Source organism: Budorcas taxicolor, chromosome 2, assembly GCF_023091745.1.
Source record: "Budorcas taxicolor isolate Tak-1 chromosome 2, Takin1.1, whole genome shotgun sequence".
NCBI lineage: Eukaryota > Metazoa > Chordata > Mammalia > Artiodactyla > Bovidae > Budorcas > Budorcas taxicolor.
This window is the reverse complement of record NC_068911.1, coordinates 173,739,699-173,870,368: the sequence shown is the minus strand read 5'-3', so window position 1 is coordinate 173,870,368 and position 130,670 is coordinate 173,739,699. Positions and strand designations below refer to the sequence as shown.

The 130,670-nt window shown below is 49.5% G+C and overlaps 2 protein-coding genes and 2 non-coding genes across 4 annotated transcripts; 2 read left to right on the top strand and 2 right to left on the bottom strand.

The window, feature by feature from the left end:
* Positions 1–9,348: 9,348 nt before the first annotated feature.
* On the bottom strand, positions 9,349–56,128 carry TCEA3 (transcription elongation factor A3). The gene is made up of 11 exons (XM_052635742.1): positions 55,915–56,128; positions 50,565–50,627; positions 49,715–49,820; positions 49,148–49,292; positions 40,881–40,943; positions 28,173–28,336; positions 27,948–28,003; positions 23,786–23,941; positions 13,499–13,645; positions 11,958–12,029; positions 9,349–9,462 (listed from the first exon to the last, which is right to left on the bottom strand). The coding sequence occupies exons 1-11, from the start codon at positions 55,981–55,983 to the stop codon at positions 9,454–9,456; spliced, it is 1,050 nt and encodes a 349-aa protein (XP_052491702.1). The 5' UTR covers positions 55,984–56,128; the 3' UTR covers positions 9,349–9,453.
* Positions 56,129–61,350: 5,222 nt separating this feature from the next.
* On the bottom strand, positions 61,351–110,071 carry ASAP3 (ArfGAP with SH3 domain, ankyrin repeat and PH domain 3). Its single transcript, XM_052635734.1, is given in 26 exon segments — positions 61,351–61,458; positions 63,366–63,424; positions 63,427–63,455; positions 63,998–64,223; positions 65,035–65,230; positions 65,357–65,464; positions 65,559–65,626; positions 66,258–66,373; positions 66,541–66,626; positions 67,795–67,972; positions 68,159–68,253; positions 68,530–68,663; positions 68,745–68,935; positions 69,059–69,107; positions 70,983–71,070; positions 71,389–71,458; positions 72,602–72,711; positions 72,893–72,979; positions 73,161–73,236; positions 73,645–73,730; positions 74,103–74,214; positions 81,833–81,882; positions 83,228–83,302; positions 86,196–86,341; positions 86,424–86,496; positions 109,943–110,071. Coding segments are annotated over 26 exon segments (2,712 nt in total). The 3' UTR covers positions 61,351–61,383.
* Positions 84,301–84,381, top strand: TRNAE-UUC (transfer RNA glutamic acid (anticodon UUC)). The gene has a single exon. It is a non-coding gene; the product is annotated as a tRNA-Glu (tRNA).
* On the top strand, positions 91,119–91,221 carry LOC128043985 (U6 spliceosomal RNA). Its single transcript, XR_008198982.1, has one exon. It is a non-coding gene; the product is annotated as a U6 spliceosomal RNA (small nuclear RNA).
* Positions 110,072–130,670: the final 20,599 nt, after the last annotated feature.

Genomic DNA, 130,670 nt, shown 5'->3' with positions numbered 1-130,670 from the left:
GATGTTAGCAGCCCCTGACCGACTGAAGTCAGGAAGCCGAAAACCCGAATTGGGAACCAGCAGACTCACCTCCTGGCCCGCGAAAGATGTGTTAGGTCTCCGGCTTCAAAAGATCCAAGAGGCCTCAAAACAGATTTCAAATCCGCAGGCAGAGTTCTCTTGAGACTGCACACGTTTGGAAAGATTCTAGGAATCACCGGCAGATCCTGGATATCTTAGATCTGCAGGTAGATCTCGATCCGTAGACATGCAGGCAAAGCCCAGAGATGGTAGGCGGTTCCCAAAGACACAGAATTCCCGAAACATCAGACTGAGGCAGCTCAGGGAAACCACAGGCTCCTAGGCAGATCTCCGAGACCACAGCAGCTAGCCAAGAAATACCACCAGCAGCTAAGCTGCATTCAACTGGAGCTCTTCCGAACGGAAGGACTTGTAGCCTTCCCTTTCCCCAGCCAGGATGAGAAAATGAGACAATGGAAGCGGAGCTCTAGGGAGAGCAGGCATTCTGCGCGAAGGAGAGCTCCGAGCTCGCTGTAGCCTTGGAGAGGGAAGTGATGGAAAAAGAATATAGCAGCTTATTAGGGACTCCCACCCTCTTCAAGTTATAAATATCCTCAGAACCTTGGCCACGTGCCCAGAAGCCTGTTGTCTCTAACTGTACAGGAGACTTCTCTGCCTGGGCTGGGAAAGGGGCTTTGCTTTTGTTTTGCAGATATGTCCACCCACCAAGTGACTTGAATTTTTTTCATCAAACGTGACTCTAGGCTACGCTTTTATTAGTGAGTGTCCTGTTCCCAGTGCCCAGTTATTTATGGCTAATTAATCAAGTGTTTAAAAAGAACTCAGGACCCTACCCAGCCAGGAGGCAGACTCTCCCACTCCCCACTCTACACTGCCAACTGTGAGGTAAGAAATTTTTTAGATACCACAGAATTGTACCATCCCTCCCCCATCTAAAATTAATATGGGAACCACACACACACAAAAATAGAATCGTAGAGGATCCCCAAGAGGTGGTGTCCTGAGTGGGAAGTGTGTGAGCATCAAGGTCAGACAGACCTAGGTTGGAATCCAGGCTGCGTATCCTTTGGAAAGTCATTTAATCACTCCAGGCCCACTTCCCTTTCTGGTGAAACTGGGTAATCCGTACCTAAGGTGGTGGTGAGCAGTAAGATGATTTAAAGCACTCCACAGAGAGAGAGCACTCAGATGATCATTGATACTACTATTAATCCTGCCTTTCGTGGCAGAAGAGACTTTCAGAAAGCCTGTGGATATTTTCACTGGCTCAGAACATCTGGGAAGTCAGAGTGGCTAGATAGCTTTGGAGATCTGCTGGTGACCTTATTATCCAGAGTGTTTCAGTGAAAATCCAGAGGGAGCTGGCAGTTGAGTCAGTTTGTTGAGTTCAAGAGAACTGGCATATTGAGCCAAGTAGAGCAGAAGTATTTGGGGCTACCAAAAACCCGGCAAGGTGAGGCATCATGCTCCCAGGGAAAGCTCTGGGACAAGGAAGAGAGAGGTCAGCTCAGAGTTTGCAGGTTTCTAACTGGGCTGAAGGTGAGGTGAGTGCCCGAGCCCCTCGGCTCAGTTGGGGCTCCCTTTTCATCCCTTCTCTGACAGATTGCTTTGTAAACTTTCTTAGGCCTTTTCTTTCCCCTTGTTCCAGAGCTTTAAGTCCTTCTTTGTCCTCTCGCCATCGTTTCTTTTATTCCTTAGGCCTGCCTGGGGGCAGGACGACTCTCCAAGCCCAGCTTGGCTGCTTGCCTCCTCCTATGAGTAAGTGCTTTTCTTTTTTCACCTGGGACCCTCCAGAGGGTTGAGAAGAAGGGGGGCTGAGAGTGAGTGCGTTTGGTCCCCCTGGGGGGTGGGCAGTGGGAAAGGCGGGGAGGAAAGACTGTGGGTGAGGGGTTTCCGGTTGCAGCCTTCAGCTGGACTCTGAGGGTTGGGGTCACTGGAGAAGGAGATGGCTTCCTGCCCCATTGTTCAGGACTTCATTGTTTTCATGAATACTACTGTGGGTGGGTTTTCGGTAACTAACTTGGAAAGCTGTGTTCGTTCCCATTTTTCAGCATACAGTCAGCGCCTACTGTGTGCAGAGGCAGCGGCACAGCCTGCCACTGGAGAAGGGGGCCAGGTGAGCAGTTCCATCAGGGTCTCCAATTTAGGCTTTTGACAGTGTCTCCAAATGGGGTTTTACATTATGTCACATCCACTGATCACTTTGATCAAAAAGCCTCCTTACGTATCCTAAAGCTTGTTTCTTATTAACAGACCACTGTGCCTACTGAGCACTATAAATTGTTATGTCTTAATAAGTCTTGTATACATAATGTATAAATACATGATTTATATAAATATATAATATAAAATAGTATATTTCTTATGTTTAATAAATCATATTTATTAATATAGTTTAATAAATCATAATTATCTTGTGAGCAGCACAATTATAATTTTTTATATTTGGAAGTATTCATCTGCTAGACATTGAAAAAGATGCCTCAATATTTGTGATCTTGTTATCTCATTTTGAAATATACCAGGAACATTAAAAAAATAAGAATCAGTGATCCGAAATCCTCTTTATCCCTGCTCAGAGCAGAGATGAAGCCTCATTTTAGCACAAGGAGCTGGGAGCGTGGGGGACACACTGAGTTACAGACGGTCACTTCAGTCCAGGTGCGAGAGCACCCCGATGAGCTAACTAGTCTGCTCCAAAGAGAGGCGGACTCAGAGCTTGGGGAGGTGGGTAGGGGAGGAGTCTTCACAGAGGAGGCAAAGGAGCTGGCTCACAGAAACCAGAAACCGTAGGAGTCTTGGAGGTGGAGAATGAGGGGAGAGAAAGCATTCCAGTCTTCCAGAACAGCATGTGCGCAGTCACGGAGGCGTGAAAAGACAGAGCGTGTTTCAGAATGGTCAGGATTGGGTATGGTTGGAGGGAAGAACGTGGGGGTGGAGTGGCAGGGGGAGGAAGCATAGCAGGCACGGTCTCTTATGTCCCTTTGCCTGCCCGTCTGCCTGCCTCTGGCTCTGACTGTGGCTCAGCAATGCTGGTGAGGAGGTGCAGATGGGATGGGGGTGGACTGGGGTGAGCACAGCAGATTGACTCTGCAGGAGGCGAGGAGGGTGATGGGGACTGGGAAGCTCTTTCTGACTTCATGCATTTCAGCTGGTTTTCTCCTGAGACTGTCAACACTTTGAAAACATGTAAACAATTGCATTAAAAATGTGCCACAGGCTTATTTAGTATTGTTTACTCTATTGACAGGCATCAGGGCTGATTCCACATTTACAGTGTATCTGTCTTATAGCAGCTTGGCGCTGGGAGATAGGACACTACCCCTCAGTGACTACAAGGCTTCTGTGAGGATTACACGTGAGAACGGCTGCAAAACGCAGGGGCCCAGAGGAGGGCCCTGGCACACAGTGGCCACGATGGTTATGGGGGAAGTAAACGCATCACAGATGCTGTCTGAGGTGAAACCGTACTTCAGAATGACTCAGAGTATGCATGGGGCCCCGAGTTTAAGTCCAGATTCTGTCTCCTAGAAGCAGATTACTCTCTGAACCTTGGTTTTCTTGGTCTGTAAAACCAGTACAATAATACAATACATAGAGACATAAAGTAGAATAGGGCTTGCTAGGGACTAGGGAAGGAGGAAATGGGGAGTTGTTTAATAGGTATAGAAGTTTAGTTTAGCGAAATGAAAAGTTTTGGAGATTGGCTGCACAATAGTGTGAATATTCTTGACATTACTGGACTGTATGTACACTTCATGTTTGGGAACACATGTAAGAATTAAAGATTTTAAAATAAAAAAAAAATGATTAAGATGGCTAATTTTTTGTTATGTGCATTTCCCCACAATTTTTTGTTTTTGCACACAACTTCATTTAAAACCCACCAGTTCTCAACCCACAAGTTTAAAAAAAAAAGTATAATAATAGTAACCTAGTTTAGTGGGGTCTGAGGGTTAGTTGAGACAATATAAAGTACCGCCCTCCCACCCCCCGCCCCATATTCATACCAATAGCTAATACTCACTAACTGGGTGCTTTGTGTCAGGTGTAATTCTAATGAATGCTCACAACAACCCTATGAGCTCACTGTTACTATTTCCATCATTTTACAAATGAAGGATGAAGGCATGGCATTTACATAATGTGCCCAAGATACTCAGCTAGTAAATGCTCAATAATTAATAGATTATATTGACAGTGTCATACAAAGAAATTATCTTTGTCATGGTAGAATGCAGTGTAAAAATTATTAGCATTTCATAGTACTGTAGAAATTCTGAGGAACCATAATATTTCAGCCAGGGGATCAGAGAAGACTTCGTAGAAGACATGAGCCTCGAAGAAAGCGTAAGATTTGGACTGGGATGGGGGTGGGGTCAAAATAGGCAGCCACAGTTGGGAAGGTCCGTCAGGTTTGCAAGAACAGGACAAATACCTCCCTTAGGCTGGCTGTAGCATAAGAGGCAGCAAGGGTGGAAGATAAACCACTAAAGACAGGCAGGCGGAGAGGAACTTTTAAAGTCAGACCAAGGACAGCTGGTGAAAATCCACTGAAAATGAGGAATGATGCTTAGAGGCATGCATGGCTCATGCAGGTAAGGTAGGGGGTGTATTTTTATTTTTATGGCCATACTGCACAGCCTGTGGGATCTTAGTTTCCTCTCCAGGGATCGAACCTGTGCCCCCTGGATTGGAAGCTCGGAGTCTTAACCTCTGGACTGCCAGGGAAGTCCGGGTAGGGAGTGTTTTGAGTTGGGAGTGTTTTGAGTTGAGTATGAGGCCTTTGCATCAATCAAAAACAAAAAAAAAAAAAACAAAAAACACCTGAGAGAATTCGTTGATGGTGGCAGTGGAGAGAAGCATTGGGCAAGGGAGACTCTAGAACTGATAACTGATAAGATGAAGAAGACAAGGGGAGAGGGTCAAAGATGGTTCTAAGTAAGGAAACAGTTGACAAATAGAAAAGAGAAGACGGGATTTAAGAAAGAGAAGATGTGAACTCAGTTTGTGATGGACTGGACTGAGAGGGCCAGTGGGGTACTTGGAGGAGATAACCAGATAGGCACTTGGAGACTTAAGTCTCAAGCTCAAAAAAAAAAAAAAGAAAAAAAGGGACCCCCAGATCTAAGACCGAATTTGGCAGTCTGGATGAGACTACTAAGACTTTTCTATAGTATTTCAGGTTTCTGTAACGCTTGAAATCATCTAAACTGATTGTAGGATCTTGACTGTGTTTTTCAAGGTCTTTTGGCCCTGGCATTCCTGGTGAGCCTGTCTGTTGCTTCTGTTTCCCCTAAGGTCATCCTTCCCCCCCCCCCCCCCCCACCCACGCAAAGGTAGCATTCTCTGCCCCTAGGAAGCCTTCGGGGGAGGCAGAGCTAATACTAACTCCCTTGCAGCTCACACTCTCTTCATCTTCAAAATTAGGGAGGGCATGGGGTTAAACCATGCAGTCATGAAATTAAAAGACGCTTACTCCTTGGAAGAAAAGTTATGACCAACCTAGATAGCATATTCAAAAGCAGGGACATTACTTTGCCGACTAAGGTCCGTCTAGTCAAGGCTATCATTTTTCCTGTGGTCATCTATGGATGTGAGAGTTGGACTGTGAAGAAGGCTGAGCGCCGAAGAATTGATGCTTTTGAACTGTGGTGTTGGAGAAGACTCTTGAGAGTCCCTTGGACTGCAAGGAGATCCAACCAGTCCATTCTGAAGGAGATCAGCCCTGGGTGTTCTTTGAAGGGGCTGATGCTGAAGCTGAAACTCCAGTACTTTGGCCACCTCATGCGAAGAGTTGACTCATTGGAAAAGAGTCAACTGATGCTGGGAGGGATTGGGGGCAGGAGGAGAAGGGGACGACCGAGGATGAGATGGCTGGATGGCATCACGTACTCGATGGACATGAGTCTGAGTGAACTCCGGGAGATGGTGATGAACAGGGAGGCCTGGCGTGCTGCGATTCATGGGGTCGCAAAGAGTCGGTCACGACTGAGCGACTGAACTGAACTGGGGTTAAACCACGTGTTCCCGACAACAGTGAATGCAAAGCCCACGTGATGAAGAGCACAGCTTGACCAGTGTGGCTGGGGCACAGAGGGTCAAGGATTGGCCGAGGCCAGCACTGCAGGACCTTGTAGGCTCTGCCACAAGCAGTGGGAAAACATGGAGGGCTGTAAAGGGGGGGTGATGGAGATGGGGGCTGCAATGTGATCAGACTTGCAGTTTCAAAAAGCCTATTCTGGTCAGTGCAGTGGAGAGCGTGAATTGGAGCAGGTCCCAAGTGGATACAGGAAGACTGGTTGGGAAGGTCCTGATGCCTGCTGACCGACAGTCTCTGAGGCCTATTCATGCTTTCCTGTGTCCTCCTGTGAACGTGGATGTGAACTCCATAGATGTGGGAGCTGGAGACTTGTTGTCCTGTTGTTTACTCTGACTCCTCTCCTTTGTAAACAGGAAGGTTATTCAGGGTGGAGATTCAATTTTGTGTTTTTTCCTTTGCTGTAAATCCCTGTGACACCAGAAGCACAATGGATATTCAGACGGAGCAGTGAGTGCTGAAGATCGCCCAGGCTGCCATCTTTAAATAGCTCCAAAGTAACACTTATTGACATTATTTTGTCAATAGTGGTTGATATTTTGGTCTGCATTTTTTGTTGTTGTTTAATCCATTTTGGGGAGGGGTGATCTACTGAGTCCTTATTTTCCCAATGGGAGCCTTGACCAGGTGATTTCTGTGTCCTTTTGACATACTTCCATCATCCACTGAGTATTCCCTTGCCTGCTATTTTTTAAAAATTAAGTATTAAAACAATTTATGTGTTTTTACTTTTGGCTGCACTGAGTCTTTGTTACTGTGCTCAGTCTTTCTCTAGTTGTGGTGCGTGGGCTTTTATTTATTTATTTTGGCTGTGCTGGGTCTTCCTTGCTGCTCGGGCTTTACTTTTGGAGAGCAGGGCTCCTCTCCAGTTGCAGTGTGCGGGGTCTCCTTCTGGTGGCTTCTCTTGGTGCAGGGCCCCAGCTCTAGGGCTTCAGTAGCTGGGCACGTGGGCTCCATAGTTGTGGCGCACAGGCTTAGCTGCCCCATGGCATGTGGAATCTTCCCAAATCAGGGATCAAACCTAAGGGATCGAACCCATGTCTCTTGCATTGGCGGGGAGGTTCTTTATCACTGAGCCACGAGGGAAGCCCTCTGCTTTTGATTTCTAGACATTTGGAGGGAGGCTTAAGATATTGCAGAGAAAAGTCTAGATATCTCAACCATGACTACTCAAAGTGTGGTCGGTGGAATCACCTGGGAGCTTATTGGAAATGAAAAAAATCTCAGGATCCATCCCAGACCCACTGAATCAAAATATCTGTATTTTAACATGATCCTCAGGGGATTCCCACCCTTATTACAGTTGAAGAAGTACCTGGGTATCTTAAGCAACGTCGCTCTGCCTTCCTGCAGGTAATATCCACACCTCAGGCATGTATCACATGCCATCATCCCATCTGGTGTGGAGTCTGTGTCTGTGGGTTTCTTTCCCTGCCAGGCTGAGGGTTCCTGGAAGGCAGGGGCAGAGCACTGTGTTTGGCCCTGCATCTCTCATAGCCTCGAGCACAATGACAGGAAGCAGAAGACCAGAGTTTCAGTCTTGGATCTGATATTTATGAGCTTTGGGTATTGTATCTTCTGTGAGTGAATTTTCCATCTTCCCAAAGGACCCATCCCACATCTGACTGCTAAAAAGCTGGAGATGGTGGCTGTACACAGTTTATTTACAGGCTTCATCTATAGGAAGAGGCGGTTGGATAGAAAGAGGAAAGTGATAATAAATTCCAGAGTGGATGATGCCAGGGCACATAAGAAACGTGAGCTGAAGTTACCCCAAAAAAGCTGCCCTAAGAGTGAGCCCCAAGGCAGACGGAAATGCTATGAAGCAGGCACTAGGCCCACTCCCATTTTTAATGAGTAAGCAAATGACTCAGAGGTTAAGGGACTTGCCCAAGCTCCCAGGAGTTCCCAAGCTTCTGCATGCTCAGTCGTTAAGTGGTGTCCTACTTTTTGCGACCCCAGGGACTATAGCCTGCCAAGCTCCTCTGACAATGGGATTTCCCAGGCAAGAATACTGGAGTGGACTGCCGTTTCCTTCTCCAGGGGATCTTCCTGACCCAGGGATCGAAGCCGTGTATCCTGCATTGGCAGGTGGATTCTTTACCACTGAGCCACCCGGGAAGCCTCTTTTTGCTTCACAAGCTCTTACGAGTGAGCTATTTCAGGAAACAAGTGTCCAGGAGGCTCAGCCCAGGGCCACTGGAAGGCCAGGGACAGTGAGAGACTGAGACTCAGGACAGATGCACAGACCTGCTCCCAGGGCTTTTTCAGAAGCTTCCAGCTTTGCCTCAAGTTTCCTATTGGCTTAAAAAGCAAGCCAGCTTCATCGTGGGAGAAGCACAACAGGGGCCTTGTGTCCTGCAGACTTCCTCTGTAGCTCAGGCCACAACAGAGTGGTGAGGAACGCATTGCCTGGGCCTGGATGTGTTCCAAGGCTCAGGATCTCCCAGGGGCCGCCAAACTCAGGCATTGCTTCTTTACTCAGAAACCCTGAGCTCAAGATGATGTATGGCCTGCCTAGTGGGACCAGGTCTGGAGTCCTCAGAGCCCTGCCCCCAGATCAGCTAGGAACAGGGAAGACCAGAGCATTTGAGAAGAGATGAGGGGCAGGGAAGAGATCTTCCTACACAGTGTGGAAGTCATGTCTGCCTTAGCCAAATGTGATGCCGTGTGCCAACTGTTCCGCACGTGTGACTCACAGTGGAGTGGGTAAGATCTGAGTCAGTCTGGTATTTTTCAACTCAGAAAAGGCTGAGAGGTTCAGATGTGAGGGAAGGGACTCAAAGCAAAGGTCTGCCAGCTACTGTCAAATGTACTGCACCTTAGCTCTGGGGCTCTGAAGTCTTGAGTTTCCACAAGAGGTCTGTCCACATGGGCTTAGAATCACACCCCAGTTAGCCTCCCCCATTAGCCGGTGCCCATCAATGTGCTCCTGCTGTACTCTGCTCAGCTGTGTCCAACCCTTTGTGACCCCATTGACTGAAGCCCACCAGGCTCCTCTGTCTGCGGAATTTTCCAGGCAACAATACTGGAGTGGGTTGCCATTTCCTCCTCCAGCAGATCTTCCTGACCCAGGGATCGAACCCGCATCTCCTGCAACTCCTGAATCAAAAGGGGGATTCTTTACCTACTGAGTCACCTGGGAAGACCATCCCTATTGATAAATGATTATTAATTTGCAAAAGAATTCTCCCTCTGGTCCCTAATGCCCCATTCAGAGTTCAGCATTTCTCTTCATTTTAATTTTTATTTTTCTCCAGTTTACGAAGGGCTTGGTGGTTTCTCTCTGTTCTTCCTCACCTTGTTCACTGAAATCCCAGTTGGTGGTTCTGTCAGCAGAACTACAAAACCAAGAAGGCAACAGCGTTTTAGAACTTTCTTTGCACCACTCAAAGAGGGTAAAGGCACGTGGAGGGGACGTGAAAGGGGAGGTGGGGTCTGGAGCCACGCAGGATTGTGTTCATTCACTCAGTGTCTAACTCTGTGACCCCGTAGACTGTAGCCCGCCAGGCTCCTCAGTCCATGGGATTTTTCAGGCAACACTGGAGTGGGTTGCTGTTTCCTCCTCCAGGGGATCTTCCCAGCCCAGGGATCGAACCTGCATCTCCTGCGTTGGCAGGCAGATTCTTTACCTCTGAGCCACCTGGGAAGCCTGGAGCCACACAGACCAGTCCAGATCCCCGCCCTGTCACTATTAGTGGTGCAACCCTGAACAGATCACTCATCTGTAAAATGGGACCATAATGCCGATCCGTGAAGAAAAAGATAATCAAGCAATGAATGGAAATTTGATGCCGGACAGGTGGTGGGCTCTCAATTTATGGTCAGAAACATCACCATGATTATTACTCATAGCTTGGTTAGACAGTAGGCATCCCACATGGCAGCGGACACTACTTGGAAATTTTGTCCGAAGCCACGTAGCTGCCACCTCTAGTGGGACCTGCCTCTCCAACTTCCAAATTCCAGTTTCTCTCTGGGAATCAGGGAGGAGGAGCTGGTTTTGGAGCATGTATAATGTCTTTTGCCCAACAGTAACACTCACAAAAGCTCCTATTTATTGAGCAGTTACTCTGGGCTAACCAGTATTAACATATATTAACTCATTTCCTCCTCATAGTTACCCTGTGAGATAAGCACCATTTTAATACTTCCATCTTCACAGGGAAAGAAGCAGTTCAGACAGGTTAAATGACTTGCAAGTTCCCATAATACTAACAGGTAACAACTGAATAATAAGAATGGTGGTTTCTATGTAGCAGGCACATATATGCTCAGGACTTTATTGTGTGGTTGTACAGGTTGTTCACAAGAGAGCCTCCCCACAGGAGCAGGTTTGGGCTGAAACTCCATCCCTGCTGTTTCCCAAGTTCTGGACCCAAGTGCAAGGCTACATCTATCTGGAGGAAGAACACCTTTCCCTAATTTGACAAAGATACCATTTAAGCTGTCAGAGGCCCTGTTAATTTTTTACATATCTCAAAATAGCTCTGTGGGCTATATTCCTACCCTTATTTTATAGATGAGGAAATCCAGGCCTAGAGAGTTCAGGGCACTTGGCAAAGTCACTTCGTGAGTGATAAAGCTAGGATTTGAGCCTGATACCCAAGCCCATGCTTGAAACCAGTAGGCCATTATCCTGGCTTCACCTCTAAGTGCTCAACAGGTGAATGAAAGAAGAAAATGCATAATCATCTGACTTTTACCCTAAAAAAACATGGCAGTTCTTATGAGACCCCAGGGCCATCAAGGCCCTTCATAAAGTCATAGAAAGGTCAATCGATCAGGAATTTGGAGCACTGTCTTTCTGTGCTCCAAACCCTGAGACTTTATGCTCGTTAACCATTTCAGTAGCTAATTTCCTCATCTCAAAGTGAGAGTAATATTATGCAGGAACATTTCTCGTAGTTGCTGCAAAGCATGTGTGTGTATGTGATAGTCTTCATAATCAGCCCGGGAGAAAGGTGTTAGCATCACCCTTTAGCTCAGGGAGGTGGGTGACATGCTCAGGGTCACACAGCGAGTAGGGCAGAGTGGAGACGGAAACCAGGGCTCCTGACTCCCAGCCTCATGCTCAGTCCTTGCTAAGTACCTTACAACCTGCCGGCTGCCCGGTGACCCAGACCTCACACAGCACGCATGCAAATCAGACGGCACTGGAAGGGGACGTTAATCATGTGACCACACTCGGTGGTTCAGAAGATGAGGTGGGAAGGAGCACTCCAGGAGCAGCCTTTGCTTGGCTCCCATGCCTGAAAACAAAACTGCCGCTTTTGTGGGTGCTGGGGCTGCCTTGGTTACAGCCTGGGGTAATGTAAGGCTTTTCCAGAGCTGCCTTAGGAGGGGAGGACGACCTGGGTGCATTTGAGAGCAGTGCCTGTTTGACAGGGCTCAGTCGTCCCCACCTCCCTGGCTGTGACTGGGCTCAAAGGAAATAGCATCTGTGGAAGCACTTTGCAGAGAGGTGTGGTCCAAGTGCAGAGGGCTATTGTTTTTCCTTCCCACCCCCACCCCCCGCTCCCCGCAACCCCTGGGATCTCAGGAGGCTGATTCCATCTGTGTTCAAATGACAGACTTGCCCATCCTGTGATAAAATGCCGGCTACTGTTCCCACCCTGGCTGGGTGCTTTCCAAAACGAAAACACGCACACACATGTGTCCTCTGGCCTTGCCTTCCCAACAATGCACCACTATCTCCAGCTCTGCAGACCTGCTCTGTGCAGGCTGGCAAAACCGCCCCCCGCCAGCCCCCATTTGGGGCTGTGGGCCTACTACTTCTTAAGTGGGGCAGCTCCTGAGGATGACAGGGGTGGAAGAAAGATACAGACATACAGACCTTCCAGCGATTGCCACACTCGTTGCATAAGACAAAGGTCGTCATGGGCTCATCAGCGCTGCGTGTCTGCACCTGAGAGAAAAGAGAGCGGGCCCACTCGTGACATCACCCCCCTGCTCTTGGACCTGCCATGGCTCCCATTGTAGAAGTAGGTCAAATCGCAGAGGTGGGCGCCGTTATTCCCACACCACTTTGGCAGTGCCCTCATCACTGAGCACTCCACTGGGTGTGCATATGTTTTCCTCTCTCCTTGCAGGCCTGTCGGCTCCCTTCCTGTATCTCACTGGCTCAGCCTGACCTCTGCACTCTTCTTGTTGATCCTTCTGAACTGACTGATCTTTCTTCTCTTGCTTCAAGACTCATCTCCTACAGGAAAAATGAACACATCCTATTGGATGTACCTCTCGGATCAGAACTGAGTGAGCTGGAAGCACGCTTAGGGATCATTCCATTTATTTCTTCTTCATTTTACAGGTGGAAGAACAGAAGCCCGGAGAGGAAAGAGGATTTGAAGGTCATGGGGGATACTCAGTGTTGTTTTCTGGTCTCTTATCCCTTTAACTAGACCGTTCAGGTGCAGAAACCAGGTCTGCCTCAGCAAATCCCGGGCATTTCTGGATTTAACAACTGCTGTTCTGATTTTCTGCAGCCCACCCTGGACGGCTATGACATGTAGCAAGTTGTGGCTTTGCAGACTCTTAGCTGTGAATGGTGTCAGCTGGTGTCTGTGGGGTGGGAGGGAGTCCCTGGCTAATGAGCATGCCCAGCCGTGGGCCAGGAGGACACAGCACAACACGGCCTTGTCACTGCAGAGCCATGACACCCCAGGAGAGAGAACTCTGCTGAGAGCAGGAACCTGCACCACATCTTTGGATTCCGGCATGGGAATTCTCCAAGGGCTCCTGGAAGGCAGGGCTGACTGCTATATTTCTGCTGCAGCCACATGTCCCCAGGGGCAAGGTGCTTGCTTAACAAGCAGATGGGGGAATGAATAGAGTTCTAGAATAACAGAGCACTAATCCTAGAATATTGGTGCCTCAAGGGCATAACATGTGTAACCCAGAAACAGGAGGCCAGGCCAGGGCAGTGGTCTTCACCCTCAAGGCTCAGAGCTCAGGCCCTTAGGCTTTACCACCAAGTTGGCTGGACTGGAGGCAGAAAGGTCTGGATCTGGGCTTATTATTCTCTCTGCCACTAACCCTCTGCCGCTTTAGACAAAGCCTGTCCCCTCTGGACCTCAGTCTCCCTGTGTGTGAAGTGAGGAAGCAGAGTTTTTATTGCCAAGTTCTCTTCCAACCATCTGTGACTCTGCAGAAGTTCTGTGCCCCCTGTAGGTCTGGTCCTTCTTATGCTGGCTGCAGGACAGATCTGGTCGCACCTCACATAGATCTGGGTGCTTCTCTCTGCATCTTTTCTAGAAGCCACAGATGTATCATGCTGGTGAACCAAGACGTGCCCCTCTCCGCAGCCTAGCGTTGTAGCCCCTTCTCCCTGCTGGCTTGTCCCTCAGCTCTTTCTGGTCCCCTGACCCCACGCTATACCTGGTTATAGGTGCAGTTCTTCTTCTTGCATTTGCTGCACTGGAAGAGGTCGGTGGTGGTGCCGCCTGTCTTGGCCATCTGGTGCTCACGGATGGCCTCTTGGGTCATGGCGTTCCTCAGTTCCCTCAGCTCATCACTGGCCATTTCCTGGAGAAAAAGGAGTGTGCCCTTCAGGGCTAGGGAGCCCCCAGGAGCCCTACCCCACACCTGGGCTTCAGGGAGCTTGAACAGAGGGAGGGGGACATTCTGGACTGGAGGGAAGCCTGGCCCTGTCCTGGCTGGGGCAAGGCTTTACCAGAGGAGTCCCCGTTCTGCCTCTGGGTGGCAGGTCAAACCCCGGGCTCTGACCAGGCCAAGTACAGTAGGGCAAGTACAGGAGAACACAAGACAGACAGCGTCCGCCCAGAGTCAACAATCTTGTGTACATTTCCTCAGCTCTGGCGCTCACAGTGCCAGCCAAGGACCTCAGGAACCTGCCTGAACCTTCCTGCTTAAGCTTATTTGACCACTGACCCCGTGATCGGTGATGTTCCCCTTGTCCTTCCGGGCTGGACTTGACTGAAAGCCTGTCTGAGCTGTGATCACCGTTCAGCCAGGCCAATCTGCCTGGTGGGAACCTTGGCCTCAACTCTCTATAACTTACTGCGGCTACCCCACCCAAGCAGGACCTGAGGCTCCTGAGGTTCACACCACTGACTGCTCAACTGTGACTGCATCATGGAACATCTTTTTCTATAACGTTCCTATAGAATAGAGCCTCCCATCTCTTGTTAGCTCCCTGTAGACACCCAGTCTCTGCATTATTCAGGCCCTCCCCTTTTGTTTTGTCTATCTCCCTAGACATCTGACTTGCCTTGACCTTCCAGAAGAGAGGGAGACACTCAAGCTGGAGAGAGCTCTAGTTAGCCTCGGTTTAGGGGGAGGAAGATGGCTGAAGCTAATTTTTTTTTTTTTTTTTTTGGCTTCAGCACATAGCATGTAGAATCTTAGTTCCCTGCCCAGGGATGGAACCCATGCTCCCTGAAGTGGAAGTGTGGAGTGCTAACCACTGGACTGCCAGGGAATTCCCGGAACCTAATGTTAAAAGAGAATCTGGGGAGTTCCTTGGTGGTCCACTGGTTAGGACTTGGTGCTTTCACTGCTGTGGACAAGGTTCATTCCTCGGGAAGCTGAGATCCTACACACCTTGTGGCATTCACCAAATTGAAAAAAAAAAAAGAGGATTTGGCACTGGCTAAACATTTCAATTACTACCATTTAGCCTGACCCCTTAAACCGTGGAGAACAGAGTTGGCACAAAGGTCAAACAATTTTTGTGTGCTGATTTCTGCATTATAACCAATTGTGTTTCCTGATAAAATGCAGATTCCTATGAATCCAAAACTCTAGGGCAGGCCCAGGAATATGCATTTTTACTAGTGCCCCCAAGTTATCCTGTGTACACGAATGCTTAACTCCTACTGTGTCAAATGCAAGGACTAGGTCCTAACCAATGGCAGGGGTATATACAAAACAAGTCATCATGCTCAGTTGTATCCAACTCTTTGCAACCCCGCAGACCGTAGCCTGCCAGGCTCTTCTGTCCCTAGGATTTCCCAGGTAAGAAAACTGGAATGGGTTGCCATTTCCTTCTCCAGAGGCTCTTTCCGACCCAGGGATCGAACCCACAGTTCCTGCAGCTCCTGTCTGCAGGTGGATTCTTTCCTGCTGAGCCACTGGGAAAGCCCACAAGTCAACCTCAGGCTATATCAGCAAAAAGCAGCTGACTTTAATGTTGGGGGACTTTCCAGAGCATAATATATTTGTTCTTTCAAAGTGTATTGGATATGAATCTCTTGAATGCCTTTCATAGCACTGACATGCTGATGAACTGGCTTTGGCCACAGCGGGTGGCTGATTTGTAGCATCTACCAATTTCCATGGTGTAAACAATCCCACCACAGCCTTTCAAGCTACTAATGCGAGGTAACTGAACGCAGAGTTGGGAATAGCTACACACAATCGTCTCTCTGGAGCTGGGAGGCACGGACAGTCCACCACCGCCCCTAAGCCCTGTGGACTAAGATAAGATTTGGTTCCTGTCTCCAGGTAATGATATCTAGTCAAAGAGCCAAGCATTCACCTAAGATTGCAAGATAGTGTTGTTGTTCAGTTGCTCAGCGCTGACTCTGCGACCCCAGGGGCTGCAGCACGCCAGGCTTCCCTGTCCTTCACTACTTCTAGAGCTGGCTCAGACTCGTCCATTGAGTCGGTGATGCCATCCAACCATGTCATCCTCTGTCACCCCCTTCTCCTCCTGCCCTCAATCTTTCCCAGCATCAGGGTCTTTGGCACTAAAGCAAAGGCATGCAAAGTGCAGGGAAAGCCTGACTAGTGGCTAACTGCCTGGGGGCAGGGAGGCTCATTAAATAAATTGACACCTTCACCAGACTTGAAAGATAAGCACAACTTCCCAAGGGGCATGCCACATTCCAGAGGAAGAAAATAATAGATGCGGGAGATCAGAGGACAAGACTAACATGTTTGGGGAAGGGTATTTGGGGTGGGTTCAAGGTGAGGAATGTGGGAGACCAGGCCAGGGTCAGACTGTTCCAGCTAAGAAACAGACCAGGAAATCAACAAAACTTCAATTAAAAGAGAGAGAGAGAACAGGAAAAAAAAAATCTACCCACTCACCAATCCATTTACCTATCTTTGCCTGCCTTAGGCAGCACATCAAAGACACATGGAGTCAGTACAGTTCAGTTCAGTTCAGTCGCTCAGTCGTGTCCAATTCTTTGCGAGCCCATGAATCACAGCACGCCAGGCCTCCCTGTCCGTCACCAACTCCCGGACTTCACTCAGACTCACATCCATCGAGTCAGTGATGCCATCCAGCCATCTCATCCTCTGTCATCCCCTTCTCCTCCTGCCCCCAATCCCTCCCAGCATCAGAGTCTTTTCCATGAGTCAACTCTTCACATGAGGTGGCCAAAGTACTGGAGTTTCAGCTTTAGCATCATTCCTTCCAAAGAAATCCCAGGGTTGATCCCCTTCACAATGGACTGGTTGGATCTCCTTGCAGTCCAAGGGACTCTCAAGAGTCTTCTCCAATACCACAGTTCAAAAGCATCAATTCTTCCACGCTCAGCCTTCTTCACAGTCCAACTCTCACATCCATAGATGACCACAGGAAAAATGATAGCCTTGACTAGACTGACCTTAGCCGGCAAAGTAATGTCTCTGCTTTTCAAGATGCTATCTAGGTTGGTCATAACTTTTCTTCCAAGGAGTAGGTGTCTTTTAATTTCATGGCTGCAATCACCATCTGCAGTGATTTTGGAGCCCAAAAAAATAAAGTCTGACACTGTTTCCACTGTTTCCCCATCTATTTCCCATGAAGTGATGAGACCAGATGCTATGATCTTCGTTTTCTGAATGTTGAGCTTTAAGCCAACTTTTTCGCTCTCCTCTTTCACTTTCATCAAGAGGCTTTTTAGTTCCTCTTCACTTTCTGCCATAAGGGTGGTGTCATCTGCATATCTGAGGTTATTGATATTTCTCCCAGCAATCTTGATTCCACCTTGTGTTTCTTCCAGTCCAGCGTTTCTCATGATGTACTCTGTATAGAAGTTAAATAAGCAGGGTGACAATATACAGCCTTGACGTACTCCTTTTCCTATTTGGAACCAGTCTGTTGTTCCATGTCCAGTTCTAACTGTTGCTTCCAGACCTGCATACAGGTTTCTCAAGATGCAGGTCAGGTGGTCTGGTATGCCCATTTCTTGAAGAATTTTCCACAGTTTATTGTGATCCACACAGTCAAAGGCTTTGGCATAGTCAATAAAGCAGAAATAGATGTTTTTCTGCAACTCTCTTGCTTTTTCCATGATCCAGCGGATGTTGGCAATTTGATCTCTGGTTCCTCTGCCTTTTCTAAAACCAGCTTGAACATCAAGAAGTTCACAGTTCACATATTGCTGAAGCCTGGCTTGGAGAATTTTGAGCATTACTTTACTAGCACATGAGATGAGTGCAATTGTGCGGTACTTTGAGCATTCTTTGGCATTGCCTTTCTTTGGGATTGGAATGAAAACCGACCTTTTCCAGTCCTGTGGCCACTGCTGAGTTTTCCAAATTTGCTGGCATATTGAGTGCAGCACTTTCACAGCATCATCTTTCAGGATTTGAAATAGCTCAACTGGAATTTCATCACCCCCACTAGCTTTGTTCATAATGATGCTTTCTAAGGCCCACTTGACTTCACATTCCAGGATGTCTGGCTCTAGATGAGTGATCACACCATCGTGATTATCTGGGTCGTGAAGATCTTTTTTGTACAGTTCTTCTGTGTATTCTTGCCACCTCTTCTTAATATCTTCTGTTTCTGTTAGGTCCAGACCATTGCTGTCCTTTGAGCCCATCTTTGCGTGAAATGTTCCCTTGGTATCTCTAATTTTCTTGAAGAGATCTCTAGTCTTTCCCATTCTGTCGTTTTCCTCTATTTCTTTGCATTGATCTCTGAAGAAGACTTTCTTATCTCTTCTTGCTATTCTTTGGAACTCTGCATTCAGATGCTTATATCTTTCCTTTTCTCCTTTGCCTTTTGCCTCTCTTCTTTTCACAGCTATTTGTAAGGCCTCCCCAGATAGCCATTTTGCTTTTTTGCATTTCTTTTCCATGGGGTTGGTCTTGATCCCTGTCTCCTGTACAATGTCACGAACCTCATTCCATTGTTCATCAGGCACTCTATCTATCAGATCTAGGCCCTTAAATCTATTTCTCACTTCCACTGTATAATCATAAGGGATTTGATTTAGGTCATACCTGAATGGTCTAGCGGTTTTCCCTACTTTCTTCAATTTGAGTCTGAATTTGGTAATAAGGAGTTCATGATCTGAGCCACAGTCAGCTCCTGGTCTTGTTTTTGTTGACTGTATAGAGCTTCTCCATCTTTGGCACAGAATATAATCAATCTGATTTCGGTGTTGACCATCTGGTGATGTCCATGTGTAGAGTCTTCTCTTGTGTTGTTGGAAGAGAGTGTTTGCTATGACCAGTGCATTTTCTTGGCAAAACTCTATTAGTCTTTGCCCTGCTTCATTCCGCATTGCAAGGCCAAATTTGCCTGTTACTCCAGGTGTTTCTTGACTTCCTACTTTTGCATTCCAGTCCCCTATAATGAAAAGGACATCTTTTTGGGGTGTTAGTTCTAAAAAGTCTTGTTGGTCTTCATAGAACCGTTCAGCTTCTTCAGCATTACTGGTTGGGGCATAGACTTGGATAACTGTGATACTGAATGGTTTGCCTTGGAAATGAACAGAGATCATTCTGTCGTTTTTGAGACTGCATCCAACTACTGCATTTTGCACTCTTTTGCTGACCACGATGGCTACTCCATTTCTTCTGAGGGATTCCTGCCCGCAGTAGTAGATATAATGGTCATCTGAGTTAAATTCACCCATTCCAGTCCATTTTAGTTCGCTGATTCCTAGAATGTCGATGTTCACTCTTGCCATCTCTTGTTTGACCACTTCCAATTTGCCTTGATTCATGGACCTGACATTCCAGGTTCCTATGTAATATTGCTCTTTACAGCATCAGACCTTGCTTCTATCACCAGTCACATCCACAGCTGGGTATTGTTTTTGCTTTGGCTCTATCCCTTCGTTCTTTCTGGAGTTATTTCTCCACTGATTTCCAGTAGCGTGTTGGGCACCTACTGACCTGGGGAGTTCCTCTTTCAGCATCCTATCATTTTGCCTTTTCATACTGTTCATGGGGTTCTCAAGGCAAGAATACTGAAGCGGTTTGCCATTCCCTTCTCCAGTGGACCACATTCTGTCAGACCTCTCCACCATGACCCACCCGTCTTGGGAGTCAGTACAGTAATATGAAAAATAAGGTTGAAAATGAGGGAAGTAAGCAATGACACTGGATCTTCACGTCACCTACAAGGTGAATTTGAAACATATTTGTTGAGCACTTAAGACACAGAAGGCACTGGCCTTGATGCTGGGAGCAGACAAAACCCCTCTCCCTGCAGGCTGTCAATGTATCCACTCAACAGTTCTAACGGGTATCTCAGAATCCACCCCGTTCTCTGAATCACCTGGGTGTGAGAGGAAAAGCCAGACGAAGGAAGCATGAGGGCATCAGGTGGACCAGGAAAGAGATATAGAAAAGGGAGTTAGGGAGACCCAGGAGGCAGAGAGGGATGGCCAGTCACACGTGGGGATCCGCTTCACCAGGCTCTCTCTGATGGGAGCCCCTGTCTTCTGAGCCACAGCATAGTAGGCAGCCCAACCCCAAGCTGTTATTTTTCTTACTGGAGCAACAATGGTCCTGTTCAGTTCAGTTCATTTCAGTTGGTCAGTCGTGTCCAACTCTTTGCAACCCCAGGGACTGCAGCACGCCAGGCCTCCCTATCCATCACAAACTCCCAGAGTGTACTCAACCTCATGTCCATCAAGTTGGTGATGCCATCCAACCATCTCATCCTCTGTCATCCCCTTCTCCTGTCCTCAATCTTTCCCAGCATGAGGGTCTTTTCCAGTGAGTCAGTTCTTTGCATCAGATGGCCAAAGTAATGGAGTTTCAGTTTCAACATCAGTCCCTCCAAGGACTGATCTCCTTCAGAATGAACTGGTTGGATCTCCTTGCAGTCCAAGGGACTCTCAAGAGTCTTCTCCAACACCACAGTTCAAAAGCATCAATTTCTCAGCACTCAGCTTTCTTTGTAGTCCAAGCTGTTATTTTTCTTATTGGAGCAAAAATGATCCTGTATTTCATTATTTTATTTTGGCTGTGCTAGGTCTTCGTTGTTACGAAGGCTTTTCTCCAGTTGTGGTGAGGGCTACTCTCCCATTGTCGTGCCTGGGCTTCTCATTGCAGTGGCTTCTCTTGCTGCAGGCCATGGGCTCTAGGGCGCACACAGGCTTCAGTAGTTGCGGTTCCTGGGCCCTAGGGCACAGGCTCAATAGTTGTGGCCCACAGGCTTAGCTGCTCCTCAGCATGAGGGGGCTTCCCGGATTAGGGATCAAACCCATGGCTTCTGCATTGCAGGTGGATTCTTTACCACTGAGCCACCAGGGAAGCCCCGATCCTCTATTTCTTATAGAAATTTCCTGCCTAGAGTAGAAGCTGACCCCAAGAAGAAGGCCCCCTGGACCTCTGTTCCCTGGGTTGCTGGCAGGGGCCCTTCGGTGGGTGGCACTGGCAGTCCCTGGGGAGGCCTGGTGTGGTCCTGGCTTGCTGTCCTTGGCCTGGTCAGCCTCTTCTTGGGCCTGTTGATCACCTGATTCTCTTGCCCTGTTCTAGCGAATAGTCCTTGGATGGGGCCAGAGTTGGCTGGTTACTTTGCTGAGACTTCTGGAGCCTTTGTCCTAGTTCAGGCACCCAGCTCTGTCCCAGCCTCCGGCTTCTGGGAACTTGCCAGGCTTGGCTCACACTCACGTCTACACCTTGCTGTTGGTTTTCCAGGGCTGGTTTCCCAATGTCTCTGCAACTGTCTGTAAGACACTCTGATGATAGCATTCTTATGATACACTCACACACAGAGGCAAAGGGACCCCAGAGCCACAGAGTGAGAGACAGATGGAAACGCAGGCTGGGTTCCCATTTCAGTTGCAGCGCCACCTCACAAGGAAAGAGGATACTGTTAAGCCAAGTTGCATGTGTAACCCTCGGTATATGTTGTTAGTGGCCGAAAAAGATATTTTAAACTAAGCAAAAAGTCAATGCTTGTTCACCTGTGCCAGGTTTCCCATTTTTATCCTAAAGCTGGGGTGGAAGGGCTTCCCTTGTGGCTCAGCTGGTAAAGAATCTGCCTGCAATGCAGGAGATGGGTTGGATCCCTGGGTCAGGAAGATCCCCTGCAGAAAGGTATGGAAAACCATTCCAAAATTCTTGTCTGGAAAGTTCCATGGACAGAGGAGCCTGGCGGGCTACAGTCCATGGGGTTGCAGAGGAAGACACGACTGAGCGACTGGGCAAGCACAGCGCACGTTATATAGCACATACACCACATACCTACGCACACTACATCAACTACACACACCACACATCCATACCACCTCACACATGCCACACACCCACCCCCCACACATGCACTGCGCCTCCAACACCAAACACACGGAGGCACATCCAGACTCCAAGACACGTCCCTGCCCCTTCTCTGGGGCTCTTGGATTTAGTGGCACTTTAGCTATGCCATCACTGTGTGCTTTCAGGGAATCCCCTGAGTGCTGGCAGCAAAGAGCTACTCATACCTGAGGGTGTGCAAAGGTCTTTCCGAGACAGACTCTGAAATAAACAGATCTGGGATCAAATCCTCATCATCACTTATGAGTTGAGTGTGGCCTCAGTTTTCTCAGCCATAAAGTGGGGATAATATTTCACTATGATGAGGGTTACATGAATTGGCTGGTGAACGGGCCTCAGTTCGGTTCAGTTCGGCCGCTCAGTCGTATCCGACTCTGAGACCCCATGGACTGTAGCAAGCCAGGCTTCCCCATCTATCACCAACTTCTGGAGCCTGCTCAAACTCCTGTCCATCAAATGGGCCTGGCATATACTAATTCTGGGGAGGGCTTTACTTGTCTTAACCTTTTAAACACTTTAGGTGAAGTCGCTCAGTCATGTCTGACTCTTTGCAACCCTGTGGACTATAGCCCACCAGGCTCCTCTGTCCATGGAATTCTCCAGGCAAGAATACTGGAGTGGGTTGCCATTTCCTTCTCCAGGTGACCTTCCCAACCCAGGGATCGAACTCAGGTCTCCCACATTGCAGGCAGACGCTTTAACCTCTGAGCCACCAGGGAAGCCCCTTTAAACACTTTACATGTGTTAACTCATTCTGTCCTTCATGAGATAGCTGTTATTCCCAATTTACAGATGAGAAAACTGAGGCATAGAGCGGTTAAGTGGCTGGTCTAAGATCACATAGATCAGTGGCAGAGGCAGAAGTCAAACCAGGGCAGTTTGGTGCAGGCCCCGAGCTTCTAACCACTGCACATATTCCTTCAAACAGGCTTGTTCCCTTTTCCTTCCCTTACTGACCCCTTCCCTCTTGGTCAATCCTTCCCTCCTATTAAGTTCCCACAGTGGCTCTATCATGGCAGCCACCACCTCTGAATGAAACATATTTGTATACATGTCTGCTGTGCTCCATAGAGTCAGGGGCTCCAATTCAGGCTTGGGCCCAGAGCTGGGGAATGAGATGCAGGATTGAACAAGGCAGAAGAGGGAGGCAGATCACAAAGCAGGGAGGAGGGACTTCCCTGGAGGCCCAGTCATTAAGAAGCTGCCTTCCTACGTGCGGGATGCTTGCTCCTTGGAAGAAAAGCTATGACCAACCTAGACAGCATATTAAAAAGCAGAGACATTACTTTGCCAACAAAGGTCCATCTGGTCAAAGCTATGGTTTTTCCAGTGGTCATGTATGGATGTGAGAGTTGGACTATAAAGAAAGCTGAGCACCGAAGAATTGATGCTTTTGAACTGTGGTGTTGGAGAAGACTCTTGAGAGTCCCTTGGACTGCAAGGAGATGCAACCAGTCCATCCTAAAGGAGATCCTAAAGCTGAAGCTGCAATACTTTGGCCACCTGATGCAATGAGCCCACTCATTGGAAAAGACCCTGATGCTGGGAAATATTGAAGGCAGGAGGAGAAGGGGGAAAGAGAAGAGGAGATGGTTGGATAGTGTTACCGACTCAATGGACATTGGTTTGAGCGAGCTATGGGAGACAGTGAAGGACAGGGAAGCCTGGCGTGCTGCAGTCCATGAGGTTGCAAAGAGTCAGACGCAACTGAACAAGAACAACATGCGGCGGGTGCAGGTGTAGGGGAACTAAGACCCCACGTGCCACGGAGCAACAGCCCGTGCGCCGCCTTTGCACTGCAATGAAGACCTGGCGCAGCCAAAACAGAAACAAACAAAATAAAGTAGGGAGGAGCACATGCTCTGAGGCTGAACAGTTTGGCTCCTGGCATCACCCTTTTCTGGCTGTGTGCACAGGCAAATCAGTGAAATCCTCTGAACTTCAGTGTCCCCACCGGTAAGACTGGAGATGGTAAACATTTCTACCTCTGTCGGTGTGAAGCTAAACTGGCCCATGTGCCTGAAGTGATGAGTGCAATTCTGAATACCTGGTAGCTGTGTTCACTGTTCTGACAGTCCAGAGGCCCTGAGGGATGGGGCGTCCGAGATGGTCCCTAGCTAAGGTAGCCCCTGGCTCATCGCTGCATCACAAGCCTCTGCCTCTCAGCCTCAGGCAAGACTGGAGGGGCCCCGGCCCCGCCCTCACCTCCGCCGTCATCTTGGCAATGAGCCCCGCGGAGATGGCGCCGCTGAGCACGTTCCGCCTCAGGCCGGGGTTCCTGGGGTCCTTGAGGTTGCTGATGCGGCTGCGCACGCGGTTCCGGTACTTCATGTCTGTGCTCTTGAGCTCCTGGTAGATATGTGACACAGTCAAGGGCCAGCCAGCCACTCAGAGAGGGGCCCGGGGGGACGGGGAGCCAGTCCCTGAAGCCTGAGGAGCCCCAAGGCCACCTCTCCCTTTCCCTGGACATGGCTCGCCCCATGTGCCCGAGTGAGTACCCCCAACTTGGACAGGAGTAGGCCCCTTCACGGCCTCTGACTGCCCAAGTCAGGGTCCTCACGCGGGCGTCTGGGATCAGCCACATATCAGGGACAGGAAACAGCCTTCAAGGTGAGATCGGGTCATCACAAGCACTGCGGGGCCAGGGACCCCAGGAATGGGCAGTCTGGGTTTGTCTGAGCCGCCTGTGTGACCGCAGGTGAGCCCATGACCTCTTTGTGCCTCTGCTTCCCTCTCCGTAAAACACAGGTTGACATGAGGATTCCCTGAGCTAAGCTGCACGCTGCACTAGCGTGGTGGTTGGGGCGTTTCAAATTCTCAACCTTTAGGGGCTAAGATGATAGTGATGACAATGACCCCCTAGTTTGGAAGAGCTCCTGGGCACTTTTAAGTCCAGCTGTCAGAGGAAAACATCAGATTGGGTGCCACGTGTCTAAGGCTCTAGGAAGTATTACAATAAAGAACGCATTGGCTTTTGTTTCACCTGGTGTTCCCAGCATATTAAAACACAGACCAACCTCCTCTTCCCCTCTTTTTCTCTAGGAATACCTATCACGGAACGCACTTTGGGAATTGCTGGTCAGTTACTTTGCTCAATAACAGATGAGGAAGCTGAGGCTCAGAAAGGGTACAGGCCCTTGCTCAAGGTCACAGGGCACATTCCCGGCAGAGGCAGGGCTGGAAGCCAGACTCTCTCCTGACGGTAACACTCTCCTCTCCACTCACCCGGCAGGAAGTCACCCCTGGCCACCGACCACAGGGAGTTCTCTGTCCAGAAGCTGCATCCCAGACGGGCCTCCTCCCTCCTCCCTCCCCCTCCTCCCTCCTCCGGAGGCGCTCAGGGAACACAGCCGCGTTTTCTTGGCCTCCGCGAAGCCAAGAAGAATCAGGAAAATGAAGCCTTTTCTGGGAAAACCCCTATATATACGAGAAAGCAGCTGTGGGGAATGTGGAGAAACGGACACAGCTGGCTAGCTCCAAGTAGTGGGAGGGAAGGTGGTGGTATTTATTTTTTCTGTCTTCTTGTTTGTATAGTACAATAAAATGTGAGAAGGAAGAATATGCTCTCATGCACTTGAAAGCCCCAGTATTTGTTTAAAAATCTTCTGCGTTTGGGATCCTTGGAAGTGGAGATATGCTTGATAAGCGGGGACAGCAGGGCTGAGGATCCTTTCGTCTGCCTCTTCCTGAGTCTGCCTCCTTTCATCAAGGTCGCAGAGGAGGATGAGGTGGAGCAGACCCGGGTATCACTGACCTCCCGCCCCCACTGACCTCCTCCCCACCCCGACATGAGCACCTGTGAGCCCCACAGCTGCCATGTTCGTCCAGGGTCACTCCAAAGAGGTCCTACCTTTGTTAAGACATGGAAATTCAAGCCCCCAAACTCCTCCTCCCTCTGACCTCCCATCACCTATGAACAAAGAGCTGAAGGGTTGTTGGTGCAGCTCTGATGGCCTTTCCTTCAGAAGAGGGTCATTCAGAGGACGGAAGGCCAGCAGCGGAGGCCATGCACTGGGTCATCCACCTTTTGTCTCTAACCGGGCTTGAAGGTGGAGGGACCTTCTCAGAGGGACAACTGTTCGGGAAAAACAAAGATGAAGCTCGTGATAGTTCTGATGCCTCGAGTTCTGTGTTCCTGAATTAATTAGAAATTTTGAAAGGGAACTTGGACAGGTATGAGATTAGTTCAAGAAGTGCTGGTTAATAACTAAATGATGGTGGAGGGGAACTCCCAGGAGATGTGTTAGAGGCTATTAGGGTGGTTCTTAGGCAAGAGATCGAGGGAAGCAAATCTGTTTTCTGAGACTGGCCCCTGTACCTTCCCTGACCTGCTGAGCCCCTAGGTAGAGCCCAGAGGCCAGGAAAGGGCCTCAGTGGGACACTCACACCCCTGTTCCCTGGGGAGTCCGTCCCCACCCTCCACACTTCTTTGATATGCAAAGATTTGTCTCCAGTAAAAGGAATTCTATGCATTCACTCAGTGGGGCACGGTGTGGAAATCTTGGGACTTCCCTGGTGGTTCAGTGGTTAGAACACCATGTTTCCAGTGCAGGGGTCCTGGGTTCTATCCCTGATTGGGGAACTAAGATCCAGCAAGCTCAAGGCATTGCTAAAACAAAACAACAAGTGTTAGTAACCAACCCCTGGTCACTCAGTCTTGTCCAGCTCTGTGACCCCATGGACCGTAGCCTTCCAGGCTCCTCTGCTGTGGGACTTTCTCGGCAAGAGAACAGAAAAAGCAACAAAAACCTTTCAGTTCTATTGACCGGACCACACAGCAGTCATCTCCTCTGTCTACACAAGGCTGCTTTCAGATGGTGGGAGCATGGGGTATAGGGGAAGAACTCAGGACATGGAATCCAAAGACTAAGGTTTTCAGTTCAGCTTTGACACTCAGTAGTTCCTGAGCCTCAGTTGCCTCATCTGTCAACTGGGAACAACAGCCCCTGCCTCACAGAGATTGTTGTAAGTGTTAACAGAGGTTGTTGTTGTTCAGCTATTAAGTCTTGTCTGACTCTTGGTGACCCCATGAAGCTCGCCAGGCTTCGCTATCCTTCACTATCCCCTGGAGTTTGCTCAAACTCAGGTCCACTGAGTCAGTGATGCCAACCAACCATCTCATCCTCCATCATCCCCTTCTCCTCCTGCCCTCAATCTTTCCCAGCATCAGGGTCTTTTCCAGCAAGTCAGCTCTTCGCATCAGGTGGCCAAAGTACTGGAGCTTTAGCTTCAGCATCAGTCTTTCCAATGAATATTCAGGACTGATTTTCTTTAGGATTGACTGCTTTGATCTCCTTGCTGTCCAAGGAACTCTCAAGAGTCTTCTCCAGCACCATAATTCCAAAACATCAATTATTTGATGCTCAGTCTTCTTTATGGTCCAACTCTCACATCCATACGTGACTACTGGAAAAACCATAGCTTTGACTATAACGACCTTTGTTGGCAAAGTGATGTCTCTGCTTTTTAATATGCTGCCTAGGTTTGTCATAGCTTTTCTTCCAAGGAGCAAGCGTCTTTTAATTTCATGGCTGCAGTCACCATCCTCAGTGATTCTGGAGCTCAGGAAAATAAAGTCTGCCACTATTTTCACTTTTTTACCTGATGCCATGATCTTCATTTTTTGAATGTTGAGATTTAAGTCAGCTTTCTTACTCTCCTCTTTCACCTTCATCAAGAGACTCTTTAGTTCCTCCTTGCTTTCTGCCATTAGGGTGGTGTCATCTGCATATCTGAGGTTATTGATATTTCTCCCGGCAATCTACAGAGGTAGAAAGTGTCAACTGACCAAGATACAGAGCCTGGTACATACTTGGGGGGTCAAAGACGGGAGGTGTTATCTTCAGAGGAGGGAGAGAGGGAAGGCTGAAAGTGAGGAATGCTGTCCTCTCTTTCTGTCTCACCTCCTCGATGATGTCACAACCCAGACCTGTCAAGACACAGCCTCTCTGAGCCCTCGGGTTCTTTTTATTTTTGGCTGTTTTTTTGGCTGTTACAGCTTGCGGGATCTTAGTTCCCTGATGAGGGATTGAACCCAAGCCCCTGGCAGTGAAAGCGTGGAGTCCTAACCACTGGATGTTTAGGGAAATCCCAACCCTCAGGTTCTAGAGTCACACTTCCTGGGTTCAAATCTCAATTCTGCCAGTACTATTAGCTGACGAGTCTTGGCAAGGACTTAGCTGCTCTGAGCCTCAGTTAGCCTCACCTGTAAAATGAGGGAACCTTCCCTGTGAGATTGCTCTCCACATGAAATGAGGTGCTGCTTCTAAACAGCCTAGCCCACTCCCTGTCCCGGATCCCTTGCATTTGGGACACCTGCTGCTGGACAGTTTAGGCACCCACAGCCCTGGCACAGCTCAAGGATATGATCTTCAATTTCTGATGCCATCTTGTCACAGTTGACTCCATAGTCCTTGTAATCATCTAAAAGAGATTCGGGAAACACAGGCATCAGTTGAAGATGACCTTGGCAGTGAAGCCTGTTTGAATAGGGGACTCTAGCATCTTGTACCACTTAAGCGGTGTGGAGAAAAACCACCTCTCCCAGATCACTGGGATCTCCCACCCCGGTCACTGGTTCAGGCTCTCTCACCATCCGCCTTCAGAGCCGCAGAGAGCATCTCCACGCACTTGTCCCGGACGGAGTCCCCCGTGAGATAGCAGGGCGCCAGGAGGCAGACGGAGGGGGCGAACGTGGGGCTCGAGGGGCTGCTGGGTGTTCTGGGGGTCTCCGCTTTTGATTTGCTGCTGTTTGATCTAAGGATGACAACCAGTAACAGACATGTTGACAACAAGGGAATAAAGCATTTTGTTGAGCACCAGTGTTTTCATGGATGATCTCCTTTAATCCTCATAAAAACTCTATGAGGAAGGTGCTGTTTTAGGCACTTGACACAGATCATCTCATTTAATCCTCCGAGGTTGGTACTATACTTGTCCCTACTTTAGAGTTGTATTTTAAAGTGTGTTTTAGAGAGAGAGAGACAGATGTGCATATCTGAAAACCAGTAGAACCAGAATTGAAACCCAGGTGGGTGAACACTGGTACCCAGGCACTCAGCCAACCACTGTGCTCTGCTGAGAGGTTGGAGAGCACCTTACGATGCCAATAACGCTATCATCCACCATGCTAGCTGCTCTCTCTTATCTGCTCTCATAGAACCATCTGTTTACTCATTTGATAAATATTAGGCATCTATTCTCCAGGTACTGTGCTGAGAACAAGGGATAAAGCAGACAAGTCAGAAAAGTTCCCTCGCTCAAGGAGCTATAGTCCAGTGAAAAATGAATTTACCACCACTGAATCAGCTTTCACCATGTGCCAGGAACTGTGCGAGGCCCTTTAGGAGCATTTTCTAATTTGGTCCTCAGAGCAGTCCTTGGAGGTAGATACTGTAATCACCACCATTTGCAGATGAAGAAACAAGAGAGAGATCTGCCTGAAGTTATGTCGCTAAGATTTGAACCCAGATTAATCTGATTCCAATGCCTGTGCTCTTAACTCCTATGATACACCACCTAAGAATCATCCCGTTTTGGTTTTGGCTTAAAAGGCCACAAACATATATGCACTGGAGGGATAACCGTGTTTTCTAGTCAGCTCAGGCTGCCATAATAAAATACGATAGACTACATGACTTAGCAGCAATTCATTTCTCACAATCCTGGAGACTGGAAAGTCCAAGATCAAGGTGTCCATTAACCTGGTTTCTGGCCAGAACTCTCTTCCGGGCTTTATATAGCCACCTTCTTGCTAAGCCCTCACATGGTGGAAAAAGAGCAAGTGGGTTCTGAGGTGTCTTTTCACTTCAGTTCAGTTGCTCAGTCGTGTCCAACTCTTTGCGACCCCATGAACTGCAGCACGCCAGGCCTCCCTGTCCATCACCAACTCCTGGAGTCCACCCAAACCCATGCCCGTTGTGTCGGTGATGCCATCCAATCATCTCATCCTCTGTCGTCCCCTTCTCCTCCTGCCCTCAATCTTGTCCAGAATCAGGGTCTTTTCCAATGAGTCAGCTCTTCGCATCAGGTGGCCAAAGTACTGGAGTTTCAGCTTCAACATCAGTCCCTCCAATGAACACCTAGGACTGATCTCCTTTACGGACATTAAGCCTACTGGATCAAGGCTCCATCCTTATGACCTTACTTAACCTTAATTACCTCTCTAAAGGCCCTGTGTCCAAATACAGTCACATTGTGGGGTTGGGATTTTAACATATGAATTCTGGGGAATCACAGACATTCAAACAGTAACACCATTTCAAAAACATTTTTTTTTTGGCTGCACAGCATGGCATGCAGGATCTTAGTTCCCCAACCAGGGATTGAATCTGCATCCCCCCGCAGTGGAAGCTCAGAGTCTTAACCACAGACTGCCAGGGAAGTCTTACCACCAGGTTAATAGCAATTATCTCTTTTAGATGGGATTACAGGAGATTTTCATTTTCTTCTTTCACATACGTATTTTCTAAGTCTGCTTAAAGAACATATCTACTTTTGTCATGAGAGACACCTTTTTTTTTGGTTTGTAATATTTGACAATCATGAGTGGTCCCTCTGTGCTGATGGCTCAGACAGGAAATTTCCCGTCTTCCTGTTCTCCAGTAAAAGCGGAGGCAACCTGAGTGTCCAGGGCTTCCCAGGTGGCATGATGGGAAAGCCACCCGCCAATGCAGGTTCAATCCCTGAGTTGGGAAGATCCCCTGGAGAAGGAAATGGCAACCCACTCCGGTATTCTTGCCTGGAGAATCCCACGGACAGAGGAGCCTGGCGGGCTACAGTCCACGGGGTCACAGAGAGTCGGACAGGACTGAATGACAGCGCGCACACACAACCTGAGTGTCTGTCCATCAATAGATGAGTGTACAAGCCAACTGTGGTATGTAATACAACAGACAATCATTCAGCTATAAAAGGAACAGAATCCTGAAACATGCTACAACTTTGAAGACATTATGATGAGTGAAATAAGCCAAATACAAAAGGACAAATACTGTAAGCTTCCACTCATATGAAGTCATACGAAGGGCAGTCAAATTCATACAGGCAGAATGCAGAAAGGTGTTGGGGGGAAGGGAGAATGGAGAGTTATTGTTTAATTGGAAGGAAAGTTATAACCAACCTAGACAGCATATTAAAAAGCAGAGACATTACTTTGCCAACAAAGGTCCGTCTGGTAGAGGCTATGGTTTTTCCTGTGGTCATGTACGGATGTGAGAGTTGGACTGTGAAGAATGCTGACAGCCGAAGAATTGATGCTTTTGAACTGTGGTGTTGGAGAAGACTCTTGAGAGTCCTTTGGACTGCAAGCAGATCCAACCAGTCCATCCTAAAGGAGATCAGTCCTAGGTGTTCATTGGAGGGACTGATGTTGAAGCTGAAACACCAATACTTTGGCCACCTGATGGCAAGAGCTGACTCACTGGAAAAGACCCTGACGCTGGGAAAGATTGACGGCAGGAGGAGAAGGGGATGACAGAGGATGGGATGGCTGGATGGCATCATCGACTCGATGATGACATGGGTTTGGGTTGACTCCAGGAGTTGGTGATGGACAGGGAGGCCTGGCGTGCTGCGGTTCATGGGGTCACAAAGAGTCGGACACGACTGAGCGACTGAACTGAACTGAACTGATAGAGTTTTAGTTTCGAATGATGGAAAAAGTTCTGGAAGGTGGTGATGGATATATAACAATGTCAGCATACTTAATACTAGTGATTTGTACACTTAAAAATGATTAAAATGGGTAAATTTTATGTTATATATATTTTACCACAATCAAAAAATCTGTATAGTAAGTTCAATGAATAAGAGCAGCCAGAAACCCTGAAATAAGTGATGGCAATGAATCTGTTTTAACTACTGGGTTGGCCAATAAGTTCATCAGGTTTTTCTATAAGACAGAGCTGAGTAATCCGAACGAACTTTTTGGCCAACCCCATAATTGGCAAATCTTTTCTTTTTTTGATGTGGACCATTTTTAAAAAGTCTTTATTGAATTTGTTACAACATTGCTTTTGTTTTATGTTTTGGCTTTTGGGCCACAAGGCATGTAGGATCTTAGCTCCCCAACCAGGGATAGAACCTGCATGCCCTGCATTTGGAAGGCAAAGTCTTAACAACTGGACTGCCAGAGAAGTCCCATTTGTTAAATCTTAATTCATTTGAAATGATGAAATATCTTTTTTTTTTTTTTGGTCTCACGCTGCAGACAAAAAAAAAAAAAGTTTAAAGTGGGGAATTCTTTGGTGGTCCAGACTTTAAGGACTTTGCACTTTTACTGCTGAGGGTGTGGATTCAATACCTGGTCTGGGAACTGAAATCCCACAGGCTTCGTGAAGGCCCAAAAAAAGGGCAATGGGTTTGAAATGGTAAACTTTGTTATATATACTACTTTGAAGTGAAAGTCGCTCAGTCGTGTCTCTTTGCGACCCCGTGGACTATATAGTCCATGGAATTCTCCAGGCCAGAATAGCGGAGTGGGTAGCCTTTCCCTTCTCCAGATATACTACTTTACCACTATATAAAAAAAAGAGTGAAGTGCTGACGCATGTAACGAAAGAAACCAGGCCGAGGCTCAGACTCCAACCGCTTGTTGGTCCCTTTCGGTTCCTGGGAACAGGTGCTGGGGGATGCGATGGGAGCATCACCTAGCTTCCTGGTGGTGCCCCAGGCCAACCGGCATTAGCATGTCAGGCCTTCCTGAGCGGCATAAGAAAGGTCAAACAGGTCATACTACAGTGTAATTTGGCCCAAGAAATTCAGCAAGGGATGGGGCTGGGAGTTAGCCACCAGAGGAGTGGATGGGAAAACGAATTCTTGGGAGAAATTTGTGGACGCGTGGAAGTCCATGGTTTGTATGGGCAGGACTGAGGGGCTTGGGGCAGCTGAAGGAGGAGAGTGAGGGAGATGGGGAGAAAGGATTTCTGGCCAGACTCTGGGGTGTGTTAAAGATGCTAGTAACAAAAGCCATCATTTACTGCCTGTTTGCTATTTATTCCACTCCATAACCCTGAGAGTCATAAGTAACCGGCCCTATTTTACATATCAGAGGATGGAGAGATAACTGTACCTCACTCTCCCGTTCAGAGCTGTTTCCACACTACTCTTGGGGTGGGTGCCAGTCAAGACCTCTCTGCCTTCTTCTCTTGGCTCTTCCCAGTCTCCTCTTTCAGTAACCCATCAGGATCTGCCAGTCAGCCCTCATGCTTCCAAGGAAAAACTGACTCATCAGAGTTGAAGAAGTGAGTCACTTCTACTCCACCACACTGACCCCTTGTGGAACGGCCCAAAGGACTGCTGTTTCCCAAAACTCCAAGGGGCACCATCCTCATTGTCACCTGGGTATCTCTTAAAGTTGTACAGTGCACAACCTGGGCAGCTGTCCTAGGCAGCTCTGGAGATATGGATGCACTTCTTTCTTTCAGGAAAATGGTGCTGGACTTCTCAAAGGTCAAGCTCAAGAAATTCTGTCTGGGAGTGAGGCTGGCTGAGTAGCCCAAGCTTCCCAGTGTTAAAAAACCTGGGGTGGGACTTCCCTGGTGGTTTAGTGGTTAAGAATCAGCCTGCTAAGACAGGAGACACCGATTCGATCCCTGCTCCAGAAAGATTCTACATACCAAGGGACAACTAAGCCCGTGAGCTACAACTACTGAAGCCCCAGAGCCTGTGCTGGGCAACAAGAGAAGCCACTGCAATAAGAAGCCCATGCACCGTAACTAGCTCTCCATAACTAGAGAAAGCCAGCACGCAGCAACAAAGACCCAGCACACCCCAAAATAAACAAATAAAATTTTAAAACCAGGGGTGACAAGATAATCCCATTGTTCAGTTTGAATTCTGCCATCCACCTCCTTGTCTCCCAACTCCTGCTGTTTTGGACACAGGGGACTCTTGTCACCATGGATACCCTTGGGCCACTGGGAGTTTTGTGTTCTCTGGAGCCTTAAGGTTCCTAAAGGTGTCTCAGTGCTGAAACAGAGTGGGGTGATCTGAGGAGGGAAGGCTCTGCCCTCTTGAGGTTTATTTTATTTATTTATTTTTTGCCTTGCTGCAGAGTTTGCAGGATCTTAGTTCCCCAACCAGGGACTGAACTCAGACTCACGGCACTGGAAGTCCTGAGTCCTAACCACTGGATGGCCAGGTAACTCCCAACGTGTACATTTTGAATTCCCCCAAATTTTGTCCAAATGGATTCCCTAGTTTTATTATTTTTTTAAATTCAGTTTGAACTTCACCATTCTAGATTAATTCACCCTGGATTTTGCCCAGCTCTGCCTCACAACTGGTGCCCTGGGAGGAGAGTGCAGGGACGGAGAAGCTGAGATCCAAGCGGGCCTGTCCTGGAGTCAGATTCCAGCAGGAGTAAAGGTGTGGGTGAGGGGAGGCTGGGAAGGGGGTAAACTCGAGTCTAAGGGGCTGCCTGCAAACCAAAACGAATCTTCCCACACCCAGTCCTGGCCACTGGGCTCTCACCTGCATGACCACAGTACACCCCAAGCTGCTCTCCCTGCCCCCTCAACAATCTACAAAAACCCACAGCTGATGCCATCACTCCCCTGCTTCTGATTCTCCAACAGCTTCTAATCATTTCCAGCATAAAGTCAAACTCCTCACCATGGCCTCCTATAGTCCCCCCAACATCTGGCCGTGGCCTCCCCTACTGACTTAATATCACACCTCACTCCCCTCACAGGTCACTGAAGCCCAACCCCCCTGCACTGCTGCTTTCTGTTTCTTAAGCACACCCATCACTCCCACCACAGGGTTGGTCCCCCTCCTCCAGGAAGGCCCTTCCTCCTGCAGATTTTCTTATGATGGGTCCTTTCCTGCCAGTCAGGTCTCAGCTCCAATGTCACATCCTCAGGGATGCCTTCCTGGACCATCCCAGCCAAGCCGACTCTCCTGCCCTGGAACTCTCCAGCACATGACCCAATTTCTTTCATCCACAGCACTTATCCAATCTGTAATTAACTTGTTTGTGCTTATAAATACTGTCTGCCTCCATCTCCAGATTACAGGTTCCAGAGTACCAGGTCCCCATCTGCAGGTTCACCACTATCTTCCAGCACCTGTGACAAGCCCCTAGGTTGACACCTGATGAATCTTTGTCAAATGAATGAACAGAAGATGAATTGAGGGAGTGGGCCACAGAAATGAAAGGCACATCCAGGGGTCTAACAGCACTGACTTGGGCAGGGGATAGGTCCTCTTTGGAAAACCAGCTGCCCAACTGCACTGGGATTAACAGAGGGCCCTTTGAGCCAGCATCAGTCAACTCCCACAGCCTGGACCAACCCATCTCCTACAGCTGGGACAGAGCCCAGATTCTTCCTGGTGTTGCCCCTCACGGGCCTATGTGTGCATCACCACATCCTAAGTGTCTAAGACTCACCAGTGGGGAGCCAGGAAGGGAGGAGTCAACAGCATACTGCTTGGAAGGAGGCATAATAATAACGTTAACAAAAGTTGTCAATTTTGAGGGTAGTATATTCATGAAGAGGCCAGGCTCCTGAGGAGAAGGGGGCAACAGAGGATGACACAGTCACACAGCATCACCTCTACTGGATGATATGGTTAGACAGACTCAATGGACATGAATCTGACCAAACCCCAGGAGACAGTGAAGGACAGGGGAGCCTGGCATGCTGCCGTCCATGTTCTTGCAGAGTCAGACACGACTTAGTGGCTGAACAACAACAACAGGCTCCAGGGCCAGACTCACAGATTCAACATCTGATACCACCACTTTGTAGCTATTTGACCTAGGATGAGTTCCTTAACTTCTAGGTGCCTCAGTTTTCTCATATGTAAATAGAACAACAGTGCTCACCTTATAGAGTTGCTTAGAAGATTAAAGCATCTAAGAGAATTCCAGCAGCAGACTATTAGATGATAGATAATTTACACGGATGGCCACATTAAGTGTGAGCACTCTTACTAAACACAGTGCATCCACTGAGCACCCATTTGGTTTAGGGATGGTGCTAAGCACTGCATTACCTCATTTGAGTCTCACAGTGACCTTGTGGGGGTCACAGTTATCCCCATCTTACAGTTCAAGAGACTGAGGCTCAGAGAGCTGAATTTATGTACTCAAGGTTATCCAACTTGCAAATGGCAGAGACAGACCACACATCTAGGTCTGTCTGCCTTCCAAATTCTTTTCAACACATCTCACTGTTCCTCTAAAAGGCGGAGAGCTTTCCAGAGGCCCCTTTCCTGGGCCAGGCTGGGCTGCCTGTTGCATTTCCCCCTCACTTCCCTGGCGGGCACTCCCAGCCGTGGTCCCTCCTCTTGGAGAGGCCCTGGCTGGCTGGCTGGGATTCGTGTCTGGGTGGCGAATCAGGCAGCCAGGCTCATTTTGTTTTCAGTGCACGTGAGTGGGAACCATGCCAAACTGCAGAGAGGGCATTGTGGGCGGGGGTGGGGGGGTTGAATTTGTCAACTGCTTCCTTCTGCTCCCCGGATGCACCAGGGCCAGCACCAGCCTATGGTCTGACATCACCAAGCTCTGAAAAAATCCTCACCAGCCAGGTCTGAGCAGAGGCACCTGGAGGCCGGTCTTGCTGCTCCTGTGCGCCACCTCGAGGGCATTTCGGTTACTTGCACCACCAAGCCTGCCGAAACTGCTCGGGTGAAAGCTGGCCAAGTGCAACCCTCTCTGCCACAGGGGTGCCCTTCGCGGTCTGTCTCCTGGTACTCCAGCTGCAGTTCCTCGAGCCCCATGCTCACTCATACCGCCACACTCTGCCCGTGCCATTCCCTCCGCCTAGGATGCCCTCTACTGGGTGGTGGTCTACCAGGCAATCCATCTTTCAGTTCTCAGCACAAATACTCTCTCTTCCTTGAAGTCTCCTTTGACTTCTCCAGTCATGTTGAGATACTGTGTTCTCATTATGCGTTAAGAGCTTCAAAAAACAAGCATTTTGGTGTCTCCTTGCTTCACTTTGGAGGTCACAAACTGATGGGCTACACGAGTTTTGTCTGAGCTACTGAGTCTTAGGAAAATAGGAATATGTTGCTAATATATAAAACTGGGCATTTCTTAGGAAAATCTAGCTGGCCAGCTTTCCTTAAAAAATTGGAAGGGATGGCATGCTGGGTGTCATATCCATAAAGCAAACACCAGCTGGGGCTGGGTAGTGGGTGCCCCCTTCAGACGGGCAGGTATTCTCCACTAGTCACCCAGTGTGTCCACATGCCCTTGACCCCTGGAAGACGTTGAGTTTGTAAGGGGGTGCTTAACGAATGTGCTTGCTGGGAAACTTCCCTGGTGTTCCAGTGGCTGAGACGCCTTGCTCCCCATGCAAGGGGCCCCAGGTTCGATCCCAGGTCAGGGAACTAGATCTCACATGCCGAAACTAAAGATCCTGCATGCTGCAACGAAGATCAAAGACCCTGCATGCCACAACTAAGACCCAGTGCAGCTAAAAATAAAATATTTAACAAACAAAAGCAAATGCGCTGGCTTAACGAATGAATGCATGAATGAGCAAATGAGTGAATGAATGGAAGACAAAGATGAAATGGAGGTGAAGAGTGCAGGGAACAGTCTGAGTGGTGGATAAAGTGAGCTTACAAGACTTGCTTCTCTCCCTCTGGGGTGCCCACCCCCAATACTGAACCAGCAGGAAATGGCACAGCTGTTGGAAGGAAAACATACTCTGCCTGACCAACCCTCAGAGAAAGAAGGCATTACGGGAGGGGGCCAAGAGGCTTCCAGGCCACAGGGCAAAGGAAGGAGAGGAGCCTGAAGGTATAAACCCTGACACAAAAGTCCACTGTGCTTATTACAGCATCAAACCCGGAAACGGGTTACTGGCCAGCGTTTCACTTTTGGATAAGACAGTCCTTCTCGACGCAGGGCTGTCCCTCACATTCCGGGACACCTAGCATCCCTGGCTGCTGCCTACTAAATGCCAATAGTGCCCCTCCCTAACCTCCCATTTTTACAGTGCAGTATAGACTGTGTCCCTTGGGCAAAAATCCATATGCTAAAGCCTTAACTCCCAGTGTGATAGTATTTGGAGGTGGGGCCTTTGAGAAATTATTAGGTTTAGATGAGGTCAAGAGGGTGAAGCTCCATGATGGGATTAATGTCCTTAGAAGAATAAGAGAGACCACAGGGAATTCCCTGGTGATTAGGACTCTAGGCTTCTACTGTAGGAGGCACAGGTTTATCCCTGGTAGGTAGAACTGAGATCCCACATGCTGCATGGTACAGCTGAAAAAAAAGGAAAAAAAGGAAGAGAGACCAGAGCGTGAAATCTCCCTCTTTCTCTGTCTCTCTCAGTCCTGTGTAGACACAGTGAGAAGGGGGCTGTCTGAGAACCAGGGAGTTCAGTTCAGTTCAGTCGCTCAGTCGTGTCCAACTCTCTGTGACCCCATGGACTGCAGCACAACAGGCTTTCCTGCCCATCAACTCCCGGAGCTTGCTCAAATTCAAGTCCATCGTGTCGGTGATGCCATCCAACCATCTCATCCTCTGTCGTCCCCTTCTCCTCCTGCCTTCAGTCTTTCCCAACATCAGGGTCTTTTCCAGTGAGTCAGCTCTTGCCATCAGGTGGCCAAAGTATTGGAGCTTCAGCTTCAGCATCAATCCTTCCAATGAATATTCAGGACTGATTCATTTAGAACCAAGAACTGTGTTGGAGCCTCAATTCCGAGGCATCGCCTTGTGGCAGACAATGCCAATCGGCCACAGAACTCTCTTCTTCCTTGGTAGGAGGCAGCTTCAGATTCGTGCTCCAGGCAGAGAGCCTCTACTCATCGGCTGGGGCTGGCACTCAGCTGCCATGGTGGGGATGCTCAGCACAGCTGCCCCATCAACATCCCAGGCCTGTTCAATCTTCATAAAACCTTAAATGACCTAATTTGTGCCCCTTTTTTTCTTTCCAGTGTCAGTCTGACTGGTGCATGTGTGCTTAGTTGCTTCAGTGGTGTCTGACTCTCTGCGACCCCATGGACCACGGCCTGCCAGGCTCCTCTGTTCATGGGATTCTCCAGGCAAGAATACTGGAGTGGGTTGCCATTTCCTTCTCCAAATCTGACCTAGTCTTACTGGTACATTAGGCCTAAAAGATTGAGAGCAGGAGGAAAGGGGGGCGACAGAGGATGAGATGGTTGGATGGCATCACTGACTCCATGGACACGAGACAGAGCAAACTCCGGGAGCTGGCGAGGGACAGGGAGGCCTGGCGTGCTGCAGACCCTGGGGCTGGAAAGAGTTGGACATGACTGAGCAACTAAACAACAAAAAAGCCCAAAAGAACTGGGCAGCTTCCAAACATACTCCCCTAGAAGTCAACCCCCTTACCACTCCTTCCAGTCCCCCGAGCATCCAATGTGGCCCATGGATCCTAATCATTTCCCTTGATCCACCTCTAAGCCACCTCTTGGCCTGGCCTGCTCTCCCTTTGCTCTGGTTCTTCTGCTCTGACCTTTGACCTCCCTCCTGGGCCACAACGCGCACTCCTCTACCCACAGTCTCTCCTTGGTGATCTCATCCAGGTTAGTGGCTTCAAATGCGAGCTACACATTAACAACTAAAATCTGTGTTTCCAGCCCAGGCCTCCTTCCTGAATTCCAGACTGGCATAACCTACTGCATATTCAATTTCTTCACCCGAGTGGTTTGTACACCCCTAAATCCAACATATCCAAACCTGACCCCTTGGTCTCCCACCTCAAGCCCGACCGACACAGAGTCTTCCCCATACCAGTTCACAGTATCTCCATACTCACAGACACTCACATGAAAAGTCCTGGAGGCATCCTGACACTTACTCTTCTCTTGTACTCCACATCCAATCTGTTAGGAAATCCTGATAGCTCTCCTTTCAAAATATATCCAGGGTCAGGACTTCCCTGGTGGTCCGGTGGTTAAGACTCCAGCTTCCACTGCAGGGGGCATGGGTTTGATCCCTGGTTGGGGAACTAAGATCCCACATGATGCAGGGTGCGGCCCCCCTAAAACATATACCCAGGGTCTCCCACTTCTCCCCACCTCCATGCTGTCACTCTGATCCAAGCCACCCTCACATCTTCCCTGAATTATCGAAACAGCCTCCTGGCTGGTCTCTCTGCTTCTGTCTGTGGCCCTGACAACCTAGCACAGCAGCAAGAGGGATTCTGATCAATTCACTCACAGAACTCCCAAGCTCAGTACTCTCCAGGGGTTCCTGTTTCACACCATCTTCCAACTCCCACCTTCACTTATTCACTCCAGACCCACTGGCCACCTCACTGCTCCCTGACCCTGCCAGGCACACTCCCACTTGCAGGCCTTCTGTTTGGAATGACCCCAATGTCTGTCCGGCTAACTCCTCATTTCTTTCATGTTTTTGCTTGCAGGTCATCTCTTCAATGAGGGCTCTCCTGACCACTGCAGTGACCACCCTTTCCAACCTGCCAGTGCAGGCAGATGGAAGAGAGGTGGCTTCGATCTCCAGGTTGGGAAGATCCCCTGGAGAAAGGCATGGCAACCCACCCCAGTATTCTTGCCTGGAGAATTCCATGGACAGAGGAGCCTGGAGGGCCACAGTCCATGGGGTTGCAAAGAGTCGGATACGACTAAGCGATTAAACAACAATATTTACTTATCATATGTATTACCAGTTTCCCCCATTAGAATATGGGGCTTCCCTGATAGCTCAGTTGGTAAAGAATCTGCCTGCAATGCAGGAGACCCTGATTCGATTACTGGGTTGGGAAGATCCACTGGAGAAAAGAAAGGCTACCCACTCCAGTATTCTGGCCTGGAGAATTCCACGGATTGTATAGTCCATGCTGTCACAAAGAGTTGGACACGACTGAGTGACTTTCACTTTCACCCATTAGAATAAAGGCCTCATGCCCTAGAGGATTTTGTCTCTTTTGTTCCCTGCTATATCCTTGGCACTTAGAATACTTCTTGGCACACAGTAGGCCCTCAATAAATATTTGATGAATGAGTGACATGATAATTCAGGGTTGATACCAGTTCTGCCCCAAACCCAGAGATCCCAATCCAGGTACAGGCTCTCAAGACCTGTTTCACTGGGTTCAACTTGACTTTGAGAATATTCCCCAGACAGCAATGGGATAACAGCGATTGGTCAGGCACCCCAGTGAAGGAACCATACCTCGGATTCAGAGGCCTCCCCCGCCACCCTTACTGTGTGGGTCCTAGGAATTGGAGTCAATGCAACATAGGAAGCTTCCTCCTTTACCCTGCCTCGGGATTCCTCCAGTAAGACAGAGCGACACACACATATGGTGAACAGGACTTCTGGGGTGCAGAGGTCCACAGCTTCCTTTACCTTTCCATCGATGGTCTTTTTGGAGAGGAGGTGGCTGAAGACTTGGAGTCCACAGAGTCTCTCCTGAAAGGAAGAGGAAGTGGAGATGAGATGCTTTGGTCGATGAGCATCAGTGCTGGCCTAGAGAGATCAGAGTCCGGGGAGGAAGCATCCCGGAGCCAGGCCTGCTGGGTTGGGGATGATGAAGTCCACCTGGACCCTAGCTGCCTGGCATGGGGAGCCCCAGGAGGTGCTGGCTGGTCCTCTTCACTTGCCCACCATCAAATGAGGTAATAGGAGGGAAGGAGACCAAGATCTGCCAAGCACAAAACACGTGTCAGATGTGGTCCATGTATTACTAATTACTAATAACTAATTATCAGCAGGCCCTTCCTCCTTGCTGTCAGGCAGGCCTTGGCTAGCTGGAACCAATGGACTGAACTCCTCAGATGATCACTTCTCATGAGGAGTCGGAGTAAATCAGCCTCAGCCTCCCCTGTGGGCACCTTAAGAGGAGGGGAGGAGGAGGTGGGCCTCAGAGCTGCAAGAACAGGGTTTAAAATGGCAAGTGAGAAAGGAGGGTGCAAACTTAGATGCATACTGTGTCTGAGACCAGGCAAGAGGACTAATGCCTAGGAGAAGAAAAGATGAAAAGGAAATACATCCAAATGCTGAGTGACTGAAGTCGCTCGGTCGTATCCGACTCTTTGCAACCCCATGAACTGTAGCCTATCAGGCTGCTCTGTCCATGGGATTCTCCAGGCAAGAATACTGGAGTGGGTTGCCATTTCCTTCTCTATTTTTGAAAGTTGCTCAGTCATGTCCGACTCTTTGTGACCCCATGGACTATACAGTCCATGGAATTCTCCAGGCCCTAATACTGGAGTGGGTAGCCCTTCCCTTCTGCAGGGGATCTTCCCAACCCAGGGATCAAACCCTGGTCTCCCGCATTGCAGGCAGATTCTTTACCAACTGAGCTACGAAAGTGAGGTCGCTCAGTCGTGTCCGACTCTTTGCGACCCCATGGACTGTAGCCTATCAGGCTCCTCCATCCATGGGATTTTCCAGGCAAGAGTGCTGGAGTGGATTGCCATTTCCTTCTCCAGGGGATCTTCCTCACCCAGGAATCGAACTCAGGTCTCCTGCATTGCAGGCAGACGCTTTACTGTCTGAGCCACCAGGGAAGGAAGGCCATAACCAAATGCTGCTGCTGCTAAGTCGCTTCAGTTGTGTTCGACTATGTGCGACCCCATAGACGGCAGCCCACCAGGCTCCCCTGTCCCTGGGATTCTCCAGGCAAGAACACTGGAGTGGGCAACCAAGTGCTAGCCGTAGTTATATCAGGGTGATGGGATTAAAAGTGAAAAATCCACCACCCCCTGGCCCCCGCCGCCCCATTCTACGAAATACTTGTAGCTACAATCTTTTTAGGGCTTCCCATGGCGGCAGAGCGATAAAGAATCCACCTGCCAATGCAGGTGATGCAAGAGCCTCGGGTAAGAACCCTGGGTCGGGAAGACTCCCTGGAGTAGGACACAGCAACCCACTGCAGTATTCTTGCCTGGAAAATTCCACGGGCAGAGAAGCCTGGGTGGGCTACAGTCCATGGCCTCAAAAAGAGTCAGACACGACTGAGCACACCTACACACATCCTTTTTACTGTATAGGATGTATTTCCCCCTTTCATCGTTTTTGTCACATTAATCTGCTTGTAAATTGTAACTCCTATTCCCATGTCACTTACCCAGCTCTCTCTTTTTCCCCTTTAAGTCATTTATTTATTTATTTTCGGCTGCCCTGGGTCTTCGCTGCTGCACTCGGGCTTTCTCTAGATGCAGTGAGCAGGGGCTGCTCTGGAGTTGCGGTGCGCGGGCTTCTCCCGGCAGTGGCTTCTCTTATCAGCGAGCACAGGCTCCAGGGCCGTGGGCTCTGTAGTTGCGGCGCGTGGATGGGCATGTGGGATCTGCCTGGGCCAGGGATCACACCCATGCCCCCTGCACTGGCAGGCAGACTCTCAACCAGTGGGCCACCAGGGAAGCCCCCAGTTCTCCTTTTTAATTCCAGCGTAGGTGTCACCGTCTAACAGACCACATAATTTGCTTACTTATTTTATGCTTTGTCCAAGCAACCTACCGTGTAAATTTCACAAGAGCAGAATATGGTGGGCTTGGTTCCCTGTGGTGGACGCTGTCTATGCCGAGTCCCCATCATCCCTTAGGCACTCCTCCCAAATGCACTGGGACCCAAGGACTTCCTTCTCCAAGATCCCCTGGGGCTCTCCTTGTGCCAGCCAGCGCCAGCAGGCCGATGGGCAGAAATCACAGGGGAGTTAACAACGCCAGGAGCAGCCCTCAACCACACACGTGGGAATAGATGGGCAAGTACTCCAGCTTCCTCGGCCCTCTAGTGGATCAACTGAGGTGTGTCCTCCACCATCTCCAGCAGGATTTTAGCCCTGGCTTCCCCTGTAGCTCAGTTGGTAAAGAATCTGCCTACAATGCAGGAGACCTGGGTTCGATTCTTGGATTGGGGAGATCCCCTGGAGAAGGAAATGGCCACCCACTCCAGTATGCTTGCCTGGAGAATCCCATGGACAGAAGTACCTGGCAGACTACAGTCCATGGGGTCGCAAGAGTCACGACTTAGTGATTCAACCACCACCACTCAGGGCAGTAACCTGCTCAGGATCACACCCTGTGCCGGTTCCCCTCCCTTACCTGTCTCACTTCCTCTCTCCTCTGTCTGCATTTCCTGAAATCACTTCCCAAATAAACCTCCTGCACTTAAATCCATGTCTCAGGGTTTGCTTCTGGGAAGCCCAATCTAATATACTCAACTCAACTGACTTCGCCTAAGTGAACAGAACAGTGCCTGCCACAGAGTAGGTGCTCTATGAATATTTGTTGCTAAAGGCTGTGAAGTCAAACAGTAAAGAAATGATTTTTAGAAACTGTGGAAAAAGACACTTCCCCAGAGGTAAGATCGTTTACTTTTAAGATCCTTCCCTCGTCTTTTTCTCCATGCATGCAAACATACATGACATTTACCACTCTAAAAAGGGAGGCGGTGACATGCTTCCCAGGTGGCGTAGTGGTAAAGAATCCACTTGCCAATGCAGGAGACATGGTTTCGAGCCCTGGGTCAGGCAGATCCCCTGGAGAAGGAAATGACAACCCACTCTTGTATTCTTGCCTGGACAGAAGAGTCTGGCGGGCTACAGTCCAAGGGACCGCAAAGACTCGGACACGGCCGAGCGGTGGAGCAGTGCACAGAGCACAGGCCAGGGACATGAGCTGAAATCCCAGCCCTGCCCCTGGGCAGGCCATCTTCTTTGAGCATCAGCTCCTTCATCTGTCAAATGCTGGGAAAAGGACCTGTGTTTGTGGGCTGGCTAGAAGGAAGACCAGATCATTAACATCCCTACTGCAGTTCCCACCACGAAGAACTCCTCAGTGCTCCCTAATCCTAGGTAGCTGATTTCTTATTTTCCAGGTAATAATAAGGCTCCTGCATGGATTTCCAGCTCCCATCTCATCCTCCACGTGGCCTGGGGGACAGCAGGTGAGAAAGTTTCAGGTGCCAGCTCTTAACGATCCTGTGGACCTCTGCCCCAGCTTAAACACGGGGGGAGGCAGCAGAGAGGGAGAGGGGCAGAGACCTTCCTTTGCATGTCCCCTCCAGTCCCACACTGGGCCCTGGGAGCTCCTCTGTGGGGTACCCCCCTGACTGCCCCACGGGGATGGACAGGTGTAGGCAGAGCTGGGAGCAGAGATTCTTGCAGTGGGACAAAGGAGGGGAGACATGAGTCTCTCCGCTCCCTGGGACTCCCCATTTTCTGGCCTTTCCTCATTGCTTTTTAGAACAAACCAGAAAAATCCTGCCATTTTTGCATAGGATCATTATGAAAACTATTCAGGAACATGAAAAAAAATGCCTAAAATACATTAGAAAGATAAATAAACAGGGATGTAATTGTCCCTTGTGTCTACAGGAATGGTAAAATTATGTAAGTAGATCAGGACTAGAAGAAAATACAAGCTGTTTCTTTTTTCAGAAGCGGCACATTGTGGAGAAATATTTTTAATTCTTATTTTAAATTTTAGTAATGTGGTTACAGTGTTTATATAATAATGCGGTTATAGTATTTATATATGATAATAGTCAATTAAGAAAATTAAAAAGAAAGGAATTTCACCAATGGAACTGAAATAGGACCCCTGTCCACTGGATTCTCCCAGCAAGGTAGGGGGACAACCACCCCACTCTCTGCTCAGCCATGGAGACAACTTCATCTCATAGCTCCAGCTGTGAAAAGTGAGCTGGCATCAACAATTTAACACCCCAGGATGCTGTTAAATGTAAAATGCTGGTTATAAAACAGTATTATAGTGTGATTCTAATTTTCTAAGAAAATATAACTCTTTCTCTCTCTCTCTCTCTCTATATATATATATATACACACACACACATATATTCTTAAAAAGATGAGAAAGATATACATCAAGATGTTAACAGTGATCATTTCTGCTATTTCCTTCTTGTATTTGACTTTCTAAACTTTTTACTCTAAATGTGACTCACTGTTGGAATAAATATATGATGTGACAAGGCTACAAAATAGTATATGGAGTTTAATTCCATTTTATTAATACAATAAGTATTTCATGGGTAGGTGCACAGGAAAAATCCTAGAAGGCTATATACATATATACACATATAGGGAAAGGCAACCCACTCCAGTACTCTTGCCTGGAAAATCCCATGAACAGAGGAGCCTGGGAGGCTGCAGTCCATGGGGTCGCAAAGAGTCGGACACGACTGAGCGACTTCACTTATCACTTATTTATAGTTATATAAATTTTAGGGCTTCCCAGGTGGCTCAGTGATAAAGAATCTGCCTGCCAACGGGTTTGATCCCTGGGTTGGGAAGATCCCCTGAAGGAAGTGGCAACCCATCCAGTATTCCTGCCTGGAGAATTCCATGGACTGAGAAGACTGGTGGGCTACAGTCCATGGGGGTCATGAAGAGGGGACACGACTGAGGGACTGAGTTCTGCATATAAGCTTTATATATCATGAGATAATGACGTTCATTTTTCAGGTCACAACAGTGAGTCTCAGAGTCTAAGGATGTAAGTGATCAAGTTCACTAGAAATTTGCTCTCTGCTTTCCAACTGTCTCCTCGCCCACACCTGTCGTCTCGGTAGGCCTTTAAAGGAGATCCCTTTGCTGATCGTTCGGCGGGATCTGGGGACAGAACTAAAGGAAACATCTGTGCCCAAGCTGCCGTCTGTACCCAGCTGTCTATACTCCCTATTCCACAGACTAGCCCCATATCCCATTTGCTCTCCTCGCCCAACACTTCAGCCTCTAGTCTTTGAACTGTATGTCACAAGATCCTAGTCCTTCATTTATTTGCCAAGGTACTCAGCACCAAACTTCCCTGGTAGCTCAGATGGTGAAGAATCTGCCTGCAATGAAGGAGACCCAAATTCGATCCCTGGGTGGGGAAGATTCCCCTGGAGAAGGGAATGATGACCCATTCCAGTATTCTTACCTGGAGAATTCCATGGACAGAGGAGCCCGGTGGGCTACAGTCCATAGGGTCACAAAGAATTGGACACAACTGAGAAACTAACACTTTTACTTTCAGAACCAAACAGGTGCTCCAGACATGGCTAGACCAGCCAGAGCATGAATTTTCCACAGGGGATTGCACTGGTACAGCTGGGCCTGGCAATGCTCAGTAAATGCTCACTCCATGCTAGGCACGAGGGATCACAGGATCCCTGGAGCCAGCCTTTTAATCCCTTTGGGAAAACCAAACACACCATGTGAAACATTAAATGCCAATGACCATTTCTCCAATTGGGATATGATTGCAAAAGTGGCCGAATGAAAGGAATAGAACATTCAGAAGATTCCAAGCTGACAAGTACTGCATCTTAAAAAGCAGACTACAGAACTGATGGTAACTATAGAAAACAGAGAAAAACATATACCAAAATATTAGCAGTGATTATTTTGGGGTGGTGGGAATGTGATTTTTTCATACTTTTAAAATATCTTCCATTATTTCTACAACAGATTTGTTTATTTATTTTTGGCTACACGGGGTCTTTGCTGCTGGGTTCGGGCTTTCTCTAGGCGAGGTGGGCGGGGGCTCCTCTCCAGTCGCAGTGTGCAGGCTTCTCACTGTGGCGGCTTCTCTTGTTGCCGAGCATAAGCTCCACAGCACAGGGGCTTCAGTATTTGCAACACATGTGCTCAGCAGCTGCAGCACATGTGCTCAGTGGTTGCAGGTTGTGGGTTCTAGAGCTCAAACTCAGTACTTGTGGTGCACAGGCTTAGTTGCCCTGAGGCATGCGGAATCTTAGTACCCAGACCAGGGATCAAACTCAAGTCCTCTGCATTGCAAGGCAGATTCTCAACCCCTGGACCTCCAGGGAAGTCCCAGAATTACAGTACTTTCCAAAATTAATTAAGGGTGATAAAAATATGTTATAGGGCTTCCCTGGTAGTCCACTGGTTAAGACTCCACCTGCCGATGCGGGGGACGTGGGTTCGATCCCTGGCCACGGAAGATTGGGACCAGAACAACGAAGCCCATGTGCCACAGATACTGGGCCTGCGCCCTAGAGCCTGAGGGCTGCAGCTAGTGAAGCGCGGGTGCCGAGAGCCCGCACTCCACAAGAGAAGTCACCGCTGAGAGAAGCCCGTGCACCATAGCCGCAGGGTTGCCCCCACGTGCTGCAAGTAGAGAAAGCCCACGCACAGCAACAGACCCAGTGTAGCCAAAAATAAATTAATTAAATAAATACAGTTTTTAAAGGTTTAAAATGTTGGTATATCACAAGCCCTGTTGTCTGTAACGACCTAGTACCATCGGATACTATTCAGGGTCATCTAGTCTCATTCCCTTATCTATTAGATGACCTCCTCCCGAAGGATTAAGTGATCTGACTAGTCATGTAGGGAACAGGTAGGACCTACTAATGCATCCATGAAGTCTTTTATCTACCGTCATGGACAAGGCCGTTTGGGCCGATCAGCAAGTCATGCACTGGGACGTCTCTGGTGGTCCAGTGGCTAAGACTCCGTGCTCCCAATGCAGGGGCCTTGGGTTCAAATCCTGACCAGGGCACTAGATCCCATATGCTGCCATGAAGAACCAGCACAGCTAGATAAATAAATATTTTTTAAAAGTCATGCATTTTTGGAGACCCTGGTGGGGTGGGCAAGGGGGAACAGACAAAGAGCTGAGACCTCAGCAGAGCTGTGGGGGTCTGACAAAGATGGGGCTCCCACTCTGTTACATAATGGCTATGTGACCCTGGGAAAGGCCCTGCTCCCCAATCTTCAGCTTCCTTATCGCTGAAGGCCATTTTGACTAAAAAGCCAGCAAAATATGCCTTCTCTGTGCACAAGTAAGTTCCCAGCCCCATTCACCTGGAACCCTGACGAAGGTGGACCGTCAAGCTGTATTCCTAGGTGACATTGCGTCTAGAGCAAATGAGCCCTGACTGGTAAACTCTGTCTAGACAGGAATGGACTATGAAAGAACTATCAATGATTTATGGAAAAACCGCAGCTTGAGGCTACCCCGAGTGCTGTGACTCTTGTAACTGGTCATTGCCCTTGCTGGAATCCTGGAGACCGGGTTTATGGGACTTACAATTGGAGGATGTGATGTGAGTTCCCGCCCTCGGAGGTCTCATTCTTTGTACCTGGGAATGTCATCCGGGTGGGCAGGGGAATAGCTCTGGACACAGCCTGATCCCTATGACAAGGGTCCCCAACCTCCAGGATCTAAGGACTGCTGACCCGAGGTAGAGCTGATGTAACAATAATGGAAATTAAAGTGCACAGTAAATGTAATGTGCTTGCATCATCCGGAAACCATCCTCCTCGCCCCTCCTGCCACCCCACCACCCACGGAAAAATTGTCTTCCATGACACCGGCCCCTGGTGCCAACAAAGGTTGGGGACCACTGCCCTCTGAGAAGTCTTGGTGATGAGAAACACCTTGGTGATGAGAAGCTGCCCTGCTGGCACACTGCCTCTCCTGTCCCTGAATCCTTCGAGGTGAAGCCCCACCAGGGACGGCCTGTTTGAGTCTCGTGAGTCAGTCTGGCGGGGCCAAGAAGGCCCCCAGAGCGGGCACTGTAGAGGGAAATAACAATACCCACCTCCTGGTGTGTGAAGACAAAAAGATGGTCTATAAACAGAAGTGCTGTCAGAGGACATGTTGAGCGTCAGCCCCCTCTCGCCATCCCAGAACAAGTACCTGTCTTTGGGCTCTTCCACCCGTTTTTTCCTTGGTGGAGAAAGACTTGTCTCTGGCTTCCAATCCGAACAGTCAAGCCCTTTTTCCTTCTTCTTGGCTTTTACTCTTTCCTCTCTTTTTTCTCCTTTGGGGGTTGCTGGGGAGTCTAAAAACAGAATCATGACATTGTTCCTCAACTCACTCTGTCTCAGCCAAACCCTAGACTCTGGGGGAGAAAGGCAGCCTCACCCCACTCCCAACAAATGCACATTTACACACAAATGCACATACAATGTGCACATGTGGGTACAAGCTCAAGCTCACCAAGGGGACAGAAAGACATCTCTGCACACCAATGTGTACATACAGATGTGTACACACACATGAAGCACAGAGAAATACACACATAGGGACACAGACACGAAAGCTCGCCTGTCTACAAACCCCACATTTGTGGAGTAGACAAACCCTGGCACTGCCACTGGGGGTCGTAGCTGAGTCATCAACAGCCACACTCTGGGCACCTGCTATAAGCCAGCACCCAGGTGCGGGGAGAAACACTCGGCCCCGGGGACCCTGCCCCCTCACCCAGCAGCTGCTTCCAGTTCCTGATGAGGACTTTGGCCAAGGCCACCACCTCCTTGTTGGAGCAGTGCTTGCGGACCCCATTCACGGCGACTCCAATCCTGGTGGTCTGCAAAGGGAGAAGGTCAGGAGCCAGCCTGGGAAGGCAAGACCTGCTCCAGGGCACCCATCCCCTTGCCCTGGCCCAGGCTCCCCAGGGCTTCAGCCTGGAACTGTGGCTGAGGTTATCACCCTGACTTTATAACAGACCTGCTGCCCTGAGAGAGGTCAGTGCCCAAGGCCCGGCCCCCCACCTGCAGGGGTAACTGCAGCTTTGAAGTAAAGCTGGGGTGGCGGTGGTGGCGGCCACAGGCTTGGCTGGTGCCCAGGACTCCTCCCTGTTCTCTGTCCTCTGGTGTCCTGGAGTTCAAATTTCAGCCTAAGACACAACTCTGGCTACCTTACAGCTTGGGTATGTGCTAACTCTTCAGGGCCAAGAGCTTCTGGTAGAGTTTTGGAGGCCACATGGGTAACACATGGAAAATGCAAAAATGAGGGGGCTTTCACTTCTCCCTGAGACGCTGGCCTCCTGGATCCCAGAGACCTCAGGTCTTGGGAACTTAGGGATTCAAAGAAAGAGGGTCAGTCTTGTCCCCAGACCCAGAGGGCCCCAAGAGCTCAGAAAGCTTCCGTTGCCATCTGCAGGCTTTTGTTCCCACACCTGGAGTACCTCAAGATGCCCCCTGCTGCCTTCCCTTCAGAAATCCCTCCCAGACTCCCTTCTGGGAGGGTTCCCCATGAGGGTCTTTCCTTCCTGCACAAGGTCGCCCTCCTGCTGCCGGCACTGCCCCGGGGGCTGCCCATCACCACCCACCTGGAGCAGCTGGATGGACATCTGCCAGCTGTCGAGCTTCTTCAGGAGGTCCAGGGCCCCTTCCTGTGGGAGGCCACAAGGGGAGGGCTGAAGCCTGTGGGGTCTGCCGGGCCCCTCTCTGACCATCGCGCAGTCTTGGTGGGAGGGAGGGCAGCAACAGGTAAGGAAGGCGGCTATTCCAGTGACAGATCCAGGCAGACAAGCAGTCAAAGGAGAGGCGAGGAAGAGGACGATAGAAGTACCAGCTTCCACCCCAAACCAGCTCTCTGACTTCACCTGAGGGCACCCATTTGGGTTCCAGCCCGTCTGAGCAGGGTCCAGCCTTACCCACTCACCCTAACCCCCTGACCCTGGTGTCCTTCTACTAGGAATGCTCTCTCCTTCCTCATCTCTTCCTCTAAAGTTAATTACCTCATGGTTTACCTTCACTTCCCAACCGTGACCTTCTGTAGGTTGAGGACTGCAGCTTTTATTTTTTTAAAAACAGCTTTATTGGGGTATAACTGACATACAATAAACCACACATATTATAAGCTACAATTTGGCGGGTTTTGACATAATATGTACATCCATGAAGCTATTGCCACAATCAAGATAAGAACATAGTCAGGGAGTTCCCTGGTGGTCCAGGGGTTAGGACTCTGCCTCTACTGCAGGGGACATAGGTTCAACTCCTGCTTGGGGAAATAAGATTCTGCAAGCTGAACAGCACAGCCCAAAACAAACATAGCATCCCCGACATTTTCCTTGCACCCCTTGGTAATCTACCCCTCTCTGCACCCCCAACCCCAGGCACCACTATTCTACTTTCTTGCATTTTTAAGGACCTCACAGAATGTGACTGTAATGGACCTTTTTGGCTGGCTTCTTCGCTCGGTGTTGCCATGCTGAGGTTCCGTGCCCACGGCTGCGCAGAGCCACAGCTCCTTTCTGTTACTGGGTTGTTTGCCGCTGTGGGCAGAGGCCACAGTTTGTTGGTCCATTCACCTGTGAATGGCACTGTGTGGCAGTTTCCGATTTGGGGCTGCTGCAAATGAAGCGGCTGGGAACATTGAAGTTTTTGTGAAGATATGTACTTTTCTTTTCTCTTGGGTAGAGAGGACTGTGTAATCTCTGAGACCTCTGGGTTCAGCACACAGCCCAGTGCTCCCTGAGTGAATGAATAAAGCGGAAAGCAGAAGCGGGAAGGGGAAGAGGGAGGAGAAGACAAGAGATGCAGGTGTGGAACCTGCTGGTTGCCAGGCCCTGAACCACCCCATCCTCTTTTGGTCTTCTCTGTCTTCCCACCCACTTCCTAGAAGCCAGCCCCAGCCTCCTGTCCTGAGGTCAGGTCCCTGGGAAGCATCAGCTGACCGTGTCCTGCATGCCTTGTGCCCTGGCCCCACTGTGCAGTACCAGCTGCCAACCCCTACCCTACCAGGCTCCCTGGGTCACATCCCCCAACTGCCCTCTGTCAGTCCTCAGCCTCCCTTAGAACTTGGGTTCATAGTATGTTTCAGAGGAATGACTTGCAGATGTGTGTGCATGGGAACTTGTGGGCATATAACTCTGCATGTACTACCAATTAAAGGCTTATTATCTGCTGGTTCTAAATCTTTTACATGCATGATCGCCTCTGACTCTCGAAATGAGTCTATGAGATAGGTCCTATTACTATTCTCATTTTAAAAGAATCAAGATCCCATTTCTACAGAAGAGAAATCCAAGAAACAGAAGTGAATTTTTGCTCAGTGTTATAAGGAACTGAGCTATGATTCAAACCTTTTGGGTTTGACCCACTATACAACCGTGCAAGTAGGTACGGACATGGGTCTGGCGAGATGTCTGCAGTCATGAAATATCAACATGGGTAAGTGCAGTGGTATGTTGGTAAATGTTTAACAGCAGGTTCTCAAAGGAAAAAATTGATTTGTAGCGTTTGTCAGTTTCCGTGGCGTCCATATTCTCCCTATAGCAATGTCAAGCTAGAGTAAGCTGTCACTGAATGAAGGAGACATTGGGAAGAAATGAGTGATACAGACCATATTGATATGCTGTGCTGTACTTGGTCTCTCAGTCGTATCTGACTCTTTGTGACCCCATGGACCGTAGCCCACCAGCCTCCTCTGTCCATGGGGATTCTCTGGGCAAGAACACTGGAGTGGAGTGCCATGCCCTCCTTTAAGGGATCTTCCCAACCCAGGGATCAAACCCAGGTCTTCTGCACTGCAAGTGGATTCTTTACCATCTGAGCAACCAGGGAAGCCCACAAATACTAGAGTGGGTACCCTATACCTTCTCCAGGGGATCTTCCCGACCCAGGAATTGAACTGGGGTCTCCTGCAATTGCAGGTGGATTCTTTACTAGCTGAGCTACCAGGGAAGCCCCATATTGATACAATACAGTATAATAAATAGCCTCCAGACCATAGATGACAGAAAAAAGTAATAAAATAATAAGGAAGTGATGACTCTGGAGTACTTATGACATTTGTTTTTAACATAATTGTAAGGATATAGTTTAATGTTAAAAACAATTGCTGTACTTAACAACTGGCTTGCAAAATCCCTGAAAGTTCAACAATCAACATTAAGCCAGTTCTAGCTCACCACTGGGTGTGTGCCTGTGTATGTCACACTGTATATATAACTGGGTTATGTTGGAGAACAGCCGTGTGTGCCAGTTGTAGCTGAACTCACAACACCATGGGCAAATGTTGCCAGGCACGTCTTCTGGCATGCACGTATGGGACATGCAGCCAGCAGTATCTCCAGTTCAGGTGGGGAGCTGCTGTGTGTATGCAGCTCAGAGGACTGGGCTGATGGAAAAGTCCGTTCAGGTTTTTCCAAAAAAGCTGGCATGGAAGCCCGAACGAACTTTTTGGCCAACCCAATATAATGTGTCTATTTGTCTTTGTGGGATGACGTCTGTGTCACAACCCGCCTGGACACGTAAGTGCAGCTGTTTGCTACATTTATAGCTTTGCACGTCAGGGCACAGCTTATGGTGCACACGCACACGTTTACACATGTATACAGTTGTCTTTGTGTCTTTTTCTGAAAATATAATGGTCAGTGTGTCAGTCATGTCAGGGTCAGTAACCACATCTGTCATGCGTTATTTATGTTCACAGTTGCTCGTTTAAACACACGGTGTGTGGCTGCATGTAGCTATGTCTATGTGTGTGATTGTGTGGCATTTTGCTGTATGATTGAGGCTGCTACAGATGCTTACAGCATCTGACAAAAGCCCTAAGTTGCTGGGACTTCAGTAATTGGCAGTAAGTCCCCGGTCTGAGCTGCAACGTGGAAGATCCGTCTTCTTACAGGAAGTGTGTCCTCCCCCTAACCACCACTGGGCGGGCCCACTTTGGCTCCCAGAGCAGGCCCCACCTTTCTAGGTTACATGCCCAGAGCTCTGTGCCCACCCAGATGCTGCCAAGAACCTAGGCGCAGACGTGGCTGCAGACTGGCTCTGTGCTCCAGGGACCCTGTGGCCAGACTTGCATCTTTCCTGGAGAGAGCTCTGAGTACTTCCACAGGATTCCTTGCCAAAGGACACTACTTCTTCCCATTTCACAGAAGAAGAAATCCAGGGCTAGAGAGAGAAAGCAGAGTGGTGGGTCTAGAGCCATAAAAGGAGTGAGGGGAGGCCAGGGTAGGTCCCTTCCTCCTCAGCCACTCTGCCTTGTCTCAGGTCTCCTAAGCTTCCCACTCTTGCCCTCTCACCAAGAGGCCTAGAATCTCCTGGCCCAAGTTGGGGGTCAGCAACCGGCAGGGCAGGGACAACTTGTCTGATTGAGGTGGAATCTGGTTCAGTAGACCCAGTCTGGGGTTTGCCATGCCCAGCTGAGTCTGATGACTTGAGGCTCAGTTTCACTGACTTTGGAGCATCCTGGGATGGAGACTCCTTAAAACCTGCAGGTTTCTGCATTTCTTCTGGCTGAGCAAAAGCACGTGTCACTCTCTGAGCCTTCCCAAGCGCCAGCCCAGATCATCCTAAGGGTTTCACCGTCTTCCACCCTCGCCATCACCAGCAGAGACAAAAAAAAACCCATTGACAATCCTTCCCAGGAGGTAGGTCATCTCATCTCACAGATGAAGAAATTGAGGCTCTGGTCTTCAGATGGACACCAACTCAATACTGCCCATGTTTAACTCGAGGGCTCCCTGTCACCCCATGGATCCAGCAATCCCTCCCTTGTCCCTGCTCTAAAGGCACCCTTAGGGTCCGGCCCTTTCCTGAGCTTCTAAGATTACAGAGTGTGTTGGATATTCAAGTCCAGCTTCCGCAGGTGCCCCTGGATGGCAGAAGGAGGAGGTTTCTGGGACAGTGTCTAAGGGGAGGGGGGACCGCCTGCCAGGCTACCCTCCCAGGCTACCCTCCCCTCTCACCCGACTCTGGGTGAGTCCCAGCCCTCCCTGTCCCAAGGCCAAGTTTGCTCGGCTAGGAATCGAGCGGCAGCCAACTTGAGGCAAAGATCACGGGAAGGATCAAATATTAACTTCAAGCCGGGCACTGAGCGCTCAGGGATCCGCAGGTAGGGCTGCCATCCCTGATTCTTCTCAACCTCCCGGCTCCGCTGTCCCCGCCGCCGCCGCCCCCGCCCCCAGCCCTGGCCGCCAGCCGGTCCCGTTTCCCCCGCCCGGCGGGCCCCGTGGGCGCAGCGGCTGCGCCCGACACCTGTTAGGCCCCCGCCCGGGGCCCGGGCCCCACCCCGCGGCCAAGGAAAGCGAGAGTGGCCAACAGCTCCTGGAGCCTCTAGCCGTGCGGCTGCGGGAACCCAGGCCCTTGGCTCTTTCTGGGCCAGCTCCACTCCCGGGGTGCAGGGTACACACGGCTCAGCACCCCTCATCAGCTCAAGTTTCTTCCCACTTCTCGGGTCACCCAGGAGTCCTTCCCACCCCTATCTCCGGGTCCCCAGTCCCGCGGTCGCCAATGCTCCCCCCGGGCTTTTGCACACGCAGAGTCCAGAGGCTCCGAAAGTCCTTTTCCAGCTCCTGTCTCCCATTCTTTCCCGGGCCCCCCACGACCTACGCACAACCTACCCGGGGGCCCCCAACCCTGCAGGTCCAGACGGACGTGCACAAGAAGCCTTCGGATCTTCGGGGGCTGGCTCGGTGCTCCCCCACCCGACGCCCCCCACACCTCACCCCCGGCGCCACGCACACGCCCACCCTGAGATGCCAATCTTCCCCCCCGGGGCGCGGAGCCCGGCCCCAGCCGCGCCTCCCTCGGGTCCCCGAGTCCCTCGCGCGCGCCTCCCGGGCGCCTGGCCAGCACGCGCCCCCGGGACTCCTCGGGCTCTCACGCGCCGCGCCTGTCCCGGGGCGGGGGGCGGGGGTTGCAGCCCGAACTCTGCAGCCTCACCGTCTTCTTCCTGGCCACCATCTTCTCCAGCTTCTTGGCGATCTTTAGCAGCTCCTCTTCCTGGCCCATGTTGGCCCGCGACGCCCGGCGGGGCTAGGGGCGCAGGGGCCACAGCCGGGCTGCGGGGGGTGCCGGAGGCGTAAAAAGGCAGAGGGCGCGCCAGCCGCGCGGGCCCCAAACACACACGACACACACGCCCGACGGGGGCGGGGCTCCCCCCACACCCCCCCACCCCTCTGCCGCGGGCCTCCCGACGTGGGGGAGGGGCGGCGTGCACTAAATATAGACTTCAAGGACTCGCCCGGGCAAAGATTGCCCGCGCCAGCCAGCCCGGCCTCCCTGGGAGAGGGACAAGGCTGCGAGAGCCCGGCCGGTCCTGGAGGGGCGGGGTGGGGGTCCTGGAGCGGAAGGAAGATTTGGGAAGGAGGGCGCTCCGGAGAGTGGGGGCGGCCGTCGAGGCGAGGAGGGCTCCTCCCTGCAACCTCTGCAGCTCAAACCCGGCGCACCTAGTTCGCGCCGATGCCCAGGTGGAGGCACTTTTGTATACTCGAATCCCCTTATTTTTACATGATCGTGAAATCCAGTTCTGGCCCATCTCCGTGCTCACTCATTGGTGCACACGGCCTGCGCACATGTGTGTGTATCCAGGGCCACCGTGGCCTTAAGTTTTGTTTGTTGAAGCGAGGTTTTGCGTTTCTGGTCGGGTGAGGGCTTGGGAGATCCCCAAGTGCGCCCTACTTGGAGAACTTTGGATCCAGATGCGTGAGTGCCCTTTATTTATTCAGGGTCTGCACGCTGCCTCCATAAGGAGATTGCGTCTGGAAACAAATTTGTGCCCCCTCAGCTGTGCACACGTCTGTGTTCCTGTGGAAGGACCCTTCCAGGGCCCCCAGCAGACCCACATCCCTCCCTAAAGGAGTGAGTTTAATTGATAGAAAATGATCTATGCGTGTGTGCAGTGTGTGTATGAGAGTGTTTATGGGCCTGGAGGGGAGTCAGGGAAAATGGTTCACGGTGTGTGGGGTGTGGGGAGTTGTAGCTGGAGGTATTCAAGGGAAATATCCAGACTTTCCTGAGAGAACCTTAGAGAATGGATGACAGAGGGACTCATCTGGGTTCTGATGACAAACTGAAATTAAAATACATGATCATAGTTCAAGCATACAAATGTGGAGTTCGGTAGCCACTGAGGATCTGGTATCAGACACATCTCTGCACCGTTCAACACTTGAACTTTCAGGACTTCCCTGGCAGTCCAGTAGTTCAGACTCTGCTTTCACTGTAGGGGCATGGGTTTGATCCTTGGTTGGGGAACTAAAATCTCATACACCATGTACTGTGCAGCCAAATAGGAAAAAAAAAAAAAGATTAAACAAAACCCTTAAGCTCTCTTTGAGCTGTACCAGCTCCAAGAACATCACCAGAGTGCTCAGAACAATACCTGCCAGCTGCAAACCTTTTTGTCTCAAGGTCTCCCCTTATAATTATGCAACCATTTTGGACCGCAACCAATCTTTACTTCATAAGCACCTTTACTTCTGGCTAGCTGCAATTGTAATTCCTGATAAACAGCTCATGTAACTGACTATAACTTTGCCATTTTCTCCTTTATACGCCCGTCCCATTTTGAAGTCCTGCAGAACACAATTCATGCACTTCTCCAGGACTACAGAGCTAATAAAACCCAAATAAACAAACTTTTTTCCCAATCAAGTCTCCATTTCTAAAATTGGGCTAAAACTTCCCAGCAAGCTTGAGGCAGTCTCTGGGTAAGAAAAACCTACGAATATGGACACCGTCACTTCTGTGTTATCACAACTAGGGTGAGGGTCAGGAGGAAGTAAAGGATACTTTACAGACATATCTAAGGGGTTTTATACATTTGGCATGTCATGTTCTCTGAAGAAATGACGTTCAAACTTTGGGCAGATGTGCTCAGTGGGAGGTGGGGGGTCGGAGGAGAGTGTTGGAATAGAGAAGAGGGACTTCCCTGGTGGTCCAGTGGCTAAGACTCTGTGCTTCCAGTGCAGGGGCCAGGTTCGATCTCTGGTTAGGGAGCTAGCTTCCACATGCCACAAGTGAAAAAATCCCCCATGGTGAAATGAAGATCAAAGATCCTGAGTTGCCACCACTAAGACCCGACTCTTTGTGACTCCATGGACTGTAGCCCACCAGGCTCCTCTGTCCATGGAATTCTCCAGGCAAGAATACTGGACCCAGCACAGCCAAATAGATATTAAAGAAAAAAGAGAGAGAGAGAAGAAGAAACATTCATTCATACATGTATTTATTGAGCGCCTACTAGGTGCCATGCACTTCTAGCCTTGAACATCCTGAGAAGTACAAGTCGATTCTGCTGGAATTCCAAATGTGCAAAACTTATGGAAGGGAGAGTGTTTGGCCTGGCAGGGTTAAAGAAACTGAGAAACTGGCGTGGCCATAGCACAGAGGTGACAGGAGTGTGCAGAGGGGGAGCAGCCTAATCATAAAGAGCACTATGAGCCACTTTTAGGGTTTATCAACCCAAGCAAGCCCCTCCGGGTTGAAGAGACAGCTGTCTGCAATTACTTACGACTGGTCTTTTCAAAAAAGCATACAACTCCCACTGTGAATTAAGTGACATCAAAAGAAGCCAAGACTTTCATCAGGGCTTGAACGGACGCTAAGAAAACATCAAGTCCTATTCTTTGTACAGATGGGAAGACTGAGAGCCAGTGAGGCCTAGGATTGCACTGTTTAACTGTTATCAGTCGGTACCCACTACCTCCCCTCTGCCTACCCATCCACCTTGGAGGTCAGGTCAGTTCAGTCACTCAGTTGTGTCCGACTCTTTGCGACCCCATGGACTGACCTCAAGGCCTCCCTGTCCATCACCAACTCCCAGAGTTTACTCAAACTCATGTCCATTGAGTCAGTGATGCCATCCAACCATCTCATCCTCTGTCGTCCCCTTCTCCTCCCGCCTTCAATCCTTCCCAGCATCAGTCTTTTCAAATGAGTCAGTTCTTTGGATCAGGTTCCTAAACACATCTCTGACAGCTTCCTGCATCTGACTGAAGGCTTCAGAGCAGCCTGGAAGTTGAGAATTAAGAACTGGCACTCCTAGAAAGGACCCCTGAACCAGCAAGAGACTAGAGTTGGGGGTAAATACACTAGTTCTTCAGTCTCCATGGGACAACTTGAAGGCATGTTCTAATTAATACAATCTGTCAGAGGTTCCCTTCTTTTCTCACGGTGGTAACTCATTAACACACCCTTTACTGCTTTTTTTTCCTTCTTGTTAAAAATATGCATTTATTTAGGGGACTTCCCTGGTGGTCCAGCGGCTAAAACTCTTGTGTTCCCAATGCAGGGGGCCAGGGTTCGATCCCTGGTTAGGGAACTAGATCCCACATGCCTCAACTAAGACACAGTGCAGCTAAAGAAATATTTTAAAATGTATTTATTTATTTGGCTGCCTTGGGTCTTAGTTGCGGCATGTGGGATCTTCGTTGGGGCATGCGGGCTTCTCTGTAGTCACTTCTGTCTAGTTGCGCATGGGCTCACCGGTTGTAGCACGCATGCTTAGCTGCCCTGCAGCACATGGGATCTTAGTTCCCCAACCAGGGGTGGAATCCACACCCCTTGCCTTGGATGGCAGATTCTTGACCACCGGCCTATCAGGGAAGTCCCTCCTTTGCTGTTTTTTGACCTTCTGTTTCACATCCCTGCTCCCCCATTGTGCTTCCTAGGACCATCTCACAGATTAACTACCCTCTCCAATCCTTGTCTCAGGGGAGAGGAAGTCGAAGCAGGGACTGCAGCAGAGCTACCCTGCAGGTCTCCAGACTCCCAGTCCAGTGCTCTCCCTCACACCGTGGTTTCCCAGCCTCGGCACTATCAACATTGTGGAAATTCATTGTTTTGATGGGCTGGCCTGTGAACTCAAGGATGCTGAGCAGCAGCCCCGAACGCTAGCCGCTAGATGCCAGTATCACCTTCCAGTCGGGAACAGTAAAAGATGTCTTTGCCTTGCCATATGGCCTTGCGGGGAGAATCACTCTGGTTGCCATCTACTGCTATGCACCGGGCTGTCCCTTTCCAAGTCGAGAGCAAGAATTCCAAGCCCTAAGAATCTCTCCCCTTCTCTATGGCTCTTCAGAGCACATAAATGATACCACTGAAATTTACTCCAAAAAATCCTTTATTAGAGATGAATGAAATAATAACAGATCTGAGATGAATAAAACCAGTCACTGGGGGCTCTGAAGACAACCCCGCTCCTGTGGGATCACAGACTGGCCAGGTCTCCAGGGTAAACAGCCCAGCCTCCCTGGCCAGGCTGCCACGTTGGCCACTGGCATCTTCCAGGCTCCCTCGCTCATCCTGGTCCGTCCCTGCCAGGACTCAGTGCCCAGCGCCCACAGAACTGATGTGTTAGAGACTGATGATGGAGTAGGTGTATCTGTTTTCCAGTATGGGCCTGAAAGTGATGGTGGGATTTCTGATGCTAGGAAGCAGAACCTCTAAGTCTCCACCCTCCATTTCTATCACTCTCTTCTTTCTTGGCCCTTTGCTTCCCCTGAGACTGGAAGGCTCCTGAGCTGACTGAGAGAAACAGGAGGGAAGTGATGATAATCATCCTAGACCACGCCTGTCCTTCTGGCTAAATCAAGGAAGGCAGGCAAACTGGGGGTGAGCCCTACCCTACCTCCTCGCTGGGGATCTAGCAGAGGTCCACAGGAAGGCTGTGCTGTCCCTCAGAAGGAGTGATATTTAGAATATTTATTTAACAGCCAGTACAGCATGGGCATTGACCAACCGGATGGATGCAGGCTGCAGACAACTGGAATACCATTCACGTGTAAGCCAGCTGATTTGTCAGTCTGCCCCTGAACCCAGAACCATCCTCTGGAATAGCCCAGCCCATTCCCAAGCCTAACTCTTGAGACCAGCTGCTGGGAAAGGGACCTCAGCTGCAGAACCTGTATCTTATTCCTGTGGCCTCTGCAGTGCCTGGCCCAGGAATAGACAAAGAGCCAGAACTCAGTCAAAGAATACTAGGCTAATGAATGGCTGAGAAGACAGTCCCTAGTCTGGCAGAATCCCTGGCCTACAGAATGATGAAGGTGGGCCAAAGTCCCCCAGACTGATGGAAGAAACACTGCTCTGATGAAAGATTTAGGGTTCTGCAGCTGGAGCTAAGTCAGGAGCACTAGGGATCCAGACATAGGGTTCCCTTGTCCCTGGCAGGTATGAGATAGAGGAAAACAAACCACTGTCAGCCCTAACACAGAGGGCCCAGTGTTCCTGGCAGGGGCATGGGCTCATGGCAGGGAGGAAGGCCAGCCACAGAGGCACAAGGGACAGAAAGAACAAGACCCCAGGGCATGAACACCTCAGCTCCTCAGTCTTATGGGCTGAAGTCCCAGCTCTGAATGCTGGGGTTCAGCACAAGGGTGGTTCAGGCATGCAAGGGCCAGCAAGGAGCTAGTCCTGCAAAAGCTGCACAGAACTTGGCAGGAGAACCCCAGTCCTCGAGCCATCTCCTTCAGGGAAGCTGACCTGGGGAGAAAAGGATGAAAATTGGTATCTTCTAAGCACTGCAGATGGTGATTGCAGCCATGAAATTAAAAGACGCTTGCTCCTTGGAAGAAAAGTTATGACCAACCTAGAGAGTATATTCAAAAGTAGAGACATTACTTTGCCGACTAAGGTCCGTCTAGTCAAGGCTATGGTTTTTCCTGTGGTCATGTATGGATGTGAGTGTGGGACTGTGAAGAAGGCTGAGCACCAAAGAATTGATGCTTTTGAACTGTGGTGTTGGAGAAGACTCTTGAGAGTCCCTCGGACTGCAAGGAGATCCAACCAGTCCATTCTGAAGGAGATCAGCCCTGGGATTTCTTTGGAAGGAATGATGCTAAAGCTGAAACTCCAGTACTTTGGCTACCTCATGCAAAGAGTTGACTCATTGGAAAAGACTCTGATGCTGGGAGGGATTGGGGGCAGGAGGAGAAGGGGACGACAGAGGATGAGATGGCTAGATGGCATCACTGACTCGATGGACGTGAGTCTGAGTGAACTCTGGGAGTTGGTGATGGACAGGGAGGCCTGGCGTGCTGCGATTCATGGGGTCGCAAAGAGTCGGACACGACTGAGCGACTGAACTGAACTGAACTGAAGCACTGGGAAGGGCAACCCAGTCCAGTATTCTTGCCTGGAGAATCCCACAGACAGAGGAGCCTGGCAGGCTACAGTCCATAGGGTGACAAAGAGTCAGACACGACTGAAGTGACTTGGCACGCACACAAGCACTTATTATATCCCAGCTGTTTATCTCACTCAGTTTCAAACAGTTCTGTTGTAGGTAAATGAAATTATCGTGAATGAAATATCTGATTTTAGAGAACGAAACTGAGGCTTGAAGAAGTGAAACACCACTTCTCCAAGGCCTCCACACACCAAAGCCCAGGTCCTTATTCTCACATCTCAACAATGGGCATCAAGCGGGTAATGGACGATGGTGGCCATAGACACACATTAGTGACGGGTGCCTGCCTTTGGTGGACTGAGGATGACGATTCCTCAGAGACCCCCAGTTCCTCCCATCCATTACTCTCAAAACATACAACTGATGCCATCCCTGGTGAATCCCCAGGGGAAGTAGGAACAGAGATGGCTTCCTTCTTGGCATGCTTGCCTCTGTCCTCTGCCCACCCCCAGGCTCCTCATCTAAAGATGTGTGATTGTTCGAGACTCTGTGATTCAGCAGGGAGAAGCTGGATTAGGGATGACAGCTTAGAAGAGGATGATAGCACATCCTTGAATGCCTAGAAGTTTCAGCAGATTCCAGGAGACTCCTGTACAAGGGGAGAGTCCGGCAAACCAGGGGCTGGTACCATAATCCTACCCTAATCCTAGTCTGCCACCCTAATCCTACCTCATCTGCAGGGAAGCAGTACCTCTTCTCAGCGATCAGGCTGGCTGACACTGCTTTGCTTATCCTCCCCTGGGGAGCAGCTAGCACTTGGGCTTCGCCACCTCTGCCGTCTCTCAAGGCCTCCGCTCTCCCCAGCTGCACCCATCAAGGGCTGCAGCAGGGGAACAGGAGCACGAGGAAAGGCACTGGCCAAACAAAGGCTGCCCCCGGTGCTGGAGAGAGATCCCCCCTCCCCCCCGAATACACTCACCCTTGGCCAACTCTGCCTCCCAGGCACCCTGTTGTGCATGCGTGCCTGCTCAGTCGTGTCCAACTCTCTGAAACCCCATGGACTGTAAGCCCACTGGGCTCCTCTGTCCATGGGATTCTCCAGGCAAGAATACTGGAGTGGGTTGCCATTTCCTACTCCAGGGAATCTACCCAACCCAGGGATAGAACCCACGTCTCCTGCATTGGCAGGTGAATTCTTTGGCACTTCGTCACTTGGGAAGCCCAGGCACCCTGTCACCATCCTGCAAATCACGTGTCCTACCCTCACGTTCCTTCCGGGTACAGGCTGCTGGACTGAGGGACACTCTTCCAGGCTCCGCCCCCCCGCCGATAGGAGCGCGTGCTCTCGGAGCTGGAAGACAGGGAAAGGCTAACGTGACCCCCGTGCCCAGAGAGCCCCTTGGAGTTGGGGGGAAAGGCTCAGGGAGAGAGCGAGGCTGGGGGCTTGGGATGGCTGGGTAGATAGTCCATGAGGCCCCAGGCCAAGTCCATCACAGGCCTCAGAGGCCTGGAACTGACCTCCACACTGGAAATTTCCCCATGTCTATTCCCTAAACTCCAAACTGAAGGGTCTGCAAGGAAGGGAAGACTGGATCCTGGGTTGGAGGTGGGGACAGAGTGAAGACCCCACTGTGAGCCCCCAGAACAAGTACACAGGAAGGACAAGGCCTTCGCTCTTCCAGCCTGAGCCCCAGACTCGGGAGCAGATGTGTGAAGGGGGAAGAGGTCCAGTCACCCTCCACTTAAGGTCTAGCATTTCCACATTATTCATGGGCCTCAGAGCTGGGAGGCATCTCAGGCTTCAGGCAGGCACCCTTTACAGGTGGGGAAGTAAATGAAGGCTCAGGGAGGTCTGGAGACTTGGCTACATTGCATAGCCGGGCTTTCACCAACCTGAACCTGACCGGGGGATACATCTCTGCAGGAGAGGTTCCAGATGTCAGGCTGGGGCGGGAAGGGCCTGGGGGCTCGCAGGGGCCCTCTTCAGAGCTGGGTAGGGTTTCGTTGGGACCCCCAGGTTCCACGGGGCTTGTGAGGCTGGAGGAGGAGGAGGCTGGGCTGCTCAGGTTCTCAGAGGCCCCAAGGGACTCTGAGCTCAGGCTGGGAATTTCAGAACGATCTGAAATCAGAAGTGATAAAGCCTGTCTTCATCACTTACGCAAAGGAACTTTTGACCTTGGGGATCTATCACGGTTCTCTCCCAATTCCCAAACCACCCTCCCCCCCACCTCTCCAGCACTTAACTCTTCCCCATCATGCTTCAGTCTCATGGCTCACACTGTTCAGTTTTGCTTCTGCTCACACCCTCTCCTCAATCTGGACTCTCCTGCTCATCCTTCAGGCTCAGCTCTGATGCTTCCCCTTCTAGGAAACCTTCCTAACCCTCGCACCAATCCCAACAGGATCGGCTCCCTTCCTCTCCTGAGTTCCCAAAACAAGCTTATTCATTCATTCAACCAACAGTTCTTGACAACAGCCAGGCACTGTGCTAGGTGCTGGAGAAACAGTCAGCAAAGCTTGCTTCTTTTCTTTTGGGATTTATGTTCTATGTCACACTATGCCTTAAGATTATAATGAGCTAGCTTCCAGTTTTTATCTCCCTCTCTAGACTGTGTCTCAGTAGACCCCAAGGGACTTGAGATACAGTGGATGCTCAAAACATTCTTCCCTCTCTTTTAAGTGAGGCACTGAAGTTCCTGGAATAAGACATACCTGGGTTTGAAGCCCACATCAGGGCTTAGCTGTGGGATCTTGGGCATGTTACTTAACATCTCTCTGCCTTTACCTGTAAGGGGGAGATGCTAACCCCTACCTGCCAGGTGATGGTGAGGATAACATGGACTAACATAGCACTCTTAGCTCAGTCCCCCAGGACACAGCAGGCCCTCAATGAATGGCATGAGAGCATTTTTCTGGGCAACCAACCGTACCTCCACTGGCATGTCCCACACGCCCGTGGGCCATGGTCCGAGAAGGGTTTTTGACCGGCAAAGGTGGGGGGCGATCCTCACTCTGGCTCTCAGGGGCAGCTGGTCCCAGGCTGGTGATGGCCTCATAGGTCTTGTTGCTGATGTCCAGCCTCCCACTGGTCCAGCGGGCCTGGGCCGGGGGCTTCAGTGCACAGCGCTGCTGGGGAAATTGGGATAGGGAAGATGGCCTTGGTTCCCCACGCTCAGCCCTGCCCCTCCTCACATCAGGGCCCATCTGACTCTTCCCTTGGGCTGTCTGGAGACCCGAGAGGCTGGGACGCACCTTCTCTTCCTCATCCTCCTCACTGTCAGAGCCAGGCTCTGTGGAAATTCCCCAGGGGTAGTCCAAGTGCAAGGGGAAGGTGAGGGTCCCAGCCTGGGCCTGCTCCAGCTGCCAAACACAAAGCGTTTGTAGTTCAGAAGGCCATGGGCTCGGTGGAGAGAGAGGAGGGCTCAGGGGCTCCCTCTCCTTCCCTAGATCTCACCAGGTTCTCACACTCCTTGTGCTGCTTCTTCCTGGCTATGTCCAGAGCCGTCTCTCCTGCGTCATTCACTGGGAGGGATAAAGGCAGCGGTCATGGTTAGGGTCAAAGAGGCATTATAGCACAGAGGTTAAGATGAGTCTTAGAATCAAAACTGTCTAGGTTTTAATCCTGGCTCTGCTACCTCATGGCTGTGTGACCTTGGAGAAGTGACTCAACCTCTCTGGGCCTTAACTGTCTCATCTATAAAATGAGTATGACACCAACTACTGATGAGGTTGTTGTAAGGATTAAATTAGTTAATGGACATAGAAAAACCCTGGCACATTATCAGGTACACATTAAACAGTAAACACATTAAACAGTAGCTATTACAAGCACTATTATTCAGATTTAGTTCATGTTTACTTGACTAGGTACTTTCAGAAACATTTTATTTTATCCTTTTAGCACGTCTACTAAGTCAGTGATTTCATTCCCATTTTACAGATGAAGAAGCTAAGGTTCAAGAGATGAACAGACAAACTCCAACATCACAAAGGTGGTCAGAAGCAAGCCAGGATTAGAACCTAAGTCTGTCTGCAAAGTCCACTGGCAGTGCTTGGACTCTATAAGTGCTCTGTGTCTGGGAATAAGGCAGGAAGTCCCCCACGAAGGGCAGTCAGGAAGGGGGGGTTGATGGAGGAGTTGTCGGACCCCCACCTGTGGCCACTGAGGCTCTCCCTTTCAGCAGCAGCTTGAGGCAGTCGAGCTGGTTGTAGAGAGCAGCGCAGTGGAGGGCGCTGTTCCCATCAGCAGCCTTGGCATCCAGGTGACCACTGCGGGTGTCGGGGGGGCAGGGAGGCAGGGAGGTAGGAAGGGAACAGATAGGTGAGGGGGTCAGCGTCAGAGGCAAAAGAGGGAGAGGAAAGGAGGGAGGAGATGGGGAAAAGAGGAAGGAAAGGGGAGTGTGAGGAGGTGGGCAGGTGAGCAGGAAGGTTCTCACCCATTTTGGATGATGAAATCCACCAGGGGCAGGGAGGCCTGGTTGGCGACTCTGACAGCCAGGTGCAGGGCGAGCTCTCCAGGTGCCTGAATACACGTCCACACCTCTGAGTTTCCCCCGGTTCACCTGCCCCCGCAACATTACCCTCTTGAAAGTTTGCTGCCCCCTGACACCTCCAGATATGAGAGTGCCAGGACCCCGGTGAGAGGAGACTGAACGGGGAAACCTCAGGTTCCAGAGCGGGGTGCAAGGCCATTCCTTCACTCCTTCCTTCAGCGGTTCTACCTCCTCCTCCCCCAGGAGAAGGTGTTTCCCCAACTTGGTTCTTGGCCCTGCACTCCTCTCTCTGCTCGTCCCTCTCATGACCCCCAAGACGGCAAATAACCTTGAGCTTTCAGCTATCATTTGCACGGAAGCTGCTCCAAATTCTTACCCTAAGAAAGTGCTACACCCACCCTGGCCCCTGAACAGCTCCACCAAGATATCAGGCAGAAGGCTCAAAGACAAGGCACCCAATTTCTGATGCCCAATCAGTGTCCATTTAATCTTTCAAAAGTCTGTGTTATCCTTTCCTTCCCAGCTCACGTGATATTTGTTACTGGAGTCACCAAGGCGATGGCCTTCCCCTTCTCTGATCTCACCACCCCTACCCATTTCTAAGGCTTTTCAAAAATAAAAAGAAAGAAAAGATTCTATCATTTATTGCACATATATTATGCACCAGGCCCTTTCATACATGACTTAGTTCTCACCTCAACCCTGCGGGTGCTATCATCAACCTTTTTACAGACGAGGGGAAAAAGACTTAGAGAAGTGAAGTAACCTGCTCAGGAGCGCACAGCTAGGGAAAGACAGAGCCGGGGTGTGGCCTCAAGGTTGCCTGACTAAAGCTGTGCTCTCTCCCATTTACCCCTCTGATGGGCAGGGTTTGAGCAGGTGTCAGAGGTGGGGCACGGGCTTCTCTGGTGGCTCAGATGGTAAAGAACCCACCTGCCAAAGCAGGAGAGCTGGGTTTGATCCCTGGGTTGGAAAGATCCCCTGGAGAAGGGAATGGCAGCCCACTCCAGTATTCTGGCCTAGACAATTCCATGGACAGAGAAGCCTGGTGGGCTTGAGTCTATGGGGTTGCAGAGTTGGACACGACTGAATGATTAACACACACATACACACACATAGGTGGGGGCAGCGGGGAGTAATAGCCAGTCCTGGAGGAGGACAGGGTGTGCTAAAGTGATCCTTAGAGAAGGTTCTCACCTGCCCCTCGGGCCCTGGCAGTGGCTGTCCAAAGTCCTGCCCATTAGCAAAGGCCTCCAGCACAGACAGGAGATCCCGGTTGCAAATGGCTGTCCAGAGTCTCTGAGGCTCGGGGGTTGACCTCCGGGCAAACCTGTGTTCCACATACTTGGCCACAATATAGTCCCTGCGGGTGCTCCTGCCAAAAATAACCGCAGGATGTCAGAGCAAGGACTGTTTCCACCCAGCTGACCCTTGAGACCATCCCGCATGTCCTGGACCCTTTCAGACCGGAGACTCCTCTCTTTCCCCAGGCTTCTCCCTGGGCTCTGGGGAAGCAGAATTTCGCCGGCCGGCATCCGCCCCCATCTGAGAATCTCCTTACATGTCACTCTCAGCTGAGGGTTTAGGGCCGCCGTGCGAGGGCAGCTGGGCCTCCATGACCTCATTGAAGCGAGTGTTTCCGATGTTCAGGGCCAGCTGGGTTCGTGGGGAAAGTGATGGAGTTGAGACCTGGAGCTTAGGACAGCACCCACCCCTGGAGGACTGAGCCTCCAGAGGTCCCGCCCCTCAGCCTCCCTCCTGGTCCAGGCCCCGCTCCTGACCATCCTCTTTCGTGCTTGTCTGGGTCCTGGCCCCAAATCGGCGGGCCTCATCCAACCCCACAAGCTCCAGCGGAGCTGAGCCAACCGGCCCAAGCCCCGCCCCCTAACCAGGCCACGCCCCAAACCCCATCTGGCCCCGCCCCGCCCTCACCAACAACTCCGAGGGGCCCAGCAGGTCCAAGGTAAGGGACTGCATGCGTGAGAAGCGCACGCCCAGCTCACGGTGGACGCCCGAGCACTGGATGCAGGTGAGCACGCCCAGGTTGGTGCTGAGCCAGGTGGGGTCTGCAAAATAGAGCCACTCGTGCCTTGGAGGCGTGGGCCCCGCCCCTCTGCTTCCACCCGCTTCTCCTCGCCCCGCCCCACCTGCAGCCCCGCAGTCGCAGCACTGGCCATTCCCGGGCCTGCTCTTGACCTCGGCGATGAGCAGTTTCGTCAGGTCCTGGGGCTCCCTGTCCAGCCCGGCGGCCCCCCAGGGCCCCGAGCCGCTGCCAGGCTCCCCGAGGAAGGCACTGCTCAAGGCTTCGTCCTTGCTGTTCTGCAGCACAGACACCCACCTGCAGAGCCGGGCGGGCCACAGCGTGGGGATGACGCCGCCGGTGATGGGGGTGCTTCTGTATCAGGGCTGGAGGCTGCCTCCCTCACCCCCACCCCGAGGCTGGCCGTGGAGGGGCACTCACGCCTCACACTCATGTTCATCCTCCGCCTGGAAGTGGTACGTCCTGTTGTCTGTGGGGAGAGGAGAGGTTGTCTGGGCCACAGGGATCCTGCTGGCCTTACCTCCCTGGGCCCGGGAGGGTCTCATCCCAAGTGCTGGGTCCAGAGGGAGCTCTTGTCCCCGTGGGGCCAGGCTGGGTTAGGCTACCAGGGGAGGGTGATGACAGTGGCCAGCAGAGGGGGCAGTTTCTCAGCAGTCCCCTTCAAAGTCCAATTCCAAGAAGGCCCCTCTGTGTAAAGCCGCTTCCAGGGGCAGGCGCCGTTTCCCAGGGCACAAGACCCCCCTCGGCCCACAAGCAGAGTATCCTCTGAACCTACAACCACCTTCCCACTCAGCCCCAGGTCCACAGCCTCCCTTCTGGTCTTCCTGGCCTGTCCCCCGCCCCACCCCTCAGCCTGCACCAGCTGCCAGATGGCTGGGCCCCAGGTTCTGCCCTAATCACGCCATTTCACTGCTCCGAGGCCTCCTATGGCTCCCTCCTTCCAGGAAAGAAGGTCCAAATCTTTAAGAGGTATTCCCAGGGACTTCCCTGGTGACCCCAGTGGCTAAGAATCCATGCTCCCAAAGCAGGAAGCCCAGATTCGAGCCCTGGTCAGGGAACTAGATTCCACATGCCACAACTAAGACCTGGCACAGCCAAATAAATACAATAAATAAATAAAAAAAGAGAAATTCCCAGGCTTCATCTCCCACTGCTCCTGTGTGAACCCTGCACCCTGGCTAAACTGGTGGGTCTACCCTCCTGTTTCCATGCCTTTCACCACACCAGGTCCTGTTTCCTGAAATGTCCTTCCCTAGACTTGACATTCTGGGTTCTTCAAGGTCAGACTCTAGCGCTCTCTTCTCTCAGCAGCCTTTCCTGATCCCCCCAGGCAGGGCAGGACTTCTGTCCTCTAATCTCTGAGGGGGCCCTATCTGCACCTCTCTTCTGGACACTCCCCATCCCCTTGCAGTCCTGGGTCTCTACATTACACCCAGCCAGGTAGAGCTCCCCAAGGACCAGATCTAGGGCTTTCTCAGCCTGTGCTAGCCCCCGTGAGATGCCTGTCACCAAAGACTCCTAACGATGAAAATGGAACATTTTTAAGTAATATTAATTTTGAAAGCCAAATTACTCAAATCCATTTAAATATGTTTTACAGAAATAATCATATTCAGAGTGGTGTATGGATATATTCTGGGCTTCGCTGATGGCTCAGTGGTAAAGAACTGCCTGCCAATGCAGGAGATGAGGGTTCGATCCCTGGGTCGGGAAGATTCCCTGGAGAAGGAAATGACAACCCACTCCAGTATTCTTGTCTAGGAAATCCCACGGACAGAGGAGCCTGGTGGGCTACAGTCCATGCAGTCAGAAAACAATTTAGTGCCTAAGCACGCATGCATGCATGTGGGTGCATTTTAATCTTTAATGTGATGTAGGGTGAAACCTTTAAATAGCCTGTCCAGGGCTTAAAGAGTTGTATGCCTGTAGTAGGCTATTTGATAAACACTTGGGGCTTCCCCAGAAGCTCAGCGGTAAAGAATCCACCTGCAGTGCAGGAGACCCTGGTTCGATTCCTGGGTCCGGAAGATCCCCTGGAAAAGGGATAGGCTAGCCCCACTCCAGTATTCTTGGACTTCCCTGGTGGCGTAAAGAATCTGTCTGCAATGCGGGAGACCTGGGTTCGATCCCTGGGTTGGTAAGATCCCCTAGAGAAGGGAAAGAGTAACCACTCTAGTATTCTGGTCTGGAGAATTCTAGGGTCACAAAGAGTCGGACACAACTGAGCAACTTTCACTTTCACTTGTGGAATTGGACACAGACCCCTAATTGGAGCCTCCCAGGACTGACTGGTCTCTTAGAGAAGCCTTGGCCAGTTGAGGTGTAGGGGGCAGGGACTACTCACGGGTCACCAGGTCGAAGCACTTTTTCTCCTCGGGGTTTGGCCTTACTTGGCATGTTAGCAGGGTCAGCTTCACTGGGGGCCGGTTTATCTGTGGGAAGTTGCAGATGGAGGATGTACAGTTACCCTCTGGGCCTCCCAAACTCTTAGGCCTCAGTTTCCCAATCTGTTAAATGGACATAATAATCGTGTTCCAGTTAATGTCTCCCCTCTCCCAGCACCTCAAGGATGTGGAGGATGGAACAAGACCAGCTTGGGGGCTTTGGAGCCCATCCTTCCTCCTGCAGGGGGTCTCCAGCTCCCTGGATCCAGGTTTGCATCTTAGAGGGAGGACTTGCCACCTGTCTGTTCTGAACACCAGGAGGAGAGGACCCATCATGCCCTGAGACCCCCATCCTCCAGGCCTCACCGTGCTGTGTGAGATGGTCAGGCAGCCATACTTGACTCCACACTTCCTTTTCTGCCAGACTCTTCGAATTCTAGGGCCCAGAGGGATAGAGACCATCACCCAGGGCTCACATTAGGTGTGAACATGTCAGTGAACAGGGTCCTGGACCAGGTCTCCGACCCCACCTGTATGACCTCCAGTCCCACTTCTTTACCTTTTCTGTCCCCTGACTCCGACCCCTATACTCCTCATTCCCTGGCTCCCTTCTGATGAAGGAGGCACAGCCCTGCCCTTAGAAAGCTCCCAGTCAGAGAGGGGAAACAGCCCCACTCTCTGAGAATCTTTATTCTAAAGGGGACCATGCGATCTTGGTCCTCTGAGAGCTTCCAGTCTGATGGAAGAGACACAGCTTGCAACCTTAGGGAGCTCCTAGTCTGAGAGAAGGAATAGCCTCTTGACCACAAGAGATGAATTATGATTAAAGACAAAGCAAGATAAACACTGAGACTCCCAAAATAAGATGGACTTTCCAGGTGGCACTAATGTTAAAGAACCCGCCTGCCAATACAGGAGATATAAGAGACGCGGGTTCAATCCCTGGGTCGGGAAGATCCCCTGCAGGGGAGCATGGCTACCCACTCCTGTATTCTGGTCTGGAGAAGTCCATGGACAGAGGAGCCAGGCGGGCTACAGTCCACAGGATTGCAAAGAGTTGGACACGACTGAAGCAACTCAGCTTGCGAAATAAAATGAGCAAATCCATAGTCAAAGCTACTTAACACTTTTCCTATAAGAGGTAAATATTAACTGGTTTAACCAAGTTATTTTTCTCTGATAAAAACTGATTAGTTAGTAAAAAAAAAAAAAAAATTAATGAATGGATCCCATAAAGGCTTTTGCATTTACAGCCTGATTTTTGTTTTTCACACAAGGGAACAAGGCACAGCCCACATTTTCATGTCCAGGCATATTCAGTATATTACAACGGTTAAGAGTGAGGCCATGGAGACCGCCCAAAAAGTGTTTGGCGCTGCTATTCTTCTTTACATTAAGAACTGCAACGTTCAGCAGAAGTTCATGAGCCCAGGATTCTGATGATTTTGCACTGCAGCATGGAGAGCCCTGGAACCCTCAACAAATAATAGGAACAAGCCCCTCAGGCACCTCCCTCAACCCTATCATTTACTGTCTGTGTGGCTTCGGGCAAGCTACTTGAGCTCTCTGAGTCACTTACCCATCACTTTTCTTGTACAAAAAGCCAACCTTCTCTGTCCCAAACTGCTTGTTGCCTTGGTGCTGGTGGATGCTGTAGCCACCTCCCGAGTTCTTCCGGCTCAGACTCTCCTGTTGCTTGGACACGTGAAGGAGACCTCAGGGCATGTGGGGCAAAGAGCCCCGTTCTGCAGGGTTCTCGTTCAGGGAGACCTTTTCAAGGGGACCCTGTGGGGTCTTCCTTTCTCTCCCTCTCTCCAGGGTGGGCCTGGGAAGGGGTGGGCACTTGTTCGGGGATGATTTGGGGGCTGACCTCTCTGCTCTCGAGCTGCAGCGTCCCTCGGAGGGAGTCCCGGAGCTGGGTCAGCTTCTGTAGCTCCTCCTCCTGGGCTTGACGCAGCTATGGGATGAAGGGCAGGACCCGGTTATCAGCTGGCAGTTGTGCCAGGCACGGAGCTCATGCCCAGAGCAGCAGGGCAGCAGCCTCACTCTCTCGGTAGGAGCCAGCTCTTCCACAGCCACAGATTTTCCCAGGAGGACAGGGGGCTCAACCACACGCTTGGGGGTGAAGCCTGACTTACTGTGTGTACCGAGACTGCCAGCTTCTCGATGAAGGGAGACAGGCTCTGAGCTGCCTTCAAGCCATCTTGGAAAAAGCTGAGTTTGAGGCCAAGCATGGGACCAGAGAGAGAGATGAAAATGAGAGATTACGTATGAGAAAAGGTGCTCTAAAGATCCCAGGGCACCTGGTGGGTAGTACAGTGTGATGGTCCAGATCCCGTTTTCTAGCTATGTGATCTTAGTAAATCTGAGCCTCAGTTTTCACATCTGTAAAATGGGAATAATATCAGTAGCTGCTCACAGGGGGTTGGCAAGTACTCAGTGGCTGATACTTGGTGAACAATCAATAAAGAGCAGCTGCAAAAAGCGTTACCAATGGTATATATTCACACATAGAAACTTCGAAGGTCTGCCAGACACTGGGGATGACCCTGTTCTGGGTTGCCTGAAGGGTTAAGGAGCAAGAGACTGTGGGGCTATGGGTGGGACACGGGGGGAACCTACTTGTGCTGAGCGTGGAAGAATTTGATGAGGCTCTGCAGGAAATCAGGACCTTGCTTCATCTGGCTCTCCCCGGCTTTCAGCAGATACTGGGGAGAGGGCAGGGCAAAGTGTGTGGCGTGAGCAAGACGGAATCCTGGGGACAAGAGGCTGCTGTCTTCATCCCGGGCTAATCTTTCTGGCCAAGACTGAACCTGGGTGACATCTCAAGGGCCATCTGGCAAGGACCTGGGCTAAGACTGTGACTGGCCCCAAGGGTTCAGGGACGTAGACTGGAAGACACATCCTACCCCGCCTCACCCTGGGGCCCCCTCACCCTGGGCCCCCCTCACCCTGGGGCCCCCCTCACCCTGGGCCCCCCTCACCCTGGGCCCCCCTCACCCTGGGCCCCCTCACCCTGGGGCCCCCTCACCCTGGGGCCCCCCTCACCCTGGGCCCCCCTCACCCTGGGGCCCCCTTACCTCACACATGTGCAACTGGAAGACACGTCGCTCTCTCTGCGTGTCCGGGGCCACCTCCCCGGTACTCCCTCCTATCACCCTGGCCCGGTCCCTCTCCTTCTCCAGCCTGGCCCTAGACCCCAAGGAAAGAGAGGCCTGAACAACTCTCCCTAAGCCCCTGCATGTCCCACCATCCCTACATGCTGCTCTCTGCACGGGCACACGAGGATGAGGGGAACCCTCCTTTGTGGCAGCTGTTGGGGTACAATGGTCAACAAGGTGGGTTCAGAGAATCTACAGGCTGGTAGCGGGGAAAGACATGAATCAAATCACAGCCTTGCAGTGAAGGGAGAGTAAAATGGGTATCGACCTCATCTGGCTGCTCAGGAAGCGATACTGGAGCTGAGATCTGAAGTCTAAGGAAGCCAGGGCTGGGTGGGAGGATCAGACCATGTGACAGCCTGGAGGCAGGAGAGACGGGGTCACAGCAGGGAAGGAGGGAGGTGCTTCCAGGTGCCAGATCGCAGGGCCGGATTCAGACCATGCTGAGGTTCTTGGTCTTTGTCCCAAGAGCAATAGGAAGGAGTTAAAGGTTTCTAATGCAGGGAGGGGATGGGTTCCCATAGACCAGGTGGGATTGGGATTAGAGTTCGCTGGAAGGGATTTAGGACCAGGGGTGTTAGAAGGCACCACAAGGTGCCTTCATTCTTCTGAGCCAAGAGCTTCCATTTAGAGCTTAGAAAACCTTGATTCTTTTCTTTTGTAGGTCAAGAAAGAAAGCACTTCCCACCCTGTATCTGAGAGTAAGCTGGGCCTTCCCCTACTGTTCTCAGGGTTGGTGGTTTCCCCTGTTTGGGGTTGGGTGGAACTGTGGGAAAATAGTTGCCTGGAAATGCCACACCCATTAGGCCACCCACTCCCAACCAGGAGAGTACTTCCACACTTGGGGCTGGACCCATGAGCCTGTGTGAAGGAGACAACCTGCATAACAGTTTTGCTTCCAAGGGGGTGTCAGAGAAGACAGACACGGGACAACCTTACATCTGCATTACTTCCCCTCTCTAAGCCTCAGTCTCCACATCTGGAAAATGGGGCTGTTTATCTGTATCCAGATGAGATAAAGGATGCAAAAGACAACGCAGAGAAGACACGGCAGCTGTTACAGGCCTCTTTAGGCTGCAGTTCTTCCATCTATAAAGGGAGGAAGCAATGGCCTAGACTGAGTTCTCAGTCTTTAGTTCTAGGCTTTACTGACCTCAGACCTCTGGAATGGTGCTTATTTGCACAATCTGTCTCTGGAGACCTGAAGAGCAGTTTCTCAACCTTTGAACTACAGACATTTTAACCGGATACTTCTTTGATGTGGGGGCCATTCTGTGCATACAGGCTGTTTAGCAGTGTCCTGAACCCCTGCGCACTAGATGCCACTAGCATCTCCCTTGTTGTGACAACCAGAAATGTCTCCTGGGGGATAGGGTGGGGGCGCAAAATCACCCCTGGGTGAAAGCCACTGCTCCAAGAGCAGACTTTTGCAGGGTTTTGGTGGTTTTGTTTTTAATTTTCTTTGAAGTGGTGATTCTTCATTTCGCTAAAGCATCAGGGCAGATGCTTTTTTTGGGATCTGAAGTTGAGTGGCAGAGAGAGAGGCGATGGCCAGGCCTGAGCAATAATGAGCCTGGCGGCTCATGAAGCAGGACAGGGGACTGTGGGGGCAGAACAACTGGGAGAGGGCAAGGGGGGCTCCTGCCTTCACTGTTACCATGTCTGTAAACAGGGAAAATGAAAGAATAAGCTACATGTCTATCAACGGGAAGTGGGCAAATAAATTATGCTATGGCCACATACAGGGATATTATGCAGCTGTTAAAAAAAGATGGGGAATACACTGACATGGAAAGCCTGCTCCAGAGTAAATGGATGAAAAGGAAGCCACAGTGCAGTAAAGCGTTGTGTCCGACTCTTTGCGACCCCATGGACTCTACAGTCCCTGGAATTCTCCAGGCCAGAACACTGCAGTGGGGAGCCTTTCCCTTCTCCAGGGGGATCTTCCCAACCCGGGGGTCGAACCCAGGTCTCCCGCATTGCAGGCGGATTCTTTACCAGCTGAGCCACGAGGGAAGCCCAGTACAGTGGCTAGAAATATGGGTTTTGGATTTATGGTAGCTCCCTTGCTTATTTAACCTTTATGCATCTTTCTAAACCTCACCTTCCCCATCTCCAAAAATAAGACGAATACTGCCTAGGTCTCCAATGATCTAACGCATTGGAAACATTTAGTACAGTCCCTGGTGTGTGGTAAGGCCCTCAATAAATGGCAGGACTATGATGCTGCTACTGACATTGACGATTAGAGTAATAACCTGGTGATTCCTTTAGATACTTTTTTTTAGTGTAGGGTGGGCTTCCCTGATAGCTCAGCTGGTAAAGAATCCACCTGCAGTGCGAGAGACCTGGGTTCAATCCCTGGGTTGGGAAGATTCCCTGGAGAAGGGAAAGGCTACCCACTCCAGTATTCGGGCCTGGAGAATTCCATGAACTGTATAGTCTATGGGGTCACAAACAGTCGGACACGACTGAGCAACTTTCACTCGCTCACTTCACTCACTTCCTATTTAGAGCTTCCCTGATAGCTCAGTTGGTAAAGAATCTGCCTACAACACAGGAGATCACAGTTCGAATTCTGGGTCGGGAATATCCGCTGGAGAAGGGATAGGCTACCTACTCCAGTATTCTTGGGCTTCCCTTGTGGCTCAGCTCATAAAGAACCTGCCTGCAGTGTGGGAGACCTGGGGTTCTATTCCTGGGTTGGGAAGATCCCCGGACAAAGGGAAAGGCTACCCACTCCAGTATTCTGACCTGGAGAATTCCATGGACCGTATAGTCCATAGGGTTGCAAAGAATCGGACACGACTGAGTGACTTTCACTTCCAATAAGTTTTTTTTTTTTTTTAATGCCGGGTCTAATAGAGGTTAAAGGATAGAAGCTATTTAGTTCAGAATGAAGATAAGTGGTTAAGTATGATACAGAGCCTTATGATTAATTATAGCTTTGTCCTTCAGCCTCAGCTATGGTAATTATAGAGATTTCCCTATAAAGTCTGATATAGTCACCCAAAATAACCCGAATCACCTCACACTAATAGCTGGGAGAGCTTTTATTGCAACACACACACCCCCACCCAGAAAATAACAAATTCCATTCCCTCCCTGTCCTCAAAGGATCACCAGTGTTTCTTAAACATTTCAAACCTTAAGAATATTTTTTATTTCCTTTGAATGGAGTTGCAGCAGGAGTGAAATACAATAGTGAAAAGTGCTGAAATGCTAGTTACTAAGAAGACAGAGACAACTGGAGAAGTGGAGCCCAGCCATTGTCTAATGTGATCCAGGGGATGAGAGACAGGTACCGGTAAAGAGAGGACGTCAGGGTGGGGAGATGGGAGAGGAAAGGAATCAAAAGGAACCGTGCACCTGCCAACCTGGCCCCTTGAACCACCTCTCCGGCGATGCCTTTTCCAATCACCCTTCTCTCCCCCTAAACAAAACCGCTTGCCTCTTCTGCCGCCTCTGCGCTGATAACCATCACTAGAGCACTTTTGCTTTGTTTTTTTTTTTTTTTTTTTTGCTTTGCTTTCTATTTTCATTCTTTTGGGTCTTTCTTCTTCCTAACAAACCAGTGGGATCCACTAAGGCAGGGATTGTGGTGGTATTTTTTTCCACTCACTGCTCAACCTAGAAATTGGGGATCACAGCCCCTTTCCCTTCCAAGAACAATCAAAACTGATAACTGATGTAAAGAGCTTATCACAGCAGTTAGCACAAAGGAAGCTCTTAAGGAAGTATTATTAGCTGCTGTTATTAATGTTTATTTTGAAAAAGATTTATTTGGCTGCACTGGGTCTCAGTTGAGGCATGTGGAATCTCTAGTTGTGGAATGTGAGGTCTAGTTCCCTGACCAGGGATGGAACCCAAGCCCCATGCACTGGAAACATGGAGTCTTAGCCACTGGGCCCCCAGGGAAGTCCCTTAATAATTATTTTTAAGCGATAATTTTGTGCTGTGTGCTCTGCTAGGCCCATCACACACTAAAGCAATGACCCCGTGAGGCCGGACTCATGACTTTTATTTTTTAGACAAGGAGCCTGAGGCTGAAATGATAAGTGACTTGTCCAGGCCACACAGCCACTAAGAACTAGAGTTGAACCCAAGTCTGCCTGATGTCAGAGCCTTAGGGAGGGTCCTGGCAGCCAACACTGTGGCTCAGATTCATCCCATCCCTCCTTCCCTGGCTGGTCTCCCCCAGCTGGCGACAGTCACACTGTCTCTTCTGATAGATCACAGTCAGAAACTATTTTATAGAAGGTGAGGCTGAGACCCAGAGAAGGGAGGTAATGGCTCAAGATCCCAGGCTGGTGGGGGAAATGCTAGGAGCAGAGGTCTGGGCTTCTGCCTCTCTACCCCGTGGTGTTATTCTGGCCCCCGTTCTGGCTCAGCAAGAGGGCAAATAAGTACGTGTTGAACGGCAGTGCCAGGGGCTGTGTACTGCATCTGTTTCATCTCCACATCAACCCTGGAAAGTAACGTTGGCTCCATTTTTTAGATGAGGAAACAGCCCTGAAAATGGAATAGCCTAGGTAACTGTGTCCACTGCCCAGGGCCTGGGATGCCTTTCTTAGCAGCCCCAGGTGGGGAGGGGACCCTCCTACAGGAACAACCAGTGTGTGGGAACCTGGTGGTGATCAGCAGATGTTATCAGGGCCCTGGGTCCTTGCTGCTGCTGCCCAGACTGGTTTGGTAAGAATGAAGTGCAATTACACAGCAACTTTTGGCTTGCTAATATCTAGCTACACCTGGAGCGCGCATAAAAGGAATGCACACAGTCACCTGTGCCAGGACATAAAGGCTCAACCTACGTAACACGCGAAGGAGACAGGAGGCTACGTGGGGTAGCAGGAGGAGCACCAGACTCAGAAATCCCGGGGTCTAGCCTAGGCCCTGTTGATAACTCACTGCATAACCTCAGCCAAACCACTTTCCCCGTCGTTCCACAGGCTTTTCTTTAAATGGAACCTCACAGGCAAGATCAATATATCAGTCTGGTAAAGGCCCAGCTGCTTGGGGAGGTCAGCACTGCGTAGGGCTTATTCTATTTAGTAGATGGGTGGTCCCCAGTGTTTTGGGCACTAGGGACAGGTTTTGGGGGAGACAATTTTTCCACGGGCCAGGGGTGGGGATGGTTTGGGGATGGTTGAAGTGCATCACCTTTATTGTGCACTCTGTTTCTGTTCTGTGGCAATCTCAGGATGTTCTGCCTTGACTTTAGGGTTAGGCTTTGCCCTCCCGTGAGACTCTAATGCCGCCGCTGATCTGACAGGAGGCAGAGCTTGGGTGGCAAAATGAACGATGGGCAACAGCTGTAAATAGAGGTGAAGTTTCACTCTCTTGCCTACCACTCATCTCCAGCTGCGCAGCCCAGGTCCTAACAGGACTGTTCCGTGGCCCAGGGGGTCGGGAACCCTTGTAGTAGATGATTTCCTGAAAGGCTGGGGGCTCAGTCAAGGTAACTCGGGAAGAGGAAGGCTACGTGATCCCACATTATCAGAAAGAGAAAGGCCTTCCGCCTGCGTGTCCACACCCCTCCCCGGCCGCTGATGAGAACGGGCGGCCACGCCCATCACAGCCCCACACCCTCCAGCACCAGCTCTACACCCACAGCTGGGGCGCACATGGAGACCTCGGTGGAGGAGCCGTTTCAGGCTTCCGTCAGACTCAGGGAGGTCCCCATGGCGCCGGGAGCCTGAGGAACAAGAAAGCTCCAGGAACTACTTCTTGGGAAGATTCTACAGAAATGATCATGGGTGGGAGCAAGGATGTAGTTCCAAGGATGCCTCCAGAACAAGGGCAGATTAAATACACGGTGGGGGGTGCCTATGTTGAGACACAGTGCACCCATTTAAGCAACATTATTGGACTTCCCTGGTGGTCTAGTGGTGAAGAATTCACCTGCCAATGCTGAAGACACAGGTTCGATCCCTGGTCCAGGAAGATTCCACGTGCCACAGGGCGACTAAGTCTGTGTGCCACAGCTACCAAAGCCAGCACACCCTAAAGTCTGTGCTCCACAACGAGAAGCTACCACAACGAGAGAGGAGCTTCCGCCTACCACGACTGAAGGAAGCCCGAGGGCAGCGACGAAGACGCAGTGCAGCCAAAAATAATAAATAAATAATAATAATGTAACATTGTATATAAAAATATGTAATGATGTAGAAAGATGGTCATGATGTATTTTTAAGCAAACTGCCCCCCCAGTATAATTATGATATTGGTTCTGTAAAAATAGTTCTTTATACACAGAAAAATGACTAGATAGATGTTAATACTTTAGGCTTAGAAATGAAGGGTCAAAACTTCCCTGGTGGTCCAGTGGCTAAGACTCCACACTGCCAATTCGAGGGCCTGCATTTGATCCCTGGTCAAGGAACTAGATCCTATATGCCACAACTAAGAGTTTGTATGCTGCAAACTCTTTAACCTGGCACAGTTAAATAAACAAATAAATAAAAATGAATGTCCAAAAAAGAAAGAAAAGAAATGAAGGCTCTTCTTCCGGGTTTTTGGTAGTTTCCTCCCCCCCCCCCCCCACATTTTTTGTTTGTTTTTTGTTTGTTTTGGCCATGCCACACAGCTTGTGGGATCTTAGTTCCCCAACCAGGGATTGAACCTGGGTCATGGCAGTGAAAGCACGAGTCCTAACCACTGGACTAACCCAGGAACTCCCCCTCCTCCACTTTTTAAAAATGATGAAATTACAGTGCTACCCACACTATGGAAAAAAATTCTAACAATAGAAAAGTACTAGATAACCCCCTGCAGGTCCCTAATCTTCTCCAAAGGATAACTTAAATTTTTTCCTCTTCTACTTCCCCATATTTTCCGAAGTTACGCATAATGAATACATATTGCTTTCCAAAAATGCAAGAGAAGCCAACGTTTCACAAAGAAGAGTAAACAGTGCCCCGAGGTTCAGTGGGCCCGGCTGGGCCGGGGAAGAGGGCTGGGGCCGGGACTTGGACAGAGTTTAGAAGGCAGAGCCCGAGGAGTCCCCACGCAGGAAGAGCTGGTCACTGGGCACCTGAGACCACTTCTGTAGCCATAATGTCCCAGTAGCTAGTGAGAAACCTGGTTGGTGCACACAAGAGGCCTGGGTATGGCCTTTCCTCCTCTGTGTCCAACTAAATGCTTACAGATACTCCCTGGTATTGCAGAAACAGGATCACCAAACATGAGTCCCAGGTCTGCCTCTGCCGAACTGTGTGGCCTTGGGCAAGTAACTTAACCTCTCTGAACCTCTAATTCCTCCTTTGATAACTGGGATACCAATATCACCCTCAGAGGGCTGGGTGAATGTGAGGATGGATGTCTGGCACTTGGAGGTGTTCAGTAAATGGATGCTCCTTTCTGTCTCTCTACCCACGTTGGCACCACCAAGCAGAAGGGTCTCTGAGAGGAGCATCTTGGGGTCCTTTCACAATAGCTCCTCCTTGGTTGTCTCGTGGTCAAGCCCCCAGACTCCTTTCAAGGTCTGGGCATAAACCAACCCCCTCCCGTAAACATTTCTGGAGAGCGAGATGCCAGGCACTTCCGGGTGACACACCCTGGTAGCACCTGGGTTCTTCCCCACATCCAGCCTCCTGTTGCAACAGAAGCATCACTCTCCCAGACAAACCACCCTGGCCACAGTCACTTACATTTTGGCTTCGTAGTCCTTCCATGCCTTCTCCAGGTGCTTTTTGGAATCCTGTAGTTCAGAAAAGAAAAAAAAAACAACAATTTGCCTAAAGAAGGTCTTGGGGTCTGGAATCAACAGGACACTTTGCTACAATTAGGGGGACCCTGTGTTTGCAGGCCGAGAGCCACCCTCCAACCAGCCCATGTTCACATTAGCCCTGACTGCAAACCTCATCTGCAAAATAAACCCCACTGACCCAACTTCTCAGAGCAGAGGCCCTCCTTCCAACTGACCTCTTCCCACAGTTGAAAGTAATCAGTCTGAACTGGTAGGCTCAGGCCTAGGATATTGGGGCTGTTTGCCGGGGTGGGGGTGGGGGGTCTGCCCTGAGTCCCTCCCTTAGAAGATGGAGATCACCATGAGGAAGAAGAGGCAGGATAAAGATCAGAATCCTTCCCCTAACTTTGTCCCACTGTTTTCTCCTGCCTGGTTCTAGCTCATCCTTTCAACAGGAAGGTACGGGTTGAGAGACATATGCACAGAGGCGATAAGTCTACCCAGGGCCACACAGCAAGCCAGAGAGACCTGGCTGATCCCTGGCCTCTTGTGCCTGGGCCCCATCCAGCAGGCTGCTCACACCCTTCAGAACATTCAGCTCCGACACTCAAGGTGTCTCAGTCCGCCAGGTGAAAAAGCTGCTGGTCTGGTCTGGGTGGTTCCCAGGCTGGTGCTTAGCCAGGCGGGCATGGCTCCTCCCCTGGGCCTTCTGGAGCAGACTTCCCAGGGAGATTATCCTGTCACTTTCTTTGAGCTCCGGTTTGCCTCCAGCCAGGGGCTGCCTGGTGCAGAGAGCGCAGCAAGCATGGGGGGTCAGGAGCCCTGACCTTACACTGGCTCCTCCACTGACCAGCTGGGTAGACTGTAAGCAGGTTATCAAACCCCTGAGCCTCAGTTTCCTCAACCGCAAAATGGGCACGACAGCATCTACAGAACACACCTCAGGGGGCTGTTGTAAAATTCCATGAGCTATTTCCAAAAGGGCCCTGGCTCACCTAGGCTCACCCTAGACCTGGGCCCTCTTGTCTTCCCGGGGGGTCAATAATACGGGGACAGCACACCCACTGTGATGGAGAAGGAACTGGCACCCCACTCCAGTACTCTTGCATAGAGAATTCCCTGGACAGAAGAGCCTGGTGGGCTGCTATCCATGGGGTCTCACAGGACACGTGTCTCTTCAGCGGACACGACTGAAGCGACTTAGCAGCAGCAGTAGCAGCGGCAGCACACCCACCGTGACAGCTTCACTTGGCCTCCGGCCTCAGCCCAGCCCTGTCCCCCGCTATGGCCTCCTGCCTGCTCCCCTTCTCGCTCCATCTCACCATCTCTAGGCACCCCTCCCCACATGGAAACTCACCTGTCGTCCGTCTCTCAGCTGCCCCTTCAACAGAGTGTCCAGGGGGAAAGAGACAATGTTGTTCAGGTTCTGAACCTGGAAGAAGCAGAGACCCCCATACCCCACCTTGAGCGAACGTCTGTCCAGCCCCACAGGGCTCAGGATACAGTGAAGCATCACCAGGACAGCACTGGGGTGAAGGAGGCAGGGGAGAGAAAGACAAGAAGGTGGAAGGGTACACGGGGGTGGCGGGTCGGCCTCTCCGGAAAGCTCTTGCCCTCCCCCGACTGATGGGCCTCGTGCTTCCACTGCCTGCCCCACTGCATCCACGGTCAGCCCTTCTCTGCTCCTTGGCCAGAGGGACACCTTCACGTCTCCTTTCTGACTCTCGGAGGTCCACCTATGAGGTTCACCTATGTGGCCCACCTGTTGTTTCTCCACTCCCTTTTAATGCGAGAACCCTTTCCCTATGGTCACGTGGAGTGAACATGGAGTCAGAGCTGACCAGAGTGCTCCGTCGGGGGGCCACTGTGATTGGCTCAGGAACAGACACGTGACTCAAGCCAGCCAATCAGGATACTTTCTGGGACTTTCCTACCAAAGTTACGAGAGAAAAGGCTGTCTTTCTTCTGCAAGGTGTGAAGCTGGGCCTGCTGGGCCATCCTGCCCCTGGAGCAGAGACGGAGAGAAACCCTAAGAGAAAGAGAAGGAGCCTGAAACCAGCTGCACGCCTGGTCTTCCCATTACAGGGGTCAGTGAATTCTCTTTTTGAAAACCAACCTCGAGGGGCTTCCCTTGTGGCTCAGTGGTAAAGAACCCGCCTGCCGATGCAGGAAACACGAGTTAGACCCCTGATCCAGGAAGACCAGGCATTCCCCGGAGCAACTAACCTGTGCACCACAACTATTGAACCTGTGCTCCAGAGCCTGGGAGCCGCAACTCCTGAGCCCAGGTGCTGCAGGCACTGAAGCTCAAGTGCTCTGCAGCAAAAGTAGCCACTGCAATAAGACACCCAAGCACTGCAACTAGAGAAAAGCCAGCACGGCCAAAAATAAAATAATAATAAAATAAAACAAAAAATTAACCTGAGGAATTCCCTGGTGGTCCAATGGTTAGGACTCAGTGCTTTCACTGCCAGGGCCAGCTGGGCCCAGGTTCAATCCCTGGTCAGGGAACTAAGATCCCACAAGTCGTGTGGCATGACCAAAAGAAGTAAAAAAGATTGGAAGAGAGAAAAAGACTATTAAAAAAAAAAAGAAAAGAACCTAGTTTGAGTTGAATTTCTGTCATTTGGCAACTCAAAACAGCCTATCTGATATTTCAGCCCACCTTTCAAGATACAGCTCAAGTCTCTCCTCCTCCAGGAAGCCTTCCTGACTACTTCTTCCCATGACCTATGCTGGTCTCCTCGTTTCTGAGCCATGGCAGTTTTAGGCCTCTGACCCAAACTGCTGGGTCCTTGAGTTTGTGCCACACTGCTGATCTTGCTTGGTGTCATCTCACACCTCAGTTGCCATCTCTTGGACTATATGGCTCTCCAAGACAGAGCCTGATTCTTCCCTGTGAACAGCGCCCACCACCAAGTAGACCCTCAACAAACATTAGTCTGACCAAAACAAGGGGAAGAGGAGTAAAGACAAAGGAGCCCCTGTTCACTGATTCAGTTGAATCCACTGTTAAAGGCCTCTACTTGCAGGACAGGGTGCAAGGCAGTGCTACCCAGAGATAAAATGATGACAGATGGCATTAGCTAACGTTTACTGAGTGCTTTCCCTGGAGCAGGCACTTGAGAAATCCTCATCACTGCTCTGTGATGTGGGGGCCATTGTTATCCCCATTTTATTTTAATTTTTAAAAATATTTATTTATTATTTGGCTTGCTGGGTCTTGGTTGCAGCATATGGGATCTAGCTTCCTGACCAGGGATAAAAACTTGGCCCTCTGCAATAGGAGAATGGAGTCTTATCCACTGGACCACCATGGAGGTCCCTTTCATTCCCCTGTTGCAGATGAGGCTCAAGCAGACTGAGTGACTTGCCCAGAGTCATGCACCTCGTGAGCAGCAAAGCAGGGACTCATGGCCTGAGTCTAAGCCTGATCACTAAGCAACTTGCCTTACAGAGATGATGTGGTCCTCGCCTGCCAGGGAGGGCCCTGGTGGGACTTCAGCCATGAAAACCAGCCCTAAAGCTATGGAGCCTGGGGCGGGGAGAGGCGCTTTCCTGGTAGGCAGTACCAGCAGGCTAATTACGCTGGATGCTAGGTTCAAATCCACCTGCGTGACCTCAGGTGAGGTACTTAACCTCACATCCTAGTCTCCTAGCCTGTGCAGAGAGGACAATGGTAAAACCAACCCCACAGAGCTGTGCGCCAGGGTGGATGTGGACACACGTGAAGTACTGAGAGCCGTACTCATGCCCGGGGAGAGCTGGGGTCTTGGGGTGGCCTCGAGGTGTGGACTTAGGGAACAAAGCCATTTCAGGAAGAAACCAGAGGCCACTGGACCACATGCAGGAGTGAGAGGTTTACTGAGAGGAGGCGCGTTCTAGGCTTTGAGGGCAAAGTAGGTGTGCTCGGGAAAGCAGAGTACAAAGCAGGTGAAGGAGAGGCAGTGGTGCAAAGACAGGAAGCAGAGCTGGCCTTCCCCTCTCTCAAGCCTCCTCCAGGGAGCCCTCCCTCACGTGGGCTCTTCCCCACTGTGAGACCTCTCTGCTCCTACGTGCTCACCACAGAGGAGGAGGAGGAAGGCAGGGAGGGAGAAAGGGGAGGGGAGACATCAACAAGAAGTCAGAGAGGATGAAGAAAGCAAATGGGAGGTCAGAAGTGGAAAGGGACCTCAGGTCATGGGTCAGAGGTCAAGGGGGACCAGAGGTCAAGGGCAAGCTGAAAGAAGGATGGAAACCAGCCCTTTCCCAGTCAGAGTTTTAAGCCACAGATTAGATTTGCCCTGAGCCTGGGCTGAGGCCGACGGGGAGGTGCAGGGCCTCACCAGGTTCTTGAAGAGTGCGGCTACCTCGCGGGTGAACACGGCCAAGTTCAGGAAGCCGGTGGACAGCTCATGACTGTTCTGGGACAGGTGGCTGTTGCCCAAGGACTCCACGGCCTCTCGGTACTGCTCCTCGTTCTCGACGTGGCCTGTGGAGGCGCAGAGTTAGGTCCGGGCTGGGGCCGGGGCCGGGGCTGCCTTGGCCAGGCTGCTACTGGTAGGCTCACTCACCCAGGCCGGAGCTTTGGATCGCACGCACGGCCTTCTTGATTCTCTGCAAGATGGCCTGGTCTCCTTCCAGCATCTGGAAGCAAATGTGGACAGAGGTTCAGGGACGTTCGGCTGGGAGGGCTGCCCAATTCTGTGATCCCACCCTCCAAACCCACACAGAATTTCCTCCCTAGGGGCCCCCTGCACCCTCACCAAACATAAACAGACCACCCTCCCTCACCCAGACCAGACAGGAAGCCACGGGCCAGTCACACCCCTCCATGAAGACATGCGGGACAAGTAAAGGCAGTGATCCCAAGGCACGTGGCGTCATGGGGTATGCCAGGCTGGGTTTGAATGTCGACTTTGACACTAACTAGTGTGTCAACCTAGACACACTATTCACTTCTCTGAGCCTCGGATGCCTGGTCTGCAAAATGAGGATGACACTACTGAGTTGCCGAGAGAATGAATGGTTTGATGAATATATACATAAGACTTAGCAAAATACCGGAGAAAAGAATGTGGACATTTCTATAGTCTTATTTATTATTTTATTTGGCTGGGTTAAGTCTTAGTGGTGCCATGTGGGTAATTTTGTTGTATCACATGGGATCTTTCATTGCAGTGTGCCAGCTTCTCTCTAGTTGTGGTGAGCTGGCTTCTCTAGTTGGTGGTGCATGGATTTAGTTGTCCCACGGCATGTGGGATCTTAGTTCCCCGACCTGGGACTGAACCCACATCCCCAGCATTGGAAGGCAGATTCTGAACCACTCGATTACCAAAGGAAGTCCCGACATCTCTATATTCTTGAAAGATTCAGCTGGGGAACACTTGTTCCCCATACCCTAGGCTCAATAAGCAGTCATGTGAGGATGAGGAGGAAGAGGCCAGGATACCAGTGGGGGGGGGGGGGCGGAATATGAGGAGGGTCGAGGGGACACTGAGCCCCCTATGGACAGAACTGGTGGGATGATGTCAGGCAACCCAACCCCAAAGTCCAGGGGTTGCAGAACAAACAGTCAGACTGTAGGGAAGCCAGGAGATGTGATGGGAAGAAACAGGAGTCACATTTTCCTGGGGGTTCAACCCAGATGGAAACCTCCCAGACACACTCCGTTTTAGTCGGGAAGAGAAATTGCCAGTCTCATGAAACCCTCATGAAATGCAGAGTCAAGTGGGAAATGACAGAATTAGGGCTGCAAAGGGCCCACAGATCCATAGGTGAGTAAAACAAGGCCAAGAGAGGGAGGGAGTCTTGCCCAGAGTCAAAGAGTGGGGCAATGGCTGAGCTGGGCTTTCTGGGGGTGCCCTGGGACAGTGCTCCATCCACACATGACGGCCCCATCTTGATCCCAGGCCCCATACGTTTCTCCCAGTGACTATAATGGAATCAAAATGTGATCTCCAAAGAGTTACTTCAATGTGACAAGGGTTAGCAAACATATTTGGAATGGTATCTGCAAAGATTTTAAACGAAATTCATAGGACATGCAGGGGACAGATCTTGGAGGCGATGGAGTGTTCTGGAAGCCTTGGGGATGTGGGAAGCCTCTGGAGGGAGAGGGGTCTGGTCTTGAAGTGCAGTTCCACTGCACAGATGCTGTGTGACTTTGGGCAAGCTCCTATTCTTTCCAAGCTCTCTGATCAGCTGTCTGTAAAATGCAAGAAATAATGCCTACCTCTCAGGACCATTATGAGGATTGTACGTATGAGATGATGCACATAAAGGGTTTAGTTTGGGTTTCCCTGATAGTTTAGTTGGTTAAGAATCTGCCTGCAATGCAGGAGACCCTGGTTGGGAAGATCCCCTGGAGAAAGGATAGGCTATCCACTCCAGTATTCTTGGGCTTCCCTTGTGGCTCAGCTAGTAAAGAATCCACCCGCAATGCGGGAGACCTGGGTTCGATCCTAGGTTGGGGAGATCCCCTGGAGAAGAGAAAGCCTACCCACTTCAGTATTCTGGCCTGGAGAATTCCATGGACTATTCAGTCCATGAAGTCACAAAGAGTCGGACACAACTGAGTGACTTTCACTTTGGTGCGAAGCACAGAGTGTGTCCTCAATGAACAGTCAGCAGTTGCTCTGATGCTAGAAAGTACCCATCAAATTCTAGGTACTTTTCCTCCAGGTAATATAAACCTAATAGTCTCTTTCCCGAGTATGGCCTTGAGATAACTTTCACATCTGGGACCAGTAGAGGCCCACCTAGAGCTGAAGAAAGAAAGAAAGCTGAGGAATAAGGGAGACTGGGAGAGGAGGCCATAACTGACTCAGCTAAAGAACTAAAACACTTCTACTTGAGAGACAAAGACAAGAGGAGAGAACCAGACAGGTCTGTAGTTCCTGAAGACGTAGGCTGGGAAACACGTGTTAGCCAAAGTCCTTGATTCCCCTAAAAGGGAAAGATAAGAGTTGATTAATGTAAGGAACTGGGACTTCACTTAAGACAGTGCAGGTTAAAGATATGGCAAATAGAAGGGGAAAAAGTGAAAACAGTGACAGATTTTCTTTTCCTGGGCTCCAAAATCACTGAGAATGGTGACTGCAGCCATAAAATTAAAAGACGCTTGTTCCTTGGAAGGAAAACTATGACAAACCTAGACAGCATGTTAAAAAGCAGAGACATCACTTTGCTGACAGTCAAAGCTGTGGTTTTTCCAGTAGTCATGTATGGGTGTGACAGCTAGACCATAAAGAAGGCTGAAAATAGTGAATCAGTTGCTCAGTCATGTCCAACTCTCTGCAACCCCAAGGACTGTAAGCCCACCAGGCTCCCTTGTCCAGTGGAATCTCCAGACAGGAATACTGGAATGGGTTGCTATTCCCTTCTCCATGGGATCTTCCTGACCCAGGGATCGAACCTGGGTCTCCTGCATTGCAGGCAGACTCTTTACTGTTTGAGCCACAGGGAAGCCCCTAGAGAAGGCTGAGCACCAATAAATTGATGTTTTCAAACTGTAGTGCTGGAGAAGACTCTTGAGAGTCTCTTGGACAGCAAGGAGATCAAACCAGTCAATCTTAAAGGAAATTGACCCTGAATATTTATTGGAAGGACTGATGCTGAAGCTGAAGCTCCAAATACTTTGGCCACCTGATGCAAAGAGCTGACTCACTGGAAAAGACCCTGATGCTGGGAAAGACTAAAGGCAAAAGGAGAAGGGGGAGGCAGAGGATGAGATGGTTAGATAGCATCATCAACTCAATGGACATGAATTTCAGCAAACTCTGGGAGACAGTGAAGGACAGGGAAGCATGGCATGCTAGCAGTCCATAGGGTGGCAAAGAGTCAGATGCCACTTACTGACTGAACAACAGCAAAGATATACACAGATTCCAAAGAGATTTAGAAAACTCCCTAGAAGGCAGATCGTGTGCCAAGCACACAGAAGGTGCTCAGTAACTGTTTATCTAAATGAGTGATGGTTTGCAAAGCCCTGGGACACAGACCTGAGCGGTCTGTGTCCATGCTCTAGCTACTCTGGGGAGTCTTCCTATCCCCTGACACATATTCTCTGACAAGCTCTCTACAGGTGGGCCCTTGCTGCCTTGTTTGTTCTTGTCATAGCTGACTGGACCAAGGTGGACACCTGGCCCAAGCTGGGCCAATCAGATTCTCTTTCCAAGAAATTTGGAATCAGCTCTGGAAAGCTTGAACTTCCCTGGTGGCTCAGATGGTAAAGCATCTGCCTACAATGCAGGAGACCCGGGTTCAGTCCCTGGGTCAGGAAGATCTCCTGGAGAAGGAAATGGCACCCCACTCCAGTATTCTTGCCTGGAAAATCCCACAGATGGAGGAGCCCAGTAGGCTACAGTCCATGGGGTCACAAAGAATTGGACACGACTGAGCAACTTCACTTTCACTTTTTCACCTTCTGGAAAGCTAGCTAATTGACTGGAAGTGTTAAGCTGGGACACCTTCCCTACCATAGGCAAAGGGAAAAGAACAAAGTAGATGTGTAGAAAGAAGGAAACAAGACCCACCCTGCCATAGAGAGGCACAAGAAAAGAGATGCCCTGGTTTCCGACAACTTTCCAGGTCCTTCACTCTCAGAGGCCCTTCCATACTTTCTGTCCTTGGGCCTCCATGAAATACCCCCAAATCTACCCAACAAATTCCCTTGACAGCTCAAACTAGTTTAAGAGGGTCTGTCTTCCCTGCAGTAGACCAGATGCTACTGGTTGGCTCTCAACCCATTCTCTTTTCTTCCTTTAGCAATTAGAACCCTGATTTTTCAAATGGCCACTTGGCCAGTCACAATAAAGACTACACTTCCCAGGTTACCTTGCCGCTAAATGTGGTCACGTGACAGAGTTCTGACCAATGGTGTGTAACGGATATTTCATGTTAGTTTTCAGCAAGTATTTTTTAAAAGGAAGGGAGGAACCACACACCTATTAGAATGACCAGAACCCAACACACTGACAACACCAAATGCTGGTGAGGAAGTGGAGCCACAGGAACTCTCACACATTGCTTGTAGGCATGCAAAACGGCACAGCCACTTTGGAAGACAGTTTCACAGTTTCCTACAAAACCAGACAGACATTTACCATATGATCCAGCAACTGCTCTCCTTGGTATTTACTCAAATGAGTCGAAACTTATTTCCACTTAAAGACTTGCACATGGATGTTTATAGCAACTTTATTCATCACTGTCAAAACTTGGAAGACAGTGGTCTATTATTTAGCGCTCAAAAGAAATGCGCTATTGTGCTCACTTCGGCAGCATACGCACTAAAATTGGAACGATACAGAGAAGATTAGGCCCCTGCGCAAGGATGACATGCAAATTTGTGAGGTGTTCCATATTTTTTCATGTTGGTGCATGGCAAAAACCATCACAATATTGTAAAGTAATTATCCTCCAATTAAAATAATTTTTTTAAAAAAGGAAAAAAATAGAAATACTAACATTTTCACATGAGTCAAGGAAATTGAAAATAGGACAATAAAAAGTCAAGAAAACATTAAAAAAAAATTAGCTGTCAAGCCACAAAAGACATGAAGGAAACTTAAAAGGAAAGATCCCATCTAAAAAGGCTATATACTATATGATTCCAAGTATATAACTTTCTGGAAAACGCAAAACTATGGAAACTGTAAAAAGTCAGTGGTTGCCAGGGGTTGGAGGGAGGGAGAGAGAGTGGGTAGGAGTTTTACGCAGTGAAACGATCCTGCATGATGCTATGCTAGTGGGCACACCTCACAAAACAGTTGTCCAAACCCACAGAATGTTCCCCACCAAGAGAGAACCTTAATGCAAACTGTGGACTTTGGGTGATAATGGTGTGTAAGTGCAGGGCCACCGACGATAACCAATGTTCCGTGCTAGCGTGGGATGGTGATGGTAGCGGGGGAGGCCGTGCATGTGTAGGGCCAGGGGTATACGGGAACTCTCTATACTTTCCACTCAGTTCTGCTGTGAGCCTAAAACTGCTCTAAGAAATAAAGAAAAAAGAATTAATTAAAGAATAAAAAGAAAGGAAGGGGTGACCTCTGTCATGCTCAGTTATGTCTCTTTGTGACCCCTTGGAGTGTAGCCCACCAGGCTCCTCTGCCCATGGGATTTCCCAGGCAAGAATACTGGCGTAGGTTGCCATTTCTTATTCCAGGGGATCTTTCCGACCCAGGGATCGAACTCACATCTCTTGCATCTGCTACATTGGCAAGTGGATTCTTTACCAGCTGGGAAGCCCATTTTTAAGGAGGAAATTCTGCTCATAGCCTGGGAATGGGATGGGATTTGGAGAAAGGCACAGAGGTTTCTGGAACTCCGGTAACAAGGCTACCATGGTATGAGTCACAAGCTGAGATCCTAGCCCCAGTCTCCTGGAGACTATCTCCCTGGCTGACACTAGCCCAGCCACATCCCCCCCTTCTTTAAAATAGGAGAAAGATAATATCATATGGGGAAAAAAAATCCACTCTCCACTTAGCTCACAGAGTCACTGTGAGGCTCAGATGAGACTGCAGACACAACAGCATGTGCCAAGGCTTGAGGCATTTGGAAAATATGAGCATGATTTTTACTGTGGTTTGTTTTCTGCCTCTGTATGAGATCAGCCCTCCTTCCTCATTCCTGTGACTGGATAGGTTAGGAAAAGACAAAAATTAGCCTCTGGACTCAAGGGGGTCTATTTAATCCCCAAGTCAGTGATTCTCCAAGTGGGGTCAGCAGCATCACATCAGCTGAGAACTTGTTAGAAATGCAAATTCTTCAGCTGAATCAGAAAATCTGGAGGTGGAGTCCAGCAATGTGTGTTTCAACAAGCCCTTCAGGTGATTCAGACACATGCTAAAGTTTGGGGATCACTGGTTTAATTCTACCCTTCAGAGATGCAGTAAATCATCATGGCTAAAATTATGAGGCTGGCCCCAAACTACCCGGTCTTGAATTCTAGCTCCATTTAGATATTTGCTATGTGACCTCTCTGTGCCTCAATTTCCCTATTTATGAAATGAGGATGATAATAGTTTTTACTACATAGGGTTATTGGGGAAATGAAATGAACCCACATAGGTAAAATGCTTAGAAAACTATTATTTGATTGATAATAATATTATCCATTTCAAAATGAAACTGAATTTGATTGAGGATTTCTCAACTTTCCTTGAGCTAATTGAAGATACCTCCCCCAACCCATGAGCCTGCTCAGCAAGATGTGGGAACCACGGTGCCGAGGGACCACAGTGCAATCTCTGCCACTGGGCAGCCACAGAGTCCAAGGTGTTACACATCCTGAGTGCCTGAGGAAGCGTTCTGGGCCAGGCTCTTCCTTGTCACTCTTCCAGCCACCCTCTGAGGTAGGCATCACCATCTGCATTTTGTAGATGAAAATGCCAGGGGAAGGAGCATGTCCAGGTTTGTCCAGGTCACATAACACTGCAGAGCAGCAGACTCATAATTTAAACCCAGGTCTGGCCAAGTCCAGTGCCAATGTTCTTTCATTACGAGCAAGCAGCCCCACTGAGACACGGCTCCTTTGATCCTGGGCCTGGATCTGCCTTTGAGCCTGAATCTCAGCTCAAGCATCTTTATCATATCCCCTCAACATCCCCTCAACACAGGAAGGGAGGAGGGAGCGACAGAGGGAGACCTGTCCAAAGAAAAGGAAGTTGACAGTAGTGGCTGGGCCCCCACTGCAAATACTCCAAGGGCTGTCCTGCTGCTGCTGCTGCTGCTGCTGCTGCTGCTGCTGCTGCTGCTGCTGCTGCTGCTGCTAAGTCGCGTCAGTCATGTCCGACTCTGTGCGACCCCGTAGACGACAGCCCACCAGGCACCCCCGTCCCTGGGATTCTCCAGGCAAGAACGCTGGAGTGGGTTGCCATTTCCTTCTCCAATGCATGAAAGTGAAAAGTGAAAGCGAAGTCGCTCAGTCGTGTCTGACTCTTCGCGACCCCATGGACTGCAGCCTACCAGACTCCTCTGTCCATGGGATTTTCCAGGCAAGAGTACTGGAGTGGGGTGCCATTGCCTTCTCTGAGGGCTGTCCTACTAGAGAGAAAACAGATTGGTTGAAGTTGGCCCTGAACAGGATTCCCTGGACTGACAGGTAGAAGTTAGAGAGGCAGAAACAGACATCAGCTCAGAGGAAGAAGTTCCTAAGGAAGAATAAGCTACCCTGGAAGGCGTGAGCTTGAAGTATTCAGGACTCCGGGTGGTAGAGTGTGGTTCAGATTTTGAATCAACAGGGATGGCCATTTAGATTTCTCTCAAAGCTAAGAGTTCACGCAAGAGTCTGGGCAGGCACTGGGCAAAGGGAGGCGAAACTCAGAGTTCTGGGGACATGTCTGAACTTAGAAAATCAACTGGAGTCCTTCAGGCAGCCTTGCCTGGCTGGGCTTGGACAAAGTCTGAATTCCAGTTGGTGATACAGCTCCATGTTGCCCCCCACCCCACCCGAGACATAAACACACACACACACACCCCACACACACACCGTGCTCTCCCTCACTGCAGCAAAAGTCCACAGATGGCAGCACTAGGGCTGTGCCCAGCTTCCCCGCTTGGAAGGGCCTTCTGCATGTCCCCTTCCTGGGTCAGGATTCATCAATAGGAGCCATTCTTCAGGCCTGTGGTTTCTCAGAACCAGCTGAGGTAACCATGGCGACCCAACCCAGGGGGCAGAGCTGGTAAAGCTAAGGCCTTGGGAGCTGCAGATTAAATTTCACCATTGGACATTCATTCCTTTGGACTATTATAATACAGGGCATAGGCACGTCTTCTGTGGGATTTCATGACCGCTGGGGCCATGATTAATCCACCACAGTATCTTCCCCACTGACTGGCTTTGTTTCATCATTGTGTTAAGGCAGTTCTTCAGGTAGCCTCTACCTACCAAACTATAATTGGCACAGGAGATGAAAACCATTTTCTACCTTTGCCTTGGACCATGATGTCGTCCCTTGAGAGACTAAATCACAGAATATGGGAGATAATCTAACATTATCTCCTCATTTTACAGACTGCAAAACAAAAGCTCAGGTGAGTTTCTGGCCCCAGCTCTCACTGGAAATGCAAACAAACTAAGGAAAGAATAAATCCAAAACTTGCACAGGGCTTTACAGTTTGCAAAGCAATTTGACATCCACCCTTTAGGACTCACAACATCCCGATAAAGCAGGTATTGCTTTTATTCCCATCTGGCTGATGTCAGTGAGGCTCAGAGAGGTGAAGAAAGTTGCCTGAGCTCACACAGCCAGAAAGTGGCAGAGACCGACCTAGGACCCAAACTGGAGCCTGTGTGCCATAACTAGAGAGTCCAAGCAATGAAAGATCCAGCGTGACCTGACGCAGTCAATTAAATAAATTAACAATTTTTTTTTTAATGGGAATGATAGTCACTCCTGCTTCAGCCACTTTCCATTGGGATTTGGATCATAAGGACTGGCTAAGTTTGTAGCCCTTGCAAATGTGAGCTGTCCTGTTTGGATCACGCTCTAAGTTTGCTTTTGCTCACCCACCTGCCCAACCAGCAGATCCAGAGAAAGGCAGGGAGCCCCACAGGGCCCTTCATGGGTGGCCAGCAAGGAGGGGCAAGGGTGGGACTGGGAAGTATTTGCTAGCATCCCACCTCCAGGCAATCCCAGCTCAGTTCTACTCCCCAAACAGCATCTACTCTGGGACCTCAAATCTGAAGGCTGCCCCTCTCTGCCCAGTGGGGCCGAGGCAGGGGCTGGGGTAAGGTCTCCAACAGAGTTGCAGTAGGGGCTTGTCCACACATACTGAGTGTCCAGCTGTGCTCTGCCTGACTGTGCAAGTGCTGGGGAGAGGAGGTCAGGCCAAACGTAGACAAGGATGTGCCCAGCCAAGGGCTGAGGTGGCCTGGATGAGGCTGGAGCAGAAGAGATGCCTGTTGGGCGGAGGAGGGCACAGGAGCACCCACCCTACCCTGGGATGAAGCAGTGCTTCACCAGAGCCTTGAAAAGATGAGGAGACATTGGTGGAGAAAAGCAGGACAGGAAGACAACTCTAAGAGGGGAGAGGGTACTTCCTGGTGGTCCAGTGGCTAAGACTCTGTGCTCCGAGTGCAGGGGGCCTGGGTTTGACCCCTGGTCAGGGAACTAGATCCCACAGGCTACAGCTAAAGATCTCACATGCTGCAATGAAGACCGAAGGTCCCCTGCGCCTCATGGAAGAACCGGCACAGCCCAATTAATTCATTAAAAAAAAAAAAAAAGAGGGGAGAGGCACCTTGGCAAAGTCCCTGGGTCGTCAGCACATTTGCGGAACGGCCTGGAACTTATGTGGCAGGCACTTACCAGGCTGGGTGGGGAAGTGGCGAGTAGTGAGGCTTCAGGCTAAGTGGGACCCTGCATGACCCACTGGGAGCCCATGTTCCTAGTGAGAAGCCAGGGGATGGTTTTACATTACCACCACGTGCCATGCTTCTTCTAAGAACGTGACAGATTCTGCATTATTTCACACAATCCTGTCACATCCCCAGAAAGTTTTACAGATGAGGAACCTGAGGCCCGAGGAAGTTATGGCATTTGTCCAGCTCACATAGCTGGTAAGTGGTGCGACTGCACTCAGGCCCAGGCTTTCGGGCTTCAGAATCCATGCGTTTAACCCAAACCTCTAGGTTTTAGCCCACGAGTGATGGGGAGGTCCTGCAGAGTTCTGAACAAGAGAAGAGTGACCCGATAAATTCTCATGGTAGATGGGACTTCCTTGTGGTTCAGTGGTTAGGACTCCATGCTACCACTGCAGAGGGCATGGGTTCAACCCCTGGTCAGGGAACTAAGATCTTGCAAGCCGCACGACTCAGCCAAAAAAAAAAAAAAATTACTGTGGTAGAAAGATTGACTCAGGGACGCATCTGCACACCCAGGCCCAAGTGGGAGAAAAGGGGTGCAACCTTGAACCTCAGGCTTGACTAGGTGATGGGACAGCACAGCCCAGCCTGGCCCAAAGCAGATCACCAGCAGGAAACACTTGGGTTCCAAGCTCCCAGGAGGATCTACTTACATGAATCCAGCCACCACCCCCACTTAGGGAATGCTGGTTTATTTCTGTTTCCTTGTTTATTCCTGTGAAGTAGTTAATATCCTCCCCATTTTATAGATGAGGAAACTGCGGCTGGGGGAAGTGAGGCAATTGGCTCAGAGTCCTGTAAGTAGCGCCCTCTGCTCCAGAGCCTTCTTTCACTTTGTACCCCTCTCTGAGCCCCACTCAGCTCTGTAAGGATGGCTGTGAAGATTATTAATAAATTAGGTCATGGTTTTTCTAACGGTGGATGTCAGGTATCTTTGGAAGCAATGCAGAAACATTTTTAGGGAAAGGAGTAGGGGCACTGAATTTTAGGCTCAATTCTGCCATCAGCCCCTCTGTATCCCTCTGAGCAAATTCCTTTCTCCATCTGTGCCTCAGTTTCCCCACCTGCAGACATGACCCTTCCTGGTCAAAGCTCTTGGACTCAGAGCTGAGTTAAGCATCTTCGGTAAGGCTTCCCCAAGCTTGGCCACCAGCACGAGTGTGCAGGCGTGCTAAGTCGGCTTTGGTCTTGTCTGACTCTTTGCAACGTCATGGACTGTATCTCACCAGGCTCCTCTGTCCACGGGATTCTCCAGGCAAGAATACTGGAGTGGGTTGCCATGCCCTCCTCCAGGGGATCTTCCCAGCCCAGGGATCGAACCTGTGTCTCTTACATCTCCTTCATTGGCAGATGAGTTGTTTTTTTTTTTTTTTTTACCACTAGCGCCACCTGGGAAGCCCCACCAGCAGGAGCAAATGTCTCCAAATAGTTTTCATCTGGATGATCCCCCATCCCCAGCACCTGAGCATCCAGGCTGGGACGGTCCGGAGGAGGGGCTCCACTGCCAGCCCCAGGTCTGCCCCGGCCCCCGCTGTGACCTCGAGCAGTCAGTCTCCTTCCCTCCCTAGGCCGACTCCTTGTCTGGAACGAGGGGCTGGGCGGTGACATGGAAGGCTCCTGCCAGCTCCGACATTTATTATTTCAGGGTCCCTCAGTCTCTCGCTGTTTTCCTTCCTGAGCTGCTGGAGACTGTGGCTGGCCGTGTGCCCCCACGGTCGGGCTCCTGAAGCCGTCTCCCCATCCCGGGCACCCAGCCAGCCCTGCCAACTCAGCCTCATGAGCTGCCCCTTGCAGGGTGGTGGGATGGGAAGCGGGGTTGGGGTTGGGGGGAAAGAGGGGTTGCAGGAAGGGAGCCGCACCCTTTGTGTGCACCGAGGCCTCCACAAACCCCAAGTTTCCTGGCTGGGATTTTCCTCGGGAGACTGCTCGGCAGAGATGAGCTAAGACAGCAAGAACTCTGCCCAAGGATTGCTGTAGATTCCCATCTGACCTCTGGCTCCGAGCCCTGAATTCCACCCAACCCTGAGGAGAATGCAGCCTGTCCCCGGGACAGGGCAGCAGGGCCCCATGCCTCCCATCCTCTGGGGTCTCTGGGTGGGCCTGGGTGAATCCTTCCCTGCCCCCACCTGATGGTCACCACGAACCCCTTGAACCCCGGTCCTCCCCAGCTCTGCAGTCTCCTCAGTGTGTCTGGCTGTTTCCAGCTGCTGGACCTTTCGCCATGCTGCCTAGCAAACATTCCATCCTTTCCCACTCAGCTTACAGGTCATTGCCCCCCACCAAAACAGAACTGACTTTATGCCACCCCAGGCCCACCACAGGCTTCTATCAGAGCAATTGTGGCCCCTAGTTACCACTTCTGACTCTCTACGGGCACTGAAAACACTAAAAGGGCAAGGATAAGAATTTGCCAGCAGGCGGTGGGGGTGGTTGGGGTGGGCGGAGCACCGGGGTTTAATCCTGGTGTCGGGGAACTAAGATCCCACATGCCTGGAGCTACTAAGGATGCCACAACTAGAGTGCCTATTTGCTGCAACTACCGAACGGGCGCTCTAGAGACTGCTCTCTGATGAGAAGCCTGTGGCGCTGCAGTGAAGACCCAGGGCCACCAGAATTTTAAAAAAATCAATTAATTACAAGGGGAGGGCAAGGGTGGGCTCATTTGCTTTTATATCCACAGCACCCAGCACAGGGCCTGGCACGTGAGCAGCAGTAAACCTTCGTGGAATGAATGAATGAGTAAATGAATAGTAGCAGGGCCCTATGGAAACACAGAAAAGGCAACAGGGGTTAAGAACTCAGGACATCACACTGTTCTGAGGGCCAAATTCTAGTTCTCTTAGTTATGACCTGGGCAAGTGACTCAGTTTCTCTGAGCCTCCATGTCCTTATCTGTTCAAAGGGATAAAAATAGCACTTATCCCATAAGACTGAATGCCAACAGGCATTTAAGCACCTAGCCCAGTGTCAGGCACACAGGGAGGGCTGTATGACAGCCAGGAAGAAGAAGCCTGGAAGAAGATAGCAGACATCTCTGCATGCCCAGGGCCTGAGACACAACCCCAGTTTATCAGGGGAAAGACCTGGAGTGCTTAAAAAAATAAGGGAGCCGGAGCCTCACTTCATACTTAACATCCTGTTAAGTCAGAGTCCCCGGGGGAGTGAGAGGTGAGGCACTCCCATGTGCTCATGTCCAAATAACTGGCTTGGCCACTTACTGCTAGCACAGTTGCCCAATGTATCAAAAATAAATACAGGACACGCAGTTACATTAGAATTTCATATAATCAGTGAATAATTCTTAGTGTAAGTAAGCTGCAAATATTGCATGCACATCCTGTATACGTGCTTTGGCAATTCCGCTTCCTGGGCTATTTCATCTCTCTGTGCCTCTGATGGGGATTACAAGAGTTAATATGTACGTGAGAAATGCTTATAATGTTGCCAGGTGGGTATGGAAGAACCTTGAAACATTAAGCTAACTGAAAGAAGCCAGATACAAAAGTCCATATACTGTAGGATTCCACTGAAGTGAAATGTTTGGAATAGGCAGATCCATGGAGACTGACAGTTGCCAGAGGCTGGAGGGAGTCACAGTGGGGAGTGACTTCTAGTGAGCACAGTATTTCTTTTTTGGCCTGATGGAAATGTTCTAGAATTCGACAGTGGCAATTATTGCACAACCCTGTGAATAAAGACTGCTGAACAGTACATTTTAGAATGATTAAAATGGTGTATTTTGTATCATATGAACTTTATCTCTATTAAAAAAAAAAAACTATCTATCTAAAAGCAACCCAGGGGATTGTGATGTGCAGCCAGGACTGAGAATGGAGACGGCTCTCAACAAATGCTTGATGTGGAAAGAAATGGATGGGAGAGAGCAAAGGGCAGAGCTGAGGGGACACCCCGTCTCGTCCAGAATCAGGCTCAGCTACTCATTCCCGGACACTTGCAAGGTACACAAGATTTCTCATTTTGCTCCGGTGCCAGAACTACACAATTTTAGTGCTTACTCACAGTAATTACCTCATCCCTATTGCAATGACCTTCCCCTTTTCTCTGTGGTTACTAATCTACTTAACTATTCTATAAGCAGGGATACTTGTGTTTTCAGTAAAAAAGAATTTTAAAAAATTAAGTATCTGTTATGTGCCAGGTAGATGCTAGAGGCTTTATATGTAATCCCCTCAAAAAACCCCCATAAGACAGTTATCAACACCCTGATTTGCAGATGGGGAAACTGAGGTTCAGACCATTCCAGTCATGTGCCTGAGGTCACATAACCCATAAGAATTCAAACCCAAGTCTGCTTGACTTCAGTTACAGGACTCTCTCCTTCGATCTCAGCCACACCGCTTTATGCTATGGGCTGTCAGTCATCTTTCCATGGGCATGAGTTCTTCTCCCTCCCAGGTGAGTACCTTGTCACATCTATGCCTTCAGAGACTACCATTTTAACACAGCAGATGTTCAATAAATAGTGTTTAACGAGTAACAAACCTTAAGTGAGCATGCACAGCTCACCATAATAGTTTTCACTCTGACTGCTCATCAGAGTTGCCTGGGGAACTTCTGACTGTTCCCTTGCCCAAGTCTCACCACTGGGAGATTCTGATTTGTAGGTCTGGGTGGAGCCAACAACATCTGAAGTTCTTGAAAGCTCAAAGTCAAAACCAAGCCCAGTTAGAAAACCTTTAGCAGGGACTTCTCTGGCAGTCCAGGGGTTAACACACTGTGCTTCCAAACCAAGGGGTGCTGGTTTGATCCCTGCTTGGTGAATTAAGATCTCACATGCCATGCAGTGCAGCCAAAAAAAAATAATAATTTTTAAAAAAGAAAACCTTTAGCAGCTGTTCCCAGCTTAGCCTCCTGTACCTTCACAGTGAGGCCCACTCCCAAAGTTCCCAGAACAAAGGGGGCCCAAAGCCCTGCCCCAGAGTCTGGGGAACTCACTGTGCCCCTGTGGGCTTCAGTGCTGCATATACTCTGAGCCTATCAAAGGACTCTTCTGGCAAAGATATCTGAGGACTATACTACCAAACTGACTTTGCAGAAAGCATTTCCCTTCTACTCTGACCTAAAACTCCAGTTTCTGTCCCCAAACCTGCCTGTGTCACCTTGGTGGCCAGAAACAGCTGAATACCAAGCAAGGAAGTTGGGCCCAAAGACTGAAATTTGGAGAGACAAGGAGACTTTGCAAGACTGGGCTTGAGGCTCACACTCCAGGAGGACCCTGTGTCCTCGTGCAGAGGCAGCCTGGAGTGGGAAGAGGCTGGGCTCAGACAGAGCCGGGTTCTAAATCTGGCCTGGAAAACCCTCTTGGCCCAGGTCCCTGGTTAGCATCCCATGTCTCTACTTCCCTTCTCAGGAAAATTTCTCATCTGTCTCCCCCTCAAATTAGTCCAAGCCGGAGGGGAAAACAGCACTAAGGTCACTTAAGGTGACCTTAAAATAGCACTTAAGGTCACCGATGACCTCCAAGTTGCCAACGTTAGGAGTCATGGCTCTGTCATTTTCTTATTTGACCTCTGGACATCTGAGAGAGCTGAGCATTGCTCCTTCATCGAAACTTTCCTCCCCTGGCTTCTGAGGCACTGCACTCTCTTGATTTCCTTCCTTCCTCCCTGGCAGCTCCTCTATCTCCCTTATTAACTACTCTTCCCATCCTAACCTGTCAGACCTGGAGCTCCCCAGAGCTTGAGCCCAGACTGTCTTCATTCCTTTCCCTGGGGGATCTTATCTACTCCCACTTCTTTAAGCACTAAATGCATTAAATGCAATAAATGCATTATGTAGTTCATAGACCACCTACATGAGCATCTCCTTGGGGTGTGGATTAAGATGCAGATTCCCAGACATTCTCCTGCAGGCTGGTGAGCCTGCCAAGGACATTTCTCATTTCTGCCAGACTGGTATCTAAACCTCTTTCCTACACCTGGGAAATTACTTGCTACGCAAGCCTCAGCAGAGCTTGCCTTCTACAAAAGCTGCCAAGACCAAATTAATGATTTCCAGACTCCCTTGAAGCTAGGGAACAGGAATGCAGGAGCTAGGCTTGGCCAATCAGAGGCACTCAACGCAGACTTTGAATCAGGAGCAGAGAGAGTGGAAGATCATTCTGATACTGATGGCAAAACTGGACAGCAAGGAGATCAAGCCAGTCAATCCGAAAGGAAGTCAACCCTGAATATCATTGGAAGGACTGATGCTGAAGCTCCAATACTTTGGCCAACTGATGCGAAGAGCCAACTCATTGGAAAAGACCCTGATGCTGGGAAAGACTGAGGGCAGGAGAAGGGGGCAACAGAGGATGAGATGGCTGGATGGCATCACTGACTCAATGGCCATGAGTTTGAGCAAACTCCGGGAGATAGTGAAGGACAGGGAAGCATCACATACTGCAGTCTATAGCGTTGCAGAGTCTGACACGACTGAGCGACTGAATAACAACACCAACGGTGAAGGTACCCAGTTCCCAGGGGACAGCGGCGGTACAAGCTGCGGCATTTAATGCATGTCAGCAGTGTCCTCGCCAAACTGGCTCAGGAGAGTGGCTTGGCTGAGATCCCGTCTGCTGCCTTGCCCCAGTTCTCCAGCTTCCCAGAAATCCTGTGAACTACTGAATATTCCCTTTCAGTGAACTTCTTTTCTGTTTAAATCAGCTCAGGTTGGTTTCTGTTACTTGCAATAAGAAGGCTAAGTAAGAAACAGCTATTCAGTAGGACTCTGGGAATGATGCCAGGTGATGCTTACACAGATCCAAGTCTGAAACCCATTATCTCAATGCTGTGTGTGTATGTTAGTCACTCAGTCGTGTCCAATTCTTTGCGATCCCATGGACGATAGCCCACCAGACTCCTTTGTCCGTGGAATTTTTCAGGCAAGGATACTGGAGTGGGTTGCCATTTCCTTCTCCAGGGGATCTTCCCGACTCAGGGATCGAACCCAGGTCTCCTGCATTGCAGGCAGATGCTTTACCGTCTGAGCTGCTAGGGAAGCCTATCTCAATGCTGACAACTCTCAGATGTGTATCTCCTGCCTAGTCCTTTGACCTTCAAATGAATATACCTAAATGTCTTCTTGACTTCTCCACTTGAATGCTTCAAAAACCTATAAGATGTAAAAACAGAATTCTTGACTACCCTCCAAACCTGTTCCTGTCTCAGATTTCTCTTCCTGGGAAGGGGCAATGGCATTCCTCTGTTAGGAATTTGGGAACCATTCTTGACCACTCCCCACATGCATTCCATCAACAAATCCTGCTGTCACTACTTATAAAATCCTTCTAGAATCTGCCCACTTCTCCATCAACCACAGGCCCAATCACTTCTCCCCACAACCACCATCGTCTCTTCCATGAACAGCTGCCAACAGCCTCCCTGGGTCTTCTCCCGACTCCTCCCATCTCATCTCCATGCAGCAGCTGATAACGATCTTTCTAAAATATAAGTTGAGGGGGACTTCCCTGGTGGTTCAGTGGCTAAGACTCCTTGCTCCCAATGCAGGAGGGCCCTGGTTCAATCCCTGGTCAGGGAACTACATCCCACATGGAGCAACTAAGAGTTCGCATGCTGCAACTAAGACCCAGGGCAGCCAGATAAATAAATAAATATTAAAGAAAGCAAATATTAAAAAGAAATAAATAAAAAATATAAATTGGGTCATGTTGCTTGCCTGCAAAATAAATAAAATCCAGACTTGCCACCAGGGCCTACAGACTTGAAGATCATCTGGCCCTTGCTTCCCAAACGCATCTCGGGGGGGCTCTTCCATTTGCCAGGCTATGCTTCTGTTCCTCTGGCTTTCTTTCAGTATCATAAACACTTTAGGTTCTTTACCGACTCAGATGTTCCCTAAGGTGTTCCCTCCAACTAGAGCACCCTCACCCCATTATTATTATTATTATTAATGCTCCTTTTCAGGTTTCGTCTTTTCATTGTCATTCCACTGATATTTTCTGAGCTCCTACTATGGTGCTACGGTCAACACTAGGGATCCAGTGGTGAGAGAGGTTCTTGTCTCATGGAAGTCAAAATCTAGTGAAAAATCATTTTTTAATAAAGTAATTACGCAAGTAAATGTAAAATGTATCTAGGATGTATGCTGCCAAAGACAGCGACACAGGGCTGTTAGGGAGAACAGAGCCAGAGCGAAAGTGGAAAGACAAGTTAGGAGGCCAGTGCAGCATTCCAGGGGAGAGGTGACAGTGACGGGGACCAGGGTCGCGATGTAGAGAAGCAGACAGAGATGCTTAGAAGTGAACACTAATTACCTTTAGTGATGAAGGACATGGAGCTTCTGGCTTGTGTAGCAGAAGAGAGGGAAGGACCTATCTCTGAAAAGGGAAAACTGGAAGGGCTAGCCTGGGGCAGAAGTTGTGACATGGCTTTGGACACACTGACCAAGTGAAAGTGAAACAGCCATGTGAGCAGCTGGACACGAGGGTCTGGGCTGCTGCTGCTGCTGTTAAGTCGCTTCATTCGTGTCCAACTCCGGGCGACCCCATGGACGGCAGCCCACCAGGCTCCCCCATCCCTGGGATTCTCCAGGCAAGAACACTGGAGTGGGTTGCCATTTCCTTCTCCAATGCATGAAAGTGAAAAGTCAAAGTGAAGTCACTCAGTCGTGTCTGACTAGTAGCGACCCCATGGACTGCAGCCTACCAGGCTCCTCTGTCCATGGCATTTTCCAGGCAAGAGTACTGGAGTGGGGTGCCATTGCCTTCTCCAGGGTCTGGGCTAAAGGTACACATATGTGAGCCAGCTGAAGCCAGAACACTGAACCCATGTGTATGGATGAGACTGCCTGCAGAGATGAGGACCCAGAACCAAGCCTCAGGGCAGGCCTAGACAGGGAGGAGGAGCCTCCATGACATTTATGACAGGTGCAATTACTGACCTACTTACTGTCTGTCTTCCCCAGGAGACTATAAGCTCAGTAGAGCAGAGACTGTGTCTCTCTTAATGAGTAATGTGTCTACCCAGGGCCTAATGTGAGGCCTGGCATGGAGCAGCTTCCCTGCACGATGTTGGCCACTGTCCCTCAGCAACGACAGCCTCATCCAATCCTTAGACAACATGATTGGCCGACTTGTCTCTGCTGTCCAGCAAAAAGCCCAAATGCCTAAATGACCCTCAAGACCCTCCAAGTCATGCTGCACGCCTCAGCTCGCCATCTTTTTAATTGCACTACGGCTGAGTTTTCCAAATTGGGGTTCCTCTTCACCTGGATAACCAGAGGCAGAAAACAGGATGAACACAGCGCCTCTCCCTGGAGCCTAGACTGTGCCAAATGGATTGCCATGGACAAGTAGGGGTGAGGGTGGGGACTTTCCAGGTCCTGCTCCTCTTCTCTGAGTAGTGTCTCCTCCCACAGTGTAGGTCTCCGTGGCTGTGTTTCCCTGCCTGGGTCTATCCCTTCATGACCTCTGCTGATGAAACCAGGGGCGGAGACCCAGATTCTGGAACCAGTCCAGAAGGTTGGTGGGCTGGGCCACCAACCTACCAGGAACTTGGAAGTGGGACACAAGACTGGTTTGGTTGCCTTTAGAAGCTGGACCAGTGAGTTCACGTGAAGGTGGGGCTAATGATGCCCGCCCTCCCGGAAGACTGTGTGATGCCCTTGGGGGCCTGGGTGATGATGAGTGAGCAAAAGCACTGCTCAGGGGTGCAGAAAGAAACAGAGGCCGGAGGCAGTGGGAAGGATGAAGCAGCTGCTTTTGCTCCTGACGACTTTGCAGCCTCAAGTGGGGCCTTGGTGAGGCCTGGGTGAGGTCTACTGCTCCCCAGTACCACAAGGCACCTCTAATTCCTTAAAACAAGTTTCCCTTCAACATAGACTTGAGAGGCTTTCTGTTTTTTGCAAACAAAAAAAATCTCTAAGATTACATAATTTCTACCATTTTTTTAAAAACAAAAATGTTATTATTTGGGTAAAACGAGTATTGACACATGACAAAGCAGAACGTAGAATTCACAAGAATACTGAGAATTAAGAATGAAATCCTTTCTAAAATTAGATTCAAAAACAAGCGCTTAAGTTACCAAGGAAAAGATTAATTTGACTCCAAGGAAACTTAAAACTATGCATTATAAGACACGATACTGATTTAGGTAAACATCCCTCTTCACCACCACCCCTTTACTGAGAACACATTTTCTCTGAGGACAGATACTGGGAAGCGTGCACATTTACATAGCAGTTACCTCTGGGGAGAGGACAGGAATCATGAGACATGGTCAGAGGTGACTGCAGCTTTTCTGTTGCCTTTAAATTTTTTAATTAAAAATCAGTATGTCTTTTGTTCAATGAAAACTTCATTAAATTTCCAAAAACAGATACAAAGCACAAGCGTATTTGTGGTGGACTGATTCATCCAAGACCCACTGTACGTTCATTGGTAGTTTAAGATACATGACATATCGTAAAGTCTCAGCATTGTCATAGTGAGACTTAGTGGCTCACTACAAGTCATAGTGGCTTACTTGGTTCCTGAATATGCTTTCTTCCCATCTGTTTCCATATTCATTCACTTGTCCTCTCCACTTAGTGGGGTTCTTCCATCCTTCAAAACTCATCTGGGAAGTGTCAGCTCCTCCAGGAAGCTGTCCCTGACTACATCAGTCTCGCTCCCTGCCTTGCTCCACTGGTCTCATATGGCACTAACCATATCTTTCTCTGTGTACTCTGGATAGACTCCTGGGGCTCCACTTACCAGACAGCAAACCCGAGCAGCATCTTTATGTTCTTGGTGTCTAGCAAAGAAATAGCATGGAGAAATGACACAGAGCAGCCTTAAAGTCAGACAGATCCACAATGTGACACAAGGCAACTGCCTTAATCTCCCTGGGTCCATTTTCACCTGTATTACTGTGAATATCAATGTAACAGTGGCCCAGGACAGGAAGAAGGTGGTTGATAGAATGATTATCTGTTTTAATACTCCCTTATATTTGAACAGTTTTAAATTAAAAACAAAAACCTTTACCAACACAGAGAGGTAAGCAAGGAAGGATTATTAGACCCATCTTAAGGGTAAATAACTGAGGTTCAGAGAAATTACATAGGGAGTTTAGAAGGAAAGCGAATAGGACCAAGGGTTAGAATATTTGGGTGGAAATGCTGATTTTTCCATTCCCCAGCTGTGGGTGCTTAGACAAGTCTATAGTACTCTCTGGATATCAGTTTCCCCATCTGTTTTTTTTTTTTCAGATTTATTTTTTTAATCTTAATTTATTTATTTTTTAATTGAAGGATAATTGTTTTACAGAATTTTGTTGTTTTCTGTCAAACACTGACAAGAATCAGCCATAGGTATACATGTGTCCCCTCCCCATCTTAAATGGGAGTTCCTAGGTGATCGTGACCTTCAAGCGCTTCTCAGCATTGATATTCTAGTTTCCTGTAACCTACCCAGGACCCTCCTTAGCAGGACAGCAAAAAAAAGACTGCAAGTCCCAGGACAGAGCCCTTAGTTACTCCCAGGAAACCAGCTGGAGGACTTGCTTTGAGCATCAGTCACATTTTGATTCAGCCAAATGGAGCTTCAAGAATGGGGGTCAGTCATGCCCAGAACTGAGACTGGGGGAATGCCAGCATCAAACTGCATGTAAATATAAACACAAATGCAAAGCCAAACAGGAAACCTCAGCAAAGTCCAAAGGTCAGAGTCTAACTTTTGAGGCACTGACATGCTGAAGAGAAAAGCTGAATTTGGGTGTCAGAAACCCTCCTGGTGCAAAAATGAACACAGGCATGCACCAAACTAAAGTCTCAAAGGCAAAGATTCGGATTTTGTCAGGCCTACACTGGAGCCAAGGCAGAGTCCTGACAGGAGCCTGCAGCGGCCTCTAGATCCATTCTGAGGACTCCCTCCCCCAGGCGCACACAGTGCTTACCCACACGGAGCCGGGCAAGACCAGATGCACGGGCATAAATGGGCATTTCTGTCCCTGGAGAAAGGTTCATAGTACAGCCCTTTCTCCAGATCCTGCTCTGATTTAACATATTAATGAACAACCCCAACAGGAGTATGAACTGTGAGAGCCCTAAGGATGCTGATCCCACTGACCTCTTCCAGGTCACAAAATGAAGACAATCCTCTGGAGGCTCTCTCTCCTCAAGAGGAGGTTCTGGGCAGTTTCCCTGTAAGCCTCCAGTAAAATACATCCTACATTCACAGGCGGTAGGTTCCAAGCTACTGGTTCTGCTCAAGGAAAGAAGCCAAAGGTCATCGCTGCTTCAAACAAGTACTGCCCCTCCCCCACTATATGCAAGGCATTAGGCTAGGCTGGGGACAACAGAGGATGAGATGGTTGGATGGCATCACCAACTCAATGGACATGAGTTTGAGTAAGCTCTGGTAGTTGGTGATAGACAGGGAAGCCTGGTGTGCTGCAGTACAAGGGGTCGTAAAGAGTCAGACATGAGTGAGAGACTGAACTGACTGAACTGTGAAAGACATGAGGACAAAAAGAGACCCAGCCCTGTCTAAAGAGGTCTGTCAATTAACCCTATAATCATTCCATTAATCAAAATGCATGCGTTACCTACGTGGCCTCATTTAATACCATAGTCCCATGAGGCAAACATTATTATCCCCATTTTACAGATGCCAAAAGTGGAGACACAAACAGATCAGGTCACATGCCCAAGCTCACACAGCTGGCAAACCGCGGAGCCAGAATTTGAACACAGGTCCACCGCCTTCCCCAAAGAGGATGATCTTTCCACAGTCGTCTATCATCACTACTCTAGGATGGGGGTTCAGACAGCAGGGGAGAGGAGAAGGAGGAGAGATTCCCCAAGACATTGGCCCAGAGTATGAGGAACTACTAATCTTTCTATCTGCTACACAGTAGGTGCTCAATATTCTCAGGGTGAAGGATGGAAGGTGAGAGCCACTTGAGGTCCAAAACGCCACCTAAATTCAGGGCACCTTCTGAAAGGGAGCTGCAAAAACACATTATTCTCCTTTGGCCCAAAGCCTCAGGGTGTCTGCCCTAGAATATTCCGGCAGAGGAGGCCCAGGAAAGTGCGGTGGGTCTGGAGAGAAGGAAAGAACTCTGAGCAGGGGAATGGGGTGGGGCAGCCTGCAAAGGCCAAAGGAAAGGCCTGGGACGGCAGTGCTGGAAAAGACAAAGAGGAGAGGGGAGGGGAGAGGAGACTGTAAACTCCTGAACAGCCTGGCCAAGGTGAACCCCGGCTCCTGGCGCCTTCTCCTCCGCATTCATTCCACAACACCAGCCAAATCTCAGAACCAGCAGTCTGGGGGAGAGGGGGCCTCCCTGTTCCCAGGGAGAAGTTTCGTTCAGGACTGTGGCGGGAAGGTAGTCTTCCCAGAAAGGGAGTGACTTAGGGGACGAACTTGTGGGGCTCCAAAGATGAAAACCCAAACAGATGCTGTGAGGCGCTGAGCAAACCCACAAGCGACCCGGCTGCAGGTCATCAAGAACATTGTGGGTATGTCCCTCGACCTGGGAAGTCTGTCGTCGAGGTGACTGCGAGGCCCCCCAGATGGTTCCTCGCCCTCCGCCCCAGGCACTCGACGGGGAGGACCCAGATGTTAGAGATGCGCTCGGTTCTCAAAGATTTAGAGAAGGGGCAGGTTTCTGGGGCGCGGTAAGGACCGTCACTGCTCGGGTCACGCCTGTGAAGGTCAAGGAAAGGCCCTGGGGGGACCCCAGACCCCTCCCACCGCGGCCCTCCTCTCACCTCCTCCCGCGCCAGGGCTGCCCCACGGCACCGGGGCATCCTGGCAGCGAAGGCAGCAGCCCCGCCCGGGGAGCTGAGGTCCTCTGCCGTGACGGCCAGGAACTCGGCGACGCTGAGCTGCTCGGGCATGGCGGGCGCGAGGTGTGGGCGCCGGGGCTGCCGGAATGGGGCCCGGGGGGCGCTTGCTGCACTGAGCGGGGCCGGCCTCTCCGCCAGCCGCGAGCGCAGTCCAAGACTCGGCGTGCCCCGCCCCCTCCGTGCCGCCCCGCCCCCTTCGCCTGGCACTGCCGCGTTCCCCTAAGCGTCCCGGGAGCCCCGACCTTTCCCACCCCGCCCGCTTCTCAGCCCGGCCCACAGCCGTCCAGCCTCTCTCTGCACCTTAGCCGGGACCGCGCGGCCTCGGCCCTCGCCGGGCTCCTCGGCCCCGCCCGTGGCCTCCCGGCCCCTGAGAACCCCGCCCCTGGCTTACTGCCCCGCCCCCGGCCCATCGGCCCCGCCCCTGGCCTCCCGGCTCCTAAGAGCCCCGCCCCTGGCTCACTACCCGGTCCCCGGTCCATCGACCCCGCCCCCTGGCCGCCCGACTCCTAAGAGCCCCGCCCCTGGCTCACTACCCCGCCCCCGGCCCATCGGCCCCGGCCCCTGGCCTCCCGGCTCCTGAAAACCCCGCCCCTGGCTCGCTGCCCCGCCCCCGGCCCATCGGCCCCGCCCCCGGCTCGCGTCACCGCCCTTAGCCCCTCAGAGGGCTCCGAGTCCCCTCTCGGTGCGTCTCTGCCGGGTCCTTCGGCCTCCCTGAAAGCTCCTCCGCCCGGCCTCGCTCTCGGCGCGTCCAGGGCTCCGCCCGTTTGTCGGGCTCCGGGGCCTCTGAGCTTACCCTCCCTCCCAAAGCCCGGGACCCCATCTCCGCACCCCTCCTGAATGCACCCTGCGTCTTCTCTCCTGTCTGTTGGTTCGCAGCCCTCACGATCTCACCCTTCAGCATTATCCCCACCCGGTCCGTCATCGCTTTCTCGAGCCCGGGATCGGAGGGCTCTCGGTGCCCTGCCGGCGCCCCGGATCTCCCCACCCCTCCCTTGCCCCGCACACCAGTTTCTGTGCCTCTGCTCGGCCAGGACCGCCCACACCCGCCCCTTGGCTCTGTTCCTAACCGTGGACCGTGCCTCCGGGGTCTGTGTGTCTTGGTGACCTAGCTAGCTGTGATTTAAGGGAAAGTACGTCCCTTCTTGGAACCTCAGTTTCGTTCTCTGCAGAATGGGAAGTCTAATGCCACTTGGTTGTGATTTGGGCAGGAGGGAGCCTCACACGTGCGTGTACCCAACAGGCGCCCAGGAACTGGTTCCCCACTACCCCTTACCCAGCCCTCTCACCCACACCTTCATTCTTTCTGGGCTCAGTCTCCTGCCTTTCACCGACTCACCATCCCGACCAGGCTCAAGACTACCACTCCTTCGCACCCACTAAACTCTGCCTCTTGGGAAAGGACGTATATATTTGGGTGGATGAGGGATGGTGTTCAGGATAAAAATCCACTTAGGTTTAGTTCTGGAGCATGAGGTCCTCTAGAAAATATCAGGAAGCACTGCGCTGAAGAGCATTGGCTTTGGAGTCAGATCTCAGTTCCCATCCTGGCACTGCTGTGGACCAAGCTGTACACAGCTGAGTGAATTGCTTGCTTCTCTAAGCTTGAATCTCCCCCCTTTTGAAATGATCTCATGGTATTTCACCCCACTACCTTATTGAGAAGAGTATCTAGCTAGCCAGTAGTTGCAGCACATGGGCTCAGTAGCTGTGATGCATGAACTTTGTTGCTCCATGCTGCCTGGAATCCTTTCCGATCAGGGATCAAACCTATGTCCCCTGCATTGGCAGGCAGATCCCCATCCACTGAGCCACCAGGGAAATTCCTCTGGGTGTATCTTAAAGGCTGGACCCCTTGCTCTTCTCACTCCACCCAGGCTTCCTGGAAACCTTCATGCAATCCCAACAGCTCTCCTTACACCATTTATGTTGATGTCTTCTCTGGTCATTTCCTCTGTAACAAATTACCCCAAATTTGGCGGCTTAAAACAACACCTATTTATTCTCTTATAGTCCTAAAGGTCAGAAGTCTGAAGTTTACTGGACTGAAATCGAGGTATCAGCGGGGCCACACTCCCTCCAAAGGCTCTAGAGGAGAATTTGTTTCCTCACCTTCTCCAGCTTCTAGAACTACATTCCTTGCATTCTTTGGCCTGGGGCAAAGTTCGCATCTTAAAGGCCATCTTGCTTCTGTGTCATATTACCTTCTTTTCTGTGGTCAAATTTCCCTTGATCTCCATCTTATAAGCATGTTTATGGTTACATTTTTGGCCCATCCAGAGGATCTGGGATAACCTCCCCTCCTCAAGATCCTTAAATTAATCACATCTGCAAAATTCCTTTTGCCATAGACAATGACAGGTTCTAAGTATTAGGACCTGGGTATCTTTGGGGGCTGTTACTGAGCCTATCTTGCAAGACTCTTTCTCCAGCCTGGAACCTTCTCTGGCTTAAGATCTATGTATATAACCATTTACGGGATGGTTTCATGTGACTACCTCACAGTCTGCGTGTCCAAAACTGAACTGGCCATCTTGTACCTCACTCCTTCTCTCTCTGTCTTGGTGGAAGGCATCACTGTGCCCCCTGGAAATCATACTCCCCATCTCCTTCCACCAGCCTTCACTCAGTCATTATCACTACTTCCTAAATGTCTCACAAACATGGTCACCTTCTCCATTTCCTGGCCAGCGCTAGTTCAGATCACACCACCTCTCATCTCCTCACCAGTCTCTCTCCCCCTAGTCTTGCATATCTGGTCTGCTTCTCCCCTCCTTAGAATTCTCCAATGACCCCCATTGCTCTCTGAGTGAAAGGCAAACTTCTCCATGGCTATCTGGTCCTATATGATCTCTTGCTCCTGCCATTTACAGCCTTACCTCTCATCTCTCCTCGCCTGCCATTAACGGAAGAGAAAAGACAGCAGAAATTGAAGTCTCTCAGTCGTGTCTGACTCTTTGCGACCCCATGGACTGTAGCCTACCAGGCTTCTCCATCCATGGGATTTTCCAGGCAAGATTACTGGGTTGTCATTTCCTTCTCCAGGGGATCTTCCTGACCCAGGGATTGAACCAGGGTCTCCCACACTGCAGGCAGACAGTTGACCATCTGAGCCACCAGGGAAACACAGCTCTCTTATTATTCTTCCCATAACATATCCCAGCCTGCTTTCAGCTGCTCAGAGAAGATGTCAGTTCCTCCAGGAAGCCTTCGTTAATGTTTTTTCTGGGACTCCCACTGGACTCAGTACCCTTTGCCCCATCACTTCTCAATGAAGGCTGTAGTCACCTATTTGCTGGTCTGGGTCTCTGGCCCATTTATATATTGAACACTTACTATGTACTGGGGCTTCCCTTGTAGCTCAGTCAGTAAAGAATCTGCCTGTAATGTAGGAGACCCGGGTTTGATTCCTGAGTCAGGAAGATCCCCTGGAGAAGGAAATGGCAACCCGCTGTAATCATCTATTTGCTGGTCTGGGTTTCCGGCCCACTTATTTATTGAGCACTTACTATGTGCTCTGGTTTCCCTGGTGGCTCAGATGGTAAAGAGTCTGCCTGCAGTTTGGGAGACCCAGGTTCGATCCCTGGGTCAGGAAGATCCCCTGGAGAAGGAAATGGCAACCCACTGGAAAATCCCATGGATGGAGGAGCCTGGCAAGCTACAGTCCATGGGGCTGCAAACAGTCAGAGATGACTGAGCGACTTCACTTTCTACTTTCTTTCTACTATGTACTAGTGACAGAGCCAAGGGCTATACAAGCAATACCTCACTCAATACCTACGACAACCCAAGGAGGTGGGGAACATTATTCTTCCTGTCTCTGTGTTAGAGATGGAAAAAACCAAGGCTTAGAGGGGTTGTTAATTTGTGTAAAGTCAGAATGAATGACCCACTTATTTTGGCTTCCCTGGTGGCTCAGAGGGTAAAGTGTCTGCTTGCAATGTGGGAGACCTGGGTTCGATCCCTGGGTTGGGAAGATCCCCTGGAGAAGGGAATAGCTACCCACTCCAGTCCTCTTGCCTGGAAAATTCCATAGATGGAGGAGCCTGGTAGGCTACAGCCCATGGGATTGCAAAAAGGTGATCACCACTGAGCAACTTCACTCTCAGAATGAATGAATAATGTAACCAAGACTGCAACCCAGGTCTGCATGACTCCAGAGCTTTTGCTTTAGTTTTATTATTAATCACCAAACTATGCTACCTAACTAGAAAATATTGCCTCTTATAAATTAGGTAGATATACATGTTCCGTATATTCTCTCCTATAATTAAAACGTGACAACCCACAGAGGCAGAATACGATCATAATACCTTGCTCCTCCTGCTAAGTCGCTTCAGTCATGTCCAACTCTTCATGACCCCATGGACTGCAGCCCACCAGGCTCCTCCATCCATGGGATTTTCCAGGCAAGAGGACTGGAGTGGGTTGCCAACGCCTTCTCCAATAATACCTTGCAAGCTAACAAATTCCTCACTATTTTGTAAAGCAACCTCTTCAGTGTCAAATCCCCTACCAGATACTCAAACCAAGAGACACGTACTTTGAAGGTGGGTCACTTTCTGAAGTACAGTTCTATTTCAAGACTTTTGGGAGAAAATGAATAATAAATAATAAATAAATTACAGTATTATTTGGAAATAAGATAAACCCAGAGCAATATCAGGGTAGGTTAAAAATTTTATTTTGTTCAGGCCACACTGCACTGCATGTGGGATCTTAGTTCCCTGACCAGGGATTGAATGTGGGCCCCAGCAGTGCAAGCACTGAGCCCTAACAACTGGACCACCAGGGAACGTTTCAGGAAGTTTTAAAGGAAACATTTCCAGTTGCTGGAAATTTCCAGTTGCTTCTGGTTGTTTCTCCAGATGGCCCTACATAAACATTCACTTTACTAAGTCTATTTCAAGAGAAGAGTTTGAGATACACTACTTATAAAATCACTGTTTCTAGGTCCCTGGACCAACCTGTGTAAATTCAGCTCCCTGGAATTCACTTGTTCACTCAATAAACGTTTATCAAGCAGTTCTAGGTGTACTCTTGAGTGAAAAATGAGGAGTGAGAAGGCTTTGGATACAAAGATGGGCAAGATAGGGAGTGATTCTCAGAGAACTTGTACTTAAAAATGCCCTTGAATAGATGTTATGGGAACTAGGAATGGGGAAGGGCAAAGAGTCCTTTGGTGTCTGGCTCAGGGAAGCTGGGGAGGCTTCAGAGAAGAAGGGGACCTGATCTGAACCCTGAAGGATTTGAAGGAGTTGGGACAGAATGAGCAAAGACAGGGAAGAAAGTACAGAAAAGTCCGTTCCCATCAGCGTGAACACAGGCTGCAATACCTCCCATAAGAAAGCAACTCCTCTTGGATTCTAACTTCTCCTCTAGCCGCTGCCCTGTTTCTCTGCTCCTCTTTGCAACTGAAGTCATTGAAAAGTCACCACTATATTCACAGTTAAGTATCCAATTCCTTTCTTCTGATATTTTTCTTTTCAATAAAATAACGCTTTGTTTTTATTTAAATATTATGTGAGCAATTCAATTACATTGGAATTTTCCCTAAATTTCTAGGTTTGGGGTAATCTTTAGATGTTTGCTATAATATAATGCTTTCAAACTGTGGTGTTGGAGGAGACTCTTGAGAGTCCCTTGGACAGCAAGGAAATCAAACTAGTCAATCCTAAAGGAAATCAACCCTGAATATTCATTGGAATGACTGATGCGAAAGCTGTCAGTCAATACTTCGGGCACCTGTTTCAAAGAGCCAACTCACTGGAAAAGACTCTGACATTGGGAAAGACTGAGGGCAAGAGGAGCAGGGGGCAGCAGAGGGTGAAATGGTTGGATGGCATCATCGACTCAATGGGCATGAATTTGTGCAAACTCTGGGAGATAGTGAAGGCCAGGGAAGTCTGGCATGCTGCAGTCCACAGGGTCACAAGAGTAAGACACAACTGAGTGACTGAAAAACAACAATCATATCATGCCCAAGATTATATTTATATTGAATTTATATAGAGGAGAAAAATGTAAGAATTCCAGCATTTGATATACCTAATGCAAAACTCTCTTTTAGATTCACAACTTTTTAAACAGAACTTCTTAAGATAGCTTCTCTTTATCTATACCACCAGTAGTATAGAATCAGGAGTAATTGAGCATCAGCCTCATTGGATTGCTTTGCTTGGTTTTGGGTCATGGGCAAATTGCCATCTGTCAAGTGGAGACTCCAGCATGTTGCTGGGACTGAGCAGTGGGGAGGGTGAGAAGCGAGCTCACTGGGCAGAGGAGGACTTCAGGAAGGAGGCCACTCCTGAGTGCTACTATTCTGCTCCCTCTGACCAGGTTTTTGTTCTCACTAACCCCTGAAACTGTTCTCCAATGACCCTCAAGCTTAAAACTCCAGCCTGGACCTCTCCCCTGAACTCCAGGCACCTGTCTCCAACCACCTCCTTGACACTCCTACCTGAAAATCTATTAGGGCATCTTGAGCTTAATGTGTCCAAAGGTGAACTCTGGATTTCCCTTCCCAAACCTTTCCCCCCACATCAGAAGACCCATTGGCTCTTCCTCAAAATAGATCTAGAATCCACCACCCCTCACCTCTTCACTGCTACCAGCCTGATCCCAGCCACCATCATCTCTTGCCCACATTCCTTTGGAAGGCTTCGGATTGGTCTCTCTGCTTCCACCCTGGCTCCTCTACAGGTTGTTCTCAACGGAGCAGCAAGTGAGCCTTTAAAACATCGTGTCAGATTATGTAGTTTCACACCTCAAAACCCTCTAATGGTGTCTCATTTCACCCAGACTAGACGCCAAGTCCTTGCATGGCTTGCAATTCTTGTATAATCTCTCTCTCTGAGCTCATCCACTCTTCCCCATGTTCCCCACCTCTGCTCCAGCCACATTGACTGCCTTGTTCCTTATTTTAAACTTTGATTGGAGTATAGCTCCTTTACAATGTTGTGTAAGTTTCTACCATACTGCGAAGTTGGATCAGCAATATGTATACAGACAGCCCTTTTTTTTTTTGGATTTCCTTCCCATTTGGTCACCACAGAGCAATGAGCGGAGTTTCCTGTGCTGTACAGTAGGTTCTCATTAGCTACCTATTTTATACCTAGTAGTGTGTATATGGAGAAGGCAATGACACCCCACTCCAGCCCTCTTGCCTGGAAAATCCCATGGGGGGAGGAGCCTGGTGAGCTGCAGTCCATGGGGTTGCTAGGAGTCGGACACGACTGAGCGACTTCACTTTCACTTTTCACTTTCATGCATTGGAGAAGGAAATGGCAACCCAGTCCAGTGTTCTTGCCTGGAGAATCCCAGGGACAGGGGAGCCTGGTGGGCTGCCGTCTATGGGGTCGCACAGAATCGGACATGACTGAAGTGACTTAGCAGCAGCAGCAGCAGTGTGTATATGACAATCCCAGTCTCCCAATTCATCCCACACCCTTTTCATCCCCCTGGTGTCCATACGTGCCTCTACATTTGTGTCTATTTCTGCTTTGCAAATAGGTTAATCTATACCATTTTTCTAGATTCCACGTTTGCGTTAATATATGATATTTATTCTTCTTTTTCTGACTTACTTCACTCTGTATGACAGTCTCAGGGCCATCCGTGTCTCTGCAGATGGCACAGCTTCATTCCTTTCTATGGCTGAGTGACATTCCCCTGTGTATATGGGCTACATCTTCTTTATCCATTCCTCTGTTGATAGCCATTTACGTTGCTTCCATGTCCTGGTTACTGTAAATAGTGCTGCAGTGAACACTGGGCTGCGTGTCTCTTTTTAAATTATGGTTTTCTCTAGGGACTTCCTTGTTCCTTGAACGCACTAGGCACAGTCCTACCTCCAGACCTTTGCACTGGCTGCTCTTCCTGCCTAGAATGCTCTTCCACTGGACATCAGTTCAGTTCAGCTTCAGTCGCTGAGTTGTGTCCGACTCTTTGCCACCCCATGAATCGCAGCATGCCAGGCCTCCCTGTCCATCACCAACTCCCAGAGTTCACTCAAACTCACGTCCATTGAGTTGGTGATGCCATCCAGCCATCTCATCCTGGGTCGTCCCCTTCTCCTCCTGCCCCCAATCCCTCCCAGCATCAGTCATTTCCAATGAGTCAACTCTTCGCATGAGGTGGCCAAAGTACTGGAGCTTCAGCTTTAGCATCATTCCTTTCAAAGAACACCCAGGGCTGATCTCCTTCAGAATGGACTGGTTGGAGCTCCTTGCAATCCAAGGGACTCTCAAGAGTCTTCTCCAACACCACAGTTCAAAAGCATCAGTTCTTCGGCACTCAGCTTTCTTCACAGTCCAACTCTCACATCCATACATGACCACAGGAAAAACCATAGTGTTGGCTAGACAGATCTTTGTTGGCAAAGTAATGTCTTTGCTTTTGAATATGCTATCTAGGTTGGTCATAACTTTCCTTTCAAGGAGTAAGCGTCTTTTAATTTCATGGCTGCAATCACCATCTGCAGTGATTTTGGAGCCCTAAAAAATAAAGTCTGACACTGTTTCCACTGTTTCTCATCTATTTCCCATGAAGTGATGGGACCAGATGCCACGATCTTAGTTTTCTGAATGTTGAGCTTTAAGCCAACATTTTCGCTCTCCTCTTTCACTTTCATCACAAGGCTTTTTAGTTCCTCTTCACTTTCTGCCATAAGGGTGGTGTCATCTGCATATCTGAGGTTACTGATATTTCCCCTGGCAATCTTGATTCCAGCTTGTGCTTCATCCATTCCAGCGTTTCTCATGATGTACTCTGCATAGACATTAAATAAGCACGGTGACAATATACAGTCTTGACGTACTCCTTTTCCTATTTGGAACCAGTCTGTTGTTCCATGTCCAGTTCTAACTGTTGCTTCCTGACCTGCATACAGGTTTCTCTAGAGGCAGGTCAGGTGGTCTGGTATGCCCATCTCTTGAAGAATTTTCCACAGTTTATTGTGATCCACACAGTCAAAGGCTTTGGCATAGTCAATAAAGCAGAAATAGATGTTTTTCTGGAACTCTCTTGCTTTTTCCATGATCCAGCAGATGTTGGCAATTTGATCTCTGGTTCCTCTGCCTTTTCTAAAACCAGCTTGAACATCTGAAATTTCACAGTTCATGTACTGCTGAAGCCTAGCTTGGAGAATTTTGAGCACTACTTTACCAGCATGTGAGATGAGTGCAATTGTGTGGTAGTTTGAGCATTATTTGGCATTGCCTATCTTTGGGATTGGAATGAAAATGGACCTTTTCCAGTCCTGTGGCCACTGCTGAGTTTTCCAAATTTGCTGGCATGTTGAGTGCAGCACTTTCACAGCATCATCTTTCAGGATTTGAAATAGCTCAACTGGAATTCCATCACCTCCACTAGCTTTGTTCATAGTGATGCTTTCTAAGGCCCACTTGACTTCACATTCCAGGATGTCTGGCTCTAGGTGAGTGATCACACCATCGTGATTATCTGGGTCATGAAGATCTTTTTTGTACAGTTCTTCTGTGTATTCTTGCCACCTCTTCTTAATACCTTCTGCTCTGTTAGGTCCATACCATCTCTGTCCTTTATCGAGCCCATCTTTGCATGAAATGTTCCCTTGGTATCTCTAATTTTCTTGAAGAGATCTCTAGTCTTTCCCATTCTGTTGTTTTCCTCTATTTCTTTGCACTGATCACTGAGGAAGGCTTTCTTATCTCTCCTTGCTATTCTTTGGAACTCTGCATTCAAATGGGTATATTTTTCTTTTTCTCCTTTGCTTCTCACTTCTCTTCTTTTCACAGCTATTTGTAAGGCCTCCTCAAACAGCCATTTTGCTTGTTTGCATTTCTTTTCCATGGGGATGGTCTTGATCCCTGTCTCCTGTACAATGTCATGAACCTCCGTCCATCGTTCATCAGGCACTCTGTCTATCAGATCTAGTCCTTTAAATCTATTTCTCACTTCTACTGTATAATCATAAGGGATTTGATTTAGGTCATACCTGAATGGTCTAGTGGTTTTCCCCACTTTCTTCAATTTAAGTCTGAATTTGGCAATAAGTTCATGATCTGAGCCACAGTCAGCTCCCGGTCTTGTTTTTGCTGACTGTATAGAGCTTCTCCATCTTTGGCTACAAAGAATAGAATCCGTCTGATTTTGGTGTTGACCATCTGGTGATGTCCATGTGTAGAGTCTTCTCTTGTGTTGTTGGAAGAGGGTGTTTGCTACGACCAGTGCGTTCTCTTGGCACAACTCTATTAGTCTTTGCCCTGCTTCATTCCAAGGCCAAATTTACCTGTTACTCCAGGTGTTTCTTGACTTCCTACTTTTGCATTCCAGTTCCTTTTAATGAAAAGGACATCTCTTTTGGGTGCTTGTTCTAAAAGGTCTTGTAGGTCTTCATAGAACTGTTCAGCTTCTTCAGCGTTACTGGTTGGGGCATAGGCTTGGATTACTGTGATACTGAATGGTTTGCCTTGGAAACAAATGAACTCTTGGAACAGAGATCATTCTGTCGTTTTTGAGATTGCATCCAAGTACTGCATTCCGGACTCTTTTGTTGACCGTAATGGCTACTCCATTTCTTCTAAGGGATTCCTGCCCACAGTAGTAAATATAATGGCCATCTGAGTTAAATTCACCCATTCCAGTCCATTTTAATTTGCTGATTCCTAGAATGTCGACGTTCACTCTTGCCATCTCCTGTTTGACCACTTCCAATTTGCCTTGATTCATGGACCTGACATTCCAGGTTCCTATACAATATTGCTCTTTACAGCATCAGACCTTGCTTCTATCACCAGTCACATCCACAATTGTTTTTGCTCTGGGTATTGTTTTAGTCATGTCCAACTCTTTGTGACCCCCATGGACTGCAGCCCACCAGGCTCCTCCATGCATGGGATTCTCCAGGCAAGAATACTGGAGTGGGTTGCCATTTCCTTCTCCAATATTTAAGGATATGAAATAAAAATGAAAATAGTGTCAGCTATCCAATTTACTCAGTGTCTGAGCAACTTTACTTTCACTTTTCACTTTAATGCATTGGTAAAGGAAATGGCAACCCACTCCAGTGTTCTTGCCTGGACAATCCCAGGGACAGTGGAGCCTGGTGGGCTGCCTTCTATGGGGTCGCACAGAGTCGGACACGACTGAAGTGACTTAACAGCAGCAGCAGCAGCAGCAGGTACTTTTCTAAGCCTATTACATACAATAAGTCATAGAATGCTCTCAAGGGTGTGTGTCTGTGCTCAGCTGTGTCCACCTCTGTGCAACACCATGGACTGTAGCCTGCCAGGCTCCTCTGTCTACAGAACTTTCCAGGCAGGAATCCTGAAGCTGGTTGCCATTTCCTATTCCAGGGGATCTTCCCGACCCAGGGATCAAACCTGTACCTCTTGTGTCTTCTGCATTGACAGGCGGATTCTTGATCACCACACCACCTGGGAAGCCCACTGTCAGAGGTAGGTACTGTTTTACCCCCATTTTCTAGAATGGGAAAGTAAGACAGGAAGCAGTAAAAAAAGTTCCCCAAAGTTACAAGTGCAGAAGTGACAGGACCCGGGAACAAACACAGGGACTGTGGCAGTGGACCAGTGTCCAGTGCCTGGGCTTCTATCTCCCAGCCTAGGTGAAAGCAGGCTCAGCTGGGGTAGATAACCAAGTCCAAATTATCTTCACCAACTTCCATGTTAGAGGAGGAGGATAGTCAGGGTCCTCCAGCCCTCTGCCCCTGCTCCAGCCAGAAGGGCCGCTGGCATCTTTGGCTGAAGCCCATCCAAGCAACCTGGAGTAGAGACTGTCATACAAAGTATTTTCTCAAGCCTGGTGAAGACAACCTTTGGAGACAGGCCTGGGTTTCCATCCTAGCTGTGCTCCTTTTTAGGATGGGGAAGCCTCTGTTTTCCAAATAGAAAATGGAAAGAGTAATGCCTGTCTATGGGGTTGTTGTGAGGATTAATGGAGAGCATACTCATAAAGTACATGCATGTAAGTGCTAAGTCGCTTCAGTCGTGTCTGACTCGTTGCAACCCTATGGATTGTAGCCCGCCAGGCTCCTCTGTCCATGGGATTCTCCAGGCAAGAATACTGGAGTGGGTTTCCATTCCCTTCTCCAGGGAATCTTCCCGACCCAGGGATCGAACCCATGTGTCTTACATCTCCTGCACTGGCAGGTGGGTTCTTTACCAGTAGTGCCACCTGAAAAGCCCTCAAAAAGTACGCAACACTGTAAACACTTAGGAAACGGTGATCGATCTTGTTATTCACCTTTGGTTGAAGAACAGAAAACTCCTTGCAGTTTTTTGGAGGTCTGTCTCTTAGCTCTAGATGTCAGAAGTCTGGAATGTGTCTTCCTGGGCTAAAATCAAGATGTTGACTGGACTGTGTTCCTTCCAGAGGCTCTAGGAGAGAATCTCACTTCCTTCCCAGTTTTTAGAGGCCTTGGCCCCTTCCTCTGTCATCAGAGCCAGCACCTTAGCACCTTGAAATCTCTCATTGATTCTGGCACTGACTCTTCTTCCTCTTTCACTTGTAAGGATGTTTGTGATTCCATTGGGGCCACCTAGATAATCCAGGATGCTCTCTCCATCCCAAGGTCAGCTGATTAGCAACCTTAATTCCATCTGCAAGTTTAATTTCCACTTGCTATGTAACGTAACATATTCATAGGCTCTGAGGAATAAGACATGGACATCTTTGGAACCCCATTACTGTGCCTACCAGAGTTAAGAAAGAGAATGTTGTTGGGCAGTGACATACTGGGACTTTGAGCCATGAGTACAGCTGCCCTCAAAAACCTACATGGCTCCCTCTGCCTGCAGGAAAGGGGCCAGGCCTCTCAGCCGGGCAGGGCCTTTCATCAGCTGGCCTCCGTCCCATTTATGAAGAGGCTGTCTCCCGTCTCCTTACCTGTGCTCCACCTGAGAGGCCTTTTCTTCCATGTATGATCATTAAAGTCCTTCCATTTATCATCGCCAAGTTCAAATGTCATCTTTTCCATGAAACTTCTTCAGAACCCCCAGAGTGACTCGTCCTCCTCGAACACAATTACAGAATGTCTGGACTGGAGTTTTTGTATATGTCCAGGTTTGGGTTTGCCCCCATCTTACTGTGGGCAGCCGAAGCACACAGACTGCTGTAGCAAAAGTCTGGGGTTTTCACATTTGAGTGTACATCAGAATCAGCTGGGTGGGGTGCTTGTTAGAATATCAATACAGGCTGCGGGGTCCAATACCCAGAATTTTGGATTCAGTAGATCTGCAGTGGGACCTGGTAGTCTGCATTTCTAACAGGTGTCCAGGTGACCCTGATGCTGCTGGTATGGGGAGTACACTTCAAGTATCCTAGGCTCAGAAGCTGAGGTGATAGCACGAACCTAGACTTGGGCTCGGCTCTCAACTCTTCCTCTCACCGCATGACTTTGGATACATCCCTTGCCCTCTCTGAGCTCCTTTCTCATCTCTAAAAGGATTCTCTTCCCCCTCCATTGGATTGATGTAAGGAGTCACAGGCTTAGGACAATGCGATGCACCTTAATGGTACTGAATAGATGGCTTAGAATGCTACCTCTGTAATATCCCTTTCCGTGTGTTTTGAGTTCCTAGTGGGAGTTCCATAAAAATTTGTGAATTGGTTTTAGGGAAACTACTGACTTGGACCCTAATGAAAAACGCCAGCAAAATGAGAAGAGCTAAGATAGTCAAGTTGCATATGTCTGGGTCAAAGGAATGCTGAGTACCTTCACTCTGGTGAGCATTTTCACGCTGGTGAGGGTTTTCTTTCCATGCCCGATGACCACACAGGACAATAACAATCCTGTGTAGTGTCACAGTGGACTGCAGGTCAACTGTGTTCTAAGTTCATGGTTGTTATCCAACAAACACTTCCTGAGCACCTTCAAGGGGCCTGTGGGTGCCCTCTGACTGGGCTCAGGGCATGTACTCCGTGAAGAAGACTCCTTGTGACTAGGAAACTGCCTTCAGGCTTCCCTGAGGACCTAGTCCCTTAGGATGCCAAACACACACACACACACACACACACACACACACACACACATTATGCCCCTCATGCTTCTCCTGCAGCAAGGCATCTTCTCCCAATTTACATTTGTCAGATACAAGCCTTACTCTTCATGGGAGAAAGGTTGTGTCTTTGTTTGCTCATCATCTGGCATTGTACGCACAAAGGAAATGTCCGAGGTGAGAATGGAACCCCCGCATGCCAGTCAGGAGGCTGGGCACATGGTGGCTAAGACCGTAAGCTTTGGAGTTTGGTTGGCTGGATTCCAGTCCCATCCTTTGTCTCTCCTACCTCGCTCTAGTCCCCACCCTGTCTACCATGTCGAGCTGTGTGACCTGAAACAAGTCACTTCGCCTCTCTGAGCCTCATTGGGCATAATAATACCCATTCTATAAGGGTTTGGCCTTTTGGCTAAGATCTAGTGGTGGCTCAGATGGAAAGCATCTGTCTACAATGTGGGAGACCTGGGTTTGATCCCTGTGTCGGGAAGTTCCCTGGAGAAGGAAACGGCAACCCACTCCAGTACTCTTGCCTAGAAAATCCCATGGACGGAGGAGCCTAGTGTCCATGGAGTCGCAAAGAGTTGGACACGACTGAGCGACTTCACTTTGGGGAGATTAAACCTGTCCTGAATGGTCTCATTAGGAAGAGTTCTTTCCCCAATTTCGGCTTTTGGCAGACTGGCCACCAGAGGGCGGTGGTCCCCATGATGGGAAAGCAGCCTGCCTGGTGATCTGTGAGTCCTTTGAAGAAACACACACACCTGCACACACGTGCACCAGAAGGATATGTGGCCTTGATTGGTCAACACAGCCACTGGCCGACAAACGGGCACCCTGCTGGTCGCTCTCCTCTGCGGTCACTCGAGGACTGGCATGAGCCTGAGACCAGTGAACAGGCATTTGCTGGGACCTTCTACTCTTTCTACCCTAACAATGGAACCACCGGCCTTTTCTGAAGTGGTTCATTCTGCTTGCTGTGCTTTGGCAAACGTCCTCTTCAGGTTCATCCCCACCTCTCTGCGTTCTTTCCTCCACAGAAGGGATTCATCTAGGCTCCCCAAACACTGTAGTCTCCTTGATGGTAGCATTTAAACGCATCATTAAATTACTTATGTGCAGTTTGACTAGATGTTAACAGTAAGGAGGCTTGGAGGTTTGCAGCCTGGGCTCTGTCACCTACTGTGTAACTGTGCGCACATTATCTAACCTTTCTGAGTTTCACTTTCCTCATATGTAAAAGTGGGACTAATAACAGTACTCAGCACATAGGGTTTTCCTGAAAACTACACAACATTAAGAATGCAAAGCCCTGGTTTGATGAACAAATGAATGACCAAGTGAGTGAGTGCCTATTAAAACCCTTGGAGTTGTGAAAACTATAAAACATGATAAAGGAAAATGATTCAAAGAAATGGAAAGATATCTTATGCTCTTGGGTTAGAAGAATTAATATTGATAAAATGGTCATATTATTCAGAGCAATCTACAGATTTAATGCAATCTCTATCAATATATTCATGACATTTTTCACAGAAAAATTTTCCTAAAATTTATATGGAACCACAAAAGACCCAGAATTGTCAAAACAATCTGAGGAAAGAGAACAAAGCTGGAGGCATAATCTTTCCAGACTTCAAACTATACTACAAAGCTACATCAAAACAGTGTGTAATCAAAACAGCGTGCTATTATGGCCAGCTCTAAGGATGTACCATACCCCACCAGACTCCGCTTCCATGGAATTTTCCAGGTAAGAATACTGGAGTGGGTGGGTTGACATTTCCTCCTCCAGAAGATCTTCCTGACCTAGCAATCGAACCCGCATCTCCTGCATTGCAGGTGGATTCTTACCAGTTGAGCTACCCGGGGAAGCCCCAGATGGGACCTGCTGCTACTGCTACTGCTGCTAAGTTGCTGCAGTCATGTCCGACTCTGTGCGACCCCATAGATGGCAGCCCACCAGGCTCCCCTGTCCCTGGGATTGTCCAGGCAAGAACACTGGAGTGGGTTGCCATTTCCCTCTCCAACGTGTGAAAGTGAAGTCGCTCAGTCGTGTCTGACCCTCAGCGACCCCATGGACTGCAGCCTACCAGGCTCCTCCGTCCATGGGATTTTCCAGGCAAGAGTACTGGAGTGGGGTGCCACTGCCTTCTCCCAAATGGGACCTAAGTAAACTTAAAAACTTTTGCACAGGAAAGGAAACTATCAAAAAGACAACCTATGAAATGGGAGAAAATATTTGCAAAGGAGGGCTTCTCTGGTGATCCAGTGGTTAAGCATCCACTTTGCAATGCAGGGGACACCGGTTCGATACCTGGTTGTGGAAGATGGGACAGCTAAGCCCATGCACCACAACCAAGCCTGAGCTCTGGAGCCTGTGAGCTGCAACTCCTGAGAACGCGTGCTACAACTGCTGAAGCCTAGGCGTGGTAGAACCCGCGCTCCGCAACAAGAGAAGCCACTGGAACAGAATTCTCTTTCTAGGCACAGGCACAGCAACAAAGATCCAGCACGGCCCCAAATAAATGAATAAATATCTTAAAAATATTTGCAAAAGATATAATCAACAAAGGGTTAATATCAAAAAATACATCCACAGTTCATGCAACTCAGTATCAAGAAAGCAAACAACCCAATTTTAAAAAATGAGCAGAAGCCCGAAAGAGACATTTCTCCAAAGAAGACATAGAGATGGCCGACAGGCACGTGAAAAGATGCTCAGTATCACTAGTTATCAGAAAAATGCAAATCAAAACCACCTCATCCTGGTCAGAATGGCCATCATCAAAAAGTCTGCAAATAGAAAATGCTGGAGAGAGTGTGGAGGAAAAAGAACCCTCCTACACTGTTGGTGAGAATGTAACGGTGCAGCCGATATGGAGAACAGTGGGGAGGTTCTTTAAAAAACTAAAATTAGAGCTACTATATGATCCAGTAACCCTACTCCTGAGTATATATCTGAAAAAGATGAAAACCCTGACTCAAAGAGATACATTCACCCCAGTGTTTATTAGCAGCACTCTATACAATAGTTATGGAGAAGGCAATGGCACCCTACTCCAGTACTCTTGCCTGGAAAACCCTATGGACGGAGGAGCCTGGTAGGCTGTAGTCCATGGGGTCGCGAAGAGTCGGACACGACTGAGCGACTAAACTTTGACTTTTCACTTTCATGCATTGGAGAAGGAAATGGCAACCCACTCCAGTGTTCTTGCCTGGAGAATCCCAGGGACGGGGGAGCCTGGTGGGCTGCCGTCTATGGGGTCGCACAGAGTCAGACACGACTGAAGCGACTTAGCAGCAGCAGCAGCATACAATAGTTAAGACATGGAAACAACCCAAGTGCCCAACAACAGATGATTGATTTAAGAAGATGTGGTATAAGCACACAGTGGAATATTACTCAGCCCTAGCACCACTGCAGCAACGTGGATGAACCCAGAGAATATTACACTTGGTGAGGTCAGACAGCGAAAGACAAATATTATATGATGTAACTTATACATGAAATCTAAAAGATAGTACAAATTAATCTATACACAGAACAGAAATAAAGTCACAGATATAGAAAACAAACTTACAGTTACCAAAGGGGAAAGGGAGGTGGGGAAGGATAAATTAGGATTAAACAAACAAGCCGACGGAGCTATAAGCTCCTCGGGAGTAGGAAAATTTTCTTTCTTTTTTACGTTGTGTAACACTTGAATCCCAGTGTGGGCATGTTGCCAGTACAGTGGTTTTCAAAGTAGGTTCCCCCCAACCAGCAGCCTTGGCATAACCTTAGCGCTTGTCAGAAATGCCCATTTTTAGGCCTTGCCTCTGACCTACTGAATCAGAAACTCTGGAGATGGGTCCCAGTAATTTGTGCTTTAGTCAGTCCTCCAGGTGATTTTATTCCACGTACAGTTTGTGACCTACTGGCCTAGAGCACAGAGGCTCAGGACTATTCATTTAAGTGGATGTGGTGGTGGTATAGTCTCTAAGTCGTATCTGACTCTTGCGACTCCAGAGGCTGTAGCCAGCCAGGCTCCTCTGATATGGGATTCCCCAGAAAAGAATACTAGAGTGGGTTGCTGTGCCCTCATCCAGAGGATCTGCCCAACCAAGGATTCGAACCCAGTCACTTACATCTCTTGCATTGGCAGGCAGGTTCTTTACCACTAGCGCCACCTGGGAAACCCATTAAGTGGATGTACCAACCTGTAAAACTGGCTGTTTGAATTAGAATAGGCTGTAAGCTCCGTGAAAGCAGCAGGGGCCATGTTTTCCCTAGCACCTAGCAGATGCAGGCACATAGTAGGTGCTCAAAAATGTTTGTAAAATATATCAGTGAAAATCCTTTCCAGTTCTTCTTCTGTGTTTTAATTATTTTAAACCTTCTAAATTTCAGTTTTATCTGTCCTCTCTCCCGGGATGGATGGAAGGATCAAGAGGCAAATGAAATATGTGAATATACATAATGGAATAGCATTGTCATCAGAAATTCCCTAGAGAGGTCTGGACTTCTACCCCTGCTCTAAGCTAGAACTTCAGGAAGCTTAAGAGTTCTGCCGCAGACACATCTGCGAGGCCTTGTCCATCCATGGAATGAGGACGCCTGCTCTTAAAACAGGTCAACACTCTTAACAAGGAAGGAGCAGTAGTTATGACCCCATCCTGGCACAAGGTGGATGGTCAATAAATGTCTGAAAAGTAAACAACCCCCTGGAGAGCAGAGTTACGTGCATGGATTTTTGAGCCATCAAATTGTTTTTCTTTTTCTCTCCGTCTTGCCCTATTGCTTTGTCCAGGATTGCCAGGATGATGTTGAGTTGTAGGAGTAATAGCAGGTGTCTTTGTCTTGTTTCTGAGGTTTCATTGTTTTATGATATTTGCTGTGGGCTTCAGGTGGCGCTAGTGGTAAAGAACCTGCCTGCTAATGCAGGAGACGAAAGAGACAGAGTTCCCTCCCTGGGTCCGGAAGATCCCCTAGAGGAGGGCATGGCAACCCACTCCAGTATTCTTGCCTGGACAATCTCTTGGACAGAGGAGCCTAGCAGGGTACTGTCCATAAGGTTGCAAAGAGTTGGACACGACTAAAGCGACTTAGCAGGCATGCACACATATTTGCTGTAGAATAGTAATTCCTGTATATTCTGATTTACCTATCAGGTTTCTAAAAATCATAAATGAGAGTTGATTTTTTCCTGCATTTTTCCTGTCTCTATGGGGATGATCACGTGGGTTTTCCTTTAATTTGTTAATGTGGGGGTTGCATAAATTGCTTTCTTTCCAATTTTGATGACAGGAGTTTGTATCATGTGTGGTGTGCAAACGGCACCCAACAATTCACAGGCACCTAAATATATCTGCTGAATGAATAAATGAGGAACAGATTCATAGGAAAACTTCCTCAAAAGTTGCATTTCTAGCTCACATTGTGCACAAAAGAAAAGCTTGGAGTTTTGTAGCAAATGTGCTGATAACGTGTTTGTATGCCTGGATCAATCCAAGCTGGGTGTGATTTATTTTTATTTTGCAAGGGTATATTTAATTGGCTACTACATATTTAGGTGGAAAAGGAAATGGCAACCCACTTCAGTATTCTTGCCTGGAGCGTCCTGTGGACGGAGGAGCCTGGTGGGCTGCTGTCCATAGGGTCGCAGAGAGTCGGACACGACTGAAGCGACTTAGCAGCAGCAGCAGCAATATATATTTAGGATTTGTGTCTCTACATTTGAGAGAATTCTTCTGGAATTTTCTTTTCTTGCATTGTCCTTGTATGGTTTAGGGATCAAGGTTATCTTAGCTTCATAAAACACATTGGATGATTTTGTCTCTCATTCTCTGAAAAATATGTAAGTTCAAGATTAAGATTTAATAAAACTTGTAAACTCCTTCTGGCTCTGGCATCATTTGGAGTCAGAAACTCCTGAATGCCAATTCAAGCTAGTTAACGATTTGTATTTCTTCTTGAGCCAACTTGGGTAAATAGATTATTTTCTAGAAATGTGTTCCTTTCATATACATTTTCAGCTTTGCCTCTCATTGGCTGATTACCTGGGAACTTTTTAAAATTAACAACTTTATTGAAGCATCTTTTACATAATCTAAATTTCACCTATTTCAGGTGTACAGTGCATTGATTTCTAGAAATTGTATCAAGTAACTGTAACTATTACCATAAATTTGCATCCACCCTATTTCCATTTGTAAAGCAATAGCTTTGTTGAGATATAATTCATATACCACACAATTCAACTACTTGAAGTATACAATTCAATGGGCTTTAGGATATTCATGGAGCTGTACAACCATTACCACACCAATTTTAGAATATTTCCATGGCCCCCTCTCAATAAAGCCCTGTTCCCATTAGTAGTCACTCCTCCCTTCCTTCAAAGCCTTAAGCAGCTACTAATCTGCTTCCAGTCCCTAGATAGGCCTATGCCAGACATTCCATATAAATGAAATAGCATCCTGTCACCATTTATGTCTGGCTTCTTTCATTTAGCAGGCTTTCAAGGCTCACCTATGCTGCAGTATAAACCAGTAATTTCTGTCTTTTTATTTGCTAAATAATACTCCATTGCTATGGGCTTGGAGGCAATGGCAACCCACTCCAGTCCTCTTGCCTGGAAAATCCCATGGATGGAGGAGCCTGGTGGGCTGCAGTC

Bases quoted from the DNA above. Each gene is read 5' to 3' on its own strand.
- TCEA3 (XM_052635742.1), bottom strand. From the start codon at position 55,983: ATGGGCCAGGAAGAGGAGCTGCTAAAGATCGCCAAGAAGCTGGAGAAG. The intron at 40,944-49,147 runs GTACTTGTTCTG...TCTTCCTTTCAG, and splicing joins GTGGAAGAGCCCAAAGACAG to GAGAGACTCTGTGGACTCCA. The intron at 23,942-27,947 runs CATATCCTTGAG...TTGACTGTGTCA, and splicing joins TGGCATCAGAAATTGAAGAT to CATATCTACCAGGAGCTCAA.